Source organism: Homarus americanus, unplaced genomic scaffold, assembly GCF_018991925.1.
Source record: "Homarus americanus isolate GMGI-L3 unplaced genomic scaffold, GMGI_Hamer_2.0 scaffold34921, whole genome shotgun sequence".
Lineage (NCBI taxonomy): Eukaryota > Metazoa > Arthropoda > Malacostraca > Decapoda > Nephropidae > Homarus > Homarus americanus.
Window position 1 is genome coordinate 4911626 of NW_024741901.1, and position 144179 is coordinate 5055804.

Genomic DNA, 144179 nt, shown 5'->3' on the forward strand with positions numbered 1-144179 from the left:
CTTCCCTCCCTGTAAACACCTCCCTCTTCCCTCCCTGTAAACACCTCCCCCTTCTCTCCCTGTAAACACCTCCCTCCCTTCCCTCCCTGCTTTACCTCCCTCTTCTCTCCTGTAAAACTTTACCTCCCCCCTTCCTCCCTGTAAACCTCCCTTCCCTCCCTGTAAACACCTCCCCTCTTCCCTCCCTGTAAACACCTCCCTCTTCTCTCCTGTAAACACCTCCCTCTTCCCTCCCACAAACACCTCCCTCTTCTCTCCCTGTAAACACCTCCTTCTCTCCCTGTAAACACCTCCCTCTCTCTCTCCCTGTAATACCTCCCTCTTCCCTCCCTGCTTAAGCCACCTCCTCTTCTCTCCTGTAAACACCTCCCTCTTCTCTCCTGGCTTACCTCCTCTTCCCCTCCCTGTAAACACCTCCCTCTTCCCTCCTGTAAACACCTCCCTCTTCCCTCCTGTAAACACCCCTCCTCTTCCCTCCTGTAAACTGCCTCCCTCTTCCCTCCTGCTAAACACCCCTCCCTCTTCTCTCCCTGTAAACCTCCTCTTCTCTCCCTGTAAGCACCTCCTCTTCCCTCCTGTAAACACCTCCCTCTTCCCCCTGTAAACACCTCCCTCTTCCCTCCTGTAAACCTCCCTCTTCCCTCCCTGTAAACCTCCCCCTTCTCTCCCTGTAAACACCTCCCTTCCCCTCCTGTAAACACCTCCCTCTTCTCTCCTGTAATACCTCCTCTTCTCTCCCTGTAAACACCTCCCCTCTTCTCTCCCTGTAAACACCTCCCTCTTCTCATCCTGGCAAACCTCCCTCTTCTCTCCCTGTAAACACCTCCCTCTTCCCTCCTGTAAAGCACCTCCTTCCACTCCCCCTGTGGCTTACCACCCTCTCCCTCCTGTAAACACCTCCCTCTTCCCCTCCCTGTAAAACACTCCTCTTCCCTCCCCTGTAAGCACCTCCCTCTTCCCACTCCCTGCCAAACACCTCCCTCTTCCCTCCCTGTAAACACCTCCCTCTTCTCTCCCTGTAAACCCCTCCCCCTTCTCTCCCTGTACCTCCCCTTCCCTCCTCTATATGTAAGCACCTCCCTCTTCCCTCCCTGTAAACACCTCCTCTTCCCCTCCCTGCTCAAACACCTCCCTTCCCTCCCTGTAAACACCTCCCTTCCTCCCTGTAAACACCTCCCCTTCTCTCCCTGTAAACACCTCCCTTCCCTCCTGTAAACACCTCCTCTCTCCCTGTAAACACCCTCCTCTTCTCTCCCTGTAAACACCTCCCTCTTCTCTCCCCTGTAAACACCTCCTCTTCTCTCCTAACACCTCCCTCCCTCCCTGTAAAACACCTCCTTCCTTCCCTCCCTGTAAACACCTCCCCTTCCCTCCTGTAAACACCACTCCCTTTACCACTCCCCTGTAAACAGCAGCTCCCTCTTCCCTCCCCTGTAAACACCTCCCTCTTCCCTCCCTGTAAAACCTCCTCTTCCTCCTATTTACCTCCTCTTCTCTCCCTAAACACTCCTTCTCTCTCCTGTAAACACCTCCCCTTCCCTCCCCTGTAAACACTCTCCCTTCTCTCCCTGTAAACACCTCCCTTCTCTCCCTGTAAACACCTCCTCCTTCCCCTCCCTGTAAACACCTCCTTCCCTCCCTGTAAACACCTCCCTCTTCTTTCTCCTGTAAACACCTCCCTCTTCCCTCCTGTAAACACCTCCCCCTTCCTCCCTGTGAAACACCTCCCTCTTCTCCTCCCTGTAAACACTCTCCCTCCTGCAAACACCTCCCTCTTCTCTCCCTGTAAAACACCTCCTCTTCCTCCTGTAAACACTCTCCTGTAAAACACCTCCTGAACACCTCCTGTAAACACCTTCTCCCTGTAAACACTCTCCCCTCTCCCTGTAAACACCTCTTTCTCTCCCTCCCCAAACCCTCTTCTCTCCCTGTAAACACCTCCCCTTCCCTCCCTGTAAACACCTCCCTCTTCCTCCTGTAACACCTCCCTCTCCCCTGCAAACACCTCCCTTCTTCTCCCAAACACCTCCCCTTCTCTCCCTGTAAACACCTCTTCCCTCTCCCTTCCCCAAACACTCCTAAACACCCTCCACCTTCCCTCCTGTAAACCCTCCTTTTCTTCTCCTGTAAACACCTCCCCTTCCCTCCCTGTAAACACCTCCCTCTTCTCCCAAACACCTCCCTCTTTCTCTCCTGTAAACACCTCCCTCTTCCCCTAACCTCCTCTTCTCTCCCACCCTCCTTCTCTCCCTGTAAACACCTCCCCCTTTCTCTCCCTGTAAACACTCCCCCTTCCTCCCTGTAAACTCCTGTAAGCTACCTTCTCTCCTGTAAACACCTCCTCTTCTTCCCTCCCCTGTAAACACCTCCTCTTCCCTCCCTGTAAACACCTCCCTATGCCTTTCCTCCTCCCCAAACACCTCCCTCTTCTCTCCCTGTAAACACCTCCTCTTCCTCCTGTAAACACCTCCCCTTCTCTCCCTGTAAACAGCTCCCCCCTGTAAACACCTCCCCTTCTCCTGTAAACCTCCCCTTCTCTCCCTGTAAACTGCCTCCCCCCTGTAAAACACCTCTTCCCTCCTGCTAGAAGCACTCCTCTCCCTGTAAACACCTCCCTTCCCTCCTCTCCCTCTTCCCCACTCCCTGTAAACACCTCCTCTTCTCCTGTAAACACCTCCCCCTTCCCTCCCTGTAAACACCCTCTCTTCTCTCCCTGTAAACACCTCCCTCTCCCTGTAAACACCTCCCCCTTCCCTCCCCTGTAAACACTCTCTCTTCTCCTGTAAACACTCTCTTTCCTCCTGTAAACACCTCCCCTTCTCTCCCCTAAACACCTTCCTTTCTCTCTTGTAAACACCTCCCCTTCTCTCCCTGTAAACACTCTCCCTCTTTCCCTCCCTTAAACACCTCCCTTTCTCCCTTCCCCTCCCTGTAAACACCTGTAAACCCTAAACACCTCCTTCTCTCCCTGTAAACACCTCCCTCTTCCCTCCTGTAAGAAACACCTCACCCCTTCCCTCCCACTGCCAAACACCTCCCTGTATAAACACCTTCCTCCCTGTAAACACCTCCCCACCTAAAGCCACCTCTCCTCCCTGTAAACACCTCCCTCTCTCTCCCTGTAAACACCTCCCTCTTCCCTCCCCCCTGTAAAGCCTCCTCTCTTTCCTCCTGTAAACACCTCCCTTCTCTCCTGTAAACACTCTTCCCTCCCAAACACCTCCCCTTCTCCTGTAAACACCTCCTCTTACTCTCCTGTAAACACCTCCCTTCCTCCTGTAAACAGCCTCCCTCTTCCCTCCCTGTAAATTACCTCCCTAAGCACCTTCTTCCTCCCTGTAAACACCTCCCCTTCCCTCCTGTCAGAAACACCCCTCCCTTTCTCCTGTAAACACCTCCCTCCTCCCTGTAAACACCTCCCTTCTCTCCTGTAAACACCTCCTACTTTCCCCTTGTAACACCTCCCTCCCTGTAAACACCTCCCTTTCTCTCCTGCCTCCTTTCTCTGTGTAAACACCTCCTTCCCTCCCTGTAAACACTCTCCCTCTTTCCCTCCCTGTCCCTTCTCCTGTAAACACCTCCCTCCTGTAAACACCTCCTCCCTGTCTCCTCTCTCTCCCTGTAAACACCTCTCCTTTCTCTCCCTTAAACACCCCTCTTCCTCCCTGTAAACACCTCTCCTTCCCTCCCTGTAAACACCTCTCTCCTGTAAACACCTCCTTCCTCCCTGCTTGTAAACACCTCCTTCCTCCCCAAACACCTCTTCCTCCCTGTAAACACCTCTTCTCCCTGTCTCTCTCCCTTCTTCCCTCCCTTTCTCCCAACACCTCCTCTTCCCTCCCCAAACACCTCCTCTTTCTCCCAAACACCTCCCCTTCCTCCCTGTAAACACCTCTTCCCTAAAACACCTCCCTCTCCCTCCTCCCTGTAAACACTTTCTCTCCTAAATTATTCCTCCTTCCCTCCCTGTAAACACCTCCCTCTGTAATTGTGAGTGATACAGGACGCACCTGAAGGTCGACCCCCCAAAAAAAGCTTAATGACTCACCCTAAGCTTGATAACAAAGATAAGGTTACAAAATTATTGTCCTCTATCAAGCGCTGTAGCTAGGTTAGGTTAGATAGAGTTGACTTGGGTTAGGTTAGGTTAGCATTAGAGTTTTTAACCAGCAGATGAAATAAGATGGGGTGTCTAATCCCCAGGTGATCCGTTGTACCTAAAATAAACAACACTAAAAACTCAACTCCAGATCCATTTTTTCGTATTATTGCACCAGTAATAAAATGATGATAAGGACTCGAAAATAAATTCTGGAATCAAGGTTTAATAATAAAAAAAATCGCTAAGTTGGAGCGTCAAGCGTAAAGGCACAGTACTGTACAACCTAATTAACGCGGATAACAAAGGCCTAACGAGAGTGCGGAAATTGGCTTCTTTACACAACTGAGCGTCAACAACATAATATAAAACCAATTTATATAAAAATTATCAACATATCAACTTAAAAAAAAACACTAACATAAAACTCAATCCATTTTTTATTATTTTTTTTTAAGGATTTGTAGGAATATTACCTACACGGACCTGAAGCTAAAATGCTGGTCCGCCCAATCCGATATCCACCTCACACGTATCCTCTGAGGCAGCCATGTAACAGTCAACAAGAGACTACCTCCCTAACGACGCAACATATGAATTAGCTAACTGGTCATGAACAAGAGCGCTAACTGGCAACCCAAAGGACATTTCTCACTCAACTATGGCGCCATAATATATACAGTATATTCTTAACCTATACTATTAAAACTACCTCAAACAACTAAAACTATATACTGTACTGTTTGGGAAGAACTTATTACCTACCGACGCTTCAACTTTCATGAGATATTATTACCATTTATTTTTCTTGTTCTTAATTCAGTTTTTACATCTGGTATAAAAACAAGACCGTTAATGTAAATAAGTGAATAAGAATCAGTCCGGTACGTCACTTAGTACAGTACACGAAAATAGTTCAGTCAATCCGTCAGTCAGTCAGCCAGTAAACCATCGATGACAGACGGCGATAAAAGAAATAATGAAGTAATATATTATTGGTGTGGTATATGACGATCTCCACAGTCAGGAAACACACAACAGTGGAGGAGGCTGGTCAGGTAGCCAAGGTCACGGCGATATCAGAATAGAAACGTTTAGTTGAGGTGTGTGTGTGTGTGGTGTGGTGGTGTGTGTGTGTGGTGTGTGTGTGTGTGTGGTGGTGTGTGTGTGTGTGTGTGTGTATGTGTGTGGTGCCTGCCTCACACCCTGGAGCCTCTACTTTGTCTCCACGGCCAACCTGCCTGCTAGACTCATCTTGACGTACACGAGAGGAAAAGGTGGGACAGAGGTTAGGAATACGGAAAAGGCAAAGGCGAAAAGGAAGGCAGAAAGGGCAGAATAAAGCAAAAAAGAGGAATGAAAGAAAGAAAGGAACGTGAATAATGAAGGAAGACAAGAGATGGAAGAGAAGTCGTAATGAGGGAGGAAAGGGAAGGTTTACTGGAAGAACAAAGAAGAATAAGATAAAAAGAAGAAGAAGAAAAAACGGTAATAAGAGGTAAACGCGCATGATAGGGATGTAGGGAAAGGTAAAGGGAGATACAGAAGGACAAAGGGGGAATAAAGAAAGAGGTGAGAAGGGAAGAGAAGGGAGGAATGTAAGGCGGGGTAAAGAAGGTTACCTGAGGGAGGAGACGCTAACGGTAAGTGAAGGAGAGAGGAAGAGGGCGGTGAGAGATGAAGAGGAGGGGAAGAGACGGAGGGGAGGAGATAAAAGGTGAGAAAGAAGGAGAGAAGGAAGATTTGATTGGAGGGATAAGGGAGAGGGATTGAGGGGAGGGAAGGGGAGGGAAGGTGCTAAGGTGAGGAGAGGGGAAGAGGATAGGATAGGAGGGGAGGAAATGGAGAAAAGAGGGAGTTGAAGAAGAGGATAGGATAGGAGGGGAGGAAATGGAGAAAAGAGGGAGTTGAAGAGAAGGTGGAGGGGAAACACGATGGGACGGGAGGAGGGGGAGAAAAGTTGGGGAGAGAAAGGGGGGTTAAAGAGGAGGGCACGCGGAGATGAAGGAAGAGCGAGGAGGGAGAGAAGGGAGAGAGAGAGAGAGAGAGAGAGAGAGAGAGAGAGAGAGAGAGAGAGAGAGAGGGAAAGAGAGAGAGAGAGAGAGAGAGGAGATGGAGATGAAGGGGAAGAGCAGAGGAGGGGAGAAGGGAGAGAGGGGAGGGAGGGGGGAGACGGGAGATGAAGGAAGAGGGGGAGGGGAGGTGGAAGGGAGAGAGGGGGGAGAGAGGGAGGGAGAGAGAGGGAGAGAGGGGGGAGAGGAGGGGAGAGAGGGAGAGAGGGAGGGGAGATGGAGATGAAGGAAGAGCGGGAGGGGAGAAGGGAGAGAGAGAGAGAGAGAGAGAGAGAGAGAGAGAGAGAGAGAGAGAGAGAGAGAGAGAGAGAGACGGAGATGCGAAGGAATAGCGAGGAGGGAAGGAGAGAGAGAGAGGGAGGGAGGGAGGGGAGACGGAGATGAGTCTAGCAAGGCAGGGCAAGACTCGGGAATTCCCAAGCAGGGAGGAGACCCAGCCGGGGAAGCCTCGGTTGATACACCTGCTGGGACGCCCCGTCACCGCCTACTGCCTTGAGTTGGGAAGTCAAGTGGGCCCCAGTCCTAATAGGCCCCAACTTAACTATTATGGCCACCGGGGTCGCTTAGAATACGGATCCATTACGACTGTTTAGCTAAGATTCGAGATAGAACTTTGCACCCATTATTCAGAGGACCCTATTAGAATTGGGGCCTATTAGAACTGGGGCCTATTAGAACTGGGGCCTATTAGAACTGGGGCTGGATTAGAACTGGGGCCTATTAGAACTGGGGCCTATTTTAACCTGTCACCTACAGCTCAGTGTGTTCACTTTAATGTAGGCCAGGAGGCACATCACAACCTTCCCTACCACACTAACTCAGCCAACCTTCCCACACTAACTCACCTTTCCTCTACCACACCAACCTCACACCTTCCACTAACACACACACCTCACAACCCTCCTCTACCACACTAACTCACAACCCTACCACACTAACTCACAACCCTCCACTACCACACTAACTCACAACTTCCACTACACACACTAACTCACAACCTTCCCTACCACACCAATCCCCACAACCTTCCACTACCACACACTAACTCACAACCTTCCCTACCACACCAACTCACAACCTCCACTACTCACACAACTCACAACCTCCCTACCACACTAACTCACAAACCTCCACTACCATTAGACTAACTCACAACCTTCCACTACCACACTAACTCACAACCTTCCTCTCAACACACTAACAAGCAACTCTTCACTTAACCTAACCGAACCTAACCTAACCTAAACGCGCTTAGTCATCCCTCTACCACCACTGTCTAACATGCATACAGACGAGCGAAGCACAGACAGACGATCAAACGGACAGACAGACAGATAGACAGAGGACATATGCACAGACAGATGGACAGAGGAGGACATATGCACAGACAGATGGACAGAAGACAACCAAATACAGACAGATAAAGAAGGACAGACAAAAGAAAAACGAACTATCGGGGTAAAAGTAACATCACGCAGCAAGTACAATGTTGAGAGAGAGAGAGAGAGAGAGAGAGAGAGAGAGAGAGAGAGAGAGAGAGAGAGAGAGAGTGGTTAATTTTATCACTTAATTCAATGGTATTCACGTAACTCTTCCTATCTCTCTCGCCCGCCTTTGATATAGCCATCCCAAAAAAAAAAAATATACACGTGAATTAAAACTGTAATCTGGTCAGGGTGCGGCTGGCTTCCCTGATCAACTTACACAGAAAGAGGATCGTGATTAATTTTAGTGAACTCTGGGAAATTCATGGAAAAAAATAATGCATTATCGATAGATGTGATTAAAAAGTGTAGCTGTGGATTTACCTGGTGTGTGTGTGTGTGTGTGTGTGTGTGTGTGTGTGTGAACTGCTACAGTCATCGTGTACACTCACCCCCTCCTCCTCTACAGTCACCATGTACACTCACTCTCCTTCTACAGCCACCAGGTCACCAGCCGGCGCCCTTGGAGGCACCACTTGAGCCTGGTGATCAATATCTCACCACTAAAGAGATAAACAGAAGAGAGAGAGAGAGAGAGAGGACGAAGGGAAGTGTGGAGGAGAGTTGGGTGGGGGGAAGCAGTGGGCGAGAGGGGAGGAAGAAGAGGGGTAATGGTGAAGGATGAGAAAGAGGGGGAGGGAAGTGAAAAGGGAAAGGGAGAGGGGAGAAGGTGATAGCTAGTACAGGTCACTATAATAATCAGGTGGTCGCTAGTACAGGTCACTATAATAATCAGGTGGTCGCTCGTACAGGTCACTATAATAATCAGGTGGTCGCTAGTACAGGTCACTATAATAATAATCAGGTGGTCGCTAGTACAGGTCACTATAATAATCAGGTGGTTGCTAGTACAGGTCACTTCAATAATCAGGTGGTCGCTCGTACAGGTCACTATAATAATCAGGTGGTCGCTAGTACAGGTCACTATAATAATAATCAGGTGGTCGCTAGTACAGGTCACTTCAATAATCAGGTGGTCGCTAGTACAGGCTGACGCATTACTCAAGTGGTGACAAATATACCCTGCAGGTGTTGACATGATCGGCCATTAATAGTGACGTAATGTGTGTCTAGTGGTTGAGGCTGTGGTTTAGGTATCTGACGAGGGTTACAGCATAGGTGGGCCCCTAGTCCTAACGCGTCCCAGTCATAATGGGCCCCTAGTCCTAATGGGTCCCAGTCATAATGGGTCTCTAGTCCTTATGGGTCTCTAGTTTTAATGGGTCTCTAGTCTTAATGGGTCCCAGCCCTAATAAACCGATATAACCTGACCATTATGAAGGGGGCCAATTAAGATTAAAGTCCCTTGAGACTGAGCGACTGGTCTAAGTTAGTTTAGGTTAGCGCCCATTAGGACTGGAGCCTCTTTGGAATTGGAGCTCATGTGAACTCTCTCTCTCTCTCTCTGCACAAAGTAGGAGAGGTATTGCATCACAACCAGTCATAGTGTTCTCAATCTACCTTATGATGACACGTGTTGCTTCCTACACAAGCCTGAAGGTTGCTGCTGACGACAAAAATTGTTGCCATGACTACAACACATGACCAACTGTTGTACAACTGTGACAGGTGATGACCAACTGTTGTACAACTGTGACAGGTGATGACCAACTGCTGTACAACTGTGACAGGTGATGACCAACTGTTGTACAACTGTGACAGGTGATGACCAACTGTTGTACAACTGTGACAGGTGATGACCAACTGTTGTACAACTGTGACAGGTGATGACTACCTGTTGTACAACTGTGACAGGTGATGACCAACTGTTGTACAACTGTGACAGGTGATGACCAACTGTTGTACAACTGTGACAGGTGATGACCAACTGCTGTACAACTGTGACAGGTGATGACCAACTGCTGTACAACTGTGACAGGTGATGACCAACTGCTGTACAACTGTGACAGGTGATGACCAACTGTTGTACAACTGTGACAGGTGATGACCAACTGTTGTACAACTGTGACAGATGATGACCAACTGTTGTACAACTGTGACAGGTGATGACCAACTGCTGTACAACTGTGACAGGTGATGACCAACTGTTGTACAACTGTGACAGGTGATGACCAACTGTTGTACAACTGTGACAGGTGATGACCAACTGCTGTAAAACTCAACCCATTAAAATTTTATTCCTTGCCCATCCTCCCAGATAAAAAATAAAATAAAATAAAATAACAAAATTGGAAAAAAACCCAAGAAAATGTAACAATAAACAGATAACTTTCAAGATAACTCAAATGGTAAAAGGCAAAAACTTCAAGTGAACATCAACATTACTTTTTTTTTAGTGTGGAAGGAGAGGAGACGGGTGGTGACGGACATACAACATGACACTGTTTCCTCTCTCATTTTTAAACACTGCTGCCTGGAGTGTTGAGTGGTGCTGGTAGGAGGGAGAGAGAGTGGTAGAGCTGGAAGGGGAGAGGGGAGTAAAGGAAGCTCCAGGGGGAAGGGAGGGTCTCACAAAATACATACATTGTTGCCTTTCCTCGACACACCTGTGGGAAATGTTTGGACATGGTGTTGATCTCTCTTGGGTCGCGTGTGTCAACAAAAAGTAGATAGGAACAAAAAAAAAAGACAAATACAATTATGCGTAAAAACTAACACACACACACACACACACACACACACACACACACTACTGCTGATGTCTCTGGCATTATGAAACACCGCAGACCAACAGAGCATCGCAAGGTAGCCGTCAGCCTTCACCACTGGGTAAGTGACCACTAAACTGAGAAAATTACTGACTGGTCCAATTGGCCTCAGTCAGTCTTAATTGGCTCCAATTCTTAATCGGCGCTAGCTCCAATGAGCACCAGTTCTCCAGGATAGGTTAAGTTAAGCTGGTGGTTATCAGGACTGGGGCCTATTTGACCAGCCACCAAAGGACGTTACCGTATAGGTAAACGCCGCAGATCTGAATCCAGGGAAAAAAGTCACAAGAAAAAAGGCACGGAAAAACCTAACCTAACCTACGTGCAACGCCATCATATATATATTGTGTTGTCAATGTTTACAAGTCATGTGACTTTTTTTCGTGACTTTATTTCCGTTCACCGCTGATCTACCCTTTATTTTTTTTTATTCACACACTTAAATAAAGCTAAAATCTTCCATGAACATAAGAAATTGGTATCTTAAATGGTAATAGTTTTAAGTAATACAAGATGTATTAACATAGTCGTACAAAAATACCGTTCATACACTAAGTGCTGTCCGTGTCTACACTACATTACTCCCACACCAGTCTTCAAACCTGGACGGGGTGGTTCTAAAGAGGACTTTCATTGGAGGAGGCAGAGCTTAAAGTCATATCTCACGTCCGCCAGTATTGAACACTCGTATGGCTGGGAGAATACCCGAGGACCGTCCCAAACAGTCGCACAGCACCGACTTGTGATTAATGATTGGATAAAAAAAAGTAGCCAAGTCGTAGGGCGGGTTCATGCACTAACACCAAGAGTAAAAAGAAAATCAATTAACTTTTTCTACGATCTACTGCATACATGGGGCGAGGCGTATGATTACAGAGCTGATACAAAAACTCGTAGCTCAGCTGGAGGAGTGGAGTAGGTGATGCCGATGATGTGTAGGATCAATTGAAGATTAGACACTAAAACTAACCTGATCTATCCAATCCTAACCTCAACACTGTCACCTCAGGTAGCGTTAGGGTAGTTAATCTTCTCATGAAATAAGCTTGGAAGTCAAATTCTCGGGTGAAAGAAGCTGAGGTGTATAAATTTCAGGAGATCTAATTTAGTGCCGAGATGACTGGTCAAATGGGCCCCAGTCTTAACAGGGCTTAGCTGGGTTCCACTTGACTTACAGCCTTGAAGGGTTATTATATAACTTGGAGGTGGTGTGGATAGACTTCCTAACGCATGTAATTGAGATGCATTTACATATCCTCTCTCTCACACACACACGCACGCACGGAATACATATAATATGAACCATTTTTACACCAAGTCACGTGTGAACAATTATCCAGAGAAAATAATACAGGCTCTGACTGCAACACTTACAAGAGACGTGGACTGAGATGTGTAAGATAAGGGAGTTTGGGGGAAGAGATTTGGGGGATTTTGTGCTTGTATAGGAAATATTTAGTGGACATTTTACTTACGTTGGGAGACTTAAAGATACGAACAAAATATAATACATAACTGACATTATTTATTTTTACTTTTCATTTAGTAATAGAGGTTCACCACCTCACCATATTCCTACACGATCTACCTTTCTCCTACAGGCTGCTAGATACGTACTTAGCCGAGTTTCGCAGGAAGGGCGTTAATAAAGTTCTCTTGTGGCTGCAGCCAGTGTACAGTTGTAGTTACGTTGATTCATTTCTTTTTTTACGTAAATACAAAACTACGTTACCCATACTTCCTCGGTACGTCTCGTCGGGGTGGTGGTGTAAGCTCTGACTGGAGGCAGAGCTGGGGTCGGGGGAGGCGGACTGAGCTCTTAGTGGTTCTGCCAAAAATGACTGTCACTATGTGATACGTCACTCATTAAGTTTAAACTTTTCTGTGACAGACTCAGGGTTGTTTCATGATATCAAGTTATAATGCAGTTTTAATATAATATCAGATTATTTATATAAACTAATCCACCACGATTAAAGTAATTTTCGAGAAATAGTTAATTCGTCTCAACCCGGTGAAATCATTGGATGGTCATAGAGCAACTGTAATAACCCAGCACCATTATTTATATATTTATAAGTGAATCTTGGATTATGCAAATTATACTGAGGAATCCATGACAACCTTGACGACCCCTAACCTTGATCTTCGTCCAATGTTCACCACAATCGTGTAGTACATGGCCTGACTTTTCACATTAATAACATTCTCTCATTTTCACATTAATAACATTATGCTAGAGATTTGACAAGAATCGCTCAGAGGGAAGTGAGGTAAATGCCCAGACGCCAATAAAACAGACGACAAATTATAACAATTATCATTCATAATAGGACTACAGATGTGCGGCGTCATATGACTGTGTACGGGACTGGGGTTCACTAGGTACAGTGCACACCACCACAGTTGTTACAAGGGTAATCCCCTCAGTACATTGACTTTGTGAGGTGATGTGTGTGAGAGAGAGAGAGAGAGAGAGAGAGAGAGAGATAATCCTCAAGGTACAATTAGATAAAGTTCGCCATAATGAAATGAAAGAAGGAGAAAGAGTGATAGAAACAGAGAATGTTTGTGCGTGTAAACTATCAAAACTCACCTGATTTTATTTGGTCGTGGTTATCATCATCACCTTGGAGCCAACCAGTCATAATCTAGTGACTGTCTTCATGGAGGGAGTGGCGATGAGGGAGGGGGTCGTTCTGGTAGGTAGTGGAGTCTCGTATGTGTGGAGGGGGAGGGGGTGAGGTTTGTAGAGAAGGGAAGGAGGGAGGGTGGGTGTAAATGTGAGGGTGTTGCTCCTCTTGTTCTGCCACCACCACCACTAAGCCACTAGGGAAGCCAGCAGAGTGTCGGAGGGGAGGATGAGATGGGGGGAGAGAGGGTCGTCCTTCCTGTTGTCCGTTCCCCCACCCACACCGACTTCGTGCCTCTCAAGACACACACTCTTGTCTCCACTTCCTCTCACACCATCACCACCACAACACACTTTCCCGTCCCGCCACACACACTCTTCCGTGCACTGTGGTATTATACACTTCGTCGATATCACTTCACCGCCGATATTATGTCACCAACGAGTTTGCTTTAATTAGTCATTTGATGCTGGAAATGAAAGGTTTCATAGATCAATATTCTATGATGTGGGGACTGGGGTGTCATTCAGAAGTGCTTGGCCTGACTGACTGGCAGGCTGTACACGTGACAAAAGGACGATTGTTTTAATGTGTGTGTGTGTGTGTGGTCTGGCCCGTGCTGGAGAGAGCAGGAAGGGACGAGAGGGATGGGGAAGTGGTGGGAGGGGGGGGATAAAGAGACAAAGAGGAGGGGGAGGTGAGGTAGGATATAGAAAGAAGAGGGTGAAGGGAGACAAAATGAGAAAGAGAGGGGAGGGGGGAAAGGGGGCTGGAAGGAGACGGAGAAAAAATAAGAGTGGAAGGAGAGAGAGACAAAAATGCAAGGAGGAAAGAAAGCGGTAAAACGAAAGGAAAAGAAGCGAATGAAAACTAACAAAATAAGATTGACAAAAGGAACATGGAAGAAATAAGGAGGTGGCACAGAGAGAAAGATACAAGAGACACAAGAAGATTAAGTAAGAGCGAGGAGTAGAGAGAAGAGTTAAAAGAGGAGCAGAGGTGTAAGGGTAATTAAGAGGAGGCACGTGACTGAAGGGCCGCCACTGGTGTTGTTGGCATGAAGGGGGACAGGGCTCTCACCTTCCCTCATGACAATAACAAGGTCTTTCACCACTAACTATGCACGTAGAACACCCAATAATAAGGAATTAAAAATCATATACGAAAAAGAGCGACTCTTACGAACACTGATATCCTTAATAACGACTCAAATCAATAAGACTTCTTTTGGTCACATAAATAATGACAATCTTCCTGGAACAACTTAACAAAAGAAGCAATAGTCATGCACTAACCCTAGTTGAAGCGACTTAACAGTAGATGACTTTGTTCTGTGCCAACACACTGTTTAAGCACATATTGAACCAATGTAAATTTACGTGACGATTTTCATATTTCTTTAAAATCTATCAAACTATCTACCTACCTATCTTAAACCGGTTCTGAAGGTAGATGAATCAATCAGTCTGGCGTGGGTCGGTTACAAGTGAAAGCCTTGTGATAAATGTTTATTCCGGATACTCTAGTGACACACGTGGGACTGTTTTATATACGACGGTGACCTAAATAATGTTGTTTACTGTTGCAGTCCCTTACGTTGACCATACGTGTCTTTTACGGCCCATGGCTGTTCTGTGACAACCTAATCTCTCTCTCTCTCTCTCTCTCATTAAAGGTGAGGGAGAAATGGAAGAGGGCCATAGAAGTGCCGTGGGATAGGACCATGGAAGCAGTCCTGTGGGAGAGCCGCGGAAGCAGTACCGGGGAGGGCCATGAAGCACTGCCATGGGATAGGACCATGAACCAGTGACAGAGGGCCATGAAATAGTGCCAGAAAGCCGTGAAGCAGTGCCAAGGAAGACCATGAAACTGCCAAAGAGAGGGCCAAGAATTTGTGTCAGGGAGGGCATTGTGGGAATGACAGGGGGGGACCATGGAGCAGTGCCTGAGAAGGGCCGTGTAACAGTGTCGATTTAAGGGACCCTAAAGCAGTACTGATTGGGGGGATCATGAAGCAGTGCTGGGAAAGAGGGCCACGGAATCACTGCCGGGGAAGGGCCATGAACCATTGCTAGGAGAGGGTCATGAAGCAGTGCCGGGAAGGACCAGGGAATCACTGCCGGGAGAGGGCCATGACTCAGTGCCAGGAAAAGGCCACGAATCACTGCCGGTAAGGGCCATGAACCAGTGCCAGGAGAGGGCCACGAATCACTGCCAGAGAAGGGCCATGAATAACTGCCAGGGAGGGCCATGAATCAGTGCCGGGGAGGACCATGAACCAATGCCAGGAGAGGGCCATGAATCCCTGTCGGGGGAGGGCCATAAATCAATGCCAGGAAAAGGCAATGAGGCGGTGCCGGGGAAGGGCCATGAGGCAGTGCCGGGGAAGGGCCATGAGGCAGTGCCAGGCGAGGGCCATGAGGGAGAAGTATGGAGTTGTCGAAAGGAAGATATGTCGTCTTATGACTTCCTTTCAACCGCTGATAGTTCTTTATTTGGTCACATTCAAACTGAAGTCCCACTCAGACGCCACCACACACCCGCACAACACACATTCTTACAAACACAAAACTTATGTATTTCTCTATTTTTGCTTGTGTGTGTGTGTGCTGTGTGTGTGTGTGTGTGTGTGTGTGTGTGTGTGTGTGTGCTCTCCCTACATTCTAATCTCCTTTGTTTTCTTCTTCATCTCGCCACCGATCGTGTTCTTACCTCCCAGGATCCAACAGATATTCCTTTTTGGTCCAATGATATTCTTACAACAATGTCCTACCCTCAGCTCGTCTAGTTCCTTTACCCTTACGATAGTGTCTCATTATCTGCCCCATTTTTTTTCTGTAATTCTTTAGATAGTTGGGAGTTACTGCATCATTTTTGCATTTAACTGCCACGTCTCACAACCCCACGTCATTACTGGTCGTACACATGCTCACTCGAAAGAACATATACGTAATGTTTGAAGCATCGTATCTCTTTCAGAATTCAGGAGGCGATGCTTATTTTGAAGGCATGTCCTTCCTTCCTTAAGCTTTAGTATAAGTCTCTTTATATTATTTAATTTATATATACTTGAGACTCCTTCCAAATGCTTCTGGCAACATTGTACAGTGGTACCTAGTGACCACTACGACCCCGTTTCCTATAATATGGAATAAACTGTTGAAAATTAAAAATAAATAAATCCATGAGGGAAGCGAGCGAAAGAGCATTTGGAATCTAAACAAAGCCTTTTACTGTTACTTTGACGCCGAGAGCAGCACGTTAAGTGATGTTCAAGGTCACCGGCAGAGTCGCCTAACTAAAGCTAATGTGATACTCTGGTCTAACTTACCAGACACACACACACAGACACACACACACACACAGCCACACACACACACACACAGCCATGAGTCAGTGTACCTACAAACAACATCACCTGACAACAGTTACAACTAAACAGACATAAGTGAACTTCTGTTTTTCTGAGGTGGTCAGTGGAGTCACTGGTCTCGGAGCTCCCGATAAAAACTAGTTAATCCCACGAGACTATGATGCATCACCTGTGTGTTACACCCAACTAAGATTGTGTTACAAGTCAAATTGGCCACAGTCCTAACAGGCGCCAACCCCAATCACTCATAATTATACTCATTAGAACAGGGCCCATCAGGACAGACCTCAGTTCCAATGGTTAACCTTGAGGTGCGTCCACACGTGTGTACATTTTGTCGCCAAAATGTGATCGACAAGACGAAATGAGGCTCAGGGTTTCGACTCTAGTAGGGTGGGGCGGCGTGCACTATATCGGTGTTTCCTCTTGTTGATCACATGTTGGCGACAAAAGGTACGTGGACGCACCTTTTGGATAAGTTGGGGCCAATTGGGACTGGGGCCCATTAAAGCCGTCACCCTGAGCCGCTGTCATATATACCAAACACTGTCATATATACCAAACACTGTCATATACACCAAACACTGTCATATATACCAAACACTGTCATATATACCAAACACTGTCATATATACCAAACACTGTCATATATACCAAACACTGTCATATATACCAAACACTGTCATATACACCAAACACTGTCATATATACCAAACACTGTCATATATACCAAACACTGTCATATACACCAAACACTGTCATATATACCAAACACTGTCATATATACCAAACACTGTCATATACACCAAACACTGTCATATATACCAAACACTGTCATATACCAAACACTGTCATATACACTGTCATATATACCAAACACTGTCATATACACCAAACACTGTCATATACACCAAACACTGTCATATATACACTGTCATAAACACTGTCATACCAAACATATACCAAACACTGTCATATACACCAAACACTGTCATATACACCAAACACTGTCATATACCAAACACTGTATATACCAAACACTGTCATATACACCAAACACTACATACCAAACACTGTCATATATACCAAACACTGTCATATATATACCAAACACTGTCATATATACCAAACACTGTCATATATACCAAACACTGTCATATATACCAAACACTGTCATATATACCAAACACTGTCATATATACCAAACACTGTCATATACACCAAACACTGTCATATATACCAAACACTGTCATATATACCAAACACTGTCATATACACCAAACACTGTCATATACACCAAACAGTCATATATACCAAACACTGTCATATATACCAAACACTGTCATATATACCAAACACTGTCATATACACCAAACATTGCCATCTGATATTTACATTTGTCTCACACATGATGTCCTTTGTCGAAAAATGAGACGACATACTGTATCAGTCCCTTGATGTTCATGTGTAGAGAACCCCTGAAGAAGTTACTCAGAGAAAAGAATGGATACTCCAACACTTTCTGACAATAACTATACTCTCCATCTCGTCCGCTGTGACTTGAAGACCTTTAGGTGGAATTATATAGAACGCACCATGACTGTCTGCGGTATACGCCATTCTAAGACCAGGAAATTATGTAGTTCACACAAATGAATAAAAACATCAGGGGACTTTGTGAACACCCTGAACATGACAATGGTGTGGGAAGCCTCATTAAGACACACACACACAGAGCCTACCCTTCTCCCTACCGGGTTATCACACTCGCTGTTATCAGGTCCTCGACCAGATATTGGACTAATATCACTGGCGCAACCCCAGTCCCTGTGTAACTAACCTGCCTCCTACCCCTTGTGTAACTAACCCTGGCTCCTACCCCTTGTGTAACTAACCCTGGCTCCTACCCCTGTGTAACTAACCTGCCTCCTACCCCTTGTGTAACTAACCCTGGCTCCTACCCCTTGTGTAACCCCCACCACCACAGTCTGCCAGAATCATAAATTAGCGTCAATGATGGCAGAAGGCGGAAGAACGTTCGCCTGGTGTAGACTTCATAAAAAAACAGCGTGGCATTGAGAGAAAGGCGGGAACTGTAGGCGCTGGTGATTGCCCGTGCTGCCGATAATTCTTTATGGCACGGGCCTTTACTACGCGGCAACACCAGCATGACCTCAACGTGGTGTAGGGGGTGGCCTTGTGTCTGCAGCTGTCTGTAGGTGTGTTGACAGTAACACCTGCCTCACCATGATCTTTACCTTCCATGTTAATTAATCTCGATCATATTTACACCATGTCTTCAGATGTATCCTGTCTTCAGGTGTATCATGTCTTCAGGTGTATCATGTCTTCAGGTGTATCATGTCTTCAGGTGTATCATGTCTTCAGGTATATCATGTCTTCAGATGTATCATGTCTTCAGGTGTATCATGTCTTCAGGTACGTCTCCTCACGGTAACTCCTACAAGCCAAACTACGGGTAATCAAACTGTGTCCTACAAGCCAAACTGTGGGTAACTCCTACAACAAACGTCTAACAACTCCTTGAAGCCAAACTGGGTAATTCAAATAGTAACTCCTACGTAGTAACTCCCAAGCCAAACTGTGGGTAACTCCTACAAGCCAAACTACGGATAACTCCTACAAGCGACACTTAATCACGTGATGACTAACCATAAAAATTTAATATCCGCAGATGTAAATGTTTATGTAGGAGAGAACTTTGAATTACTGTAGCGTCTGTCCTGGTTCCTTTAATATATCCTTGCATGCAACTGACCTCTATTGCCCCTATTGTTACGAACAGTGAAACACATCCACCCCCTCCAGCCCCTGATTAGCCTTGTATCACGACCACTACAGTCACCTCATACTATCTTGTCTATAACCACAGCAAAACATTCATAACATGTCATTTAGATAATACGATCATCTGACGTAACAGTTGAAACTACCAATTGCATCCTCTGCATCTCCTAAGCAACCAGAAACGATGTAGTTAAGTGTAAAGAGTGTAGTGATGCGGGTCATGTGGGTAGTTTGTGACTGACTCCCTCTTGTAGAGCGATGCAAGAGTCAACTTACAGAGGAGTTTTGAGGGTCCATTGATCACTGTATAGTATTTTTATCTTTTTAAATAATTCGCCTCTGGAAGTATTAATCCTCCGCAGTTAATTACAGAAATCGTAAACATACAGCATAGACGAGAGAAATTCACCACTACATTTCGTCCACTAATGAATCTTGAACACCTTACACACACACACACAGACACACACACACTGAGAGCTTCAGTCCTTGATATGAGCAGTACCAGATAGATTTATATCATTATTTCAACCAGAACACTTCAATTCAGTTTCAACTTCTCCTTGCATGCATCATATACGGCTCTCCTCTTTAAGTTAGTTTTTCCCGGGCAGCCTTCACCACACACCGGTATAACGCACAGGTATTAGCCGAACATAAAAAGTTAACTGAATGTGTCCACACTTCGCCGCGTCAACACTCAACACCTGTCGAGAACACTTGACATCTGTCCAACACTTGGCTTGCAGGTGTTATCTGCTTGTGCCATACGTACGTAATACCACATCATTACTCCTCTCATTCCCTGTAACTTCAACAAATTTGATCAATATTTTTTAACTTATTAATGTAGATCGTTTATACAAACTAGGAAATAAAAGCGGCGTTAATGTTTGGAGAGTGAACTTGTCCGTTTCAGTTTTAATCTCCAAGTTTCATTAAACGTCAATCAATACAGTTTATAATATGAAAATTTCCATGGTAAATTTCACTATAAAAGCCAACATAACCTCAAGATAAAACATAAACAGCATCATAATCAACACACCACACACGAGAACGTCGCTCCCAGACAGGAGTGAGCGAAGCGCGACGGAGACCTGCACGTCCACTCGGTACCATGTCCCGCGATAGACTGACTGTCTTGGGCCGGAGGAACTTAGTCGCTGGGGAGCTCCGGCCCTGGCGGATCTGATCTTTCTCCCCGACACACAACAGGAACCCCGCCAGTGGCAGCAATGAATCTTAAATTTTCGCCACAACACCCGGGGACTGGCGGGTAAATTTTGTTCACTCCAGGATCCTGGTTAGACTCTCACGGCTCAAAGGATCAGAGGCCGGATCTCAAACACAATCGTACAGTACGATATTTTTTTTCGAAAATGAAGATGTAAGAACGCATCAAGCTAGTATACTGTACACCACGCCCAAATTATAATAATCCACAATTACATAGAAAGTACAATGAGACTATACCTTAACCAGATGCATTCACTTAACCTCAGCTGTTTATAAAAATATCATGCAAATTACCAACGAATCTGAAACAAGATCACCTTAAGATTAGACCCCAAACCTTATTTCAAATGACCTATCCTTACACAACCTAGCACAACCTAACCTAACCTAACCTAACAACCCCCCCTTACCCCCGGAAGCGTTAGGGTGTTTAATCAACAGGTGAAGTAAGTTAGGGGTGGGCTAATCTTCAGGTGATCCCCAAAATAAGTACCTTCTACGTCTTCATAAATGGCAAAAAACTCCACGTAACCATCAGTAGCGCTCAAGAGAAGGTAGGCAAGTGTCGTGTTGGCTGTCAATAATGATGTAAAATGAGACTTTTTACTGAGGGCGATTAAAATGTAGATTGTCACTCAGCTGTACAGGGGTATGAGTAAGTGGGACTCTTACCAAGGTTATGGAGTCAATAATGTCCCCATAACTTACAATAGTGCTGCTGGGAGACAGAGACTACGTGTATGTGTCAACCCCGAGAGAGAGAGAGAGAGAGAGAGAGAGAGAGAGAGAGAGAGAGAGAGAGAGCCTAAACTGTGCTTAATTACACATCCCATAAAAATTTAAAATAGAGGAAAGAGAGACGGAGAGAAAGATAAAATAATAACAGCGTTTATATATAACTATCTAACACAAAAAACTGGGAGAGAGGGAGAGACTATTATAAAAAGAAGATAAGCGACTTCAAGCAATGACTGACCAGTTACTGACCCCCCGCTCTGTGTGTGTGTATGTGCCCTAAGATTAGCTCAAGAGAAGTGCAGATAGCGTAAACAGATCACCAAAATTCTGAAACTTGGTGTGTGTAAAATCATGTGACATAATGAGGTAAGATGGACATCATTCCCGAAGCTGAGGTAAAGTTATTGGTAATAACTGAAGCACCTTGGTGTTCGTTGTTGTCACCTTCATGTTTCAAGTACTCTTACTGTGGTCAGAGTGAAGCACCCCACTTGCCGTGTTTCATCAGCGTGCATAACTAAGTAAACCTGTTTTTGAGTTTTGTTTACGGATCACGTGAAGATTAGGCACCCTAACTTATTTTTCCTAGATGGTCACATATTCTAATGCTACAGAGGTTAGGTTAGGTTAGGTTAGGTTAGGTTAGGTTAGGTTAGGTTAGGTTAGGTTGCATTGGGATGGAATGTTTACTCATTAGGTGAATTAAACTAGGGTGCCTAATATTCACGTGATCCGTAAACAAAACTCAAAAACACTTAGCTTGAGCTATTCTTAGGAGCCACACACACACACACACCTCGCTCATGTTTAAATGCGAACGTTATCACGGATATGCACATGATCATTTCAAACCTTCAATTAGTATACAGATTGTTAACCTAAGAATATTAAATAAGGATACGTGCTGGGATACGAGGCTACATAACATCACCTTTACTGTACACAAAGCACATGCAGTTACTTGATCCACAGGCGTGAACATTCTAGTTTTGTTGTCTGATTTGAGAGGATCCTTCGAGTGATGTTGAACTGAACACAACCAAAAGGGGATTAATATTTTTCCCTTAATATAAAAACAACGTAATTAATCTACTGCTCTAAGTGTAATTTTGATACAATTTTGGACATATTTTTTTTTTCAGTATCTTAAGTGACTGAGATGCCGTTCTTATATTCCCAGTTACGATGGTAAGAATTTAACGTATGAACATTCCACATCTGTAAGTCAGTTCCACCTGTTGTACACACCATCAGTTTGTGGGGCTCGGATGTGCTCAACACCAGCATCAAGGTGAAGGCGATATTACACCCAAGTGTTCAAGTAAGATAACAATATTTTCTTTAAAAAAAATAGAACGTTCACATTTTCCAGGGGAGACAAAAGTAAAACAAATTTGGGTAACTCGGCCAAGGTTACTGAGGTATACAGTAGACGAGATAAACCAGTTGTCGGGAAGTGGAGATCCCACCATCTGGGGCGTCCTTCATGGTGTTGTGTGGCACTGAGGGTACGGGTCGTCACCATAATCAACGCCTCCGCCATCGTTACCACTAAAACTATTGTCAGCACCACTATCAACACCATAACCGTCAACTCTTCCACCAACACAACTTCCAACTTTATCTCACCACTAAATCCATCACCACCAAACACCACCAACAAAATAACCAACGTTACGGCCACCATCACTGCCAGAAGCACAGCCTCCTCCTACTGGTCAACCTTGAATAATGGAGACGCCGCTTTACTGATGATGAGCAGCTCCGATACCTGGCGTAGCACTATCTCACCCCAACGTCCGAGCCACGTCTCCTGCAGATAGAGTCCAGGTCATCTTTCTCCTCCCCACACACCCCCTGGTCACTGTCCTCCCCACACACCCCATGGTCACTGTCCTCCCCATACGCCCCATGGTCAGTGTCTTCCCCACACACCCCATGGTCACTGTCCTGCCCACACACTCCATGGCAACTGTCCTCCTCCACACCCCATGGACACTGTCCTCCTCCGCACCCCATGGTCACTGTCCTGTCCTACACCCCATGGTCACTGCTAGATAAAGTGAATCATGCGACTAAGCCTTGAAACACAATTGACGTTTTTGGTAAACTACGACTTGCCCATGGTGGAGGAACAGCAGATATAGGGTACAACCTACACCGAGGCCATCCGCACCTCCTTACCAAATTTCAGCTATATAGCTATCTTTAAAACTGTGGTAACACACACACACACACACACACACACACACAAAATACATTAGGTACTGTATATAACAGAACGGGTCATAAGTTAAGGATAAGAAGAGAGCGATAAGAGACAATGTGTCTCATCGGAGTAAGGTGTAACCCGCTATCTTAACATTATCTGTTGTTAGGTACACATTCACACCCCCAGTGACGTCACACAAACAATGGCCATGATTGATCGTATGTTGTGTTGATGTGTAATATGTTAAGAAACAAGTTCGAGCAAATGTAGCACCAAGGATTAGTGACCTACATATATCAGCCTATTACAAAAAGAAAATCTTTATCGATCAGTCAGCGGGGACAGCTAAAGCGAGTCACTCGCAGCTAGTGTCCCAGTTAATATATCAACATTATGATTACTCTTGTCATCATTGCTGTCAGAATATTTTGTTGGTTACTTGTCACCGCCTGAAATATTTACCATGAACATACATGTAAAGGGCTGGTGAACTACGCCACCGTTTTCTGAGGTGATGAAGATGTGATATTGTTGTTACCTTTATGGCGGCATCCTGTGGGGTGTCCTGCGACCATCTCGCCTGCTGGTAGTGTCCTGCGACCATCTCGCCTGCTGGTAGTGTCCTGCGACCATCTCGCCTGTATACAAAAAATATTAATATTTTATTATAAACAGTAAAAACACTTTAAATTTTATTACATAAGCATCCAGAAACTTAAGGTAAACATTAAGCATTTATACTGTGACTCCACTGTGTTCATTACTCACACTGGCCGGGTGTTGTCAGTATTTAAATTTATACATAATCAAGTCCACGACACATCTGTAGAAGAATGAGCCACTGTGTGCAAACTGGCTTATATATACAGTATGGTGACCCCTGAACCAGCTACAATTTTAGCACCAAAATGTAAGAAAAATAATGATGCCCTATTTTACACACTGACAAAATCTGCTTTTCCATTGGTCCTTCAGTATTTATCTTGATACATATACATTTAAAGTGTGATAAACACCTTAAATGTGTTAAAAATAAGAGCTAACCAAAATCGCTAATAAGGTTAGAAAATTCTAAAATGTAAAACGTGATATTCTCTCCCTGAATACTGTCACGGGTTCTTCCGAATGTATAATGAAAATAATCCTATAAAGGATAAATCCTAAGTTACCCTTCCCTAGCCATTTAACATGATACAACCAAAGACGATACCTAATTACATTAAATCAAAGATCTAACAGGGTGAACCCTACAGCTAATGCCTACTGGAGAGTGATACTCCGCCCCTTCCTTAACTGGTGTTCGTGCGACACACCTTCCAGAAGTCACTACGCATGCGCACCAAGGTCGTGAGATTTCCTGCTATATTTCTTCCGCCTTGGTTTTGTGCGTGTGTTATGAAAACATTTCTTCATCGGAAATATAAATTTTCTTTCAATACCGAACAGTTTTCGTGTTACCAGGAAGAGCTAGAAAATACAGTATCATGGTAAGCAATTCTTATTGTGAAAGTAACGAATTTTGACATCTTTTGCGACTGATTTGCTAACCCATGTTATAACATCTCACTAATCAACCATACATCTTAGATGTCGATAATGAACATCAGTAATTGCTGAGCCCGGAAGGTTTATCGCACTGGAATGAATATCGCACGGTAACGTGCGACAGAATTTCCTGGCAAAACTTGCGCATGCGCATATTATACAACCGGAAGGTTTATCGCACCGGAAGATTTGTCGCATGACACCGGCCCCACACACAACTGGAGGCCTCCAAGTGCACTATACTATACCTCTACTCCCTGCCAGTCCCTCACACGAGACTTCCACCAACAGGGCCAGGCTTCTCAGCGAACACCGCGTAAAACACATTACATAGTTGGCGCGGGATCAACAGGTGACAAAACTCGGGTCGTCTGGTTATTCACGTGAAGACCGGGACCATGAGTGGGCGTCACCTTCACCCATGTCCCGTATACACACGTACAAAAACAGATAACCCTGAGCTTGTGTTTCACGTTGCCAAATATCAGTGATCATATTGTTATGCCATGACTTATCAACTTGAATTACGTTAAAGATTAATATACTAACGAGGGCACAACAACAAAAAATAAATTGGCAACTCGGCACATGTTATTCCTGGGTTCACCCTCTTTATCCCAACAGTTCAGGAGTGAAGGTTTGGAATTATACACATTATAAAAGATTTAAATAAAACTTAATAACAACAAATTTACCATAATAAGTGTGAAGGTTCCATCATGAACAGATAAATTAAATCAAGAGAATAAAGAATTAACATAATCCTGAGTAAGCCACAGTGAATGAACAATAAACTACTTTGTAATATCACCATTAATTGCACTTTACACCCATAAACAATACTAGAGCTGCACTGAATAGTTAATACTCAACTAAACCTAATTTGAAAAGGTATCCACCACTGACAGACTCCAACGTCCTTCCACCTCCAAGGTCAACCAGTCACTGACGTCACTCCATACTCCAGGGGACTACAACCCTAATACTAATATTAATCAATTCCTACATTAAACTACAAAAATACCTGCATACACACAGAAAATATTTTAATGTATCAAGTACCACCAGCCCTGTTCACACACAATTACAAAAAATATCTTATTTACACTACTTAAGTGTAATATGCCTAAAAAATATTTCACTATACACAGCTTGGCTGAACATCTATCAAATTAGTTTTAAGAGTTGGAAGACCTATTAAGCCGTCAGCTGGTAAATTAAAGTCTTGGACTATATAAAAATCTGCAGAAAAGGATATACCACGTCTAGAAAAACGTAGTGGTAATGTTACCATTCCTGTTATGTCCAGCTGAGTACCGGAAACTCCTGAGAGACCCGTGTCAGAAGGTCGAATCAAAAGTACGTTTGCACAAGCACCCGTATCAATGTCTAACACTAACATGACTGACCCAACCCTCGCTATTAACGAGGCTGTAACAGAAGCATTGTCGCGTGTTGGTAGTGGTGTACCAACCCTATGTCGGCCTGGGACTGACGTTGGTCTTCCCCGACTTCTTGTGAAAGCGACGACTCGACTTACCGTGGTGGGATACCTGGGTTAACTCCAGACTTACCGTGGTGGGATACCTGGGTTAACTCCAGACTTACCGTGGTGGGATACCTGGGTTAACTCCAGACTTACCGTGGTGGGATACCTGGGTTAACTCCAGACTTACCGTGGTGGGATACCTGGGTTAACTCCAGACTTACCGTGGTGGGATACCTGGGTTAACTCCAGACTTACCGTGGTGGGATACCTGGGTTAACTCCAGACTTACCGTGGTGGGATACCTGGGTTAACTCCAGACTTACCGTGGTGGGATACCTGGGTTAACTCCAGACTTACCGTGGTGGGATACCTGGGTTAACTCCAGACTTACCGTGGTGGGATACCTGGGTTAACTCCAGACTTACCGTGGTGGGATACCTGGGTTAACTCCAGACTTACCGTGGTGGGATACCTGGGTTAACTCCAACCCTATTTCTCCACATCGTCGGACTGCTGCACAATCCTCCGTAGTATGGGTGGGAGACTCATGGTATAAACACCACTTTACTCCCACGGAAATTCATAATATGTAGACAATATTTTGCATTGTACCACTGCGTCATAACCTTTGACTCCACATCATTATAAATCGACATTCCATCAGATTACTTGGACAGACTTGCAGATATTACACCGACAGATCACCACAATACAGTCAACCATAGGGGTGTCTTACGGTGTTCGAACCCATAAAGCTTTCAAACAGTCTTCTAGCAGTACGGTATTCTGTTTTCAATAACGTTACCGTGTATATGTTGTAATATTATCAGTGTTATTAATATTTGCACCAATGACTCATATTTTATAAAATGTCTGTACAGACGCACTTTGTTTAACTTATGAAGCGTCTCCAGTATTGTTTCAATGATGTGCCTTTTTATGAAACTGATTTGAATGATACTTAATTGTCTCGAGTTTTGTGCACTGTTCAAAATAAACTGAAAAGTATTGGGAGTAAAGTGCAAAAAGGGGTACTACTACTACTACTACTACTACTACGTGGCCTCCAGCCTCCCCCAATAGCCACACCTTCGCCACCATTTTATTACCTTGATATTAAATATCCTAATACATAAGTAGCTATCCTATCTGTGTTGATTTAGTTGAGCCGCAGATCTATGCGGCATTCAGTGACAGTAGCCTCATAGTCAATATCTGCAGCAGTTGTCGGAAATGGGGCAGAAGCTCTCGTTCCCCTGAGGCAGAGCAAAGCCGACCGAAGGAGAGAGAAGGACAGTCGACATCTCATCCAGAAGGACAGTCGACATCTCATCCAGGCTGTAACATAACTTCTGGGCTGCTGCTTCTGTTCGGAGATCACCTCCGCGAGTCTGGCGTAGAAACATCTTGCACTTGGTCCCATCCCACCAGACACACTAGAGGAGTGAAGCTGCCTTGATCAACGTTTTGAATTCTCCCCATATGCCCTGATCTTGTCGTTCTCGTTCCTCCTATGTGCAGCATCGAGAGCTAGGTTACGGTGACATGCGGCCATGGGATCAAAAATCCTGATGTCGAAGAAAGCTCGCTGTCCCCGCGTCCAGAATCCTCGAGCACTGACGTCCACACGGGCTTCGTTAGATGTGTTTGAAGTCCTGTGTTGGAAGATCTCACCATCCAGTGGAAGGAGGGTCGGTTCTACCATGACATCCCGGCAGATTTCCTACTACTACTACTACTACTACTACTACTACGAGAACTCATCACAATAGTTCTCTGGGGAATTCGTCTCAAAACCTGAGGATAATGTATGGAAAAAATAAATTCATACTGTACACTGAAATATAATAATAAATTAATGCAACTATAATAGTAACTTCAACATTTTCTCGTCAATGAAAAAAGACTCAGCACCGGAGAGCATTGTGTGATACAGAACATAGAGTACATTTGTTTATTCATTAAAAAAAATAACGCTCCGGGTTAAGACAAACTGGCCCTAAAATACATTATATTACCATACGACCATAGGTGTCTGTGTGTGTGTGTGTGTGTGTGTGTGTGTGTCACTGCCGGTACACTGCATGACGATCATTACTAAGGTAACTGGGTGATCAGGGGGCGGCACGACAATAATCCCAGCCTCTGGAAAGTGAAATACCTCCGACATACTGACTTGCAAGAACCCCACCACCGTTACTCATACCCACGCCTTCAGTCTCTTCCTATACATTCTGCATTGATTCAGAATTTGTGAGTGTAAAAGAAATAATCTTGCAGTATATTTATCTTAAGAGAAACTAGTCCTGCGTGGGGGAGTCAGCTAGATACTGCCAACAACCCTGCTGCGGGGGGAGGGGAGGAGGGGTAGAATTGCCTGTTCCACAAAAGATAAACTCAAAGAACAGTACTTCGACCCACCCCTGCCTACGTCTGTAAACTGTCAGTATGTTCCACTATGAGAGTCGTCCTCTACTGCAACAGACACATCAGGCCACATATCTCTTCTTTTTTTAGTTAAACTTTCGTATTATGATTCTTGGTGAGGAGTAAACTAGCTGACCTTTCATTAAGTATATCATTGTTAATAGTTTGAGAGTGAAAGCTGAATCAAATATAATAAAAGTTAATCACAAACGAATAAAAGATAATATTAGAATTTATTATTGAACCAAATTACAGTAATATAAAAAAGAATAACCGCCAGGTCATTTACTTCATTACTTTACTGAGCCGATACTCTGCACCCTAAACAACACAAGATGGCTACCTAACTTAAAGTTGACGCGACACTCCTCAAAACTGGCCCCTGAACAAATAAACATGTAACACAACTTAGTGATTCACGCACGGAAGTGGAGTCGAGTGTTTAGGGAAGGTAATGAACCTTTACGTGGGGGAATCGACGGGAGGTGTTTGTTTTATGTCAAGCATCACACCCTTGTTCACGGCACAGGTTAGGTTGTGGTGACCCCTCCCCCCCCCCACACACACACCAGCGGCTGACAGAGCGGCAATGTTAAAGCTAATATTTCAGAATGAAACTGAGCTGGACCCGGCTATTCTCAGGTTACTTTATTTTGTAATCCTAATAAAAAAATTCCCGTAGAGTTTCCCGCGTAAATGTGAAGCAGACAGATATTCTCGGAGCTTGTAGTGACCGAAGTAATCGTTATCATTAACCTCTGGAGATTAAGGAGATTATTAGTATCATAAAATTACAACAAATGCAAAATGTACCAACTATTACCATTGCCTTGTATGACTTGTTACTCTATTACCTCTATAAAAGGCGAGACAGGAAACCTTTCGTTGACTTTTAAAACACATTCAGAGGACCATCCTCAGAACAGCTGTTAAATAAACAAACTACTACTAGGAAACAAATTCTCGTCTGTTGACCACAAAGTATGTACCTTATGTAGATTCATATATAGGAAAAACATAATAGGTTTGAAAGACCACTAACTTGTGGTACCAGAGGTGGTCAGTGAGGGCAGCAGGGGGCAGGTGGCCGACAATGAACCACATTACCCTCACACCTGACACCAGTAAGGAGTCCATTACCCTCACACCTGACACCAGTAAGGAGCCCATTACCCTCACACCTGACACCAGTAAGGGGTCCATTACCCTCACACCTGACACCAGTAAGGAGGCCATCACCCTCACACCTGACACCGATAAGGAGCCCATTATCCTCACACCTGACACCAGTAAGGAGCCCACCCCCACACCTGACACCAGTAAGGAGCCCATCACCCTCACACCTGACACCAGTAAGGAGCCATTACCCTCACACCTGACACCAGTAAGGAGGCCATCACCCCCACACCTGACACCAGTAAGGAGCCCACACTCCTCACACCTGACACCAGTAAGGAGCCCATCACCCTCACACCTGACACCAGTGTAAGGAGCCATCACCCTCACACCTGACACCATTAAGGAGTCACACCTGACACCAGTAAGGAGCCCACCTCACACCTGACACCAGTAAGGAGCCCATTACCCCACACCTGACACCAGTAGCCCATCACCCTACACCTGACACCAGTAAGGAGTAAGGAGCCCATTACCCTCACACCTGACACAGTAAGGGGCTCACACCTCACACCTGACACCAGTAAGGAGCCCATACCCTCACACCTGACACCAGTGGAGTCACACCTGACACCAGTAAGGAGCCCATTACCCTCACACCTGACACCAGTAAGGAGTCCATTACCCTCACACCTGACACCTTAAGGAGGCCATCACCCTACACCTGACACCAGTAAGAGCCCATTACCCCCCACCTGACACCAAGGAGTCCATTAATCTCACACCTGACACCAGTAAGGAGTCCATTACCCTCACACCTGACACCAGTAAGGAGTCCATTACCCTCACACCTGACACCAGTAAGGAGCCCATCACCCTCACACCTGACACCAGGCCAAACTTCATGTGATCTTAAAGGTTAGAATCAAATAGATGTTAATATTACTTACTAGCTTCCCTACTGCCGCGATAATTCAATTAACTCCTCCGTTGATCAGTATATAACAGCATGATAACTTCTTTCACTTAAAGGGGGTGTGAAATTTATGTTGTATATAAACACACACACACACACACACACACACACACACACACACACACACACACACAAACACACACACACACACACACACACACACACACACACACACACAAACACACACACACACACACACACACACACACACACACACACACACACACACACACACACACACATACACACACACACACACACACACACACACACACACACACACACACACACACACACACACACACACACACACACACACACACACACACACACACACACACACACACACACACACACACACACATACACACACACACACAAACACACACACACACACACACACACACACACACACACACACACACACACACAACACACACACACACAAACACACACACACACACACACACACACACACACACACACACACACACACACACACACACACACACACACACACACACACACACACACACACACACACACACCTAATAGGCCCGTCTTCTTAACTTTTCCCAATTCTCACCCTACCTTCGCCACAGGGATCGGGGCCAAATTGAAAATGGTTTCCAACTTAATAGGTTAGTTAAGGAGTAGTAGGGCCCATGTAGCCTGCAACTTTACACGACTAGGTCATGCATACCGAGATAGGGATCATTTCCTTTGTCTCCTGAGTCCTGTTATGTGTACTTTCCTAGACCAAGAGAGCAGAAAAAAATGGGTTTATCTGTTGGAACAAATAAACTTAGCTTTGTGTGTACTCTAACGTAGCTTCTGGGGGCTATATTGTTCGTGTTTCTAGATATAAAGAAAAATCAATATGGTCACCTGAACAAAATATTCAATGATCAATCTGCGGACAACAAAGCACAGCCACCAGAATAAAATAAGAAAATCCCTACTTGTTTCACGACGCCACCAACACTGTTTTTTTAAATCTATTGGGGAACGTCCAAACAGTCTCGAGGGGTTTGTTTTTCCTCACAATTTTATCGCAAAACTAAATCATCCTCAACAAACTTTAGCAGCTTAAGGCGTATCCTCTCCATATCCACACATCTTGCCATGCAGTATTGTGGTTATGGAACTTCAAGTGAATTTTTTTTCCGATCCTTATGGAAGCAAAAAACCTTTACACGAGCTTCACTCCAGTCCAAGATATTTCTGGCCGTGCGCCTGGATAACATGATACACTCTGGTGGGTGTTGGGGACCACTGGTTAAAGGTATGGTAACATGATACACTCTGGTGGGTGTTGGGGACCACTGGTTAAAGGTATGGCACCATGATACACTCTGGTGGGTGTTGGGGACCACTGGTTAAAGGTATGGCACCATGATACACTCTGGTGGGTGTTGGGCACCACTGGTTAAAGGTATGGCACCATGATACACTCTGGTGGGTGTTGGGGACCACTGGTTAAAGGTATGGCACCATGATACACTCTGGTGGGTGTTGGGCACCACTGGTTAAAGGTATGGCACCATGATACACTCTGGTGGGTGTTGGGCACCACTGGTTAAAGGTATGGTACCATGATACACTCTGGTGGGTGTTGGGTACCACTGGTTAAAGGTACCAGTAGCCGTCGCACAGCTGATCCTCCAAATTTTAACTCTCGGGTTTTCCGGTCAACAAACATTGGCCCACAGCCCGCGCATGACCACCCACCTGCTCACCTACACACAAACAATAAAAAAATATAAAAAATAGTGTTTTACACATCCACCCATAGTGTACGGTACCTACCCATATCCTCCAACACTTACACACTCGTTAACAAATCTAAACACATAATACAGTTACACTTCCGTAATCATACCTAAACAGATACTGAAATCACATACACACACACACAAATTATAACAAACTATACGTACTCTATAGATTTCTTTTAAACTTGTTTCGCGATATGAGATTCAAGCAGAAGGTACAAAGCCAAGACGTATAATTTCGCTGATTTTAATAATGTTCAAAATACTATATTTTGCTTTCCCCGTTTTCCCGTAAAACTGATGAATAACACGAGAATGAAAATATGGATAGTTGATTGTCAGAAGCTTTCTCGGCCACTCTCAGGGAGTTACTTCCTGGGAGTTGAGTCTTGGAAGAAAACATTAGTGTTCCTAATAAAACAAAGCTCGAGACTGAATATTATTGGGTGATTATTAGGAGTATCGTTCTAAACTCCAATGTTCGCCATTCTTATCAAGTTTATTCATATATGTATTTTGGTATATTGCAGCAGACATCCCCTGCCACACGACACACAAATCAATAGGTTCGGATGTAACCCCACACTATATGTACGACTAATGATAGCTTAAAAATTAATCGGTACACTCGTTTTACATTTACGGGCGAAACAAGAAATAAAAACTAAAGTCATAAATCAGTTGTACAGTACGGTGCAGACTGGAGGGAGCATCACAGAACTCTTGTATTGGGGTCCGTAGGCACAGTGAAAATTTGGTTTTTGCCCTGTAAATTTAGTTCTCGTGTCCGAAGGTAGTTGGCGGTGCAAGAGCTTGTTGGCCAATCGTCGCTAAGTTAACAAAATCATCAACTAATCACAAGAGAAGGAGAAATCAGCTAATATCGATGTACGTGATAATTACTAGACGTACAGTCAGCCAAAGATGCACTGACCCCACCCTGGGACTCATACTTTTTGATTATAAATACAGTGCCATAAAAGATTGCAATTTTCCAATAACTACAATGCCACAAAATATGGAGTTACAGCCTCTCGGTTCAGGGAGAAGGAGTCTCACAGTAGGCTGGGCAGGTATAACGATGGGGTCCACCTGCCGTCGCCTCATCTCTCACGACTCGGGATCAGTTTCTTGAGACAGTTCATGCGTGGTGCTCCTTGAAGCCTCATTATCAGAGGCTCCTATAACGCTTTACCCTCTGTTCTCGTCAGTTACGATATTTCCAACCTATACAGCATTATCTCCCTTTCTACTAAATTTTCACTCGTTAAGACAAAATGCTGCAGCTTCTGAGAATGGGGGGGGGGGGTTACTACTAATCCTGATCTACAAATAAATACAAATTAATTATACGAACAAAATGAGAGAAAAATACGATCAATATGGTTTTTATTAATCCTCTGCGAATCGGTCAAATATTAAGCTGTGCTATGGCTTTACAATACTACTGATAAGAGTATTTGTTAAAGGTTATTATAATATGGTCGCTGATTTACAATTGATTATAACTTTTAATGCATAAAAGTTCTCAGAAATATTTGCATAGAATTTAAGTTCTCGGGTCATTGCAAGAAGGTGATTCAGGCAAAGAAACTACTGTAGTAGGACTTACAGTATCAGAAGGTACTTCCCCGTCTGGATTACTATCACCCACTGATCTCGAATTTATATGAGGATAAAATATTTCTCTTCAACATAATTAAGTCTACGTTGATATTTAGCCTTTCGTTTCTTCCATACTTTTGCATCGATATAATCAGATAATAGCTAATTTCGTTTCAAGCTAACAAAGCTGATGGAATTCTTTGTATTATCAATTAAATGAATAAATTTTTGACAAGCATAATTTCTCATCAACAGATTTTCATCTAATCCTGAGAAGGGAAAGCAATGGCTTGTTCAATGGACTGGTCATCTACATCACACTCCAAAATATACTCAGATCATTTTGAAGAGGAAAATATTAACAGGACAGGGCAAATTGTCATATTAAAGGCTAATGCAGTGCCAACAAGATTTAAAAGGTTTCCAAAACATCTTCAAAAGGTATATTTCTATTTTATGGACACTAAGTATGATGAATATGTAATTGTATGCCTGATATTCCTAAATCTTGGCTCATGTTTTTCTAATCCCCAAGCAGGGATAAATATTGTTCCAAATTCTGTAATATTTTATTTGGGAAAACTATATTTCTCAGAGCTATTTGGGGAAGAATTGCATTATTTGACTTCATTCCGGCTACATTTGGGTAATTAGTGGGACCGCCTTTCCCTTTCTAAACCTTTGCATTAAAATAACCCATTATAATCAAACTTACGGCGTCTTTTGCTTTCTTTAAATCTTCATAAGGTATGTAAAGCAAATACATGAATTCTGTTGGAGGTATATTTGTAACATAAGTTTTTAGTGAGTGGTGTTGTGTGGTGTTGTGTGGAGTGGTGTGGTGTGGTGTTGGCTCAGCTGGTGTGAGGAGCAGACGACGCCCCTCAATGGTAAAGTTCCCCATTGGTCTTCAAGTTCCTAAATATAATATAATGAAATTTTACACCGTTAGTACCAGAAATAACGGTCAATAACTTATGGAACTGAACTAAAATTTCTGGAGATACTATTTAAATGATCCCATGGGTGGATCTGGACCCCCTTTTTACCACTACAATACTGTACTTGATGACCATGGTGAGCCATTAGCATGAAATTTAGGATATTTTTCCCTAGATCAATATAGTTTTCTTACTTCATGAAAGGAGTGAGGTCAAGTGCAGTACTGTACTGGCCGTGCTGCTTCCTTCTTTACCCCGGAGACTTAGTGTACAGTGTGCTATCCACATTTTTCATAACGGGCAGCTATGTCAATGAGACCCACCTTCACTCAAGTCAAATAATGGTCCTAGATGAATATATCGGACTGCCAATCACTTCTCGACTAGTATTTGGTGTCACAAAGTCACAAAAAATTGGTAAACTTAATTTAATCTGAGTTAATAGATCGCATGCATGTACCGACGGAGCGACTAATTACCCAAATGTAGCCGCAATGAAGTCAAATAATGGTCCTAGATGAATATATCGGACTGCTAATCACTTCTCGACTAGTATTTGGTGTCACAAAGTCACAAAAAATTGGTAAACTTAATTTAATCTGAGTTAATAGATCAAGTGCATGTACCTAACCTAACCTAACCTCGACTAGTATTTGGTGTCACGAAAAGTTGGTAAACTTAATTTAATCTGAGTTAATAGATCAAGTGCATGTACCTAACCTAATCTAATCTAATCTAACCTAACCTAATCTAATCTAATCTAATCTAACCTAACCTAACCTAACCTAACACAACTCAGATTAAATTAAGTTTACCAATTTTTTTTTACTTTATGACACCAAATAATAATCGAGAAGTGATTCACAGCCCGAATTACGCTTGTACGACCATCATTTGACTTCACTGCGGCTACATTTGGGTAATTCCTCGCTCCCTCCGTACATGCACGCGATCTATTAACTCAGATTAAAGTAAGTTTTCCAATTTTTTGTGACTTTCTGACACCAAATACTAGTCGAGAAGTGATTAGCAGTCCGATTTATTCATGTAGGACCATTATTTGACTTCATTCCGGCTACATTTGGGTACATTTGGGTAATTAGTCGGACCGGGGAAAAGTGCACAAAGAATACATTTTACATAAGATCACTTCTATACAGTACAGTACACCTTTTATTTGCAATACTGTATGATTACTTTCTCTGTTCACCAGGGTCTGTGAGTGGTTCTTTCCATTTTTTTTTTTTTTTTAATTAAAGTACAGTTGAGTCTGGATTTACGCGGTTTTGGTTTACGCGTTTTGTCATTTACGCAGTGCCTTGCTAGAATTGAAATGCTTGATTCACGCTGCAAATTTGGTCATTTAAGCGGGAAGCGGCGTGGGAAGGGTGCGCACAAGGTTGCCCAGTCATCAAAACATTACCGAGTTCTTCACCTGCCTCCCACCACAGCAGGACCAAGTCAGTGATAGTGATAGTGAGGATATGGACTTATATGGACTTTGAGGGGTTTGACAAAGAGGCCCTGCAAGCCTCTGTGATGGATAGTGATACAAGTGATACAGGTGAGGGCCAATAATCTGCCCTCTGCCTCGGAACCAACCCCCCATCCCCGTGTGCCCAGCCATCTTTTCTACTAATGTAAGTGTTAAAAAACCTAATATTATTGATATTTCTCTTAATTATTAATTGTGTGTGCATACCATCATAAAATTAAGATGTGCTCCTGCCACTCACACAGTCATTGTGTTGCAGCCTGTGACTGTGAATACAGTACAGAAAATTCATATTTCTACCTTGACACTAAGGTGTTTTAGTTCACAAAATTACAGAACAGCATAATGTTGGAAACACGAAATCAAGAGGCAATGTCACACGATTTTGAAATACGGGTAGTACCGTATGTTGACAATGAAACCAACCAGGACATGCTCAGACACAAACCACTGTGGAGCTTCATGCAGTGGTTTATGGGTGGCTTAAGCAATAGAGAAGGGAAGGGGTGCTTATTTTTAGCCTGCTTTTGTGTGAAAAAAGCCAAACAATTTCATCAGAATTTGATAATGAAAGTGTAAATTGATGCATAATAGTAAAATAGTGGTGATGTATGTACACACAGCCCAAAAAGTATCTGTGCCCCAGGTGTCATACAAGATGACACAACAGATGTAATACTCTGAATAAAGATCTTTGATTGTGTTTCATGGTTGTAGCTGTGATTATCTATTACTATATGGAAAAATGTGGATATGCCACAGGCTCATGTTTCTCTGTACAGTATACCTATTTGTGTACATATGAGCATCATTTCTATACAGTAATCTCAATTTGACTGCCACTTGTGTTATAATACAACACACATTGTTATTATATTGACAAATTAATGATCTGATTGGCAGAATATGTTTTGTGGTGGTTATAGTGACCAGAGTTGTAAGAAGTACCGGACTTTGTTATTTAGTAAAAGTATTGTTACATTGGCAAAATGTTACTCAGGTAGAAGTAAAAGTATCCAAAGTTCAATGTACTCAAGTAGAAGTAAAAAGTACCTCATTCTTAAAGGTACTCAAGGACTGGAAGTAAAAAGTATCAACAAAATTATTAATTGTCTCAAATATTAAATAAAGTCACAGTAAATTAAAAAAACTAGTTAACTAAAGATAAAAATAAAAGACTCAAGTTTATTTGCAAATTTTTATATTAATATTAATCAGTAACTGAATCTCAAAATTATGGTTGTCCAATCAGGATCTTTTAGGCCTAAATATAAGGCCAGCATAACCTACCGAAAGAATGTGTAATTACTGTATAAGATAAGTCATTTTCATATATGTAAAATTTTGACCTTACAGGTACAGTACGTATTTACAATCACTAACACGTGAGATTATGTTATTATATAAATCATATGTGAAAGATACTGGTAATTCATATTTCAGTACTGTACATGTTACGTTTCAACATTTCAGGTACTATAACAACAACTTCTGAAATAAAAGTTTGGAAATCAAGACTTGTTATTATGAGTTGCAAGAAGCCAGACTTCATTACATCTTTAATGGTAAAGTGCCTTTGAAGATACTGTACTTATATGTTTACAACAAACTCATTAGTGGTGGAGGAGGGCAATGTAATACCTGACCTATACTGTACATGTATTGTGTCTTGTGTGTGAAACATTGTGTTCTTGTGTATGAGTAAAGAAGTGTATGTGTAAAAATGTAGATGTGTGTAATGATATTTTTATGTGAAAGAATATGTGGTGAAGTACATAAATGCATGTACAGAACAGTATTTGTAAAGGTATTTGTATGTGTAATTTTGTGTTAGTGTGTGGGAAAGGTATGCATGGTGGTGGTGTTGGGAAATACTGTATAGAGGAATAGCTATATGTACAGTACTTCAAAATGTGTTTATCCATTTACTATACATGATATTATTTTGCTTGAATGGCACTGAAGCCAATGAGAGCTTCTTAACCTGTGGTTAAACAATATTATGTCACCTATAAAATGACAGTACTGTACTGCACTGTAGTTTAGCAAATCAGAATACGGGTAAAGAAACTCAATCCATGCTGCTTCCACTATAAGTCAAAATAGCTTTTCAATGGCATAGTAAGAGGATTTTAAATATCCCTTCCCCCATGACCCAAGAGAGAATAATAATAAAAATAATAATAATAATAATAATAAAAATAATAATAATAATAATAATAAAAATAATAATAATAATAATAATAATAAAAACTCGCCACTTAAATGGATGGAAGAAGAGGGGAGACACCACAAACTTCGTAATGAAAGCTTCATTCCTACATCTGAAATTTTGTAAAAGTGCAGGATCTTCCAGGTACTTTGCATCCTGGACCTCACACCTAAAAACACAGACTAAACACTCATGCTCTATATTTGTCACCTATTAACCTCGGTCACCATCTTTATAATCGCCCCGTAATTTACAAGAGGGAACTGAAGGTTCAGTGACATATCATATATGAATACATTTCCCTAATATTAACACAAATGAGAACATTATCTTAATAGTAACACAACTCAAGCTGCATATCATCAGAAGTTACTCAATTAATATTCTTCACGTCCACAGTTAAACACAATAATTTCACACTTATTTGTTGCAGGTCTGGCTCGGACCGGAAAGTCTCTAGTGTGTTTAGGGCGATCAGTCGAGAGGTACTGCCGTATTGCTATCGTCCAGGGGCCCGGGTGAACGTCAAGCCAATTCAGTATATACACGCCTTGTTCCTCATTATGACATGGGCTGACTCACCATCGTCTCCTCGCCTAGTACACAACAACACTTTCTCATTACTCTTATCACTCTCTCATGATTGCTCTCACCACTCTTATCACTCTCCTATGATTACCACTGTCCAGCGGTAAAAATCATAAATACAGTAGTCCCCCATGAGAAATATCTGGCTCTGGACATATGCAGCTTCTTATATTTTCTCAAAATTTTAAGAATTTATTTATTTTTTATGTTAGTTTGTAGCATGGCGGGTCGTCAGCTCAATGCCCGCCACAACAGTTAATGCCTCATCAACCTTGTCTGGCCCTGAGTTTGAACTTGTATGTTTTGAACTGGGGTCCACAGGGCTACCGACCAAGCAAGACATTTACACATTGAATGGATATATGAAGATAAGTAACAAATGAAGAATCAAAAGCCTAAATGTCAGGGTGGAATGGGAACATGACAATATATAGTACAGTTGGTCCTCATATTACGCGGTTAATGTAACCCGGAGGGTACCGCGGAAAGTGAGAAACGCGTAAAGTGAATAACATAACATATGGGATTAATTGAAATGGAGTCCGGGCCGATCCCCAAACTCCACTTTTTGACGACACACAACTATGTTGTAGTAAAAATATTATCTTAACTTTATGATGGCATGCACACACAATTAATAATTAAGAGAAATATCAATAATATTAGGTTTTTTAACACTTACATTAGTAGAAAAGATGGCTGGGCACACGGGGATGGGCGGTTGGTTCCGAGGCAGAGGGCAGATTATTGGCCCTCACCTGTATCACTTGTATCAATTGTATCACTATCCACCACAGAGGCTTGCAGGGCCTCTTTGTCAAACCCCCCAAAGTTCATATAAGTCCATATCCTCACTATAATTATCACTATCACTGACTTGGGCCGGCTGTAGTGGGTGGCGGGTGAAGAACTGGTCATGTTTTGATGACTGGGCGACCTTGTGTGCACCATTTTCGCGCCTCTTACACAACATGGCGGATGGCGGGAGGTTTGGATCCAAAAATGGCGCGGCTTGCCAGCCGCTCTCCGCGTAATGGGGTTCACGACCGCGGAATGTGAAAATGTTAGGTTCTGGCAAGGCACCGCGTTAACGGTGAAACGCGGAATGCGGGACCGCGTAATATGAGGACCAACTGTATATCAGTAGATGAATGGAAGTAGGAGCTGGATGAGGCAACATATGAAACAGATCATGAGTATTTGTGTGTGAGAGAGGAATGGGTATGGAGAAGAGCAGAGAGATCCTCTAAAATTTATAAATACTGTATATAAAAAAATTATAATTACTGCACATACATATAAATTAGATAAGTACAGCGCAGGTATATCATCTATTAGCCATGGAGAAAGTCATTCTTAGTGCCCTTCGACTTTCAAGTTCAGATTTTACATTGTTGCAGTGGATCTAGCACACTTAACCCCTTGTACTGTATATGGGGTTTCTCTGTGCTGAATTAAATCGTCTGGCATTACACAAATAAGATATTGAAAGTGGGGTTGAAGAAAATAGTTTATTAGCTCCTTGTGTATGCTAATAAAATCATCTCACATTAGCCAAATCAAATATTAAAAGTCAAGTCCCAGTAGTGAAGGGGTTAAGATAGAAGATTATGAATGGCCATGTTTTTTAATTTTATGAGACACTTTGGATTTGTGAAAATTGTGAGAAGTTTAACTTTACATTATTCAGTTGTTGTGGTTTATATTTAACATGGATTGCCATACAGTGGGGTATGCTATAACGAACGGATCCTACTACGAATATTCCTATAACGAACGGTTTTACCTATAAAGTTGAGAATGCTATAACGAACGAAACTCCTACAACGAACATTATTTAAAATTTTTTTTTTTTTTTTTCTAATTTATTGTTTTTTTATTACAAATATTAATGATATTCTTTATTTCAGGGGTTTAGATGCATATGTATACACTTTTTTACAATTTTATATTATATTTTTCAGTGTTAAGTGGTTGTATTTGGGGGCCTGGAACGGATTAATCCTATAACGAACGAATGCTATAACGAACAAGGTTCTAGAACCAATTAGATTCGTTATAGCATACCCCACTGTATAGCTAAACAAATTTGTCAATTAGATAAAGTGCATACTTTTTAATTAGATAAGAGTACAATACATGTACAGTATTTACTGTATATCTAATATTTGTGTGGAAGAGTAGTTCATTAAAAAGGAATTATGTGTGTATGTTCATGGATAACACTTATGTATTATCAAATGATAGATATAGATAAGCAAAGTTTAATTTTATATTTCAGGCTGGTGGAATAGCAGGAATATCGGTAGATGTTGCACTCTTTCCTCTTGATACTATCAAGACCCGTTTACAGACTGAGGCAGGCTTTAGGGCCTCTGGAGGATTTCGTGGAATTTATAGTGGATTAGGACCAGCTGCTCTTGCCTCTGCACCTAATGGTTGGTTCAACTTATTGTTTCTATCACAGTGCTTCATAAATATGATTGACAAGTTTTTAAGTGTAGAGGGCAGTTATCTTTTTTAATATTATTTCCACTAAACAATATTTTCCTGGCACTGCTTGCTTTGCCTTTTAATATGTTATGTGATTTTGTTTAAGGCCTTACCCCTTCCACTAAGTAGCTTGTGTTTTACCCAGCAAGTCTTTAAGTTAAAAACCCAGGTAAAACCTTCATGTTACTCGCTGGTAATAATACATTGATAATTAAAACCCTGTGATTACAACCATGGCCTGTGAAAATGGAAAAAAAATCCTCTTTATATCTAAAAACACTTCAGTAATCATTGTACTGTAACGTGGTTTGGGTTTAGGTCGTGGAAATTCCACACCTCAGGTCACTACCTAGATCACTAATCAACCATAAGTAGGGATTCCCTGGGTTGTCAAATTTCTTAGGCAAGGTGATCTATGGTACAGATATGACTACACTTCAGTTCTGGCAGCAGAACAAAGCCAAGTTTCCATCATTAGTCAATCTAATGGTGTATTTTGCCATGATTTTTTTGTGGAAAACGTCCAACGAAAAAAATTTGATAAAAAAACCCAGCTAATTTCTGCCAAAAATGAAGGTCATATTTGGTCTAAACACACACAAATACACTAGAAAAATATATTTTTGACTTTCTAACAGAGAACAGTGTGATAATGCAAATTTACCATACACTGTTATTAATATATGATTACTTAATACAGTGGTCCCTCGGTTAACGAACTCAAATCTCCCAGAAATGTAACTGAGTAAAATCAGGACTACTGAATGATTATCATATCTATTTATGCAATTTAAAATTGTTTGTGATAAATTATATAAATAGAAAATATCTTATGACTGTGATTAAAACAGAAATTTACTCAGCTTTACTGTTTTCTCAGCTGCATTGTTCTTCTGTACATATGAAAGCATGAAGAAATTCTTGGGAGTCCACGTATCAAATCGTTACCAACCAGCAGTTCATATGATTGCAGCTTCATCGGGGGAAATAGTAAGTAAAGGTTGTATAATAAATAGTTCTGGGAGATCCATTAAATAATTTTAGTAAATGCTGAAATTATTTTCAAGTACTGTACAGTAGAACCTCGATAAACCAGACTAAAACCCGAATCTGGAAAATGTGAAAGTCCAAAAAAAGCAAATCTATGGGAGTCTGGACATAACCCTGCTAACCTGGACTGTTTCTGAAAAATCAAACTTAAGTCTGCTTGTTGATACAGGTGAACTCCTATAACCAACTTTCTGTTGAACGCCAATCCGCATAACCGACAATTACATACCCTGTACAGTGACCCCTCATTTAACGAACGCCTCGGTTAACGAAATTTTGGTTAACGAACTGCCTTCCATAAGGATCTTCAATTTGGTTAACGAACAAAAATTCGGTTAACGAATTTCTTACGAACCGACCTCAACATGTTTTTGCTTGCACTGACCGGGCAACCAGCTTTAGTATCAGTCCGCCAATACATTAATCGGTTCTAGGGCTTAAATTACTTACTATTTTAGTAAATATCAAGAAGTTTATACTATTCAATAATTTCAAAAGTTTAATATTCAATTTTTTAGTCATTTTAACAATTATTGAACATAATTGAAGGTAAAGTGACTAGTTTAATGCGCGGCATCCAGCCTCTTAACACAGCAAACAGGTGTTAGTTTCTCTCTGTTTTCACTGGAGGTAACATCTTGCTTGACTCTCTTCAACTAAACGCTTTTTTTCTGTGTTTCCAAGCAAATTATTGGTCATTTTGAAATATATTTTACATATTGACAATATATAATGCAGTGCAGTGTTGATTTAAAGAAAATAATCTTGAATTACACCAAGAGAGCTAAAATTTTATGGGTGAAATGACGCCATGGGGTGACTTCTCATCCACCCCAATGCCTTCTCTTCTTCCTTCTCCTCCACCCCCATTCTAAATCCCATCATCATCATCATCCAGGAGCCTTCTACATACACACCTCAAAGTAAGTGAACTTTTCTACCATTTTTGTTGAATTTAGGAAATTTTCGGTGAGCTGGAACCAATTACCCAAAACCCATTGAAACAATGGTTTCGGTTAACGAACGACCTTCTGGAACGGATTGAGTTCGTTAACCGAGGGGTCACTGTATAGGGAAAATACACCGTAAGTTTCGTTGATACCCCGGAGATCCAACGTTCGGCAGATCTGGTGTGGTACGAATTCTTGCCACCAGAGGGCTCTATGCACTGTTTCTGACTTTGTGCTTTTTCATTATTTCTGACTTAGTGTATTACTCAATCATGTCTGAACAGCCCAGTGATAGTTTCGCTTGTGTTGGGCAACTTCATGTGATGTGATAAGGCGTAATAGGAGCAGTGATGAACCAGCAAAGAGTGATAGAGTCTTGAACTTGCTGCCCTAGACCGTCTGTACCATCCTCAACACGGGTAAATAAGTCTCAATTTATGCATTAACTGCTTATTTAAGGCTTATCATCAGAGCCCAGATGTTATGGCAATTAAAATCTTTGAAAAAGGCAGGCAAATAGCACTAAACTATTCAAATATAGACAGCATAAAACCCCCAAAAAAGGCACCAACCATTATATTTATAAAATTAAAAAATTCAATACATATCTAAACCTTTTGGTTAACAGTGGAGTGGACACCTTTTATTTTGTACATTGTGCCCATCTAATTTTGCCATTATTCTCCAGAGCTGGAAAAATGAACAAATGTAGTTTGAATGTGATAGAAAAAAAAATAGATTTTCACTACACAACATGTCCTTTAACAGTAATACCTGTTTGTTAACAATACCAATAAAGTACCAGTAGTATGGTTACACAATACAGTAAAGCCTCGAATAATGACGTTAATGTGTCCTCCAATATTGCAGCGTAAGGTGAATCGTCTTATTGCGAATCATTAATAACCATTAAAATAAAGCAATAATAATGAGATGCGTTCCCAAGTGTGACCTTTTCATATCTTTTGTGTATAAATGAGGCAGAAAGACAGATCAGCAACCTGGGACTTGGTCACAATTTTTGTGATGCCATATGGCAGCAGTGTCTACCATTAGACAACACATTATGCTTCCAATATCTTCCCAGGCGGTAATACCTCCCTGTTTGGTAGCTGCCTACTACCAGCTTAACAGAACAGTGGTCCCTCATATTAACGATATTCGTCTTCCTGCCAAGTTGACATATGGAATGCATCACTCACTTCATTTGTCAGCTGAGACATCATCTACCCGAACGCCACCTCTTGGGCATCTGGTGAACTTCACTCCAGCCATTGTTCCTTCTTGGTTACCGGCTCCTACTACCACCTGAGATCCCTAGTCCGAGAATTGCTGTTCGACACCACAACTGCATCCAGCCCATACGTGCACGAACTGATCGCTATAAGAACAGCCCAGTCCCAACCATTGTAAAAATTATCAATAACTTGTAATAAACCAGTGTATTCACTCCCAGTAAACACTACTCCTTGCACTGTCACTATGTTGAAATGAACTTTAGTTTGAGCTTTTCCCCATCTAGTTATTATATGTCTTATTTGTATCACTTATGTTACTTGTATATTATTTGTAATTCGAAACTCATTCCCCAAATATGTAACTGTATATTTTCAGCCTTCTGGCTGCCAAACTCTTTCAATAAACCGTTAATTATTATTATTATTATTTATATGTGTAAGAAATGGACCTCAATATTTATTGGCCATCATCATTTTTTTTTAGCATACTTTTTTTTTTTACCAAACAGTGAGAGGACATCACTAAAGTTCATATTGTACTCTGTTTTAGTGACTGTGAAGTGATTATTGCTGTTTTATTGTGATTGTAAAGTTCTTTGGCTGTGTTGTTGTGAACATGATGTGAGCATTAGCAACCGGTATCATTATTTTATGTTATCAGCATTTTTTTCCACAGATACGGGAAATTACTAAGTTTCATAGTGTACTGTACTATACTGTACAGGTACAGTACATGTACTGTACTCAGTCTTAGTGATGTGTTTTCTTTGCTTTAGTAACTGTAAAGCTGCAGTCACACTAGATTTTCTGCCCAGAATAAATCTACTGTAGCATTGATTTTTCAACGAGCTCCTCAAGCTGTCTCTACAGGGACAACTTATTTGCTGTCAAAAGTGGAAAGTTACGGAGCGTCTGAAAATCCACGGTACAGTGGGTTGAAATTTGCTATGGTCTATTGTACTATTGAAATTTACACCTTTCTCATTTTTTATTATTAATGTTAAAATGTACAAAAATATAAAAAGTGTATTTCAATAACAAAACATGAGCAAAAATGTCCTAATAAATAAATAAAAAATAATATGAATACATCATGACGGGAATTTCATTTGACTCGAGTACTTGAGTCACTTTGTAAACAAACATCGCTTGGACACTACAATCATTTCACTTTCATCTTGGTCTTCTTTAACAGGACCACACATCTCACTAAAACAGTTAATGCTGCCATAGAAACATACAATGAAGCCATCTTGCTCTCCAACTGAGCTCAAACTAGCTGTATGAGATGGGCGCCTGGTCGATGGTTCCTTTTGCCAGTGTGTGTATTGTACCGTTGACTGATTGCCTGTGATAAAATGATATCGTGGAAATATTGCACGAAAACTCGAGTGTGATCATAGCTTAACGTGCTTTTGCTCTTACTGTGAAGTGCCTTAATGACTCGGAGGCATTTCCTCTGCTTTAGTGACTGTGAGGCACTTTTGCTCAGACTGTGAAGTGCTTTAGCAATTGTGAGATGCTTTTGCCTTGACTTTGAGGTGTTTTTGCCTTGATTGTGAAGTGCTTTAGTGACTGTGAGGTGATTTTGCTCTGACTGTGAGGTGCGTCCCTCTGTTTTGTTATGTGAAATGAACAGTGTAATATTTAAAATGTCTGGCAAGCATTTTGCTCACCATCTTTTAGGTCAAGTCGAAGGCTACACCTCCTGTCCCCATTCTTCAGACTACCCAATTCTGTGTGGGACTCAGATTAATGTCTCCACTCCATGTTAAGAGTCCCCTTAGCCTCAAAGGGGACATGTAATAACAATGACTTGTTATTATGAAGTGGTGAGCGTTGCATAATTGTGGGTGTCCAACTGGCCAGGAACCTATCCCATTGAGCCCCATGTTATAATGAACCTGATTTGCAATTGGGTTTCCAGAAACCTAACCCCTTCACAAATAGAGGTTTACCTGTACTGGAGAGGCACAAGACATTGATGGGGAAGCCACCACAACACAAAAAGTTCGTAATAAACCACTAAAATTTCATGTAAATGAGTGTAGGTAGTGAGGTGCAGTCCACTAGTGATATGTATGACTATGGGACTCAGACTGAGGCACATGCCGCGTGACACCCACGCACGTATGAACACACACACTTTCTGGACTGATGCACGATTTCCCGGACATCTTTAAATATTTCCAGTATATGGAGGGGCAGTCTGTAGAACCTCAGAGAGTATGAAAAAAGAGAATTCTGGTGTATTGAAGTAAGATTTATCGAGATTTTACTCTACTCATATTTTACTCCTGCCAGTTTTCTTCATAACTCTGTGGAAGGTTTTTAACGTCACATATAAAGAGGGGGACTTGAATAATCACCTCTTGATCAGGCCTCCCATTTTTATTTGTTTCTCAAATCTGACCTCAAAAAATTCACCAAATTGGAAAATATGATAATCTGCTGCTGTGTATATTTTTTAATGGAAAAATACCCAAATTCTATCTAGAATTAATCTATCAAATGCAAAGTCCTTTTTATAAGGTTTTATTATCTGAATTCTTTAAATGACACAGATATTCCAGAAATCACATTTTGCATTCATGAGTTATATTATTTTTCTGAACTGTGAAGATTTTTCCCAGCTGGGAAGAATTGTTATATTACGTACTTGTACAGGATCTCTATCCCCTTCCCCTCCAAAATATTTGTGAAAACAATATATGAGAAACAATTAAATGAAGATATATTACCTGAAGGAATCTTGCACATATTCTACCTCCAATTTTTTCCTCTACATCATGAATGTTTCTTTCTTGCAATACTCCTTGCTCAGTTTTTATTCCCTGACTCCCAGTTTTGTTTCACATGGTATACCTCTAAATATCTTAACCTACTTACCACTTCCATTTCTTCCCCATTCACACTTATACTAAGATACCCAGTTCTCCCAAATACAGTACAGTACAATGACGTGCCCAAATTTACCATGCATGAATATATACTGTCAAACTATTCCATCATCGAAAATTTTCTTAACTTCCAGGTATCTTGTATAATCAGAGTACCAGTGGAATTAATCAAGCAGAGAAGACAAGCACAGCTATATCAGTCTTCCTTCAAAGTCATCCAAGATACCTTACATAATGAAGGTTTCAGAGGTCTTTTTCGTGGATATTTGAGCACTGTGGCAAGAGAGATACCATTCTCACTCATTCAGTTTCCTTTATGGGAGTTACTGAAGGAGTGGTGGTCACAAAGTCAAGGACATTATGTGGATTCTTGGCAGGCTTCCCTTTGTGGGGCATTTGCAGGTAAGTTGACAATTGTCAGATTCTTTCAGAAATGTTGTTTTAGTGAAAGGCTGTGGATACTGACAGTTCAGGTTTTACTATGAGTTTCGAGGACAATAACAAAGAGCTGTCTGGTACAGGAGAGTTCACTAATCAGATGGAGTGACATGTGTTGGAAGGCTTGTTTAGCTAGTCAGTGGATCCTTGGTATTAACTCCTTACTAATTTCTAGCTGGCTACTGTTAATGAGAGCTGGTTAGCAGAGGGTATCTTGCTAGAGATCCTGTACAGTAATCCTTTTTTTTCTAGTTGAGCTCACAGCCAGGTGGCTGGCTACCTTCCTTCCTCCTTGGGGTTCATCGATAGTCAGTAAAACACCGAAATGAAATGGTGGATTGTTCCTGCATTTAAAATAGCAACTGTAACTGTTGAACAAAGTGTGTGCTAGATAGATAAATACAGATAAAATTAGACTTTCTTCCTCTAAAGGGCAACTTTTTCTTGTAATCCACCATTATAAGTGAGATAGTTACAATAGGAAATGCTGGACAATATTAAAATGCCAAATGAAGAGTGGGCCACTGTTATAGCTCCCTCAGAATGGCTAGCACATCAAGAGCCACCTGACTACTGGCTCAGATAAAAAAAAGAGGTTACAGAATCAATCCTTCATTTACTTATTTATTTAGTTGTTTTTTTATACTTAACACTCTTGGGTTTAACGAGGCGCTCTGGGGTCTGGTCGGTCACTGCACCACACGAGAGATAATTGTACATAATGAGTCATAACCAGCTTGCTATTGGAGATAAAAAGGTGGAGTTTGTTGCATTGGCATTGTAAATGAATTATCTAAAAACAGTTACATGTAAGTACAGTAAACACTTGCAATTTGCGATTTTGACTATTTCCTGTAAGCAGACGGTAGCTTACGAGCCTCTCCCACAGCATAACGAGTCACCCCCACGTGCTCGCAGTATCTCCTCTCCCTTTGTTTGCCTGCGACGCAGCATCTCTTGTGTTGTACTCAAAACTTTAGTGTTCCTGTGTGAAATGGCCACTAAAAGACTGCCTAGTGTCAGTGCTAGTGATGCTATTGGAGTGAAACATTTAGAGATGTCATAGCCAAGAGGAAACAACTATCAAGTGTCATGGCCACTACTGAATAACTCACGTTCTGAAATAACAGCTGTGGTTAACAGACCAGGATATGTACAATAGACGCTCCTTGCTACCTTTGGCTGATAGTTAAAGGTGACATATAACACAAACATACTGTGAGAAAACATCCAAGGAAAACTATTCTTTATACTGTGCAAATTGGATTAGGATTGAGAAATATTAATTTATAACAATTAACAAACTATTATATTCACAAACATTCACAGATATTGACACTGCATGGCCTTGTGGCCCAACTCATTTAGTAAATTATCAATCTTAATCTCACGATAAGGCTCTTCCTCCATTCACAGTTGTTTCACTTAGTCTTCACCCTAAATGCTGGTGAATAAATTAATAACAAAATACAGGATATACAATGGATGAAACAAGATTACAAGCACTGACCTGATCTAACATTTACACCCTGTATTCACCCGTGGAAGAGAGAGTGTTTTCCATCTAAATAACAATACATCTTCTCCAATTATAATATTGACTCATAGCTTCTTTGTATAAGTACATAATATTATATGATTACAAAATATTAGAAATTAAATTGAACCAATACACAAAATAAACTAATTTCAAAGGACATACATCTTTTTACATCTTTCATAGAAAATCAAACCATTCTTACAATGGTGACTGATATAAAAGAACATATGGCACACATCTTAGTATAGTATATTAACGGTATATAAACACAATCACGATGTTTTTCAAGAAAGAACCAGCCGCTCGCCCAGCTGATTCGTCTCCCTCACCTACTCAGTCAGCTCCACCACTCACCTTCTCACTACATGCCACCTGCCTCCCCACCATCCGCTTCTCCACCATCCGCCTCTCCGCCAACCACCGCTGCATCGCCCTCTTCCAGCAGTGATCCTGATGATCTTCCTATGCTTCAGGTGGTTATGTGACGGAATCAGATGATGGGGTCACATGCCAAGACACTTACACAGCACACACATTAACAGCACTACTAAACCATTGTCTTATAACATATTACTTTATAATTTCTATTTTAAAATTAATTGATACATGGTGGCTTGATTTGTCTACTTTTGCACTTAGACAACTGATCAATGAACACACCAGGGCATATGGAGACGCATTATACACTTGTGATGTCACGAAGCTTCATAACTGCAACCACAACTGCTGAGGGACTTCATAAATTATCACAACTTGTGCTCAAATGTACTAAGTTAATTACTAAAATTATTATGTCTGATGCAAACTGGGATGTTTATAATTCAATCAAATAATAATCATATCCAAACTCTCTACTGTCCTCCCAGTCTTGTGACTGGCAAGAAGCTGCTGCGATATAAACAAAACCATTTAACCTTTGGGGGAAATCTCAACTTCTAAAACAGAATGTATTTTGTGTTATGTTTTAGTGTACACAGTGATATTTTCTTCATTTTGTCATTAAAGAAGTAAAACTTAAATTGTGTGTAGAAAACATAGCTCAGGTCAGCAGATGGCTGACCCCCATGGAAGAAAATTTAACCTAACCCTGAGAAGAAAAATTTCTATTTTCATGAATCTCATTTTTTGGGAGGGAGGTGTGGTCTGTGTCTTAACAGTCAATAATATCTTGAACATATATAATAAAGTGAATCATTGCCTTCTATTTTGTTTTTCAGGTGGTTTTTCTGCAGCTTTAACCACACCACTAGATGTAGCCAAAACTAGAATCATGCTGGCAGAACGAACACAGGGTATGGCTAAAGGAAGTATAAGCTATGCAATCAGAGCTGTACACACTCAACATGGACTTCCAGGGTACCTATTGTTTTGTTTTGTTTACTATTTGTTAATTCATATTATATCTATTGTGGGTCTGATCACTTCGGCCAGTATGTTGCACGAGATTATGGTAAAGTATATGTGTTTATCCATATTGTGAATTCTTTTCTTTTGCACAAAGTACTGTTGTGGAGCACTTATGAAATAGTAGGGGATTTGGACTAATAATCATGATTACAGTATAGAATCTCCTCTGTATTGAATATAATGTTTAAAGAAAATTTTTACTTTCAGGTTGTATGCAGGAATTATACCAAGGACACTTTGGATTACTATTGGTGGTGCAGTATTTTTTGGTGTTTATGAAAAAGCAAAGGCTATCATGTGTTCTAACTCTACATATAATGATTTATAATTAAAATTTAAATAATAATGAATGAAATTAAACTACAAACCAGTTAGCTTTGCCTTTTAAGGTATCATTTACCTGATGCCTTTCATTTGGCAGTTCATTAATTATACCCACAAGTCCTAGGTTGTAAACCTGGAATTTAGCCCTCAGCGGTACTGCAAGTCATAAGAATATGCGGACAATATGATCGCCCAGCCTTGTAATCTGGCTACAATTAGTGAAGGAAGTTGTGCTTTGGGACTTAATATGACCATCAGTTGTTGATGACCTGTGACCAGTGTAAATTTGGAACAGCCATACAAGTAAATGTGAAACTTTTTCACACTATATATGAGTGCTAAGGCTTCTTTCTCAATCTAAGAATAGTTTTTCTTTTGCCCTGTTCAATGATCTTGATACAAAGGCTATAGGTCTCTTGTCTCCATCTGGCATGACATGCACCAAAACTGTACAGCTCCCAAACCAACTGAGGAAGCATCACAGATGAGTTTGACCGGCAACTGTGACTGAAAATGTGAGAAACCCCGGTGAAACTATTTCTTCTTTTATTTGGGCTGTGAAAGGGATTGTCAGAATGCAGTATGGGCATGGAGGATGGTAAATATGTTTTACCATAGTGAGACCATCTAATGTGTTGAGTAGTCGGGTTTTGTTGGGGGTCATATCGTAGGTAGGCCTGGTTTTGTACTGGGTGTAGTTGTTCTCAGACTTTAGCAATGGCCAGGCGTGTATGGTCCTGGTGCTGGACGGGGCTCTTTTAGCCCCTCCCTCAGCCTATTCCTTGGTACATATTTGGGTAAACATACAGACTTGCTTAATTCTCCTTGAAAACTTATAAAAATTTTAAAATTATCCTAATTATTTCATTATCATTGTCCTTTCTGTCCAATGAATTCTTTTTTATTGGATTTATGATAAAAATATATAATAATGAACATGAAACAAGTGTGAGACAGATGGTGCTGCCAGACGTGTGATTAACACTCACTGCTCTTAGAGTCCTATACCCTTTCCACACTAACCTGGCCCTTAGCCATGCCCCTGGTCTGTAGCTACAATAGCCAAATCTGGCAATAACATTTGCTGACCAGGGGAGAGAGGTACATTTTTACTTGTGTGAAGAAATGTATATTCCATTTTATGTGTTTGCCCTTGTGACAATTATTTCTTTTACGTGTGTGTGTGTACACACACACACACACACACACACACTATAATAACAGCCCAATCCCAACCATTATGAAAATTATCAACAACTCATAATCAACCAGGTATGTATTCACTTCCAGCCAATCTTACCTTTTTGCACTGTCACTATGTTGAAATGCCCTGTAGTATAACCTTCTCCCCACTTAGTTATTATATATCATATTTGAATCACTTATGTTATTCGTCAATCCAGTGACCCATTCCCCAATTTTGTAACTGTATATTTTTAGCCTTCTGGCTGCCATGCTCTTTCAATAAACCATTAATTATTATTTACTATTATTAAAATGCATACAAATAAATAATACAGTGAACCCTCACTTTACGCGGTCAATTGAACCCACGGCGGCCCGCGTAAAGTGAACAACATAACATATGGGATTAATTGAAATAGAGACCGGGCCGACCCCAAATCTCCACTTTTTCAGACACAATTCCTACATTGTAGTAAAAATAACTTCTTAATTTTATGATGGTATGCACACACAATTAATAATTATGAGAAATATTCATAATATTAGGTTTTTTAACACTTACATTAGTAGAAAAGATGGCTGGGCACACGGGGATGGGGGGGTTGGTTCCGAGGCAGAGGGCAGATTATTGGCCCTCACCTGTATCAATTGTATCACTATCCACCACAGGCTTGCAGGGCCTCTTTGTCAAACCCCTCAAAGTCCATAAAAGTCCATATCCTCACTATCGCTGACTTGGGCCGGCTGTGGTGGGTGGCGGGTGAAGAACTCGGTAATGTTTTGATGACTGGGCGACCTTATGCGCACCCTGCTCTCCCCGTAAAAGGGTACACACACCGCGGAAAGTGAGCATTCCGTGTTCAGCAGGGTACCGCGTAAACGTGGAAACGCATAAAGTGGGACCGCCTAAAGCGAGGGTTGATTGTAATGGGAAATCCTCTCACGAATAATAAGAAACACGACAACAAAATGTAATGTAGAAAAAATCCGAGTCTACCCTCAAGTCAACTCTGTGCTTTGTAATTTAAGTTGAGTTGGTTGAATTGTCAGATGGCACTAGCTGGGTTGATACGTAAGTCAAACTTGCAGAATTTCTTTTGTAGCCATCTAGCCAACCCAACATGAAGGATGTCAGTAATTGTGGTGTAATACTGTATACGTTCTCACAATATGTATGTGGGATGGTGTGTGCATGCAAATGAGAAAAAATAAATGAAGTAGGTTACGTATATCTACCCAAAAATACGAGTTAAAAGAACCGTAAACACCTGACAGCTTGGCCCAATAGCCTGGTGGTTACAATGATGAGCCAGGCATATGTATGGAAGAAATACATGTCCTTCTTTTCTCTCTTCACTTGTTTGGGACCTGCCAGCGGCTGGGGGTGTTTGGGAGTCATCATAAGCGCAAGGAGCACAGTTGTGAAGAGAGCCGAGTAGCACACACGCGAGACGGACAAGTGTTTATCCTGGACAGAGGCGGAGCACGGGTGGGCCAGCCTCCCGAGACGAGAGAGACACCACAAGACTCGCACGCTCCCTGTACCAGCCGCGAAAATGCCAGCAACTTTAAAACTACCCGTAGACATTCTTGGGTACATCCAGGGTGTCATCCGCGAATAAAAGATGACCCCAAAATAAAAATACGCGATTTTTTCGGACATGATGCAGCTGATTGGTTTCCCTGAGCTACTTACCTCCCCCCCGGACTGCTCATATATAAGCATGTATTTATATCGACCTTTTATGATAAATATTTAAAATCTTTTAACATCCTCTCTGAAGTGCTTATGCATTGATATCATTTGCACTTTGATAGTTCACATAATTATTTAACATTATTTTAGATAATAACAGGTCTGCTTACTAATTGTGAACACATTTAGTTTGAATTTTCTATGAACCATTCAGCTATAAGTATAGAAAAGGGGCGTGGCTTATGGGCCAGATTAGCGTGGAAATACTAAAGCTCTTGTCAATTTTTTTTCACCTTAGTACTTTTTCCTACAATACATATACATGTGTGGTATTTCAATAATATCCCTATATGCAAAATTATGTAAGGACTCTAAAGAGCAAATGAAAAAAAAAATGTTTAACGGACTAACTGCACAAACATGTCCATGAAAATATGAGATAATAATAATCATTGTATTAACTGGGGTAATGCCGCCTAAATCTTACCTTGTAATTCAATTGTCAGTAGGAACATTATAGAATCTAGTCTCATTAAACATACCGAATCTGCTAACATAAATATGAGTAATGGTATATACAAATTGGGTAATTTTGTCACTAAGAAGATTTGTAACCAGGTAAAAGGGTTGTAGACACCTGCTGTCCCCTGGGACTTGATCTCACTCTCTTGTATATATTGACCTCGGAAGTTTATGTTTTCTTTTTTCCTATGTGGTTATCAGCACACATACACACAGGTATAGTTTATTTATATATATATATATATGTATAGAGAAAGAGAGAGAGAGAGGCTAAAACTTTAGGCATGCTACCAGTCAGGTAAACATTAATTCCTTAATGTTACAAAAATACAACGAACAAGCACACTAAAATATTTATTCACTAGATATTACCAACTAACAAAAGCAATTAAAATATAATAAAAGCTTTTAAGGAATTATTTGTATTAGAAAAGTGTTGACAGATCTCGAAAAATAAAATAATATAAAAAAAAATTATATAATTTTGTTCGTTGTATAATTTCAACATTATTCGCCTTATAAACAACCGGTGTAGGACTGCTGTAAAGAAACTCCTGTTAGCTTTACTGAATTAATTATGTTCCGGTCTCCTCTAACACGCTTACTAGGTGCAGGAATAGCGTTTTCTGCATCAACAGCAAGTGTGGGAATATCAGCCAGGTGTCAGTCAACATTGCCTAAAGTGTATTTCACCATGCATGCTGATGGCCAGGCCGTTGGTCGTGTGGTGATGGAGGTGAGTGTGGTGGAGGCGGGTAATTTTATAGACCATTCCTTCCATATTAAAATCATGTTTCTCCTATAGTATTTGATGAGTTTAGAACGAATTTGATATTCATTTCCGCTCTGACCCCTGGTAGGCTTAGCTTAAACTAACCTAACCTAACCTAACCTATCCTATTCATTTCCAACTAATATAAATGGGGCTCAAAAGACTCAAAATAATGAGATCTAAATGTTTCAGTAGTTTTAAACTTTGGGACGCTCCATGTCCGATAGTACAATACCTTAGTTAGAAGTGGAAGGACCAGGGGTAGGTTTAGGGTCAACTTCTGATGCTTGTTCTTTCTAAATTTACAAGGCAATTTACAGTGCAGGCACTCAACAGACGTAGGGAGAACACCGTGATTACCTAGGAATTGGGAGTGAGAGACGAGTGTGGCCGCATTACAGCTGGGAAGACAACGTAGTGCATGCCTAGGTGCCTAATTATCTACAAAAGCATTTGCACAAGAAAAGATGGTATTGTTTTACTTTTACACAACCATGGAATCTTTGGAATTTTATCTCTGCAATCAATAGTTTAGACAATTCTAAGACACTTTTCATCTATGGCATTTCCCCCACAAATGACATATATACTGTATACCGGAGGGGGGGGGGATCCCAAAAGGTGAGATGAGGTTAGGTTAGGTCATTTTAGGTCATTTGCAAGGGAAACATTGTAGAAGAAAAGTTTCTTAGAATTGTCTAAACTATTGATTGCAGAGATAAAATTCTTCAGATTCCAGGGTTGTGTGAAGGTAAAATTATACCAAAATGATTATCATATCAGAACTCACTGATGAAAATAAAGTAAGAAAATAAACAGTAAAACAAATAACTCGTCCGTGGGTCAGTCGCCAATATTAACCAGTGATACTGTAGTTAGTAAAGTTGGGGAAAACGTTTATCACTCGAAGGAACTTTTGTAATTGCTCTAAAATTTCTAGTGATATATTTGCATGGTAATAAATAAGAAAACCAATGCAAAAATGCACACCTAATAGAACCTGACCTACCATACCTAACATAACCAAACCTAACTAAACTTACTTAACCTAACCAAACTTACCTAACCTTACTTAACTTTCTAAATGGGGGAGGGGGGTCGGGGGGGATTGCCCCACATATAGAGTTGTGGTAAAGGTGGAGGAGACAGTTATCACTAGAAAATTTTTTGGGAGATGCACCAAAATTTATGATTTTTTTTTTTTTGGTCATATATAGGTTAGGTTAGACAGGGTGTAACTATGGGCAAGTATCTTTACACCAATTGCCTCTGTATACCCAGCAGTAATTGGAAACCTGGATGTTAATGAATTGCGGATCGTATTCTGGGGTAATGGTTAGCCAGTGCAGTTGGCGAGTTGTCCGGTCTTCTCGGACTATTCCTTGACACTGGCTCATGCAGCTCGTTAACTCGGGGTGTGGTTGTTGTGTTGGCGACAGCTTCTACACCTTAAACAAATTCACACCTAGATGGCCCTTGGGTTGGCCATCCTCATTACACAAGGGGCAACCATTATTGTATAGGGAGAAAGAGGAAAAAATTATTCAAAAATTTTTCCATCGGAAATTTATAGTTTTGAGTTATTTTAACATTTATTTGATAATATTTGGACAATCAGCACGAGTGTTGATGTGACATAATACTCGTGCGCCAATCACCACAAGTCTTGATTCTCTAGCAGTTGGAAGAAAACGTCTGTGTGAGAAGGATGTACATTGGTTGATTGGCTCGTTATTCAGCACATATTGGACTGAGGCAGCAGCCGTTGACATTTTTAGGGCTCACTGTGGTTTTGTTTCATCTGTAAGATGTCTGAGATATAATTCAGAGTGTCAGTACTCTGTAGATCACCATGCATGGTACAGTACTGTGGTAAGAGACGGACACTCACAGAAACACCACTTCCCCATTCAAGGCGCATCACTTTATCCTCCGGTATTTCTTACTTTCGGTAAATTTCTTACACACTAGGTTAGGTTAGGTTTTTCAGCTTTTTGCTTTTTTAGCCTAACACTTTTTTTTTTATATCAACAACAACTCATTTCCAACGGTAATGAAGTTCAAATTTGTATTTAACACGATGATTTACACTATAAAAACCCTTTTTCAAAAGTCAATTAGGTGTTTGCAACTACAGTACAGTGATGTCCCCGTTAGCCGGAACATTTGGTGCAGATTACTTCCGGGTAATGAGACGACTCTCTCAAAGACGGAAAAAAATCCCTCATCCCCAGAATTGACTGATGGCTGATAGAAATTTACAGAAAGCATTCGCCATGTCATTGAAACATAATTCGGCACACACTGTAGATATTTTTGGCATGTTAGCAGTAGGTACCGGGTAACTGCAGCAATGTCATGCAACCCTTGAAATTTAAGCAGGATAGAAACAAAGATGGCCGACCTAACCCTGGGTATGCTCCAGAATGCAGTGTGTTAAACAATGATGTAGTTGTGGGACAGGTTTATTTCCACATGGACAAATATGATGGTAAAATTATTAAGTAAACCAGTAATTTTTTTTTTTTTTGCTAAGATACCAAAGGATAGTACAGTAGCTGTACAGTATGAGTTTCTTCTGTTACAGTTCAGTACAGTGGATAAATGCACAAAAGGATTTTGTTGGTGTATATTTTATTTTCAGAAATCTTGTATTATACTGTATGTTTAATCAATAGTATACATGACTATTTATTTTTAACAGCTTCGATCAGATGTGGTGCCAAAAACAGCTGAGAATTTTCGTCAGCTTTGTACTGGGGAACAAGGATTTGGATTCAAAGGTTCTATCTTCCATCGCATTATCCCTGGCTTCATGTGCCAAGGAGGTGATTTTACCAATGGTAATGGTACTGGTGGCAAGTCGATATATGGACATAAATTTAGGTAAGAGATATATAAGTACTGGACTTAGCAGAATATAACTTGCATTGTTGGAATTCTTGTAAAATAGTGATTAATTTGAGTATAAACATCACATAGTTTGCACAAGAGATAAAAATTTTAGTCTTGTGTAGTAGATTTGAATACAAAGTGTGTACAGTAATGTTGCTCAAAATTATGTTTTTTTCACATCTAATTTACATTCAATATTTGTTTAATTTAAGTTTGTAGCAGTCCATGGTGCTTTAGAGGCACAGGAGGTGTATCAGTAGGAGATCAGAGGTGTATTATTATTACCTGACCTGTTGGTCCGGCAAAACAGATAATCCGGCAAGGCTTTGGAACCAAGGGTGCCGGAAAATCGGTGGTAGACCTGTACTACATTACATTTGCACTAACTAGAACTAATATGGTAGACCTTTTCACAGTACCTGTATAGCATTATTTGAGTAATCGATAAAAAAATTCTTCACTTGCTACTGCTATTAGCTATGTATTCCTTAAATTGTTCAACTATATTATTGACTGATATCATTAGATGAATTATTTCAGGCATCCATAGCTGTGGCTTATTGCATGTGACACTCTTACCACTGCAGCTGTAATATGACTTAACTATTTTGACTTATGTAATTGCAGGGATGAAAACTTCAAGCTTCAACATACTGAGCCTGGCATCTTGTCTATGGCCAATGCTGGACCCAACACAAATGGATCACAGTTCTTTATAACCACTGTAGCTTGTCCTTGGTTAGATAATGCACATGTAGTATTTGGAAAAGTAGTAGAGGGAATGGAGGTTGTAAAGGCAATAGAACAACTGGGATCTCGTTCAGGACGTCCTTCTAAGATGGTAGTGGTAGCAGACTGCAATGAATTGAAAGAGTAAAAAAAATTTTTTTAATGGTTATATTTTAGACATGTATAATACTTTTAATGAAATAAATAAATAATTAATAATATAATATCATAGTTTTAATATTCATTGTTTAGGATCATGGGGAAAAATCACAATACAGTACTGTACAGTGTTAAAAAAATACAGCAGTTTCCTCCATTCTTCGAGTACAAGTTGTTTTAGTTGCACTGAGAGTAGTACCACTTCCAGCACTAACCTTAATCTTATCAGCATTGGTCCGGATAGTACGCACCGTTGTGGGGGTTAGACCAAGCACAACGACTATGTCCACAGCACGTTCCCCTTTTCAAATCGGGTTAATACAGTACATCCATTTTCGTAGCAAGGATAATGGTCTTACGTTGCCTCTTCACTACACTAGCATCAGTATTCATAGCATTAAGGAGAACTCATGGCATCCATAAGATGATTGAGAAAGTCCAGTTGAGCCAGACTAGTGTACTGTTGGACTAAGTGTGAATCATGGGTTGAAGGTCATTCTATTTACGTCTGTGAACGTGTAGCGAACATAACTTCCACAAATATCACATAAAAATACATGAGAACAATGATCTGGAAAAAGGATAAATGTATCAGAACTATGTGAGGTGTTGGAAGTGACCCAGAAACTATACTTGAAAGGAAATATCTTGTATACATCAGTGTGAACTTAATACACCTCGTATCCTCGCGTGACGTATACCCACGACATGTACAGTGATCAGAGAATCTTATGTATGTGTTCAAATAGTGCAATGTGTGAGAGGAAGATCCCTAATTACAGTATTAAGTGAAGTGGATATACCCACGCCATGAACATTCGGCTTTTGTTTTGAGGGAGCGTCCTTTGTACCCGCCTCGAGTGTGCCGCGTTGATATTATAACCCAATGAATTTACCCACGAACTAGCAAACCAGAACCTTACCTTCGTGTGTAATTTAGGATTAAAATATGTGTTTTATAAGACATGAGGTTACAATATACAGGAAAGTGTTCATGTGAGAACCGTAAAAAATAAAAGTAAAGATTGGAAACTGTAGGCCTACGCGGTGATGAGTGGCGGGGCACTGCCCTCAGTGTCCTCCATTCTACTGTCACCTCAGGTCAGTGTCCTCTATCGGGCTACAACCCGCCCTGTAAAAAAGGCTTATATAGCAGTTATTACAGTTTAAAGCTTTGCCTGATGTGTAAGTGAAATAGTAATGTTTTGGGGTGTGTGATAACTGCCCATCAGGCATTATTTCTCAGTGTCCTCCGTTCTACCGTCACCTCAGGTCCCATGTGGTCGGAGTGCCTTGCTGGGCGGCGGCCATTATCCCTGTGAGCGTCCCACCAGGTGGTGACTACTCCCAGCTATGCCAATCCACTGTGAACCTGTGGATTCCCAGCACACCACTCCAAATGAGTGGGAACAAATAAGGAAATGCTTGAGAAACTCCTCGGTCTTCACTTGGAGCGACCTATAATACCGGGCATAGAAATAGTACTGGTATGTCTCTTGGTGTAGCCCTCGTCTCTACCCACCGAGGGCGGTTTGCGAACGAGGTGCCTCATATGTATACCTAGAAATTACAAGGAGTCCCATACTTGCAGGTGTGGAGTGTAACAGGTGTGTTGAGATGTTGCTACAGGGAGGTGAGATGGTGTTACTATGTATGATAACCTACGGTGGAGCAGTCTGACGTGTTAAGGGGTAGTGTAAGAAGGAATGACCCAGGTAAGAAGGTCACGGATTGTTATGCAATAATTATGTGGATGACACGCAATTAATGTAAGACGTCTGGTGCCGAGCAGGGTAACCAACATCTTCGTTGTTCTTCTGAGGAAGGCCAACTCACTTGTATGTTTTTTTTCCAGTATGTTTTATAAGGAATAAATTACTAAAGACATGTTATGGTTTCACCCTTCTTTCCCCTTATCGATCTGGTCAATGAAAAACCTAACCCAATGCCTAGTCCACTCTGCACGCTACCTAACGAGCTACATACTGCCCAGAAGGGGTCTGGTGGCAGCAACCCTTAAAATTAAGACTATAGTTAAGTTTTCCCCTTAGAATTAGTGACCCCAGAATCTGGCAGTATACCTAGACCCTCGACATGCTACCGAAAAGATTTGAGGTTATGCAGTAACCACTGAAGTAAGTAAAAAGAACACTTGAAAGAACGAAGACAGTTGAAGTGAGTAAGATAAGGGCAGAGTTAAGAGAGAGAGAGAAACCCCTGCTCGTACAACACTACCTCTCCCTACACACAGCCCTTCCTTCCCTCCCTCCACATACCACTCCTCAAACCCTCCACATACCACCCTTCCCTCCCTCCACATACCACCTCTCTCTTCCTCCACATACCACTCCTCAAACCCTCCACATACCACTCCTCAAACCCTCCACATACCACCCTTCCCTCCCTCCACATACCGCCTCTCTCTCCCTTCACATACCACCCCTCCCTCCTTCCTACCACCTCTCCCTCCCTCCCTCCTTCCCTCCCTCTACTTACCACATCTCCATCCCTCCACATACCACTCCTCCCTCCTTCCACATACCACCCCTCCCTCCCCCCACCACCCCTCCCTCCCTCCACATACCACCTCTCCCTCCTCCACATACCACCTCCTCCCTCCACATACTACCCCTCCCTCCCCTCCACATACCATGTCTCCCTCCCACTTGGAAGTAGATCATCGACTTTTTGGGAGATATTAACATGTTTTCCAAAGTAGATTATCATAGAAAACAGGAAAGGGATTGATAAGTTTGAAATATTCATAATTTATGAATTTATGCCTTCCCAGAAAATCTACCATTTTTTATTTTTTCATGTTATATAGTAACTGTACAGATAAGGGAACACGAATTGATTTAGTTTTACTTGTTATTACTGTGACTTTTCTGCTCTTATTTTATAATTTCTATTGTGTACTTTGCATTCATTTACACTTGCACTTCTATGAATGAAAAACAATTGAATGATTATATTAATCACTTACATTGCTTTTCATTTCATTGAAGGCGCACTGTATAACACTGGCGTTATAAAGGGAAAAGTACATGCTGTATTTGTACTATTAATTGATCAGTCAGTTAAAAAAAGCATTTATTTGAGCTCTTAAATGCAGCGAAAAATAGTATAGCTCAGCAGCTCTTGCTAGATGCCGCATGTGTGGTGGGCGGCGACCCATCTGGTTCCCGCCAGTCGCGTGGGAGCCGGCGTCCTGGGCGGTAGAGGTCATCACACATTTCCTCCAACTGGTGTTTTGCTGCTTCTGCTCCTCACAGTTCATACCAGTTTGATTTTGTGAACTTAGGAATCAGATTCCATCCTTACACCCGTCCAAAATAAAATAGTAAGTTTATATTTTTAAAGAATGACAATTATTTGAAATCCTATAGTCTAACGAACAAGACCAAAATAAATTGTTTCTGTAGATGCGAGTGTGATCAAGGAACCTATAGGTTAATAGGAAAAAAAGTCACTTGTAATTCAGAAACTAGATTCCGGTGCTGGAATAGTAGCCACCCTGCTCACAGTAATGCCCACAATTCTTCTCAGTTCACTGCATCATACTATTTATATAAGACTGAAATGATCTATGAACATTATTGGCTGCGGTTCCAGCCCCACACTGGGTGATGGATGACCAACCAGTTTATAGGCAACAAATGTTTGTTCTATCACTCTGTATTTGTATACGCGATTCATTTATAAATTGAAACTAATTAAAGCTGTTAACAAGCTAGGATGTACAGTATATATTCAGATTAATACAGGTGGTGGCCAGTTATATTTACTATAAAACAACAGTGGTTTGAGCACCTTCATACTCCAACGTTCTTTTATTTCTGTACTTTTCTTATATTACTTTACTTAGTCGTCTTCACCACTGTTAGCCGCTAAGGGGGTCGGTCACGTGTACTGGTTCCAGGGTGTATCTGTACCTGCGCCAGTGTTGGTGGTCAAGCCTGGTCTGACGCTCGGTGTCGTCCATCTCAGAGAGTCAGTCAGATTATTCCAAGAGTTCACAACTCGAACTCCAAAAAAGTTTGCCCTGATAATTTTTTTATTTATTTATTTTTTCATCCTCAAGCTTTGATCTTTAGTGGGGTGAGCACCCGCTAGTTCCAGGTATGAACATTTGCCTGAGTAATGCTCTCTGAGGTGTTTATATAGACTTCTATTCCGCTACTCATTGCCTGCCTATACTGTAGTATAAGCTAGGCACCTGCAAGTGTTTAATCTCTTTGGGCACGTTTTTATATTTAAATTACCTCTATCTGAATTATGAACCTAAGGTGGATAGTTGCATAAATCTCTTACTTCCTCATATATATATATATATATATATATATATATATATATATATATATATATATATATATATATATATATATATATATATATATATATATATATATATATATATATATGTATACAGTATATACGCGTTTGTCAATACCCCAGGAGTTTAATTGATAAGTAATTTCCAATAAAAAAGCTCAATGAATGGCGTCCCTTGAATTCACGAGGCTGAAGTAGGTTTCTGCAATTTGTTAGGTTGAAGTTGGGCTCAGGAATATACTCTCCTGGAGAGGGATATCTGGAATGCATAAGTTTACGTGTGGTTTCAGGAACACATTAAGCTGAAATGGGTTTTCTAGATTTCACTGAGCTAAAAGGGTTTACAAATTATATGCCGGAGCGTAAAAATGCAAGGCACCTGTTCTTTGGTGGGGAGAAAACTAAAATAACACCAGTTGTCTTTTGTAGAAACAGTGACCTAGTGAACGTTGTTTAACAACCCAGGCTGCTGAAGCGCCTACGACAAAAAATGTGATGGGGCAGAATAGATAGGTTACAGCCTTACAGTATACTCCTGAAGTATAGTCGGTAGTTTTAACTTATATTATGACAAAAACTAATGAAATTATAACGTTTGTAGATATGTCAAGACTGATAGATATTTTGTAAAGATACTGCGTATCTTTTGGCATGTTATGAAGTACATGCAGACAATAACTTCTTTCAGTTTAACGGTGCTCAGGACGATTAAATTAAGGCGGACAATTGATGCCTCTACTGAGATTTTATCCGATTTTGCTAACCCGTTGTTTTGAGGGGAGTGGTAAGGTGCCGTACTAAAAAAAAAATCACGTTTTGGCTAATAATGAATGCAGTGCACGTATCTAAGCATTAAGGAACCGTTCGTTTCTTGGGTAACAAAATGAAGTAATGAAGGCAAAAATAAAATACTCAACAGCATTTTTGTGGAACAGCGGCCAGTTGTCCTTACTTCCTCCATTTTCTTTTTCTAGCGGATTTTCTTGCATCATATATATTTTACTTCCACCTGGTCATGTGTGTGTGTGTGTAAAAAGAGGAACCATACAACTACTACAGCTCTTATTTCGCATAAATAAGAAAAACTTGATGCAACTCGTAGTTTTTAATAAATTTGGTTGTATCAGTTACATTTTACATCCGTTAGTACAAGTTAAAAAAGAAAGTCCCTTTCATTTGACGGTATAAATCGTGAGTAAATAATTTGGTGTGCCCCTGAGCAAGGGGTGGATGAGTGTTAGTGAACTGGGGGACGCTTCTCAACACCCACGTGCCCTCATCCCACCAGCGATCGATATTGCCTTCTGTTGCTTGACACAAGTTAACATTTGTTTATAATAATAATAAAAAAAATTAACATTTGTTTACCGATGAAAATAACTGTCTTGAAAGAGAATGTTTCAACACATTTCCAATTTATTTTATCCATCTTTCAGCAGCTCCATCTGTCTATTTGAATATCGTTTCTAACACAGGATTCAACAACTTTAAAATTTCTTTATAAGTTCGTATATAAGTTATTGTAAAGCCTAGAGGTAAAGAGATGCCCTTTTGCTAAAAATACAAAACAAAACTATGGCGGGCAATAGGAATGACCATGTTTTATTATTTGCAATTTCAGTTATATTCACTTGATATAATAGCCATGAAGAATTTTGGCAGTGTCGTTTAGAGGAAAATCGGTGTGATTGCAATTTGTATAGTCCAAGGTATATTATACCACTGCAGTCTGCAGGCAGCGTGATGGTGATCACACACACACACACACCTAACATGGCAACACGTGTGCTGCACCACATTGATTGCACGGAGCTCACCACACTTTCTCCCGCCTCTATCATTAAGTAGCTTCGCGTCACGGATCGTCTGGTAGTTAAAATAGTGATTATGTCCTTTGTACGAGGGTTCAATTTTTTTTTCTTCAATTCAGCTTCGGGTCATTATGAAATATAATTATAAAATTCTCAGACTTCAAATTTTTGGAACATATTTACATCTGTGCTTAGTTTAAAGTTACGTACATGTACTGTATATGTAAAACGTACAAATGCACAAACTTTGCTGCAAGGGTGTAATCATGTAACACCCTTAGTTTAAAGTTACGTACATGTACTGTATATGTAAAACGTACAAATGCACAAACTTTGCTGCAAGGGTGTAATCATGTAACACCCATACTGAAAGTATCATTTCCAAAGTTGATATCAGTAATCGATGAAAAACGAGACGAGTGTGAAGGGGGTATATATATATATATCATGTAAATCACAATGAAAACGTGGATAAGATAAATCTTGATAAAATGCACCTTAGCTTTCATCTTTATTACTCTCTCTGTCTGCATGTAAGATCTGACTTTCAACCCTCATTAGCCAGATACGTCTTGATGGGTTATACAACCTCATTGACCTTATTTTTCACTTTCTGATTTAGTTTAGGCTTTTAGTTAACCTTCACGTTCAGTTCATACTAGGTGAATGACTTTTGTCAGTGTGCAAAGTAGGGCATCCATGTTTCCTGGACAGTTTCTAGTTCATTATCCTGGTCTTAAAAACACACATACAGTACATTTGCGTAATGTTTTGTATATTTTATAATTATTACAGTCTCAACCTTTCTACCCAAGCTTATGAGTCATGCTGAAACACACCTACATTTTCTTTCACCCAACCCACTTAAGTGGAGACCGGAATAATATTTTACCCCAGCTTCTCCCCACGACACCATTACAGTAGTCTACAGATGAGGCGAAGGTGCCACCGGTCATCCCCTGTCCCGGATTCTGAGAGGTTTGTAGGTCAATCTTCCCTCCATAACTGGGGATAAGATAATGTATCTATAGTTTCGGTACAGTCTCATTGTAATTTAGACGTCATTAAAGCCGTGGTGAAGAGGATAAAAAGTAAAAGTGAGCAATGTGTCGCTGGGGATCTTTGAAAATCCAGTTCTTGGAGTTGTCCTCAGAGGCATGTTATTGATCACCTAAATGCTGAATTAGCAAGGTCACGGGCAAGACCGCCTCGCTCCTACTGCTGCTTTGCACGTACTGTACTACCTACTCGGCTGCCAATGCTTACATGTACCATCGTTCACCATACGTGTTTGTAAATGCATTTCAGCACCTCTATATACTTGTCACACCTGAACACACATTCTCACGTGGTTACAACTGCACTTATCTTCCTACACCGATCCATACATCCTCACACCTGTGCTGCACATCTAGCCCCTGGCCCACCCTAATGCAAAACTTACCCACAATTGCCCGTACCATAACATATTTACCATCACCTATACATAACTTCTCTCGCGTGTACAGAATTTTTCACACCTCCATATTCCTCACCAAACTGTATATAATTTCCCACATCTTCATATATCTCGCCAACGCTAACTTCTGGCGCCCTCGTATATCTCTCCAACACTTTCCTACAGCACATACGTCTGCCCGGGGCTCTTGTGACTACAGAAACATGAACATTCCCGAAGCTCTGACTTAGGTTCTTGCATGCCGCCACACCATCAAGAACTTGTCGCTTTTATATAAAGTCCAGCACGACGACGGCACTCTAATTACTTAATTTTCAAGAATTTGGCAGTTTAAATACCTGGATTGCCATTACGTATATTGAAGTGATTTTACAAGGTAAGCTTCTCAGAAAAAAATTTTGTTATAAAAATATGGGCCACCGTTTGGTGAAGCACGGTTGCCTTAGGTCGAGTCGTAAAGATTGCGGGTCCAGATTCTGATGTGAAAATGCGCGATGAATATTCCTGGTACCTGAAGAAGTGAGAAACTTTCAAAGTAATTGACGTAAAGAGAAACAAAACATACATATTGGCTAAGGTTCTCTACCTTAATTTACCTTAGTTTTGTCCCGTACCTTAATTTTGTCCACTAATGTATCGCATTAGGAAACTGCCTCAGTGTAATTTTGATGTATTTGTGCTCTAAGTCAACTCAGGTGTGCACTCCTACGTGTCCTATTACCATATAGGATTCGATCATACAGTATATAAGTGTTTAGACTGATTTTCAAAATAACTTCATAAACACTATATAAGCATTGTATAACATGTACAGTTGTCCAGACACAAAATCAAGTATAAGTGCAGACATTTCTTAATAATAGAAGTACAGGAACAATGTTTCGGATTATCTTGTCACATTACTTTGTACTGTACATGCAGAGGCCAGTGAGTAAAAGTACATTACTACAGGAATGTTAATGGTATTTTTTGTGAATTGTGTGGGGAAACAGTGGAGCCTCCCTCATGACCTTGTACTGTTGGCTACAAACTCACCAGCAACCCCTCCTACCTAGCCCTCTACACACACGCTTCCAAACCCCCACCCCACTGCACATGATCACCAAGCAGCATAAATACATGTGACGTTGAAAAAATGTCACGGTTGAACTTGCTTCAAAATTAGCGAAATCTCTTATTATAGTAATTGAGAGTAATTTTGGAAGTAATTCATGTTCATTACCAGATACTTGAACAATATATAGGGTGGTGTGCCGATGTAGGAGTAGCGGGTGATGGTGGTAGAGGAGGGGGTCTCAGGCTGTGTTTATAATTACTGTACCAGGTAATTGGTTGGTGAAGATGCTGTGTTTGGGTGGTGGAGGTAGGAGGCGATGGTGTTAGTAGGGCTGTGGTGACATAATAAAAGTGGTAATTAACAGCAAGGAAAGTTAAAAGTGGAGAAGCAAGGAGGCGATGGTGTTAGTAGTGTGGGCTGTGGTGACATAATAAAAGTGTAATTAACAGCAAGGAAAGTAAAAGTGGAGGAAGCAAGGAGGCGATGGTGTTAGTAGTGTGGGCTGTGGTGACATAATAAAAGTGGTAATTAACAGCAAGGAAAGTAAAAGTGGTGGAGGTAGAGGAGGCGATGGTGTTAGTAGTGTGGGCTGTGGTGACATAATAAAAGTGGTAATTAACAGCAAGGAAAGTAAAAGTGGAGGAAGCAACACAATAAGAGGGAGTATGGTAGGGGATGCGATGGCGGCCCGTATACCATGACTCATTAATATTAGCAGCTGTGCAGGTTGTCACCTTCCCTCATCCCTCGTATGAGTCACCCACATGCAACCTAGTTCATAATTATAATAACGTGCATGTAATTATTAATATGTGTGCAGTACATCTGGAAGGTTGGGATTTTAAGCCTTGGCTTCAGGGGTCATATCAGACTGTTACTGAGCCTGTTTGTGGACTAAAGTGGTCACATGAAACTAAAAATCACCGATTCAGCATATCAGCTGTGACCCTTTGGTAATACTTAGACTCATGAAAAGGAGCCACTTCAGTAAATTTTATATAAAAGAAAACCTACTTCATGGATAGAAATAAATGAATGAAGGAATAGCAACTTGTGGATTTCCTTTATTTTGTGTAACAGTGAATACGGTGTGTGCAGCTTTGACCACTATGTTCGCCTTTATCCTTGTGTTGATAATGTATGGGGGGAAAAACGTACTAACCAACGTAACTTAACGTTAACAGGTAAGCCAGAAAAAGTTCAATCTTAGGAAGTTAATTCATGTTAGAAAGTAAACGACGCTTTTTAGGTAAGAAACAGCTAAAGCAAAATCGCCGATTTTATAATAAGAAAAATTATTTTGGGTATATTATTATATAAATATTGTAAGCTGTTGTCGGTTTTTTTGTGTGTATGTAACGGAAGCGCTAAAAGAGGCACTGGGCACTTTTTCTCCCAACCATATTGGGCCAACACGGCTCGGCCAGCAAAACAGAGACGTTTTCGTCACTGGCATGTTTTGTTGGCGACGAAAAAAGTGCTGGGGAAGCCATCGTGAAGTTTGTATACAAATGCGGCTGGCTTGTCAAAGAACCTGAATAATGATTTAATAATACTAAAGAAGTTTTAAAGTGACGGAGAAATAGAAACATGTCACATCAAACAATTCTGACCTTCATTTCTACCGCAGATCATTACGATAATGCAGCATAGTAAACCAACAAACGAACACACAGGAGCTCTCTGGGATGGTGGTAACATAAACAAGAACTTAAAAACAAAATACCACGATTTTTCAACAATTTATTGTGATTTTCTCGGAAGTAATCATTTGCGGAAGAAATGCTACAGAAGAAACGAGGCTTAGAATTGTCTACTGTAAACTACTGATTCCAAAACTTGACATCCTAAAAATCGCTGGATAACCAAAACAATAGTAATACCATCAACAGCAGGTGGCATATACTGAATGTTTTACTACTTTGATAAACAAAAAATAAGTGAAGTGTAGTATTGTTTATTTGTAATCGTATTATGTCAGGTTTCCCATGGTCACGTAAACACACAATACCCTGTATACAGTTCAGTATATATTTGTTTTTGCCTCTGGTTTAAAGTTTGGGAAAGCGGAGATTAAATAATACAAGATTATTTTATTTATTTATTCATTCATTCATTCATTCATTTATTTATTTATTTATTATATTTTATGCAAGTGAACGTCATACACAGCAGAAGTAGTACGGTTGTTGATCACAAGTTTGGTTCAATAATTCCCAACAAAACAAGGGCTCATTAATCCCTGAATTCAAATTCGGACCTGGATGGTAACGCATCTTAACCGAATTTAACTTTACAATCTATACTCTACCTCAAATATTACCTTACTTGACCTCGCTTTGCCTAACTAAACTAAAATTTTGGATCCAGTTGCAGGCATTTACCCTCCGGAAAAACTAAAAAAAAAACCATAGGTAGCCAGATGTAGAAGCCGGATGTAAGGGGAGGTTGCGAGTAGTGTGGTGGATTGATGGTTCAGTAGAGGGGGGAGGGGGAGCTGCCAGGTGGAGACCCGCACGTGTGATGGCTTAGGTTAGGGGAATGAAGGGAGAGGAGACTGAGGGAGGTACAGTAATTGTGTGGAGTGTTGATGGATACTTCATGTTTATAATTATCTACTGGAGCGGAGACTGAAAAGCAGCAGCTGTGAGAATGTGTCAGGAGGGGCGCGTTACCTTAACTTATAAACGTGTGAATAACAGAAAAGTCATTAAAGAGAAATAGTAATTTAAGGAAGTAGGAGGAATTTGGGTTAAAGTCAAGACCGTCACACAGGAATCTAGTTTATTGATTTGCCCTCACGACGTGCGGGAGGTATACACATCACCGTGGAACTCGCTATTATGATTATCTGGACCTGAATACGGAACCTAACCAAGCTTAACAATTTCACCTAACCTAACGTAATTGAGTTTCACCTCCCTATAACCTAAAGTACAGGTATATCTAACGTACACTTATCCTAAACATCCCCGTTGTAATTCAAAATTTTGAGTCCTCTTCCTGGCCGGGATCCGAACATTAATTTTTTCCTGATGCTCTCTCATTTGCTGCTAATGTGTGTGTGTGGGTCAGTTCACAGTTCTGAGAAAATTTGTCAGAACCAAATATGTACCTGTATGTCATCAAGGAAAATTTAAGTTCTGCAGAGGACGGTACCCAGAAACAGTCCTAAAGTATTGCTGACGGGATTTAAGAAAGGTTATCGAGCCATTTCAGCAGAGCTACGGCCAAGCATAACTATAACTGAAATCTGATTTTTTATATGTACATAAAACAGGAGAATGTGGATCCTTTACTTTGTACTTTATCACTTTTGCACGAGTGTGGCGGTCCAGTGTATATAGCGCTCGCCTTCTGTTCCAGGGGTCGTTGGTACGATCCCCGGGCACTCCCAGTTCACCCAGTTGTAAATGGGTACCTAAGTGAATGCGGTCGAGTGCAGTGCCGGACATGCTGCCTCCTAGTATCATAAACTATTTGAAGTAGATTTAAATTTCTATATTGGCTTCGTTCAATCAATGTCAAGCGTTGGAAGGTGACTGTCCTTGACCTACTTTTCAAGGTCTTGTGTCCATTTATTGATGAAAGGGACTGAGGGAACATTCCACCGCTATGCACACCTCTTTCTCGGCTTCTATGTTGGTGGTGAGGAGTGTAATTCTTCTACATGTAGGAGGGAGACAGTATAAGGCACTAACAACACTGGCCCAAGGACACGTTGTCGGAAATGGAAGCGTGTCAACATTCCTCAGACAACACGTGAAGGCCGTCTTGTTTACTGGTGTTGGGCAAGTGGTGTAGCGAACCTGTCTTTATTAAAGAGAATTAGGCAAAGTCAGTTAACTCCGAGACCTTGAAGATCAGCAGCTGAAAGTGGAATTTTAAATAACTTGTCGAAGAAACGTTATAGGCATTATGTTGAAATAATTTAATTTATTTTCTTAAACTTTATGACGTAAAGTTTTACCAAGGCTGAGGCCAGATCAAAGTGAATTATAATCACCTTTCTTGTGCGTTTTTCCCTTGGTCTTCTTTTTTATCATCTTATCTATTTTGACGATACAATTTTATTAAGGATTTTAAACCAAACGAGTGAACCAAACCATGGCAATTTTTTTCTTCAATGTATAGTCACTTGACCTCGTTCGTTACACGTGCTCCATTTGTCTCTCCAGACCATTACGCCTCCATAATAAGCCGTATACGAGCTTCAGTATCCAGGCCTTGAGTTGCGTGAGAATCTTGCCACACGACGAGTCTCCAGATATCGAAGTAAATAACGATTGCTTGGAGTGAGTCGCGGCTTCAGGGAGTGACTCAGCTGCATTTGCAAATTGTGGAGTCTTGTGGTGCTGCAGCAATATAATTTTAGACATTACTGGTAGACTTAAACCTTTGGCAGTTTATTTACTTTAACAAATCTTGATAATTATTAGGCGGAATTCCATAACTTTCCATAACTGCCCCATACGACGAAATGTTTAGAGGATCATTTGTTTTGGAGGAAATTACTTTTTACAGTAAATAAATTCGATTTTCTGTACCCCCCCCCTCCGTCTCAAAGCGAAAAGAAATATATGAAACATCAGATGTTTTAAATGTACACGTCTTGATTTTTAAGTTGTACCAGTACTCCAGTGTAAAGCTTACCTTGTGTTGTTAGTACATTATAACCACAACAATACGAATCAGCGGGGAGGATGGTTTCCTAATACTGTACTCGGACCCGGAAGGCAACATAATTGAACCTAATCTTCGGACTCGGAACATAATCTAAGCTAACCCATTCCGCGGTTTCAGTAGAATTTCTATGTTGGGGTCCTGAATTTAGTTTGGCTCCCACAATATAAGGATGGATCAACAGCATTGTCAGGTAACGTGTCTTGGCAACTGTGTTATCAATAATGTGAAAATTACGCGAAACTGTCTGCTTATTAGTATGGGGAACATTATGCCAACAAATATATCAAGTAACTGACTGGTGTGGACTAGTGATTATTTAACCATTCTAGCGATGTTGGCATCTTTTATCTTACATGTTAACGAAACCAACATTGTTGCGTTGGTGTGGATCAACCTTTAACGCTACGAAAACGAATCCCAGTAAATTCAATCTGGACCCTCGCCAGCATCCCGGTGATAAAGCAGTTTACAGTTTTGTCGTTCAGGAAAAAGACTGTGCCATTAAAGGTATAAACCACTGGAACTTAAACAAAACTTGATATTGTATTTAAACTTGGAGAGGCATGGGAGGCGTTGTTTCCTCTTTATTTTGTTTTAACTCACAAGAACGAGCAGGTGGTCCTTACAGAAAATCTAAACGCATGACGATCTTAACTTAATTCAGTTGTTGCTATACAATTTCAGATATGTTCAGATTTGATAAAAAAAAATATTTATGGTTAAAGACATGGAGTTGCCAGCAAGGTCAAGAGCAGCACCAGCTTCACTGCGGGAACCTCCTGGGTATACCCTTGTGTAGTCTCTTGTACTAGTAATGTGTCAGTGTGGCTGGTGGGGCGGTGTGTCAGTGTGGCTGGTGGGGCGGTGTAGCAACAGTGTGGCTGGTGGGGCGGTGTGTCAGTGTAGCAACAGTGTGGCTGGTGGGGCGGTGTGTCAGTGTAGCAACAGTGTGGCTGGTGGGGCGGTGTGTCGGTGGTAACAGTGTGGCTGGTGGGGCGGTGTGTCAGTGTAGCAACAGTGGCTGGTGGGGCGGTGTCAGTGTAACAGTGTGGCTGGTGGGGCGGTGTGTCAGTGTGCAACAGTGTGGCTGTGGCGGTGGGTGCGGTGCGCAGTGTGTAGCAACAGTGTGGCTGGTGGGGCGGGTGTCAGTGTAGCAACAGTGTGGCTGGTGGGGCGGTGTGTCAGTGTAGCAACAGTGTGGCTGGTGGGGCGGTGTGTCAGTGTAGCAACAGTGTGGCTGGTGGGGCGGTGTATCAGTGAAGCAACAGTGTGGCTGGTGGGGCGAACTTTGAGGGTCACAGTGTTGACATTATCATCGTATGAGGGTGTGGTGAGCATGTGGCGGTATCCAGATCCTCAGCGTTCAACCATAAAGGTGATAGAGCCGCTGCAAGGCGAGAGTTCGTTCTATCTCTCATGGTTTTAAATTGTTGATGGATTAGTGTAATTAGTAACCTAGTGACCCGCATCAACACCTTAGCTGTTGAAGCGCGGTAGCCGATTATTACAATATATTGCATTTTATTTTATTTCCTTGGAGGAGGGGTTATATAGATTTCTTACATACAAGAACTAGGAGTATTTTAGTACATTTCTATTTGATGGCCTTGGAATAAACACGTAAATATTTCAGTCCAGTTTGATGCACTGTTACCAAATGAAAAAGCGGATGTTCGGTGTATCATGTTTCCCGAGTGAGTGATTGGTCGGCGATCTCACGTGAACTTTTGGCACATTCTCAAAACTAAATAGGCGAAAATTTCGAAATAATTTAACGATTCAGGTGAAGGTTTTGATATAGTGTATATTTGATATATTGGACAACAATAAATAGAATTATATTTATAGTTGAGATATCCGGCGCCTCTACACTTATCGTTAAGATAATTTCGGTTCATTATATGTCGGCAAGAGATATATATTCGGTGTAACGATTCAAAACATATTCAGTATAGTTGGGCAAATGTCATAGAATAATCATTTATTTTACGTATCCATCTAATGCATGTTTATACTGTACTGTAGATGGTCTTAAAGCGTAGTGTTAAGATAGTACACATTTTACTTGTTATGGTATCGGCGAACACAGTAGCCTGATATCGTGTGCAGATTCTATTCCACCGGGTAATTGTCACGCCCCCAAATATAATTAAATGTGTAATTTCCACTCCCTAGTCTAATTATTTCTTGCTTAACGAATGTGAGAGTAAGTTAGAAACCATTGCAGTTATTTAAACAAAAACTTGGTAGGCGAATTAGTCTGTTCTGTATACAGTATGTGTGACATTTACGACGAGAGATGAAAGCGCTATTTTAGTTTTTATTTGGGTAACGGGAGATGCAGTCATCTTGTTCCCTTTTATATCAGCTCTGGTGGCCTGGTTGGTGACGTGGGATTATGTTTTTCACCTTAACCTCTTGAGTACGATGAGTTAACCCTTTGAGTAAGATGAGTTAAGCCCTTGAGTACGATGTGCTAAACCTTTAAGGAAGATGAGTTAACCCCTTGAGTACGATGACGTAAGATGAGTTAACCCCTAAAGTAAGGGGTTAACACTTGAGTACGATTTAACCCCTTGAGTACGATAGTTAACCTCTTGAGTACGATTAGTTAACCTCTTAAGTTAGATGAGCTAACCTTTTGGGTAAGATAAATTAACCCCTTGAGTACGATGAGTTAACCCCTTGAGTCCGATGGCAACCCCTTGAGTACGATGACAGCCCCTTGAGCATGATGACTTGCTGACTTAAGGGAGTTGTCATCGTACTCAAGAGGTTAAGTTCAATAAATTGCACTGTGGCCACACACCATGTAACACACTTGTTATTAGATCATACAGTCTCTTTCCGTTATCAAAGTGCTATGCTAACACCTTAACGTATCTGCTCAAGAACACTGTGTTCACCCTCTTTCTGCCACGTTGATTATGGGGCGTGCAAACGTTCTCCCGGGTGAGTAAAAATAGCACCAGGGAACTTTGGAAATTACACGTTCAGTGGAAATTACACGTGCAGAAATGACTTGGTAGTGGAAAGTTGCACAGGCTGTAGTGATGGGGTGTGGGCATTACACGCCTAATGGTTAATGGAGAATTAAAATTTCTCGTGATAAAAAATGGGGGGAATATAAATTATGCGTAATAGTTAAAGAACAGTAGAAATAGTTGTGTACGTGTTATCGTTACACTGTTATCTGTTGATTAACACGACTATTAAGATTTATTTTATCCTCATCAGTAAAAGGATTACAGAATAATGCACAGTCCCTTTCACTAGTGCGTTTACAGGGGCTCGTCATATAACATTCCAAAAAATCATTACATTGGGATATGTTTTAATAGTGTTTTAATTTGATTCCATGTTATGTTTACTATTGCGAGTTTCCTTCTGTCGAATGTAAACAAACAGGGCTACCACACTGCTCAAAACCTGACGACCCCATGTAAACACACTAGTGAAGGGGATTGTATATCTGTTAGTTTGTATTTTTCATCCTGTTATTTTAATTTTTTTTACTCACCTACGTAATATAAGTCAGGGACGAGTTCAATAGCTTTAAGTTACTGGCGTGGCTAAAAATGTTACGACAACGACAATAATTTTCATGAACATACATTTTACTTTTCCTACTTTTGTGTCGATTTTTCTTCTTTTTAGTCAAATTTTCGAAAACATTAGTGAAGTGAGTGATAGATGACAGGCTGCTAGGCTTTATCTTCACTATTTCAGTGCTCATAAATCCTCTTACCCAAAGTTTGCCGATGGACGTTCTTTTATCAGTAGTGGCAAACTTTATAACAATTTAATTTTACTTATCCTTTTAATAAGTGGTGAGATGCGTTGGTCGTGTTTTGTAAGCTAAGTCTAGAATCCTCAAACAACACAGTTGGTTTAACCTTTTACTGAATTGTAAGTTGGTCTTGGTGTTTGGTGCATAATTACTATACTTTACATTTACACACGATGACACACCAAGTTCCAGAGTTCTTAGAGCGTGGTTACACCCATGTACTTTGTTCAGATTAATGCACCTTAGCTTTGAACTTATCATGGCTTTAGGTTGAGGCATGATATACAGTATGTCAATCCCGGAGCTAAAATTAGAAGTTTGAGAAAAATAAAACACTTCAGCTAAAGGCATCACTGGACACGCTCTACACACCGTTAGTATTCTGGACACTTTCTCCTGCTGAGGGGAGCTCTAACTTGTTTACTGTAGACTTTCCTCTGCTACTGTAAATTTGTAGCTTTCAGTAGACAATTTTTGCTGATATAAGTCGTATATTTCTGTAGATTTTCTCTGATTGATGTGAGTGGTAAGAGGATGGAGGAAGCCCAGGAGGTAGTCACTGGTGGAGGGCGTGTTGTGTACATTATCAAGTTTTCAGGTATTTATATAACTGTACCACGTTTACCCGGACACCTCATGAATGGATAACAGGAATTATCATCAGGGGAGTAGTCTGACTCAGGTACCGGTGTTGTAAATGTGGTGCAGGTCAAATGGATTAGGTCCCAATACGACTGAGGTCAGTTAAAGCTGGGAACCCTTAGGACGGGACCCCAATCCTAGTGGCTTGAGTTAGGTTGGAGCCTATATAGGATTATTAGGGATGAGTCACACTTGATCAGTCACTGACAATGTTACCAGGTGACACAAAACTCATAGTAACTCAAGTAGACAACTGAGGTGAAATACTCAGGTTCACTCAAATACTTTGGATGGCTTCCACATTTTATTTTATCGGGTAAATACTAGGGAACAGGATCTAGTCAAGTAGAGAAGTACGTTGATGTGTCTGGTGGGATTCACGGAGTTTCTGTCGATAGGAGACGTCAGAAATAGAACAATCGATTGTCTACTGCTGGTGCAGGGAGCTGTCTGAAGGAGGCTCTCACGAAAAAGGAGGAAAGGAGTGAAGATGGAATAGAAAAAGGGATGGAGTAAGGAAGAAACACAACCCACTCACTGAATTATTATGTTTGTTCTTGTTCGTGTTCATCATTAAGTCATGGTGTTGATAGATGTAGACGGACGCCCACGAGAGCCAACCGTTACAAGGGGAACTTGAAAACTGACTTGTTGGGCTCTGTGTATTTACTGTTAAGCAACAATTACCCCAATTCCTCACCATTTGTTATCTCCTCAAGGGTAACCAGATACCTGCCTATACTAAGTGCCATGAAGATAGCTGCGCCCATAGAACTGCCTTGACTACGCCCATATTGTGAACTTGCCAATCAGTGGGAAATAAGTGCCTAATGAATCTCTGAAAAACAGACTCTGATTGGACACTCAGAATATGCTCCTTACAGCTAATAGAGCTAATAGATAATGTTAGCTGTTCAGTACAGTCAGTTTAGCGTTAGGTGTGTTGAAGTGTGGGCGGCATCTGCGTGTGGGCCGGCGACGACAATACTGGACTCTGTAAGGTTGAGTGAATATTTTTACTAGTACTTGTGTATAGTGCCTGCACACGCGTAAATAAAGTATGTTATAAGTTAAAGTCAAACGTCCTGACCTAGTGCAGGTGAGTCACGGCTTGTAGTGATAATAATGTATGAACAAGTTAGACAAATTATCGTAGATGGTATGATGAAGCTTGTACAGTCCCTAGACGCCTGTCCACTCATAGTCGGCGAACACAACACAGGTTGACTCTACTTAATACTAAGACTGATTTTTTTTACATTATAAATTCATATTGTTTATTGTTATCCAAAAAAACTTTATTGACTGATGAAAAACTTTGTAAATAATCAGTGGCCGGTAACTACTTAAATTCTTAACTACCGGTAATTTATTCAGGAATAGAATGGCAGCTATATTATTTATAGTACGACTGGAGGGAAGACTTTAGCATCACAGAATACTGTATGTTTTAGAGAAGTTTATATTTACATTAAGACCCGAGGGACGCCCCTTAACTTAGTCTCGCCACTATATTTTGACTAATCAATATTTTGAGAAGAGTGAGTTCAAATTACTGTAGTCCAGCTTGTAGAGTAGATTCACCAGGTAGAGATTTAAAACTGGTCAATCCTAGATCATCGTGACTTGTTATTGATGATGACCAGGAGGAACAGTTATAGATATATTTAGGTACAACATTTAGATACATGACCTTTACGGTCCACATCAGAGTAGATGTCCCTCAGATTTCAGATTCCGATTTGTCCCTCCAGGAAGCTAGTTTATTTGGACACCCTTGCGTCCTGTGCAAGGCGAAGCACAAAAGCGTTTACAGCGCCTAACAGGGAAGCATGGGAGTTCATGCTTGCCTTCTCGACTCATGCATTTTAGTCGTAGGTGCCTGAAGGTTCATGGGTTTTATCGGCAAATTACATATAGTGACAGGATGAGTGTGGGGGAGAATTCCCGATATAACACATCTGTTTATGGCGAGGCGTGACAAGTCCCTAATGAGTCAAGTGCCAAGTCTGTCTGGAGGAGGAGGAAGGGGTGTTGGTGACGGCTGGGGACTGTGGTGTGGTAGGACAGGCACGGTGAGGGAGGCTGGGTGGAAGAGGGAAGGTGTCTGGCTTATGTTGGCTACAGTTTTTGTTTCATAGTTCATCAGCTTGCACAACACTGGGCGGTATAAAGCGACCCATATAGTAGTTTTACATCTTGTTCCCAAAAGCTCCAATCGTAATGATATGTGTATTTTATGTTGAATAAAACATTTTACTTGCAACACAGTGACGACTATCAACCGGACCAGTTAGAGACGCCCGACGTGTAATTTGGTTCTGTTTTCGGGTTTTTAGAAACAAGGAAAAAATCTAATTTATGTAATATAACACAAATCCTAATTTACGGTTGTCGCTCATTCCCCGGAGAGGCTTGAGTCGTGAGGATCGACCTTACAAAACGTAATATGAGCACCTTGTTGTGTTGTAGGCTCCCGGGCCACTCCGCCTCACACCCACCCTTTATCCATCACATAGCCTCCTCCACCCACTACACCGCCCAGTCCACTTGGTGTTTCAACGAGACTCCACTCGTCATTTTCCCGACTCCAGTATGGTAAAGTGAAGTCATTCCCGCCACTGACACTTGGAACTCTTGAACTTTTTTTCAGGGCTGCACATTAATTCTCCTCGGTGTATCCATTAGGCTGTGGGGGGATAGTGTCAGAGGAAAGGATAATTAAATGAGATTAGATCGCGTTACCTTCTCTATGTTCTGTTATGGTCGCAAGGCTTCAATCTACGTAATATCGGACTTTCGAAGTCTCATTTTGGACTTGCTATTTTAAATAAAAAAAAGCCCGACCTGGTTCAAGTTAAAAAGGAAATATACAGTAGAGGGTTGTACTTGTAGTGTTCCTCGTTGGTTACCTTTATTCAAGTTGTTACTCGGCGATAAACGGATGGCAGCTACTTGTTCCAGTGACGATAGGGCCACTTAGTTAAGATTCTTCCATGGTGACTCACAAGAAGAGGTGACAACAAGGTGATGACTGACTCGGCGACGGGGTGATAACACGGTTCCTGGGGGTGGCTATAAAGGTGGGCCACTTACTGATTTCCCTCGAGGCTTTCAGTCGTGCCTGACTCCCATAAACGGGGGAAGTCATCGATCAATATATGAAGCAGGGGCGAGGGCTCGGAGGAGGGTCAGACCCGTTCACCGAGAAAAAAAAACATCCTCACCAATCTTTTAATTACTGCCTGCGATAATAAGGACTTATAAAGGCTAAAGCGAACCAATTTCAAGCAGTTTTCTAATTTTAACACCTAATTGGACGAGAGGATAACTATCTTGCTCTTTTATTTTGAACTACTGAGGGTATCTAAATGGATTGCTGTTTGGTAGTCGCTGGTGCACGGGGTTGAGGATTCACCCAAGGGATTCGGACAGTGGAAACAACATCGGCTTAATAATCGCGGTTCAGTGATAGGGGTCCACCAGTTTGTGTGCTGCAGCCACGGAAGATGCACGCCCGGATGTGGTACCGGTACTTGTTGACGGTACACGCCGATTCTGTGCCGTTGATGCGCGTTTCTTCACTCACTGCACATGTGTTTCTCTAGTGTACCGTTGATAACTGTTCATCTAGTGTACCGTTGACATGTGTTTCTCTAGTGTACCGTTGACATGTGTTTCTCTAGTGTACCGTTGACCTGTGTTTCTCTAGTTTACCGTTGATAACTGTTCATCTAGTGTACCGTTGACATGTGTTTCTCTAGTGTACCGTTGACATGTGCTCATCTAGTGTACCGTTCACATGTGTTTCTGTAGTGTACCGTTGACGTGTTCCTCCAGTGTACCATTGACACGTGTTTCTCTAGTGTACCATTGTGTTGCCCTCTATTGTACCGTTGTATGCTTACCGTGTAACGTGGTGCTTTCCTCTACTGTACCACTACTGCTGTATTGCATTCCACTGTAACGTTTTGTAATACCATTTAAGAATCTTTAACACTGTACCGTTATATTACAGTCTCTCCTCTGTAGTGTTACTGTAAAATGACCGACACAAAATACTACAACTGAGCCATTCGCTACCTCGCCCCGCCCCCCCCAGCTGACACAACTATTATGATATACTGTAATAGGTGGTTTCTGTCATCTTGTTTGTTGATAAAAAATTACCCTCGTGTTGCACCTCATGATCACGTCCCAACTGCAATATGTGTGAGGGTGAAGCGTGCAAGCAGAAATAATTATTAAATGTGACATTGCTTGTTGCTTTTGAAGTCGGAGAGTAAAAAAAAAAAAACATCATTTACAAGTCCGGTGACCATCTAGATCGGCCCTAGTTCTTGTGCTCCAAGCCATCCTCACCGTTAGGATTGGGGCACATTAGGACAAGGCTCCAATCTTAATGATGGTTAGTTTCTTGTAGTTGTTCATCCCTGTCTGAGTTACGTTGTACACAGCATAGTTAGACGTGATTAAGATACGAATAATGTATTAATGTGTGTAAGTGTTCGTGGCTGTTGACTGAAGGTATGAAGTGTTGTCGAATGGTGATCAAAGTGGACTGGAGGAGATATACTGTAAGTGTACTGTAACGTGTATAAGTGAGAAAACCAAATTGTTGGTGTAAGTGATGACCTACGTTATGTAAGAGCCGGGGCTGCAGTGTGTCCTGTTGAATGCAGGTACAGTACTGCACCAGTGTGTTGCATGCTGGACGACTGTATGCCGTGACCTGTGCCAGTGAGTGGCACGTCACACATTCTCTAGGACACATCGTTGAATAAAATTAATGGCTATGTTATAATGGCTTTGATAAAATTATTTGAATTACTTCCAATGGCCAGGCAGTTTTCTCTTATATAACGATGTAGTTGTAATTATCTTGGACACGTTGGTATATAGTGTACATTATGTTGCCGTAAGTATTGTTGCTTTCTCCACGATGGTGTCGGGTGATGCAGTATCTGGGTTGTCGCTACAGTAGGCCTACAGGCTATGAAGCACGCGATAACTAAGGGGTCTTCAGTAAGTACTGTGAGCCACGGACCCCTTACCCTGGCCTTCTATTAAACTAAGTTATGTAACAAATGGTAAACATTATAGCCAATCTGGCCATAGAAATAATAGTTATGTGTTTAGGGTGTTAAGTAAGTGCTAGTTAATAATTTGTCTGCTTGTTTACTTTATCTGGAAGCATTACAAATAATTTTTAACAATATTACCAAGTGAAGATTTTTATAATTGTATTTGACATTAGATTGGCAATATCCTTGAGTTTCTCCCTGCCATCATCAAACAGTGTTCTTGACGACGGTGGCTGTCGTCCCCGGGGCCTCCAGGTGAAACACTCAGGTACACAACGGTATTGATCGCTGCTGAGCCAATAAGTTTCTCTTATCAAGTCTTATCACGACAGAATTATCGTTCATTTTCACAATACGTCGTTTGTGTCACACAGTAACAACTTCAGAATGAAAACGACGAAGATTTTGCTGTGAGACAGGATCGATTTAATAGCGTGTAATTGTTATTGACTGTACCTAAAGATGATTGTGTAATTGTTGACTGTTTGGGAGTTGGCCGTACCGGTATCTAATTGTTGACTAGTTAACTGTGCCTAGAGTTGACTGTGTAAAGGATTGAGTTTGCAGTTGTCTCATTAAAATTGAAAGTACTCACCCAATGGATGATTGTATGTAGAATTTGGGCACCATTATTCGCCTTCCAGGAATGACTGAAGCTATATAATAAATGCATCAAGGGGCGACCCTCGTGGAGGTGCCACTAGCTCACGAGTGCTGGACAAATTGACCCACACGTTACAGCTAATTTATTAGCCTCTGTCGGCGACACCCCTTCCTCACCTCCCCCCGCCTCACCTTTCCTCCCGCCCTCTTCTCTTCCTCACACCCTCACTCACCTCCAAGCACAATCCCTCCTCACGCCCCTCCCATCCTGCTACTCACCCCACCCCCCTATCCTCCCCACCCCCTAGCACAACTCCCTCCTTATCTCCCCAGTTATACACCCGCCCCACTTTGATACCATAAACGTCCAAGTAACTGAATTTGTCTGAGACTATTTTTTCTTTTGTTACTATTCTGATGTACAAGTTTTTGTTTTGTTTAAAGTTGGAATGGTAGTGTGAATAGTTGGGTTACGTGTGTGGGTGGGTGGGTGTGTGTGTGGGTGTGTGTGTGTGTGTGTGTGTGTGTGTGTGTGTTCAATAAAACAAGGAAGAAGCGACGGGTCAGTATGAGTGTATTAAGTGATCCATCATTTACTATATGGGTTTGTTTAGGGATATTTAACTCCTCTTGATATATAAAGAAATTGGGACACTTTTAACGAGACAAATTAAAAAAAAAATAATAATAATAATAATAAAAAGTATGTTGGAGGACCTACTCTATGCCCCCCAAAAAAATCTGGTAGTCGAGACACCTAACCTAACCTATATACAATGTTTAAGTGGTAGGCATATGTCTTGGTAAGTGAAAGTGGCTTGGGGGGGTGTCACCAACCAACTGAAATGTGGGTGATGGGGACCGTGGACTCTGCAACTCACCAGGACAACTTAACATATTCAGGCGTATTTTTCAGAGTTCGCTTTAAGTGTTTAGTCACCGTTACTATGCTAAGAGACTGATATATAAATGTCATTGTCATTTTTAATTTACAGGCAAGAGTATAGGATACGTAGGGGCCTCCCGTGTATTATAGGACACGTTAGGGGCCTGCATGTGTTACTCGTCAATATTATCACGCGGCGATGACCAAAGAAGACTTAATTACTCCGCCACGATGGAGTTAACGAGAATACAAACTGTCAGAAGTAGGTTACGAGGGCGGGAGTGTGTGTGTGCGTGTGTGTGTGTGTGTGTGTGTGTGTGTGTGTGTGTGTGTGTGTCCTCCTCACATGGCACACACATAAGCACCGCTCTTCCCAGCTCTTAGGAATTAGCAACTATTATCAAGCGGTCGATGCCCCGCCAGCGTAATTAGGACTTTACTGCTGTCTATGTGTCAGATACCACGTTAGGGTCTCATGACGGTGGCGCTGCTGGTGAAGTGGGTTAATGGGTTAAGGCTTGGTTGGTGATGATCCTGGTGCCTCCCAAGCTCACGTGGGTAGAGCTGATCTGATGGTGTGTGTGATGGCCGTAAGCACCTTTTGCTTACGGAGTAGTGTTCATGATGTGTGAAACTAAAATTAATTAGTTTCGGAGAACAGTCTATAATAGCGAAACATTTTACACACACACACACACACACACACACACACACACACACACACACACACACACACACACACACACACACACACACACACACACACACACACACACACACACACCACGACCACTTTGCTGTTCCTCGGAATCGAGTATGACAATCATCCAACTATGATACAATGCATTGAGTTATTAAGGATGTCACCTTCGTTGGTGAACTCTGACGTGACTCGAGAGATCGATACGAGACCGGCAGGGCCGTCCACGTTTAGTGTGTTGCACATGTGGGGGATACATCTAGTGCAGGAGGGGCGGCGGCAGCGTCTTTCCGGCGTTGGCGATTGTCTGCCTCGGTTTGCAGTCGGGCTAAGTCGAAAGTATTGACACCCTGTGTGGTGCTCCTCCAAGCGTTACGGTGTGGAGTAATCGTCTCCCAGTTGAGGGGGTCGATTGGGCACAATTTCAGGTTTGTCCTAAGACTATCCCTATACCGTTTCAGTTGCCCGCCAACGTTACGTTTACCATTCTTTAGGTGACTGTAAAGATGCTAACTGCTTTGGCAGTCTACTGTCTTCCATGCGGGTAACATGACCATTCCGACGCAGTTGCTCATGGATAGTAACCTCGATGCTCCTACAATTGGTGTCATCGAAAATACTGGCATTTGGTTCTTGTCTTCCCAGCAAACTCGGAGGATGGAACGTAGACCACGTTGATTAAAGTTTTCAGGTGTTTGAGGTGCCTCCTGTATGTGACTCATGTTTCGCTGCCGTACAGCAGGGTGGGGAGCGCCAATGATCGATATACGTGCAGCTTTGTAGATAATTTCAGCTCCCTACGACTGAGGACATGGGCATAGAGTCCTCCAAAGGCGTGAGATGCACATCTGATCCAATGTTGAGTCTCTTCATCGATGTCCGCAGTGGTGGACAGGTAAGAGCCGAGATACTGAAAGTGGTCAACATTAGAGAGGGTAGTACTGTTAAGCTGGATGGATGGTGGAGGTGTGTCTGAACCAGGGGCAGGCTGAAAGAGAATCTGAGTCTTACGTGCATTCACCTGAAGACCGAAGTGTGTATACTCATCTGCTTAGGTGTTCAGGATCCCCTGTAGGTCGCGTTCAGTGTGAGCGCGATAAGAGTGAGGTCGTCTACATACTGAAGTTCAGTAATGGGAGCGGCCGACACCTTTGTTCCTGCCTGGAGTCGTCTTATGTTGAAAAGACCCTTCATCCGGTACTGTTTACCACCCACCGAATATATTTAGGGCACCTTTTCTAGCCCTCTTCCTATGTGGCGTGAGAAGAGTGGCTCCTGGAAAGGGCTGCCCAGTCGCACTGCTGCCTATATCCCACTGCATAAACGACCATCTTATCTATGCCGCCCATGTGCAGAGTTGTGACTAGAGATTCCCAGCAGTAATCTCTGCCTGTCCCCGTCACCATAGGACTTTTGGGGGTATAGGGGTTTTGATGATGATGAAAATTATAATGTGCTGAATGATGGCTGCACGTGAGTTGATATGTGTGTGTTGAGGCAGGAGTGGAGGCTGAAACCACACTTCTTGGCTCTCCCCTGTCCTGATCCAGAGTTGCAATGGACTGCCGATAGCCCAGTTTGTTGGGTTTCGCTATAGTAGCCTGTCCATCATACATTGCCTTCATCCTCCGGTGTAGTAGTTGGGGTCCCATTTTGGTTACCTCTAACGCCTCTACAGCCGTTAGGGTCTTGTTGGATCTCTATAAGCATGTCTGCCTGATGCGAGGCTCCACCGCACATTTTTCGTTCGTTGTTTACTCCCGTGGCTTTATACCTACCGAGGTTAATCCGCAAGGCAACAGGGCAGTGAGTGGTAGGCGCCAGGACTTGTCCACATGTCGGTGCGGTGGGCCTATGCACCGTCCCTCTGTGGGTACACTGCTGCTCCGAGATCCCCTCCTGGTCTAACCTGGGCCCACGAGGCACCCAGTTACCATGTGTTGCTACAAGAGCCTGTGTACTGGCAGGGGAAGACTTACGCAAGGCTGCTTCCCTGTTCACCATGAGGGCTAACCAACAGTGGTAGCTGAAAGCGAGATGGAGCAAGAAATACCTGCACCTTAACACTGTCATAATGCTGCCACACTAGACGTATTACACCACCCTGCGCACACACACACACACACACACACACACACACACACACACACACACACACACACACACACACACACACACACACACACACACACACACACACACACACACACACACACACACACACACACACACACACACTAAGGCACGTGGACAAAATTATTGATCAGTATATCAGGGTGTTATGCTTGTTCCTGGTGTCTGTAAATGAGGTAAATCCCATTTGTTAGAGGGTGGATGGTTGGATTACTAGTTACTGTAAATTAACGTCCGAAAGTTAGTTGTTTACGATGAGATTAAAGTTTACTGTGTGTGTGTGTGTGGTCACGCGAGGTCATCTCTCCTCCTTCCTCCTTCCTCCTCCTCCTCCTCCTCCTCCTCCTTCCTCCTCCTCCTCTTCCCCTATACGTTACCTCTTTATCATTATACTACTTTGCATATTTTCAAGGTCATCCGGGGGGGGATAGTCGAGCGAGAGGGAAGATTTAGATAACTGTGATAGGAAGGTGTGGTAAAGGAGTGTGGTAGGAGGATGTGGCAGGAGTGTGGTAAGAGGGTATGGTGAAGTAGTGTGGTAGGGGGATGTGGTAGGAGGGTATGGTGAAGTAGTGTCATAAGGAAGATGTGTGGTTTGAGGGTGTGGATGATCATTGTGGTAGTAAGGTATGGTGGAGTGTGGTAGGAGGATGTGGTAGAAGGAGTGTGGTAGGAGGATGTGGTAGAAGGAGTGTGGTGAAGTAGTGTGGTAGGAGGATGTGGTAGAAGGAGTGTGGTGGAGTAATGTGGTAGAAGGAGTGTGGTGGTGTGTATGTCTGGTCAGATATCATGTTATGGCTGTCAGGTTAAGTCATGGTTACCTCGTGATACACTTGCAGGACTATAGAGTTTATGGAGACCTGTCAATCTGTCTATCTTTTTCTATCTATCTATTTACCTGTATTTATGTCCATCTGTCTGTCTGTCTGTCTGTCTATCAAAAAAAAATGAATCACCAACACGAGCGAGTAAAATGATGGTTAACTTGGTGTACTGGGTGTATGCCTCCCCGCGTCGTGAAGATATTACTGTATGTGTTGGCTGCTGAAGATGGATGGCATTAAAGTGCGTGAGGAGTAGTGGGAGGAGTGTTAGAGGGTTATAAGTGCGTGAGGAGTAGTGGGAGGAGTGTTAGAGGGTTATAAGTGCGTGAGGAGTAGTGGGAGGAGTGTTAGAGGATTATAAGTGCGTGAGGAGTAGTGGGAGGAGTGTTAGAGGGTTATAAGTGCGTGAGGAGTAGTTGGTGACTTGTGGGTGGAGTGTTAGAGGATTAAAGTGCGTGAGGAGTAGTGGGAGGAGTGTTAGAGGGTTATAAGTGCGTGAGGAGTAGTGTAAGGAGTGTTAGAGATTATAAGTGCGTGAGGAGGAGTGTTAGAGGATTATAAGTGCGTGAGGAGTAGTTGGTGACTTGTGGGTGGAGTGTTAGAGGATTAAAGTGCGTGAGGAGTAGTGGGAGGAGGAGCCAGAGAGAACCAGCCCCGAGGATCAATAGTTACGTTACTCCTACACTGCCGAGCACGCCTCCCTACTGGGGCCGGAGGAGCACAGAGTGAGGAGGGAAGGGGGGTGAGGGGAGGTAAAGGAGGGGAAAGGGAACAGAGAGAAGGGGGTAGAGGAAAGGAAACAGAGAGAGAGAGAGAAGGGGGGTGAGGGGAGGTAAAGGAGGGGAAAGGAAACAGTGAGGGGTAAGGGAAGGTGGAGGAGGGGAAACAAAGAGGGATGATTGGAAGTGAAGGAGGAAAGTAAAGAGAGGAGGGGAAGAGAAGTATGAAGGTAAAGGGAGTAAAGAGGAGGGGGATAAAGGAAGAGAAAGGAGGAGGGGGGTGGAAAGGAGGCAGAAGAAATGAAAGGAAAGAAGGTAGTGTAAGGGAGACAAGAGGAATGGAGAGTGGATGGAGAAGAGAGAAGGAGGGAGGAGGCTGACGTGGCTGGATATAGCTGAACGTAAACACTAAAGACGCCATATTGATAACCACTATGTAATGAGAATCGACAACACACATATATAAGACTGAGTGTGGTCAACTATGTACCCGCAGGTCATCGGTACAAGGTGTTGACGAAGTACTGTACTACAATCCGAATTAAGATACCCAACAAAAGATAAATTAAGGAAAACGTGTGTAATGAGATGTTTTGGTCAGAATGTTTTATATAAGAGAAGAAAGCCAATGATAATCTATGTACACGGAAACATCATATTGATAACTATATGGTGTTTGGTGTCTCGTCTGCCTCTTCACACACACACACACACACACACACACACACACACACACACACACACACACACACACACACACGCCAATCAGGATAAGTGAGTATCGGGGATCTGACGTGATGTGTTTACGAAAGCAGAGACTCCATGGCCATAGTGTCAATACCTCATAGTTTCGGGGTTATAACACATGATAGGGGTTGGAATGTTATAAAAATCTATGGAGTATAAATGAAATATCCAGTGTTGCTAGTACAATTATATTTACAATCTTAAGTAATCTGATGTGGATTTTTACAGCCAATGTTCAAAGTTCCTACCCTTGTTGCAGTCCTCCCCAACCCAATTGTGTGTTACTACCCCGAAACTATGAGGTATTGACACTATGGTCATGGAGCCATTTATCCTTATGTATGTCTCAAGAATACACCCCCCCCCTTTCCTTCCCCTGAATTATTAAACGTATTTCCGAGACTCCCTGTAGAAGAGGATATCGTCAGCCAATACGTGTGGTCATCCGTCGGGGTAGAATATAGATGACCGTTTCTTGTTCTTCCTTGCTTTAAGTGGTCTAAAGATATGTTCAGCATCTCGGTGTGATGAAGTCTTGCCATGGAGGATGAGACGCAGCAGTATATGAGGAGAGAGAACGAGAGTTGTGTACTGACGAGATGTGTCCTGAAAACATTCACTGTCCTGGTGCCTTGGACATTGAAAGTAACCAAATTTAGATCCAGATGAGAAAGATAGCGGGATAGTGGTAAGATACCCTTTTGTTTACACGATGTTTGACCTTAAGCATTTTGGAAACCAGAACGTAAATATTTTCGTTCATTCCGATACTCTGACTCAAGTGATGTTTCGATATTTGAGAACATAACTTCTCACCAAATCCCCCCCCCCCTTTTTTTTATCCAGTCTCTTGTGTTGCTCATTGACGTGTGTGCGTGTTGACGTGTTTTCGATTGAGAGTCAACATGTTTTGTTGTGAGTGAAGGTTGTCAATACACGAAGAAGTCTGTACGTACAAACACTTCCTGCCGCCGACAACACTAGTCACCGTTACTCGGGATACGCGAGGTAAAGAGCGCCTTCCAGGTCACTCATAGACTCCTTTGTTGTGTGAGTTATGTAAGTGGATTAAATAGTTTCTTGGTCGAGCCTCTGCTGGAACTGAAGTTTCGTTCATAAGAGACTTGACCACACATGAAGGCCTTGTGTCTGCTACCTGTTATATGGTCAAGGTTATTGGCACACCTGCGTATGACCTTACCGCATGGTAACTAATTACGAGACTGTAGCTTAAGTCATATTTTGCCATATTATGACCGGAAAAAAAGTGTGAACACGAGAACGTCCTGGGTGGGGAGTGTGTGTACGCCACCTCACGTTATGCAAGTTAATCGTCACGCTACACGACTGACCTGACGGACACAGTTCTGCTCGATAATAGTTTCAAAAGTCATCTCAACATTGACCTCGTCTTCGTACCTGTGATAATGTAACATAATCAACGTCTTTTATCAAGGTAGTTTACTCATTGATGACAGACATTAGGAATGGTTTGGTTCTTGGAGTGACACAAACAGCTCAAACACAAACTTACATTTTCATAAGCACAATCGGACACTGTAAGCGGTATATCTACTTCGATTTTGGACACAAGACGAGCAGCGCGGCGCGTAGCATTAACAGTTGTCCAGCTGAACGATATCAACACTAGAGATGCATATTATTGGCCCTGAACACACTACACCATATCAACACACACCATGACTTATGCTCCCTTGTTTCTCACTATAAGAATAACAAATGTCTCTTTATAACGTTCGTATACGATACTTAACTCTCAGCTGATGAATGCGTGACAGGTGTACTGTACAACGTGATTATCATTACATGTGCGGTGTACAACTAATGGGGTACAGTATTTTCATCCTAATGGGCGTCATGTTTTGGATGTACACACCCAGCTATACTCTTTTGCCCTGAAACGACTACACAACAAACACTAGAATTTGTTGTCAAATAATAAAAAAAAAAAGGGCGAGAGTGTGGGGGCAAGAATGTGACATAATTATTACATTTAATTAATTATATACCCAGATTTAGTTGATTTATTTTATATGTAATCATGGACAGTAAAGTATAATAACGTGCAAGTATCGGTAGTGCTCACGTCATCCTCAGTCTGTGCAGGTCTTGTGCACTCGGAAATAATTGCCTGTGATATAAGACCATAAATGTCTCTCTTTGGTTGTAGGCGAACTTATGTTAACACTATATATACCTGACGTTAATTAAGGTCATTAGGCTGTGTTATAGGTAACTTCCTTCAGTATATGTTACGTAGAGTTGTTATCACGAGTGGGTATACACAGTAGCTCAGCCGGAGTCATCACAGGACGCGTGGACCTACTGTACTAGAATTTGAGGCACGGTAAGATTATAGTGTCACTATTTAAGTCATAAATTCATCAGTTATTTTTTTACACATCCATTGCAGGTATCAGGTGTCATATTGATTTAACGGGGAATCATGATGGTGTGTGTGTGTGTGTGGGGCAGTGAGACATGGGTCACATACAGGAGGCACCTCAAGGCACTTGAAAACTTTCACCAACGTAGTCTACGTTCCATCCTCCGAGTTCGTCGGGAAGACAAGAGAACAAATGCCAGTATTCTCGCTGACACCAACTGTAGGAGCATCGAGGCTGCCATTATTCATGAACAACTACGCTGGACTGGCCATGTTACCCGCATGGACGACAGTAGACTGCCAAGGCAGCTACTTTACAGTCACCTAACGACTAATAAACGTAACGCTGGCGGGCAACTGAAAAGGTATAAGGATAGTCTAAGACAAACCTGAAAAAAGTGCCCAATCTACCCCCCTCACCTGGGAGACGATTACTCCACACCGTAACGCTTGGAGGAGCACCACACACAAGAAGGTGTCAATACTTTCGAGTTAGCCCGACTGCATACCGAGGCAGACAAGCGCCAACGCCGGAAAGACGCTGCCGCCGCCCCTCTCGCACTAGATGTAGCCCTCCACATGTGTAACATCTGTGGACGACCCTGCCGGTCCCGTATCGGCCTCTCTAGTCACCTCAGAACTCACGAATGAAGGTGACATCCTTAATAACTCATATCATTGTATCATAGCTGGATGATCGTCATACTCGATTCCGAGTAGTGTGTGTGTGTTTACAAATACTACCACGTCATTATACATCATCGGTGCCACCAACCTCGTCCTTATTCCTCTCTCTCTCTCGTCTGAGTGTGGTGATCCTGCAAAAGCTTCATCGCGTGATCGGAAAAATCTAATTCTGGAAAATAACATGATTTTCCTATTTCGCGGTTTTAAAAGAATATAATTTAGAGATCACGATTTTTTATTTTATTTTATTGTATCATCAACCAGACCGCACTGAATCCGTTTTGCCTTAGAGGTGACTGAGTGAGTGTGACTTTTGCAGCACCATGTGTGTGTCAGGCAAAATACTATATACTGTACTTCATTTGGGAGACAGGTGTAGGTACTCGGTGCTTGAAGTTAGATCAACAAATACAAATAAAGTAATTCAGCCTCACAGTTAATTTGAGCAAGACGAGCGATAATTACTCCCTGCAAATAACTACCTTAAGTCCTCATCAGTCTTGTTTAATGGTGGAAATTTGATAACCACTACTAAAAAAAATATTTGACACCACCCCTCTCTCTCTCCCGTCCTACTCCTGTCACAGTAAGGCCCACGAAGTCGCTATTGGACATCTTTATTTAACTATCTCTTGTGACTCAGTACAGTGGAAGTGTGTGGTGACAGTACACACACACACACACACACACACACACACCAAAAGCAGTAACTTCATAATTTTTAACCCGTGACTATCCTATCCTATCCTACCCTACCCTATCCTACCCTACCCTATCCTACCCTACCCTAGGTTAATGTTAAATTCACTTTGGTTGCAATACTGGGAGTTACATTCTTTTCTTCACCGTTGGATTTATAGTTAAGATTAAACTATAACATCACCTTCCGGCAATATTCTAACCCCGTCTGTCTGTCTATGGTGTAAACAGAAGGCGTTGATTTTAAGAATTCCGACCACCTGATGAAGATATCGCTTAATGGCGTAAATGACTGGTTAATTATAGCTTCTTATGAGACCAAATTAACCAGGTGATTATTAAGATTTGGTCCACTCTATTCATTATGGTTGACGGGATTTTGGTCTTTTGGGAAATTTATCTACTGATATTTTCTCAGACGGGATTTTTCTTTTGGTGGGATTTTGTCCACAGTAAATCGAGGGGAACACGTGTCTAGCATCCCTAGGGTCTCAATCATATCGACGTGTGTGTGTGTGTGTGTGTGTGTGTGTGTGTGTGTGTGTGTGTGTGTGTGTGTGTGTGTGTGTGTGTGCGTGTGTGTGTGTGTGTGTGTGTGTGTGTGTGTGTGTGTGTGTGTGTGTGTGTGTGTGTGTGCCTGTGTGTGTGCATGTGTGTGTGTGTATAGATTTAGTACGGAGGTATGTAAAGTATGTATTTTTCGAAGGGTAAGAAGCGTGCTTAAGTATTAGTGGTAAGTGACCTAGAGGTTATTGATAGGAGCTAAATGACTTACTGTAGCGTTATGGGTGTTGTTGGTGGCCTCGTGGTGGTTAATGGTACACGTGAACCTTGTGTCGGTATTTCTTTGGTTTTCATTAATTTGTGTGTACGACGGGGCGGGGTGGAGAAGTGTCACCTGTATACCTACATTGTTGTTGTCTGTGGTGGTGGTGCGAGTTGCTTGAGAAAGAGTAGTGTTGTCAGGTGATAGAACGAGGGATCTTAACACTGTTGTCAGGTGAGGGTGGCAGGTGATGGAAGGAGGAGGGATCTTAACACTGTTGCCAGCTGAGGGTGGCAGGTGGTGGAAGGAAGGCGGAGGGATCTTAACACTGTTGTCAGGTGAGGGTGGCAGGTGATGGAAGGAGGAGGGATCTTAACACTGTTGGCAGGTGATGGAAGGAGGAGGGATCTTAACACTGTTGCCAGCTGAGGGTGGCAGGTGGTGGAAGGCGGCAGCAGTGTGAGGCCAGGCCGGTTATGGCACGTGGCCAGGAATCGATTCGAGTCGTTCTGGTCTGTTATCTGCCCCATCGTCTTATATCTCTTCCCACGGTAAGGTTGAGGGCATATTGTACTGGTGCGGTCTGTCTGTCGATGATCTGGTTTTGTTGGACAATTAAATTATTAAGCTCGAAATATTGATATATATGGTAGTAAGCTATGTGGGTGTAGGTGTGTTTACTCACGAATATCTTGAACGAGAGTGAGAGCGAGAGATTATTGAGTATATATTATTTATGTATGAATATGTTGAAAGAGAGTTTCTTAAGAATATATTTTAAAGTAAAAATAATGATTTAATAGTTATCTTCGCTCACGTGTATTCTCACCTCTTTTTCATTAATACTAGAACCATGGTGTGTGGGGGGGGTGTGGTCCTCATGTAACGCCAGGAGCAAATATTTACGGGTATCAGTTATCGGGTGCCTCGTGGCCACACAACATTAGGCCCGTCTCACCTTCCTGGCGGCCCATCTCATTATACACACTCACCAGACATGTCCATTACTTTACACAGTTATCAGTTTTTTTTTTTATTCTCCTATTCTTTTATTCTCAAATATGTTTCGTGTTTAACTGTACAACTACACTGATTTCCCAAAGGATCTTGACTTCAAGGTTATATTTTTAATGAGTAACTTTTGTCTGCAGCGTGACGTGTGGTGAGGGAATGTTATCAATACTACCATCTACACTAAGCCTGGTGTTATACGATCACTATCTCAGCCGTGTCCTCGTAATGATCACACCACTTTCCTGACTAAGGTGTCCTGTTTGTTGATGTCGCCCTATTCCCTTCTAGCTGATACGGTACTCCTTTTCCGTGTTCATTCTGACCCATTACTAATCTTACTTCCGCGTTACCTTCATTTTACCTGTGTCTCGGGGCTCTAACACGATTTTGTAAGGAAAGGAGGGAGGAAGTTACAATACTCTAGATGGTGGCTGAAGGTGCGAGAGATTAGTAGTGTCATGAGGCTGCTACTTAGATCCGTTGATGGGGTAAAGTAACTTAGATGTGAGTAAAGTTAAGAAAAAAAAAAGATAGAGTGGTTTTATTATGGTGTGTAGGTCTGGCTATGGAAGGGAGAGACTGTTAAGGCTTTCCAGAATTGTGGGGACGATGTGTGGTGATCCATTAGGGAAGGTGGTTGAGGTTATTGATCAACTCGAGTATTTTGTCTCTTGTGCTTTCATGTGACTAACAAAAGATCTGGCTCGGAGATTTGTGTGTGTCATGTCTTTGTTGAAGGGGTGGGGGTGGTGTAGGAGGAAGAATGGTGGTGGTGTAGGAGGAAGAATGGTGGTGGTGTAGGAGAAAGAATGGTGGTGGTGTAGGAGAAAGAATGGTGGTGGTGTAGGAGAAAGAATGGTGGTGGTGTAGGAGAAAGAATGGTGGTGGTGTAGGAGAAAGAATGGTGGTGGTGTAGGAGGAAGAATGGTGGTGGTGTAGGAGAAAGAATGGTGGTAGTGAAGGAGGAAGAATGGTGGTGGTGTAGGAGAAAGAATGGTGGTAGTGAAGGAGGATGATACTGGTGGTGGTGGAAGAAGGATGGTGGTGGAAGGGATGGAAATATAATATGGTGAGGTGGTTGTGGTGTCGATGTGAGTATGGAGAAGGTTAAAGATTTGCTGTGGTATTAAGTGCAGTCAAATATCGCTTGAGTGTTGTTGGTGCCCGCCTTGACGATGCTTCTTAATGTGGTGATGGCGATACTGTTACTGGCTGTACGAAACGAGCAGGTCAGAGGATGTTAGCGAAAACTACAAGTGCTAAGTGTTAAGAGAAATAGACGAGGAAAAAAAAAGATAGTTGCGGGAATGTGTTTTTTTTTTTTTTTGTAATTAAATAATTCCGTGTCCTTCAGTCCTTCAGTCCTTCAGTCCTTCAGTGTGGCGACCTTGAGCTTGGCGATAGGACAGCCACCACCACCACCGTTTACCCCGGTAACACTATACCAGCCTCACCCGACGCTGCGCCCCCAGTTTTAAAGTTGCTAGTCCACAACCCGGCCTTACACCAACCCGGAAGCTGGTTCACTTTCCCGCCTTGATAAGTGGCTGGCTGGGACACTCTCTCTCTCTCTCTCCCATAGTATTGTAGACTTTAGGTTGAAAGTAACCAGCTAAACAAAATATTCAGAGCTCTTATGAGTAAGTTATAAACAGCCAAACTCGCCTCACACTCGACGCCAGAATACTAGTGTGTGAGGCAGGAGAGGGACGCTCATAGCTCCCCACAACTGGAGACAAGACATCGCCTCCAGTTACGAATGTCACTTTGGACGACATCTGGGTTACTCTTTTGTATATATTAGCTAAAGTGAGTATTATAAATTCATTCTCACATTTAATTGGGGTAAATTTTATTGACAAGCTGTTCCCCGGACCCGAAATTTAACCTAAAGTAATATAGCGTCTTAACCCCGATAGTATGTAATTTAACTTACCTCTAATATGATATATCTTAACCGAACTAGACCCGCGGTATTAGTGTGAACATTTGGGTCCGATACCGGAGTCGAAAATTGATTTTGCCTTAAGATTTGACATGAAATCCCAAGGGATGGATCCTAGACTTTGTGGCGTCTGGCCAACAGCCGCAGTGGCCAAGGCTATGGTGGCCCGGCCCTGGGTGATATGATGGGCGTAGGGGGTGTGGTTGGCGGAGTGAGAGGGACCAGTGTTTTTATCACAAGGAAGGGAAGACGCTGCGGAGACGCCCACCACAGTCAAATGTGGCGCTCAACTGCCGCAGAGATAACATGACTCGCTGGCTGGTCTAGTTTATCGATTCCTAGTCGTGACGCTACTTAATTGTTACTAGTTTTAATCTCATTCCTGACTAGACAATTATATACAGATCACATGGTTTAGTATTAATTGCGCTAAAAGGATGTTGACTTATTACTCACTACAAGAAACAGGTGCATGGTGAAGTCTACCTGTAATTGTACTTGATGCTTCTGATATAGATTGATACATACCTATTTTAAAACACTCGTGTACTGACTTTTAGTCTTCTTTGGGAGTTGGCGTAGAATTATGAAGTAATTATTGTAACGATTAAAATAAATAAAAGTTCACTGAGACTTGTTTCACACGACGCGCCTACACGTTGTGCTTTAATCATATCTTGGGATGTTTTATGTTCACCGTAACCCAGGGACCGTACAGCCAACGCCAGAGGTGATGCATAGAAAGGTGTAAAAGCTAGGCGAAAACATTAAGAAATATTATATGGGTTTTACCTAATGGCGACGGCTGAATATCTTTGTTGACACATCACATACACAGATGTTTTTCCTCAAAATCCAAATAAACTTAATCTCAGATCAGATCTCGTAGGAAAGAAAATAAGAGTGGAACAGTGTACGAGGCTTGTAGATAATAGATTTGCCTTTTAACACATCTGCAAAAGATTAATAAAAGAAAATCGTTGCATTTGGATACAGACGACATTGTTTATAACTGACCTAAATGTTTACTAGAAGGCATTTAATAATTTGTTTGATGGTGATGACATATGGTATATGTTGTGAAGTTCGACTCGACTCATAAGCGGCGCCACCTCAACTCAAGGACACCGAAAAGTTGTCATTTGAATACTGTTAACTATACGGTCTGTGGTACCACCAAGTATTCTTCCGTCCGCCTGTCCCGTAAATCGTGTCTTGTGCATAACTCATTAGTCAGTAGAGACATTCAACTGAAACTACTTAAATGATGGCGATGAATCAGATGACAGTTGCCACCGCCTTCATAAAATACAAATGTTAGAGCTCTGTACCGCGACCTCTCTTCAATCCTCAAGGCATCGCCCCTGCTGACCCTGCCTGCCCTTTGATCGACAACTGACAACTTGGACCGGACGGACACTCTTTGAGGACTAAACCTGCACGTATTGACACTTGATTCAGTGCCCCTCTTAATCCCAGAGACGTGAACCCTGCGTGTATGTCCACAGCTGTCACACACACACACACACACACACACACACACACACACGTTATTAGTAGCGGACACCAAGGAGCCAATAACCAGTTGTTGACGTGACGAACAACATAACTTTACCCCACGTAATGACCTGCACAGCGGAGGGGAGGAAAGGCTGAATCGTGTTCAGAACAACTTAGGTTATTGTAAGACACTTAACCTAACCTAACCTGCGGAAATGACAGCGTTGAGGCCATCTTACATTGTACTTTTATTGCCAACGTAGATACTATAAACGAGTAGCTACTTAACGGCTCATGTGTATTAACTTTGAGTGTCACCAGAGCCTAATGCATCATAAAAGAGTTAATTCTGTAACGATAATACCTGAAGAAATTTTATTGTAGAACAAGTTTTAAGTTACTTCGTGTAAGAGTGTAAGGACATAAGTTTTGGTAATGACTTAACTTACACAAAATAGCGGTTTTAGTGAAAGTTACTGTTTGACGTACACTTAGGTAAGACTTGCTCGATATTTTCCCAGTAGCTAGCGAGGCCAACATCACCCAGGTGTTGTTAACGGAGAACCATGACTTACCTTGGGCTTACACCAATCAGGAAGAGTAAATGTTTTGTCACTGCCAGCAACTGAATTGACTTCCAATGTTTTTTGTGTGGGGGGGGTAGAGCGAGAACCTGTTTATTTATTTTTGTTCAGGGTCATATGCCTTGGTTCCCTATATTTTAAATTGTAACAACTGATATTTTAATAATGTTTTCGAATTATCGTAAGGCGCCATTTTTTCCAATATTACGTTAGACCAGGCATTGGCAACCTTTCCTCAGTCATGTACCGCATTTATGATTTAGGTATTTTTCTGCGGGCCAACTCATCCAAATTTAAAGCTTACCTCACCCAAAACAGAGGAGTTGTGGGAGGAACATGGCGAGCACAGCGAGCAGGGGGACGCTGTAAGCTCCCCAGAATTTTTTTTTTTAAATCTGGCCAATATCCTGGACATTTTGAGGCCATTTTTGAAGCCATGTGCAATACTGCATCAAAGAGAAAGTATTCGAATTTTCTGATAATGGGGGGGGCACGACCTCCTAGATCCGCTGCTGCAAAATTAATGTTAATATTGTATTAGCACAGACAGTGAAGCAGTTTATCGTCACGTCCATCTTACGATAATTTCAATTTACAATCAGTTTTTTTTTCCATTTATGAAACAAATCCATCTTAATGTTTTAAGTAAAAGTTGATGTTTCTTGGCATTTAACAGAAGGTGAGCGAAGCATTCTGTGAATATGTTGATTTTTCCTACAGTTACAGCGTTACAGCATTTTTCTTACATATGAGACACACCCACCAGAATAATGCCAATGTTAATCTTGGCATATGAGGAACTACAATGAAACAACCTAAACGCATATCTTCTATCTCTTAACTATTTTATGCAGATGAGATAAGCATCTATATTCCACCACCTTCGATAGTTGAGTAAACCGAAGGAGTAATGGGTTAGGCGACTTGATGCAGGTCCCTGGTGCCTGCTGGAAGAGGCTCTGCATTGCGCAGCCCTTCTCGGTCTCGTCTCACTGACTTGGTAATGGCGAGGCAGGCAGTGGTCACCCAGTTCCCTCAACAATTTTGTGTTTGTCCAGCCCCGGCAGGCGAGGGATATAGCTGTCAGTGTGTTTGTGTGTGTTAAGTTGTAGAAAAAAATAAAACATCTTCCACCAGTTATTAATGATTTTCACACGACATAATACCGATGATGTATCTTATGGTTGGGTGAGCCGAGTAGTCTTAGGCAGTCTTCCTAACGTTTGTTCTTCCGTAAGTTTCAGATGTGTGTAAAGGTAGGGCCTCACTATAGGATTTCCTCTTAAGAAAGTGAAATAGAAATGTTCTATGTGAGTCAGATTTATTGTAGCTATAAGCAGTAGTAGCGGCCATTTAGGGAGACTAACGGCATTGACACACTGATGACAACAGAGGACGCCAACCAACCAAACCAAGATATTTTAAGGATTATGTTGTGTTGGTCTGTGTCTGGTAACTGTTAACGCCTCGTACAGTCACAAACTATGGTGCTAATCTCTTAACCCATTGTTTCTTGCGCCCAGTTAAAAATAATAAAACAATTAAAATAAAGTGATAAAAAGTTTTAACGTTGAAAACTAAAATTCAAGAGGTGTGGTGTAATCAATAGAGATATACTGAAGAGCGTCACGTATGGGAGCCCGGTTAAGCTGAGGGGCCACACCCAAGCCACAGCAAGCCGTATCCCCTTGAATCTTGCAGCTGTTTGTATGGGAAACCCAACACTCTCCCCGCACTCTTTTGAGTTGGAAACGCCCACTGCGGGCATTTAACACGCCCACACCCTACTTGATGGTACACACTCACGCCCTACGCAATACCCTTTATATATATTAATGGACTGTTTATACTACTTAAGTATACAGTATTCTACCCTGTTTGAGTTATATGATAAGGTGTTCTCTGCTGGAGAAATTACAAAACCACCCACCCCTGGGAGACCGGCACCCCACAGTCCCAGTTTGACAACAGTAGGACTAAAGGTTCGGGAGCCGGACAGAGACGAGACACTCAGCTGCATCATGGTCGAGTGCACCACTTATGATTAACGATCACTCACCTCTAAATGGATTTATTATTAATGATAAGGTAGATATTGAGTTCTTGAAGGAGCTGTGCCGTTTTTTTTAATTTCTGGTCTTTCTTGAACTCAGTGGAGACCCTGTGGAGTTTTAGTTTAATGCCTGAAGATTCTGTGCGATTTTGTCTTGTATTCTTATACTTATTAATCACTCACGAATATACTGAATACATTTTGTTTTTAATTCCCTGTTAAATTCCGTGCAATATTCCCTTTTATTATTATTATTATTATTATTCTGTGATGTGCATTCATGAAGAGGCTGTATATTATCAGAGGTTTGACAAGTTTCCCTCTATACAATACACGTTTTTTAGTATAAAGCTTAACGTTTTAGTTGTCTGCCTGTACATCATACAGAGGTATTGCTTTAAGAATAACGTTGATTTTTTTTTGTGCAATTGACAGCGAACATGGTGCCTGACCAGGTATCGTGCAACAATTTGAGCATAATTACCCTGGGGAAATTTGTTCAGGTAAAGAGCACAATGTTCTATTTGTGTGTGACGGCGTTGGTGTATACGTGCGTGTGTCTGTCTGTCTGTCTGAGAGAGATAAGATATGTGTGTGTGTGTGAGTATACACTGAAAGCCTGACATGAACGTATGGACAGGGGGTTGTAGCTGGGTGGTGGAGGAGGAACGCAGGGGCAGGTGTCGTGGATGGCGGGTATTCATTATTACAATTAACGAGTAACTAGTAGTGTGTGTGTTGGGAGGGGACACGGCCCTGGAAGTTCATCACCATCATCGTCACCTCTTTATCACCTTTACACCCACACATCACCGTCACCACCACCTCTACACCCACACATCACCGTCACCACCACCTCTACACCCACACATCACCGTCACCACCACCTCTACACCCACACATCACCGTCACCACCACCTCTACACCCACACATCACCGTCATCACCACCACTACACCCCACACATCACCGTCACCACCCACACCCACACATCACCGTCACCACCACCTCTACACCCACACATCACCGTCACCACCACCTCTACACCCACACATCACCGTCACCACCACCTCTACACCCACACATCACCGTCACCACCACCTCTACACCCACACATCACCATTAACTGAACGAGCCGTCATTGGAACCAGTTGCCGACACTCTTTGTTTACAGGGCATGACTCTGAGGTGATAGATTAGAGACTTATATTTACCTGGTCTCCTGCTGCACGTGGTGAACGATGTCTTCACAAGCTCGAGGTCCATTATCTGATTGTTGAAGTCTACTGTGTTAGTTAAGTGGTGTAAATTTTCCTCGTCACAATTCAGTCACCAAAGTTGTTTTATTCTACGCTTAATATATTCACAGCATTATATTCATCACTGTCAACAACTGCTACACAATAATGTTTACGCAAACTGTCAAAAGGTGAGTTGAGGTTTTTAATACAATAATCTTACCTAACAGAGAGGGTGTGGCAGCCTCGTATTGTAAGTAACTGGTTTGCCTCCGGGGCACCCACCGTTTATTCAGGTGTGAATGAGTACCTAACTTTACAGTTTGGGAAAGTGAAGATGTTCTAGTACAGTGTCGGCCATTTTCCCTTAATGTGTATGGAAAAAATATGGCTTAGTCTATTGTGTGTTGTACCGCACTGCCTCTACGGGACCCAATCTTCAGCCAACAAACTTAAAGAAATAACCCAGGGCAACTCTGACACCGAAAACAAACATAAAATACAAAAACGCCGGCCAGCATTAAGTGCGGTAATATCCCGCCATAAGTTACATGGTGGAGTTAATCAACCAGGCTAAGTACTGTGCGTGGTGCAGGGTTGTCAGTGGGACGCCATACTCCTATAGTAGTTTTGGGCGGAATATTACACGGTGTTGGGCGGGGCTCTTGTATATTTGTGTTGTAATTTTAGACGTTATTGTGTCGTTGATTTGAAGTTCGAGATTTTTTTATGATTATATTGAAAACTCACCAAGTTGTGTTTCCAAGTTTAGAGGTTTTTCCGTTTTTTTGTCCACTAAAACCCCGTCCGGAGTTATTTTCGGTCTGGTGGTGTTTCTTCTAAAGTTGAATTCAATGTTGTTTTATTTAATTAAAACTCCTCCCAGGGATATTTCATTCGTTGTAAGTTTGCTATCAGAATTAAATCTCACAATTTTCTGTTTCACTAAAAGCTCACTGCAGGCGCCACCCTTGGTGTCCTTGACCGACCACGCCCTCTCACCCTCTGTACACACACCAAACACCTGGATGACAAACACTTCCTTCATTACGTTACAGACAAGCAAAATTCTGGGAGTTTCGTGAGAATATGTGTTCAGTTTTTGATATCACACTACTGGCGATGTCCTGCTATGAAAGTGTTCATTATATTTAATCAGACCAGTACGACTCATTACAACAGGTTCTTGTTTTAAAGCGTCGGCTCGAACATGTCAAACCAATATTTTGATCTTTAACACCAAATTCTCCTGATAATTATTGTTTCCAGGTTTTGTTATCTTTTAAAAATTATTACAACACAATGGGTTCGCGGAGAAACATTTATTTTTTATATCACCATCTTCACCGTGAACGTCAACTCCAGCAATAACACACAAACATCCTTATCTTATTGTTATCCCCGGAAGGAATATGAAAAAAATAATATTCCTCATACATAAGAATATCGGTCGAGGTTAATGTGTCTTTGGTAACGGTGAGTGGTTCTTGGTGGATTAATGTGGGCTTATTAGCTTCATCCCCCTCTCTCCTTCGTGCCTTATACGTGTGGCAGAAGTTAACATGGAAGGAAATGCCCGTATAGTAATGTGTTGCTTCTCACCCCTTTAGGTACTGTTCGCCTCCTACAGCTATTGAAAAATTTATGGTCATAATTATAATAATTGTCTGAAGCGGAAGAGAGAAGGCGAGGTTGTTGGTTGTATGGCTTTAAACAAGGCTACACGCTGTACAAACATACCTACGCGGCTAGTACCTTATAACACTCCTCCCTTCCTCACTGTCTAATGGTCAGTACACGGATGGTCACAGATGTTTGTGTTGGTGCGAGGCATTGGCGAGTCTAGAGGGGGTTACAGTGAAGTCGATGGAAGTATGATTATGACGCCCCTTACTGATGACAAGTTATAACTTTACCTGTAGCTGAGGGTGAACTACATGGATATTTCTAAGACGTCTTATCCCTCACTGATGTTTATTACTAGGAACATCTTTCAGCACCAGTTATAATCCTGGATGAACCTGACACTGTGAAGACTAGGGACCAGTCACTGTTACCTCTATACTCTTTCAGGAGCAGACTTTAAAGTGCTAACACTCTTACCGTAATTCCGCTCCCACCGTTCAATCTGCCTTGTTAACAGCGACCTCAATCCTCTAAATAGAACCGTGCCGCCATCACCGTCACTTAGCTCTTCATCGAAGTTATTGTACAACCTTTATAGAGTAATTCAGTGAGGGTGACAGGTGGTAATGACTGCAACTTGTACCTTGTGACAATATTAATTTCTCATCCTTTATTGTAATATTTAAAAGTTATCTAATATAACAAATCACTGCAATATTTAAAGCGATATATTATACTTATATACAAAATCTACAATTGACGGAATTCCTCCAAGAATAAATTGAATTTACAAGGATTTAAAATTCTTGCTTTGTTTTCCATAACCGACAATTGAAATGTAAGTGAGGATTATAAAAAACTTCAAAGGACAATTGTCTTTGAAACATGAAGTTTTCTTTTAATAAGACACTAAAAAATATTGTTTCCTACTATGTGGTAACGAGTGTCTAGAGCACAAAGGTGTGATTAGCTGTTTACTTCGGAAGGTCAAGTAACGTCAGCCAATCGCAGCCCTCACATTTTAGAGTGACCCAAGTATGTATCTTTGATTGGATGGTCGGAATGAAATGTCACTAAGACACACCCCTGACTAATGTAGCTCCGCCCGTACGGTAACTCACGTTGTCAAGTTTTAATAACAAGTAACACGAATAGATCAGGTAATGGCTGTATTTTATTTATAACTAGATACGTGTTAATTGTTTATTTCCTGGTGACCGGCTGCGACAAACATGAAGAAAGATTCGTCGCAGGACTTGTGTCTGCTTTATTTGTCACTTTCGGTGAGTGGAATTACTGTGTTTTCTCCCACAGTTCGCGCGCACACACACACACACACACACACACACATTACTTTGCTGTCACTTGGAATCGAGTATGACGATCATCCAGCTATGAGACAATATATGAGTTATTAAGGATGTCACCTACGTTGGTGAGTTTTAAAGTGACTAGAGAGGCCGATACGGGACCGGCAGGGTCGTCCACAGATGTTGCACATGTGGGGGGCTACATCTAGTGCGAGAGGGGCGGCGGCAGCATCTTTCCGGCGTTGGCGCTTGTCTGCCTCGGTTTGCAGTCGGGCTAAGTCGACAGTATTGACACCATGTGGTGTCCCTCCAAGCGTTACGATGTGGAGTAATTGTCTCCCAGGTGAGTGGGTCGATTTGGCATTTTTTCAGGTTTGTCTTAAGACTATCTTTATACTTTTTCAGTTGTCCGCCAGCGTTACGTTTACTATTCGTTAGGTGACTGTAAAGTAGCTGCTTTGGCAGTCTACTGTCGTCCATGTGGGTAACTTGGCCAGTCCAGCGTAGTTGTTCATGAATAATGGCAGCCTCGATGCTCCTACAGTTGGTGTCAGCGAGAATACTGGCATTTGTTCTCTTGTCTTCCCAGTGCCGCCCCTCCCGCACTAGATGGAGCCGTCTACATGTGCAACATCTGTGAACGACTCTGCCGGTCCCGTATCGGCCTCTTTAGTGACCTTAAAACTCACCAACCTAGGTGACATCCTTTATAATATAATTCATATCATTGTATCATGGCTGGATGACCGTTATACTTGATTCCGAGTAACAGCAAAGTAATGTGTGTGTGTGTGTGTGTGGTCAGATGGATCCCAGTGATAATAGGCCTTGGCCTAACCTAACCAATAAGGATTGGGATCCAATCACAATATACTCTCATTCTAGTGGGCTAGGGTAGGTTGGGACCTATTAGAACTAGGCCCATTTGACCTTGATCTCAGGAGCCACCCACCAACACACTCTTCCTACCTGACTCACGCTCCCAATGGCTCAAGTCTTCACGTATTCTCGTCACCCTCCCTTGAAATTATCAGACAAGATAATCCAGCTGGAGCTGTATAATTACTGCTGCAAACGCTGGATTATTAACCATTATTATATTGTGTCAATAAGGGAGACTAGAGGAAGTAAAACGGCGATAATAGCTGCCAGTCACACCATGACAACGGCGCTGAGGTATACTGTAGTTGGCCCATCCTTTGGTCACGCTTCCATGAATTGTGTGTCAGTTCTACGTACCAATGGGGAAAATGTGTCTTGTTGACCCCGCCGTACCGGTTTGGAGTCGGGGGAATGCATTCTGTTTTGTCACACGTCCGTTCGTCTGTCTGCGTTGTGAACACAGTAACTCGAACAAATTGGATTGGAAACAAACTTGGTTGTTGATGTTTCACAACTAGATCTCGGAAGCCTTCAGTAATAAAGGTTTAATTTTATTACTGACCCGAATTAAAGCTTTTTAGACTTGATTGTACAGGTAGCTCGGAGTGAGACTTTCTTATTTGAATGGTAGGCAACTCCATTTCGATATCAGACACCAATGTCCTTTTATATGAAAAATGTAGGATCAGGAAACGTGTGTTGGGTCACGTACAAGTCTCCGTTAGCCCACACAAAGCTGAGAGTGACCCATAGAGGAGATCACTGGGGTTTCTGGTAACTTAGGAAAGGCTTATAGTTAGATAGATGCGCCGCCAATGGTTGGCGCTAAAGCGTGCAGAAAAGGTAGGATTTATAAGAGTAATGTGGCGTCGCGTGTGACGTGACTGTCAGGTGATCCTACTGGGCCCCGCCCCTCACGCGGCCACTAGGGGAAGGAGAGGGAGAACAGAGACATAGAGATAATTAACTAGATAAAGAGATAGCTTGATAATAATATAAGGATAAACAGAGGAAGATGAGACTTGAGATGGATGGTCAGTGAGAGGCCGTGAGCCCTTTTCACAATGAATGGCGGCTCTTCTGCTCCTCATTATCAGTAATTATCGCTCACTTTTCTTTAACCTAAAATATTCTTGTTTGTGCGTGAAACTCGTCGCTCGTAATTACAGAGGTGCGGAGACGTGAAGGGTGATTATTACCTCTCTAGATAATGGATAATAGTGAATAATTTTTAAATACAAAAGTGAAGTAACATCCCTGTGCTTTACACATATTATGATGTTATCTGCAGTAATGTACTGTACTTAGAGCATAACAAGGAGGCACACTAGTGTTGTCTTATCCATTCATCTGCCAATTCCGACGACATTAAATATACTTTATAATAACTGTTCTATTACGCCCTTTATGTTTATGTAATATTCGGGAATTTTCCAGATGTTAGGTCCTGTGGTTAACTGGAGTAAGTTATCTTCACCACACAGTTTGGTTCTCCTGGGATTGGACAGTCAAGAAAATCGACCCAAATGTCAGAGTTACTGCAGGGGAGGTGAGGGTGGAGGGGGCCACCCATCGACCTGTGGTGTGCATCACGACACACGATGGACCAGGTTATGCAGGTCGGGGCCTTCACCCTGGCTAGTTATAGTACACCCGCACAGCTGTAACTCAACGTTTGAGAGAATATTATTAGACCAAACAAATCTCCCTTGTGTGGCTGTTCTTTAGAAGATTACGACTTATTTAATATAATATTACGAGTCCACCTTGGTCTAATGGAGGATTTTTTGTCAAAGAAAGTTTATCGTGTACATAAATAATAAGAACTGCATTTGTCAACAGCTAAAGAGTAAGAAAATTACATTATCACTACTGCTGGGAAGACAGATACGCTGTCTAAATATATTTGTCTTTATTACCTGCCGCCATGCGACCAGGTGAGAGGCACAGTCTGTCCGGGTCACTGTGGATGTGAGCCAGCATGAAGTGCCTACTGCTGGTGTGTCTGTTGACGAATTGAATGTGACGTCGTCCCTCAAGACAGTCAAGGTCATGGGTCGGATTAACTCTTTTGTTTGAAACTCTTTGCTGTGCTATACATTGCTTATTGCTATAAAAAAAATACCCTGGGACACTGATCCTTTAATGGCTTGGTATTGTAGGACATTTTTAATCGGTAGGTGTAGTTTTGAGGACTTTGATCAATGACTCAAAGCCATCGAAGAACATTGATCAATTAACACTGCCAGGTTGGTGGACATTTACTCTATGCATACGTATTTATATAGACTGTTGCAGTAGTTTGCCTACCTGCCACCCAGGTAACTTCTCGTCTTGCCACACAGTAATGTCAGAGATATGACACTGCACATGAATCTCTAGTTTCACCTCAGATAGAAAACTTGTGAATTTGTTTTTCTTACCTCTGCTTTAACGATTTTCAGTAAAAAGAGCTCCTAGAATTTAGTTAAAGCGTTATATGAAATCATAACTTAATTGTAAGATTAAATTTAACATTTGAATATAGTTCATATCAAAAGAACTCTGAATATACAATAATAAACAAGTTGAGGTAACAGTTACTGGGGACATCTCCCACAGGAGTCCCACGGTAACCCCTGACCCCCTCTTGGCACTTTACTCCCACTGCGTCATAACCTTTGACACCATCTCGTTATAAATCGACATTCCATCAGATTACTTGGACAGACTTACAGATATTACACCGACAGATCACCACAATACAGTCAACCATAGGGGTGTCTTACGGTGTTCAAACCCATAAAGCTTTCAAACAGTCTTCTAGCAGTACGGTATTCTGTTTTCCATAACGTTACCGTGTATATATTGTAATATTATTAGTGTTATTAATATTTGCACCATTGACTCATATTTTATAAAATGTCTGTACAGACGCACTTTGTCTAACTGTTATGAAGCGTCTCCAGTATTGTTTCAATGATGTGCCTTTTTATGAAACTGATTTGAATGATACTTAATTGTTTCGAGTTTTGTGCACTGTTCAAAATAAACTGAAAAGTATTGGGAGTAAAGTGCAAAAAGTGGCTGCAGGGAAGAATTCACAACCATCCATCCAGGGTACAGTATCTCCCGGTGATCTCTGGCGCCTGTCAGTATTGGCTATCGCGTCTCTTCGTGGTTAACGATTATTAGAATTTATATAAGAACATATATTCCTGGATGTTCGTGTTTTATTAATGTCAGTACTGTATATATCTGTATGTCCTTCATCTGGTAACGCCCAGTAAATACAAAAGTAAGTCTCGTTTGGTTCTTTGTATAGACAACAGTATTACACTTCACGAAAACGACACGAAGAATAATACCTCAGTACAGTATATACATTACTACTACCGTTTACTTTCACATAAATGTTTACGGTCTCCTTTTTGGTCAACTGTCATGGTCTCGTCTAGGCTCTGAGGGCACATTTCTGTCATTCATTTTTCCTATTTATTATCTAAAAAAAAAAAGTATTGTGATCACATTAGTTGCTGATCATCTAAAATAGTAAACCTTCCCATCTCGGGTCCTGGATAGTGCCCAGTATAGTGGGCTACCTTAATACCTGTGGCCTTTATACGAGTAAGAAGGTCCAGCTGGTGAGGGTGTGTCGTGCCTCTGTTGACACGGATATCCGCTCTGTTGCCGTCTGAAGATCGCTGGTATTGGCTGCCTGCCCTAAACATTGTGTTGTGTGTGTGTTGGTCTTTAGGGTAGCAGCGCCAGGAGTCGGTGTACTGTACATATAACAATATTTCTTGAATTATTAACTCACCGGAAGTTTGACCTCATCATTGTTGAAGAACAAGTGCCTTGCCTGTTTGGCACCGTTACACACACTGTATTACGTGTCACCAATTTAACTAAGTCCGGAATTAAGCTCGTATTAAATTCATTAGTTATAAGTTATAATCAGGGTCCAAATCCTTAACCAGTGTCTTGTTGAGGTAATTCACTGTTAGGAAGGGGAAGTCAGTGCGTATGTATACAAATGAGCCCTGGCTGGACACGAAAGTCGTGTTCACCCCGTTGGATTTTGTGCTGTAAGACTAATATAGACCAACGCAAAATGCACCTTGCAGTTGCTGTTAGTATGATGAAAAACAGTTTTGCTTAGTTGGAATCATAACAGTACTGTGAGTACCATGAAATTACTTAAATTTCTCTAACTCATAGAACTTCAATGCATTTTTGTTGGATGAAATTATGTTTCATAAAACAAACTTTACATAACAGGATAAGTATCAAAGATGTCTCTATGAATTTATATATAAAAAAGAACTTGATATCTTTGGGAAAATTTAAAAAATGTTAAAGAAACACTTACCCGTCTAATACTCTTTTTCCCAATAAAAATGTACCACACGCTGCAGAATTCTTTTACGTAAAATCTACAGTTCATCTACGTTCAAGCACTGTCCTTTTACTGTTGCATGCTGTAGTACGAGCTGTCCGTGAGACATATACTGTACACTACTTATGCATCCACAGTTAACAGTGAACCAACATGTCAACAGACCCAGTCATAATTCTGGACGTGTCGACATTAACATCAGAACAAGTGAAATGTTACCTCTCTCAAAGTTCTGTTTCATTGTCTTGTGGGGTGGAAAACCTGGGTGACCATCTGTGTGCCTGTACATGAGTGGTTGGAGATGTTCTTGTGTGATGTAAACAGTATCACCAATAGGGGAGTGAGGTCATCTATATCAGTTATCATCCTCGTTCATTTATCTGTTGGTATTTGTAAGGCTTGAAATAGCGATAAAAAATTAAGCTTGGTAGCCATGGTTGTTTGATCCAGCACACCTGATATGTATATAAGCTAAAAAAGCTTCGGGTAGCCTTTCAGTAACTCGATCTACATAGAGGTTTCGACACTCGCTAACCTCTATCAAGCTATATTTCAGGTTAACAAGCAAGGTTATTAACGTGGGTGAGCTACAAACTTGGCCGTAATGCCACTGTTTGATACTGAGAGTCGTGTAGCGTACAGGTGATGGTGGTTGGTCATAAAGTTATAGTTTCTGTGAACACATTTGGAGTTTTCTGAGAAGTGGTCAAGGTCATGACATTGAGCGCCCGCCTGCCTGACTCACTCCTCCCTCACACACTACTATTTTATCATATTTATTGCCTAGTTGTCTCTTATTACTCTAACAATATTCAATACAATTATAATTTAGATATACAGCACGACTACTTCCTTCTCATGAGGATAATTGACTTCCAGTCCAGAGTTGTATTGATGCATCATAAATCATTGCCGCCCCCTCCCCTCCCCCCCTCCTCACACTCACTCACTCTGGCGACTTATCAAGCTACTTTTTTTATTTATTTTTTCATCAATTTTATTCCTCTGCTTGACTAATTGTGTAAGACCTATACCCCGGTTCTCTACATATTAGCATTAAGTAATTCACTACTGTCTCAATCCCAGACTTAATTTATTGCTCTTAATTTTTCCAGTGATGTCGAAGTTAATGTAAGTAGTCGAAGTAATATCATTCTTACTTCCCTGGCTTCCTCGGTGCTCATTATATAAGTGCAAAAAGACCACAGGAATCTTTAGAAATGAGTTGTTCAGAACGGACGATGTGGAAAGTAGCACAGCGTCATCGTGGAAACAATTACATATCATGGTAGGTCGTCGTTAGCGTGGCCTCACAATAATGACACCACCAGCGGCAACAGGTAAACACATAATTACCTTGTTTACCTGTGAAATACCTGGCAGATGAGAGTCTCCTTTGGGCTTGCTTCTTGTTTGTTCATACGGCTCAAGTATGAATATTAAACACCGTGTGAGTTTGGCAATATACTGAAGTTAAGGAATTGTAAGTGTGATGTACAGGAGAGAGATCACTGTGGGAAACGAATTCGAGGTGATTTGGACATTTCGTCTCGTTGCCAGGCAAAAGGTCCCACTACACCAACGGCCTACTGGTCTTGATTACCCTCCACCCATCTACTGTCCTCCAACTGTCAACTTCCCTCCACCCATCTACTGGTCAACTACCCTCCACCCATCTACTGTCCTCCAACTGTCAACTACCCTCCACCCATCTACTGTCCTCCAACTGTCAACTACCCTCCACCCATCTACTGTCCTCCAACTGTCAACTACCCTCCACCCATCTACTGTCCTCCAACTGTCAACTACCCTCCACCCATCGACTCCTCCACCTGTCAACTACCCTCCACCCATCGACTATCCTCCATCCATCTACTACCCTCCACCCACCTTCCATCTACCCTCCATAGTTCACACACTAAAGAGGGAGAGGGGGGGGGGCTAAGAAGATAATTATGAACACGGAGATAGAGGGCGTGTCTTTTGGTCTTGGTGATCATTATCGTTCCATGGTGGTTAGGTTAGTCTTATGGCGTCACTTTTGGCACAAACCTAAGCACGGCGTCATCTCTACTCAGGGTGGGGTTGAACCCCTCGCCCTCGTTACTTCAATTTATAATTTCAATTGTTTATTCCTTGATAGAGGAAGCGGGATCCTAGTGCTGTCACTAGGTACCCCTGTACAATGACACCAGAATCATCTGGCAAGTGTGACAAGTATATACAGTATAAATATTATAAAGGGGCTTACTAAAGCCTAAGGAAGGAAGGATATTCCTTTAACACATAATCAATGTTATTTACATAGTATCTGGCCAGTATGGGGAGGATCATCGTGTCTCCGTCAGGGGGTCGTAGTCTTCGTTACTTCCAGTAGGTACCGTGGTAGGTGGATGGGTCGCTAACATGACGGAGCAGAACCATCAATGTTGTTATAACAAATGTAGGTGGACTACTTCCTTATAGGCAGCTATTGACAGGGAGGTACTCCCGCCTGGGAAGATATTGGAAGCATAATGTGTTGTCTAATGGTGGACCCTGCTGCCATATGTGATCAAGTCCCAGGTTGCTGATCTGACTTTGTGCCTCATTTACACACAATTGCAGGGTCTCAATTGTTTCTCTTAGTTTGACAACACAACTTACATACTGTACTGTATATATCGTTTCCAATCTTGATCTTTTTTTTCATTTTTGTATTTATTTATGGTTCTATATTATTATTATTATTATTATTATTATTATATTTTCGCCCCCCAGGCCCGATTTGGGTCAGTGACCTGTGCCCGGGTGGAATAATCCCAGTTAAAAAAAAAAATAGTTGTGGGTCAGCCTCTTGATTTACCTCCGTCTGATACTGAGGGAGGAGCAGGTTGTTGATTGGCCAGGCGGGAACAGGTAATTGCTGGGTACACCAAGGTCAGGTCAGGTCCCTCGGAATATGTTTTCATAAGAACTGTGAAGTATGAGGTAAAGTAGCAATGCATATGATACATGGCCTTCTAACATGTTTGGGCTGAGACTAAATTGTTACTTTGTCGCACCAAATGTTAGTCAAATAGACGCATTTGATGAGGCACATTCTTCTGGTTATCATTTAATGACGGGTAAATGTAGATTTTGTAAGTGGAGTACTGTAGTAGTAATGTGCAATACCCACAACTTCATACAGGAACCCGAAAGCACGGGCACACGCATATCTACAGTAAAAAAATAGTTATATGATCTTCATGAACTGTTACATTAGCGACAACTTATGTTATGTTGCCACTACATACAGTATATGCCCTTCAGCGTCACAGTACACGCCGGGACTTTGTTAAACTGGACTTTAATCCTATACAACTTATAATACATATTTTCTGGGTTAATGACACAATTGACACCATCGACCAGTGATTTCCTTTACTAAAGTTTGGTTTTATGTAATTTTGGAATGAGATAAGATATACTCAGGAGCTCTCCTCTTCCGGCAGTAACGGCATGGCTAACCGTCCGAGGACAGCGTCCACAAGAAATGAGGAGGACATGATGGCAGTCGCCCGCAGGAAGATCCAGCAAACAACCGATCCTGTGGAAAAGCTGCGGCTTCTCTGCCTCAGCCGCGGCGCCGCTGGCATCATGGGTATGGGCAAGTAAGTCACCCCTACTATACCTCATTAGATTGTCTTTGTATATATCAGAGCTTTTGCGGAATATAAATGTTATCAGTAAATCAGTTTTTTAATACTCTTTGAACTAAAGTTACATATCCTTGCATAAGTTTAGAAACCGTTGTACTCAAATTCCCTCATTTTAATATCGCCTCAGCCTTGGCTCTCCCTGCCTTCCATCTCCACACCTCCATAACTTATGGTTTTCTGAAGTAATTTCTTTTCTCACATTTGTCGTCTCAGAAGTAAAAAGTAGCCAACTTAGAAAGCTTCACATTTTTTGTCAGAATAAAGCATCTAGTGCAGTTAGAAAGAAAGTGTGAAGAACGTGCTACCTCAGACTCTGGCAACCCTTTGCTATAATAGCAAATAGTTGGCACAGTGAAATAAAAAACAATATCAAGATTAATGTCTTAAAGCCTGATTCAAATACTGTATATTTTCCATAGCGTCACAGTTTGTCATGTTGGTGTTTTGTTGCAGAGTGTTCCGCAGGATGGACGACGACGGTTCTCACAACCTCAACATGGAGGAGTTCAGTAAGGGTATCAGGGAAACTGGTCTAAAGCTTGGTGAAGAGGATACAGAGAAGCTTTTCAAGGCTTTTGATAAAGATGGTGGAGGGTCTGTGAACTATGATGAATTTCTCGTGGCTATAAGGGTGAGTTTTGAACATGTACAACGAACATGAGTTGTATGTATGGGAGAGAGAGACTACTTCACCTTGTAGACGTATAAACTTTATCCTTACTCACCAGTATCCTGCTGGTCATGTATGCTACACTGCAGTATTATTTTTATTTAGATTTCATTCTTCATAGATAATTATCTCAAATTTAGCAGTCACACTGTTTCCCAAATGGAATTAATGAACTGTCAATTTAATAATATACAAGTACATTACAAGTGTTGTTTAAATGATTAAAACATCTTTATATTTTACATTGTTCAAGTCAGACTTTGCCTCAGTAATGGTTACATGATCTGTAGAATCATTTACGTACCACATATCAGGTTTACCTATTGTATATATTTATAGGATATGACGTGTTTTAACATATATAAAGAGCATCATAATTACTTTTAACAACTCTGAAGAACATTTAATATATCCCAAACAGCCAAAAATTAATGAAAGAAGAAAGAAACTGGTAGATATGGCTTTTGACAAGCTAGACAAAACAGATGATGGCATAGTAACCCTGGAGGACTTGAAGGGGGTGTACTCGGTCCAGAGGCATCCTAAGTATCAATCTGGAGAGATGACCGAAGACCAGATCCTGGGAACTGTTATAAAGAAGTTTGAGAACAACACATCTGAAGATGGCAAGGTGGGTTATTCATAATGTTTATAGGACATTTTTGTTTTCATCTTGATTTGTCAAATTCTTCTAAGCTAAGTAGTACATGGTGAGTAATAGCTGTATCATGTGGGTGTAAAAATAGGATAGGAAATTAAACAAAAAAATATGATATTGAGTAGGAACTAGAGAAAATGAGGAAGTTGTTGGCGCTTATGAGTTTATGTTGGATTACCTACGCTTAAGGCAAACGATAATGAATTGCTATTGTAATATTAAGAAAAGCGAGAAACTGATATTTGAGTGCAGGTAGTAGTATACTGAACCTTTGTTTTCAAAAGATATACAGCCAGGTGTACTTCACTTAATACATCACAATAAGAAACGGCATCAGGCTTTTAAAACTGAAATGAAATTTCCTATTCTATATAAATCAAAATTTTCGCATTTACAAATTGCTACCACACTCCAAACCATTTGCTTGGCATCGTGTATTTGAGATCCAATCCACAATGTAAGACGCACAAATGTTGGTAGTAGCCCATCCGACCATGGCATTTAGCCACGTGCATAATTCTAAAAGGGGTTGAAGTAAGAGAAAAAAATAAGTTGGAGAAACTGCATGTAAATTGGATTGTAATTTGGTAATTACAATATTATGTGATGGCCTTATGTAAAATATCACCAAAGAGCGTCAACTAATATTAGAAAATTGGTAAACATTAGGAATATTTATGTTCGCTCTATTATTAAAAATAATTGACAAATGAAAATTATCCTTTAAGTAATTTACTGTTTGCGTAATTTGATTTGTATTTCCTGAAATTTAACTAACTTTTCCTTTTCCCTTTAGCTAACAAAGGACGAGTTCTACGACTATTACTCAGGAATTAGCGCCTCCATCGACCAAGATGCATACTTTGATCTCATGATGCGTAATGCTTGGGGTATTAAATAAGTGATTTCGCTAGGTAATTTAACTGACCACACATTGTAGCAATGTTTTAAGATACACTGGAACAGTGATTATAAATGGCCTTTTTAATAGCAAAGAGTACTACAGTACCAGGTATATACTGTACCATAGAATGCACTTGTCTCCAGACCATATACCCTGTATTACCTGCGTTACTTTCTGAGTACTGTTCTATATTTTCAGTTTACTGTACTAGGAACGCTCGATCTTTCTTAAGTTTTCCGTAATACTTGTGTCGTTACTTCCCTGGCAGAACCTTGAACGATTGCTACCATTTTAGCATGATGCAGATCACCAACTGAAAGATATTATGGATAAGTGTTACTTCTAACATTAAACTTGTTAGCGAATGTGTACTTAATGGAAGTACTGTACTGTAGATAGTCCAGTGACAGTACCACTCGGAACCAGTGAATGTACAGTACAGTATACGTAAATGTTTGGTGATCACTCATCGGATCCCTTACAATAGTCCAAGCTATCCTAAATTTCTCCAAACTGGTCTACATAATTGTCATGACGTGATCAATACCTCGGAAAACATGTAAGATAATTCCGAATGTGTTTATATGTTGCAAATTATAAAAAAAATATATATATATATTTCGCAGCAAGTTTGACAAGGTCCGAGTTTTCCAAAATTGTGAGGTACTGAAACCGAACTGTCGAAGTTTGCCGTATTGAAATGTTAGTAGATGTAAGTTCATATCAGTAAACTGACCCATGCGCAGTACTGTCCTATCTACAGTATATTGAAAAGGCAATTTATAGTGACTTGCATATAAAGCAGGATAAGTTCTGTTCAGTCATCCTGCCCTACATGTGTGGTGCCCATGGGATTTCTTAAATGTAGCTCTGAAGTCATTCCAGTTATTTCCATCTGAGTTTTGATGTTTAGAATATTTAGGGAAATATTTCAGTGTATAAGTTGCAGTGTACTACAGTATATAGCTAACAGTCGATATAATAGTTGACAGGAGATATAATTTGCATTACGCTTATGAAACTATACCGCACTGACTTTGATATCAATAGATTTGTTGTGAGAAGTTTTTAATTTACTGTATTTCATATTCCTTTTACTTGTACCCTTTTATATATGGAAAAGATGATTTGGTTCTCCAGGTTTATTTAGTATCTTAATTACATTGATTGTTTTAAAGTGAGCATTATGAGTCCACTAATTATTTCAACCATGGTATTTAAGTAAATTTTTCAGTAAAAAATAAGTACAGTATTTTGTTTCTTACTCTTCATATAAAAAATAAATGTCGTCTCATCTATTTGATTATATCTGTTAACGCTCATAGGAGAGTTATTGATTTGTGCTCGATAATAAGACCCATAACGATGACGCGAAGAGTATAATTCGGTCAAAACCTGATATAACAAATGCTGGTATATCAGGACACATAGTATGAATAGTACGATCAATATACAGTACATAGCCTGTTAACCCCAAATATAACTCACATGTTACAACTGTTGATACATCAGGAGACAATTTGTATAATATGATCAATATACAGTACATAAATATACTTATTTAAGTTATTTTGAGTTTTTAGAGGATTTAATAGTTCACAATCACACTCACGTTTTGGGGTCTAAGGTTTGACCAATGAGAACAAATATAATATCCTCTTGGTATATGTTGGTCGAACGAAAGACGTCTCTACAGTAGGAGGCGATAGACTCTCCCTCAGGCAGTCATACAGCTGCGTGGCCGTCGCTTATTTAAACACCTCAGCAAAATTCGGTTTTTTTTTGGGGGGGGGGGGCACCCTCTACATCCTTGTGTAAGGTGAAGCGGTAAGGGCGTAGAAGCCTGAAGAGTCAATGGTTTTTATGTCTAGGCAAGTTATTGTAAGCTCCAACAACTTGTCCCTGAATACGAATTCGCAACTTTCGATTTACAGCAGGTCCTACTTTGCTGCTAGGGGAACAGGGACCAAGGGGACTAGGAAGAGTGTCCAAACAACTTCCGCCAGCCCGGGAATCGAACCCATGACATCTTGCTTGCGAGGCAAGAGCGGTACCGCTCCACCAGGCCCCCTTCCCCCACACAAATTTCGTTGCCAACACTGTCTCTCCTCTCACCCTCTCTCTGAATGTTGTAAGATATTATGAAATTTTGGGTGCATATTTTTCATTTGAATATGATAACTTTTGAAGAGGTATTTGGGTTTTCTTCAAACTTGATAGGGACCTCTCATCTCCCAAAGAACTCAGACTAGTTCCATAATGGACACGATCCGATTATTTTACTCAAAACTGAGACCATTCAAGGATTTATTGAGTGCTGGACTTAGACAAACGCATACACATGGTATTTGGCTTCCTCTTTGTATTGGACTACAGATAATGAAACATTGTATACCACTGATTTAATTGAAGGGCTTAAGCTAATATGATACAATTATTTAACTGAGAAGTTGTATTGCCTGAATTTGATTTTCAGTATAAAATATACTTTTTTGTTTTGTTTTTGTCCCTGATATCTGTAATTAATACCAAACTTACTGAGATAGCTTAATTTTCTTATTCCAATATAAAAATAAGGCTAAATTTAACATCAACGCTGTAATGTACACACTCATGTGGACAATGAAACAAGAATTTCCAGAATTACAGGCACTTACACTCACTTCTCACTGAAAACCTCTATAATAAACATTGTAGCCATCAGGAAATATGGTACTCTAGGTTTTATTGTTGTTCTTTTGTAGATTACTGTACCTGTAAGTCGTATTGTAGAGCATTTTTGTGGAATTAAAATATGCCATAGCACTAGATGGCATTCATGACTTCGGATTTTTGTTTTGGTATTTCATTTGCTGAAACATTTGCTAGGTGCTATTTTATCCTGCCAAAATAGTTGTTTACTAGTTACCTTGCGGGGTATTTTAAGTGAATGCATTATTTGGTTATTCAGTGACTACATTGTTCCTTCAAGTGAAAAAATGATCAGTGAATACAGGATATTAAGTACAGTATCTTAGAACAGCTTATTAATTATACTATGTCATATTTTAAAGAAACAGTTAAACAGGTTAGATGAATTACTGACTACAGAATGGTGTGCCATATGACTGTCCCATTTAGCCTTTAACCTTTCATGTTAACAGTAAGTTAATTGACCAAAAAATTAAAACCTATTATAACAGCTTCATAAGTGGGAACTTGCTTGCGGATTATTTTTAGTTACAGAAAGAATAGAATGACAGTTTAAAGCATCCCACTTAACACTTTATCACTAATATTCTTGGAGTCACTTACTGTTAATAATTAAGCTTGAAATTCTTTATTTAGCTCTTGATAACTTGTACTATACTTGGAAATATTTTTATACTTCTACAGCTTTATGTGTACTTCAAACAGTGATGATCATTTCCAATTAGCTTGCTTCTTGCTAATTAAATATTATGGATCTTCATTTCATGCTCAAAGAATATTAACCGAAAATAACACTACTGTACAACACTTTCAAAACGAAATTTTATTTGTTATCATTAGACGATTTTTCTTGATTATTAAAGCTACTAGTTACATCAATGTGAACGCAGTACTTCCAATGCATGTTATGTTATTAGTTAACACTAAAAAAAATTAAAATTTTTCAAGAATTAAGCAAAATTACTTTTCTCGTGTTCCCCTCAAAAATCATACTAGAGCATTAATACATTGTCATTCATGAACAAATGCATATTACATTATTATTGCCAACTGCACGACCTGTGAATGTTATTCCATCAGATATCCATCCTTTACGATCTATCCAAAATTTCTTAGCAATAAAAATACGAAGTAATAAAATTTTATGTTTAATGTCCTGAATATTTTATATCTCTGCACAGTCACCACATCGGTGAAGACCAGAAATACCTGGGCATGCGCCATAGTTGCCTAAAGTATTTTCCAGACTTTTTGCTGCCTCCTGGCCTGGAATGAACTGAAGTCCTCTAAATTAAATAAACTTATAATTTTATCAAATGCATAACAGTAAAAAAGGTTCTAATGAAAAAATTTATCCACGGTTGTATTACTATCACTCCCAGTAATCTCCCATGATCCCATCTTGAAGGTCTACTAAGTCACCTGCTGAATGTCCTCGACTCCAAGTACATCTTTTTTACTTTAATAATCCCCTTATGGACAGCAGGTTGCTAGTTAAGGCAAGGCAATTAAGGCGTTTATCTAAAAATTTTAAATTCAAGAGAAAACTGGTCATTAAAGCCTTTGTGTAAAAGTAATCAGCAAAATACCTGTGTTTATTGGGATCTTTGATATACTGTTTAACCGCTCCACTAAACAGGAAACACGCTTAGAACTTATGACATTTTATTTCCTCAGTGAATAAACACCATAAGATCGATTTGAAATCTGATTAGAATTCAGTTTGGTAAATAACTATACGTGATTATGTCGTAAATTGAACAGTGTAGTTAATATTCATCACTTAAAATATATGCATAGTTAACATTCATATTGGAAATTAAAAGATTCAATTCAATGATAATACCGGATACAAATTTTGGAGGGACGGCACTACTGCACGGAAGGCATGTTTTCTAGAGTTGTTTTTCATTTTTTGGTAGAAATGAGTTTTAACCCACACTAACTTTAATGAATAATAAATAAATAAAATGAAGCAGGTGTCAATCTATATCTCCCTCTCCATAAACGTCTACAGTATATCCATCAGCCCAAGGTGTGGTATCAAGAATAGTACTGGGCTTCAAAATAACACTAGACAAAATTATCAAGAACAATGGAAGGTTCCTACACAGGCCACTGGCCCCATTCAGTTGTGAAAAGTAACACGACAAAGTGTAAATATAGTATATTTAAATAAAATATACCTGTAAATGTTCTTTACACAAAACACTAGATAATTACGTAGCTTAAATGCTTATGTACCTAACAGCACGTGTGAGTTGACAAAAGAAGTAAATTTGACCAACCGCCTCGGGTTTCATAGTCAATTGAGAATCTTTGACTTGGGCATCATGTGAGAAAATATATCTTAAGCCAAGAGTTATTCATTTACCAAAATTTAGTACAAAAATACCTTATAGTAAATTCGTAAAATTACCACATATAAATAATTATAGCCTCGTAGTTTACGGTAAAAATATGACGCATAAGAAATTCCCAGGAAACTGGCCCACGTAGACGGTGGGAGGCATGAATTAGAAAACACCATTCAGCGACTCGGGTCTTCCAAGGTCACCGTTGTTTGTTGTTGAGATTGTCGGACCGTAGTCCGACACGGGCCTTTGCCTATAGGCGGCCCGTTTGGTGGTTCCGGCTGGAGCTCCTGGAGCAGCCAGGCCGGATTGGGATTGGAGGTGGTCCCACCTGCAGATTTGGAAGGATACTGCAGGTTGCAAGTGTGAGCGGACCCCCGATTAGTGGACGCTTACCACCAACCCCCACTCTTGGACGTGGTCAGTTTCCGAGTGGCGCGCCCCCCGAACTGGGGTCCGCACTTGCTGGGAGAGAATACTTTCTAAGCTATCTGGGTGGTGGATATCGTGTGATGACCCGGAGAAGGTGGTGAATGTGGTTTGTTTGGGCCTTTCGGGTTAGAGTGGCCGCTGGTGTTGTGTGTGCTTCTTGGAAGATTTGAGTTCTGTTTCGGAGACTTTGTGTGACTTCGCAGTCGAGGAGATAGTGTTCAAGTGGGTTGGCTGCTGGCTCCTGACAGTAGGTGCATTCCATGACGTCATTTCCGATCATCTGCCAGGAGCACTTGTACCCTGATTGGGAACCAGCGTTGAATGCGTGAAGGAAGCTCTTTTTGATGTGGAGCTTGCTAGTCTTTCTGAGGTGATTCTTGACCTGTTACACGCTTGCTGGAACTTGAATGTGTACGCTACTAGAACGTGTAGTCGCCTTGGCTGCTTCGTCTGCCACGTCGTTTCCTCCGATCCCTACATGACTGGGAATCCAGTGTAAGACGACTGGGCGGTTTTGTCTTTGGAATTCTTGTAGCTGTGCGAGGATCGAGGTTATGATGTGGACGTTGTCTCCTGGTTGACTGTGTTGCAGCGCCTGCATGGCCGATTTCGAGTCCGTGTGAATTATGATGGACTTGTTGTGTTGTGTTGCAGCGTGTTGTAGGGCCTTTGAGATTGCTACCAGCTCTGTTTGTAGGGTGGAGCAGTCATTAGAAAGTCTCCATCGGAGGGTCTGACCTTGGGTGTAGAAGGCCGCTCCGGATGAATGATGTTTTGGATCCACCGAGCCGTCTGTGAAGTATGATGCTGCATCAGCCGGTGTCTCGGTGGCTATGGCTTCCAGAGTTATTTTTTTGAGGTCCTCCTTCTGGAGGTTGGCTTTACTATCGCCTAGGTCGGTAATTTTGAATGTGGCTGGTGGAGGGCTCCATGGTGGAGGAACTACGTAACCATTGTCTCGTGTGTCTTGGTTGTTCTTGACGAGTGTTTCTGCTTGCAGGTGTCGGATGACCTCGCTTGCCTCGTGCGACCAGGTGGCCCCTCGCACTCTGTGGTCGAGGTGGAGGGAGGCACTGATTCGAATTTTGGCAGCTGTGGGCTTATCTGATCTACAGATTTTGGCGAGGAGACCGGCTGTCACCTGCTTGACTCGTACTGCCAGGGGTGGTAGTTCAGTTTCCATTTGCAAATTGCAAATTCTGGTCCACATGGGTGCTCCGAGCATGGTCCTGAGAGCATTATTTTGGATGACTTCTAGCTTAGCTATTTGGTCTTCTCTCAGTCCAATGAGTGCTGGAGCACTGTAATCTACCAGCGATCTGATGGCGGCCGTGTAGTAGGCTTTGAGCACATGATAGTTTGCTCCTGCGGTTGTGCTGGTGAGCGACCTCATTATATTGTGTCTGCTCTTCGTCCTGTGCCTTAGATACTCGAGTTGCGGCTTGAAGGCGAGTTTCTGGTCAAACCAGATTCCAAGACACTGGTGGGCGTTGGTCCAGACTACCGGCGTGTTTTGTATGGAGAGCATCTTGTCTGGTGTGTCTGTGCAGATGGCCATCGCTTTCGACTTGGCTGGATTTATCTTGAGTCCAAGTCTGTTGCACGCCTCTTCTATAAGTTGGAGTGCTTGTTGCGCTCAATTTTCTAAGGTTCTTGGAGAGACTTTGACTGTAACCAACTAATCTAGATATCCCCGACACCAGTGTTCATTTTCAAACGGTGCAAGGACGCTTAAAAAACCATAGTGTCTCAAAAAAGACCTCTGAAGCAATGGCGGAGTGCAAAACCACCATCCCAGCGATCCAGGAGGCCCATTCATTTGAAATTATAGTATCCTTTTCTGATATTGGGTACGTAGGTAGGTTTAAAACTATATAATCCTTGGCTTGATGTTGTTTCGGTGCAAATCTGCAGGAACAGTAAAGTTTGGGTGTGTTGTAGTCATTACATCAGGTCGTGTAAACCATCCTATAGTACTATATAAAAGGTATTTCCGGGCTATGCATAGCAATAACTAACGTACACCTTAAGGTTAGTAACACGGTTTGAGAACTAACTTAACCCCTAGATCTTTGTTATATACTTATACCAGGGTATTCTATTGAACTAGCGTAAATACTGCCCTCGATTACTATCTATATTCAAAGGTGTATTATAATATTCAAATCAAAGTGTCGGAGTGGTGAAATATTGAGCCGCGGGAGAGCAGGGTTCCGTCTTCAACACGTTGCGTATCTCTTGGGGTTGCAGCAGTTTCACTCATAATTTTCCGACATCCCGCGGCATGGCCACCTCTAGTGGGTGATTATTAGGTAAATAACTTCAATTTTCAATACGAAGTGGCTTCTCAATTAGTAATTGCTGTGACAGTCTCCTCTAGCTGGGATCCCGTGAATAGCTGCGAGGAAGATGGCATAGCAAAGCTTATCGTCATATTCACATTTTGCCTCACTTGTTAAACATACAAACACGGTGTTTGTATGTTTAACAGGTGTTTGAAACACCTAACATAAATATAACACTTAAGACGAGAATTAGCTGAAACACAAACATGACAAAACAGAAGCACTTGGGTTGAGCCCCAAGACCTAGCACCCTACTACTACTTTCCCATTTCCTCGCCTTTCTTCTTGCACTATCCACCAACCCGAATTCCCTCCAAATTCTACCATCATTCTTCAAGTCCAGTTCCCGTACCACCAATCTAAGCACCAGCTTCAAGATCTCTCCACGCTTTACTTCACCCATCGATTCGATTCGAAGGTCAGACAAAACCACCCTCTTAAGCAGAGAAGACCTCCTCTAAAGAAGCTCCACAGCAACTCCTCTAACACGCAGCAACTTCCCAGCACCAGACTGTTCTGTACATATAATATATATAAAGACAACGCCAGTGTGAGTTTCCTTTCTCACCTACATCCTCAGTGCGATATCTCCTTCATGTACTTATGTATGTGAGCCTAACAGAGGAAATAGACAAACACAAAGAGAAATTAGACAACTGGACACATACACTACACTACGATATCTACTGCTTCTGTTCACACGACCTGGCCGTTGGTGGAAGTTCGGTAAGCGGCGAAATGAGGGTCGTAACACAATGGTATAGCCTAGCGGTGAGATATTAAAGTATTCCAAGGTAACCTGGTCCATAAGCCACTCCCCTCTTCTAAACTAATAGCTAATTGGTTCATAGAAAATTCAAACTAAATGTGTTCACAATTGGTAAGCAGACCTGTTATTATCTAAAATAATGTTAAATATCTGGACTATCGAAATGCAAATGATTTCAAGGCGTTAGCACTTCAGAGAGGATATTAGAAGATATTAAGTATTTATCATAAAAGGTCGATATAAATACGCTCTTATATACGCTCAGTCCAGGGGGAGATAAAACGCCCAGGATAATCATTAGGCTATTTGTAGCTATAGATGAGGGGCGGGGCTTATGGGCCAGATTAGCGTGGAAAGTGTATAGTCAAGATGAAAGGTGACGGTGTCCAGGCCAGGCAAGAGGAACCTAGGACGTACTGCACTTCTTACAAACTGTAAATTCTCAACCAATGCTCTTCAGCACTATTGACTATTGTTCCACTGTTGCGGGATTTACCACAAGGGAAGTTACCAACAATTACGTCCTATGTTCAAAACCGGTATTTCGAATTTTAATATTTTGTCTGCTCTCTGCAGCCGAGACCGTGGCTGACGGATGGGATGTACTATAGTAGTATAAAGTTTCTACAGGGTTGTTTTTTTAATCAATTTGACTAATTTTTAGCACTGCACTCTATTACAACTATCTTTTAAGTTAGAGCAATTTGTATTTCCGGTAAAATGACGTATCCCATAGGGTCTATGTACTGCATACATAGAATACGATAATTAATTAACATTTGCAGATATATAACACTTGAACAATGTGGTTTGCTATTAAATGCATCAACTTATTGTAATTTTGAAATGCTTCTGTTTCTCCTTAATGTGATATTTCGAGTATGATTTCTTCACACTCCATGAATATCTTTTCGTTGAGTGTACGTGTTTGGTGATATCCTCTGCAAATGATAAGAAAGGCTTGCCTATATTTAGATAAACTTTATCTACCTCATAATAGAAAATCTTGAGTGAACAACTGGACATAATACTTATCCTATTAGCTTCTTGTCAGCTTACTTGTTTGGTGGGCTGGAAATAAAGCCTTTAACGGCCTTCCCGGGCTATTTTTAGTTGAATTGACTTATTATTCGTTGTTTTTTGTATGGCTACACTGTTTATGTACATGCTGAAGCATTTATAAACTTGTGTGTCAATTTTACAAAGTTTATCTGTGTTTTGCTTAGGTAATGTGATATTGACGAGGCCAAAGTTTCTTGTTTTCTCTGTGTCCACGAGACCAGTCGTTTTCTTTGATGTTTTAAAGAGAGTCTAAACTAGAGTGTAAACTACACTAGCATTTTCAGAGGTCGTCGATTGAGGTATTACAGCAATTCCACTGTATCGCTTGTTTGTTAGGATAACTGGGTGTATACCTGTCTCGTTGATTTGCATGCTTAATACAGAATATTTAAAGCTATTGCTTGAAGTTTATTAGATCAATTAATAACAGTACAACTTCCTGTAACATTGTATTTTCTGTTATGGGTTAGATAAAAAGTTAAGATCACAATAATTTTGGAAAATCTTTTTTTCTGGCCCAATGATAAAAATTGAGTGTCGCAAATTGAGCTAAATATGAGAAACAATGTCCAGCTGAACTCTTGACTTACGATCTGAAATACTTACTGATACTACTAGAGGAGGGCAAACGATATGCAATAGAACAAATCTTAAAGTAATCCATGTAATATATTACATTTTGTATTATAAAAGTACGCTTCTAAAAGCCATTTTGTCTTTATGTAAACAACTACTCACACAAGGAACCTATAGAACTATGGATATAATAGTTGACGAGTCAGGCAAGATGAAAAAGAGAGGATTCTTTTGGTTGGTGACGCCACTACTTAGGGTCATTACTGCATTACCTAACCATAATATAGTGGCGTCAAAGAAGCCGTAGTAGCGGTGACTCGCCTGTTGGACAGAGACTTGGAACTGGCTGGAATGCACCATTTCCACAGCTTATCAATACCTGGGTGGTGTTTATCTGGATTAAATCCACCTCTCGGCGCCCTTTCCGTCATTTTAAAATCTGCTTTGTCATTATTATGCAATGGTCATGATTAGAGCCACAGCTAGATGTATGTCAACCCTGGGTAAGTTATACGAACAGCGCCCTTCTTTTATGTGCCCAGTCGGTTTGGTTACATAAAATGATGCACTCTTTCAGGCTACACTCATGGGCAACTGCCCTGCTCGTCCTACCCTGACTGCAGCTCTACTCCTGATAGAATATAAATTCATCAAAATGTTGTTTACTGTTAAATTTGATGCATCATACCGCTTAAACTCGCAAAACACACTTAATAGCATGTAATTAAAAATGAGTAGAGAATAAGTCATTACTGGGAGGCGGAGGTCAGGTGGTGGTGGTGAGGAGCTATAGAGGGGGTTCAGTCTCTTGACCTACTGTACTTTTTATCGTCGCAGAGCCACGTGGCCAACATTCACATGGCTTCTTTAATTCGCTTCGGAGTCATTTTGAACTAAAAATTGTGTTTGAAAAGCCTAATGTACAATTAACGTTACCACCTCTTCGATCATGGCATAATTTACGTGTTAATGATGAAATTTTGCTGCTAAACTGACAACAGTAATACATTGAAAAGCCTTTTCAATACACTGAAAGGCATCTTCGGTACTGTAATTTCCCTTCTTGCGTTGCTTTAGAAGGGGGTCAAGGAAATTCCCGGTATTGTTGACAGTGAAAAACCAAAGTCCTCGTTAATTGGTCACCTGGCCGTACTAAAAACTATGGCCAAAAGAACAAATAGCTATATGGGTTCAAGTCAGTATATCGATAATCAGTCGTTCTATAGTCATATGATAATTTCTGGTCAATATCGTTAACTATTACTTGGGTCAGGAAACGGATGTACTGCATCATATCCTGTGGACATGCTTACCTGGTTCTTAAAAAATTTTTTTAGCTTTATACGTATATCCATTAACGTCTGATATTTAGGTACAGTTCTTATGAATGTTGTCATTTTTTATGTATAAATTTAGGAAAGATGAATGGTTACAATAATGTTAATGTCAAAGGGAATAATGACTGTCCGGCTGAAGGGGAAGACATGTAGGGGGGTGATGTGTTGTGGGACGTGGGTGAGAGAGTTGTGTGAAGCAGTTGAGAGGTCATCAGCATAGTGAGACTTGCTTGACAAAATGGTCGCCAGCAGCTACCTGAAGCCCCACTAATTCCACTTGGAAGTCACTACCGTGTGACCTTACGTCACTGCCATGCGACTTAAACACCACCTTCTCTTATTTCTCATTTTCCACTTGCTTTCTTCCATCATCTTTCACTCTCTCCCACAAGTGTCATATCCACCACCTACTTCCTTCCTCAGCTTCTCCTTCCACCTCCGCCTTCCAGTTCCCTTTCAGTACACCACCTTCGTCCAATTTCCCTCCCAACATTTATATTTATCCGTTCTGTTTCGTCTTTTCCCTTCTCCTCTCTTTCTCTCTCACATTTTATCCATCTCCTCCTCACACTCGGGATTAGGAAGCCCTATAATACTGTGGTACACTTTTAGCTGTTACTTCGCTCACTGCAAAGAAGAAAAAAACAGGAAAGTCGGTGGTTCACAGACTTCCTCAGACAAGTGAAGTCCTGATGCCCAGACCTTTACTAAGGTGCAGTGTGTCTGACTTTTTTCACAAGGACAAGACTCGGTGCTTTAATTGAGTATAAGTCCACGCCTCCTCCTCCTCCTCCTCCTCCTCCTCTTCCTCAAAGTATAAGTGCCAGACCTCTTTCTCCTTAAAGTATAAGTGCCAGACCTCTTTCTCGTTAAAGTATAAGTGCCAGACCTCTTTCTCCTTAAAGTATAAGTGCCAGACCTACTCCTCCTCAAAGTTTAAGTGCCAGACCTCCTATTCCTCAAAGTATAAGTGTCAGACCTCCTCTTCAAGTAAAGTATAGGTGCCATACCTATTCCTCGTCAATTGTAAGTGTCAGACCTCCTCCTCAAAGTTTAAGTGCCAGACTTCTTCCTCAAACAAAGTATAAATACCAGACTTCGTGGACCAGTAGTGTACAAGTACCAGTTACCCAGTTCAAATTAATCATAAGAAAAAAACTTTAAATAAAGTTTAACCACGATGCTTCCTGTTTTAGCAGACTACAGTATAAGTGTTAGACTCCTTGCTCGCGAAAACAAGTCATTCATACCATCACTACCAACACAGAAAACATTTCCGAATAAATTACAATCTACCACTCATGCAAGGTATAATGCTCCACATCATCACCATGAGCTACTAGATTACATTATCTTCAAAGGTGTAACTCTCCCAGAACATACAGTATCACTCATCCTACCCAGAACGCATCTTGATTCTAAGAGCACCAGATGCTCTGTACTGTATATGTTGCAGCGATTTTTGTGAAATTTGCCCTTTTTCGCAAAAAGACCAGCAGTTTGGCTATGGGTAGGTTAGGTTTGGGGACTGACATTTAATGCCATTAAGCAAATAGGCCAAACAGCTGTTTGACCTTCTTGCAAAAGGGCCACTTTCTCGAAAATGCTGGAACAATACACATAGGCAGATAAATTGATAGAAAAATTCGATAGAGATAGGTCGGTATCCAAGATCACGGGTATTAATAAAGATTTTATTAATATGTACAAGAAAAAACTTCTTTAAAGGAAAAAAGTTCAAATTGGAGCCTACTGCTAGCATAACACAGTTGCCGGGACTTATTTTCCTTTTTATCAGACCCTTATTTAATCAGGGAGTCAGATATTGCGCTATATTTTTCGATGTGGTGTTTGCCATAATTATTTCAATAAAGGCTACAGGCACCTGTGCGGGAGTTTCCTACTGATGACGTCGAAGCTATACGTATCTTCTCCCTGCCGTGGTTTCTGAGGAAGTAGGAAAATCTATCATCCTCCCTTGGTATTGCCATTACCACGATGTATGTTGGGCCAAATAGTTTTGTAAAATATTCACTCTATACTCACATTACTATGGATTCATTATAATACACTCATTGATTTCCTCACTTAGAGAGTTCAGGATCTCAATTGGTTCAGCCATGTCAATAGATATTATTATCCACTCTGTATCTGTATTTTTCTGGCTAGCTAAATACAGTTTCAATATCAATATCATTCTCTAACTTTTCAGCTGTCACCTTAGCATAAAAATATTATAATTAATTTCCTCGTCACACATTCCTCACATGTCTGTGCGGGTTTTCCCAGCACTAAAGTTTCATTATTTTCCCTCCTTCCTGGTAATGACGCCATGGTCCAATAGAGTATGAGCGTGTCAACTCGTACAACTGAAGGCGTCAGCAGTACTCTTCTCTCTAAGCCGAATTGGGTCGCCTTCCATATTGTTTCCCCCATGTACAAGCCGCACCCTCGGGCGTCCACCAATCCCTCAAATCGTGTTTCTTTTTTGTGACAGCAGATAAACAAACTAAAGATCAAAATCAGAAAGATTGTCCAAAAATATCAATGTAAGCAGAGACTTAAGTACTGTATAATGTAAAGGTATTGTAGATTCAATCGTGTCTTGGGTGAGGCGCTTGTATAATGTACTTCTATTGTTGGCCGAGGATATTTAGAAAGCATAGCCTTGATAGTTTTCCTCTTTTTTTTTTCATTACTCAACTCTTCACATGGACATGACGATAACGAATGACGGAAATGACGTATTAACCTTTGTGTAGGTTAGTAGTAGGAAAATAGAAGTTACATTACGCAACTTTGTAATGTGATGGACATACCTGATAAGTTGACTGCCGCTTAAAAGTAATATATAATATAGGTAAAAGAATTATGCCAAGTAAAAGAACAATTATTCTTCCGCGTTGTTGTTGGCGGTTAGTGTGGAAAGACGATTTGGTTTTCCTAATCATATTTAATTTGTATTCTTAAGTTTTATTTTCTTCTTTGTTTAATTGTAAATTATTTACTTTTAATTTGCCTCACTCATACTCCACATACACTGTGAATATACCATGTTAAATCGCCGAAAATTTTTATCTATCTTATCTCTAATTACTTAAGTTCAAAGCAAATACAACCGTTACTGTGAAAATTATAATTTTATAACAACTGACACACAAGTGTAACCAGCCAGGTGGATCAAACGTGATAAATTTATCCTGCAGGCAACAGGACAATTCAAATTCCAAGTCAAACAGACTCCGAGTTGGTGCGGCTCCTTCCTAGTACAGTATTATATATTACAGTACATTATTATACGAGCCAGTGGTCAGTACTCGCACGCCACCTGCCGCCATTATACACGTACCATTATCATCTGGCTTCACCTCTACATACTACAATTCACTTTGTCAATTCGTCCGGTCATTGATTTTTGTGTTCGTGACATTCACATCCCAAATATAACCTTACAAGTGTTCCAAAACGTTTACAATAAGATGTGTGTGAGTGGGGAAGCAGTGGTGCACCTCTTTCATCACCCCTCACCAGACCTGACACAACCCCCATGACACCATTGTCGCTCTCACCTTAGGCGACATATCTGCACCTGATAAGGTTTCTCGATTTCAGGGAGACGGTGGCCTATTCTCCCTCAGTGCTTAGCTACACGTTATTTATGAAATATGTTATCGTTTGTAAAGTAACACAAACCAAAACAGGTTTACAGTATATGTTCATGACTCCTGAGGGTGCTGACACAGCCAGGTGACCTCGACTTTAGTAGCTGTTGCAGGTAAGACGTGTCCACTGACGTAAAACGCCGTACCACTGGAAGTACAGTACATCTGCCACCAGGCTAATTTTGGCTTGTGGCAAACATCTTCAATCGGGGGTGTCAGGCTGTGCGCACGCACACAGGATTACCATTGCATAAATATCTCCCCCCCCCCTCCTATGCTTGGCATCCCCTAACCGGGCCTAACACTATCATCACATTTTTTCGTATAACTTCAAGTTTAGTATGTAACTATACGCTCCAGTTACTCACCAACCAACGTTACAGGTAATCTACTGCAGTTTACACATACAACTTGATCATATTCTGGGTGAATGTTCGTTGGCTCAAGTTATTAGGTGTCAAATGCCATTGTACATACACGACTCTACTTGCAACGCATCACATTTTCGGTATACAGTATTCACCAGGGAGGTTTCAGAATTCATCTGATCCACACATTATCGAGCAGGACTCCAGCCATCCAGTGCTATTGTATTATACAAGGAAGTATAAAAAAAATACGTAGCTGTTCAGCAGTTGATATCATCATTGATGGTGACCTGTTAAGCTTATACATTGTGCTTGGTGACCTTGGCTGAGTTGTGTAATGGTGACTTGGTAAGTCAGGTGACCTAATGGTGGGGGGTGTGGTGAGCCCATGGCGAAGGTTATTGGATTCTCGCTAGCACTGAGGGAAGCCTGTAATGAAGGTTTGTGGCATACAGTGAGGGGGAGAGACAAGACTATAAGGCAAATACACCGTTACAAGAGCTGTGGTCTGTTCATTATGTGTCACAAACTCCTATCTTACGGCGATGCTAGATCCGGTTTTCCAATTACCTACGTTAATCTTTCCCTTTACGCGTGGATGAGGTGTAATATTCATACACAATTTCGATGTCTTATAGGCAGCCTAACTTGTGTCGCTGCTAAAATGAAGCAGATACATTCTTATATTGACTTAGAGGGAAACTTTACCGTACGAACCTCTCCGGGGCTAGGGTTTTTGTTACCATATCCTGTTTGTGGTATGCTCAGGTGCCTCAGGGAGCATCTGTGTATATTTGTGCCTTGATACATAGGCATGCATTCAAAATGATCTAGACATTGTTTTTGTTTTTCATTCTAAATACAAATTTTTACTTCGAGAAATAAGTCCTGGCAGAGCATATGCTTGAAATCATAAGGCATTTAAAGCAACTTATACACAACACAAATGCACTTATGAAATGCATACACACATAAATGTAGCGTGTACACACGCAAACGGCACATACACACATATATACAAACACATAACTATGCCATAGGTGTGAAAATAATTACGATCTGAATGTTAACCAAACTGTAGCCAAACATACAAACCGAGCAATGCTGATATACGTGTCAAGCACCACACTCTCCCCGCTGCCACACGCACCATCAACACCTCCATTTCATGAATCCATATTTTCGTTTGATTCTTTCATTTGTATGTGCCATTCCTTGTAGCTGTTTTAGAAAACTGTCTATGATATTGATAATCAATGTATTTCTGCAATAATTCTGTTTGCAATAGATTGCTATAAAAGTACATTGAATAAAAATATTCAGTGTTAATGATTTGTGGGGCATTATTTGTTTTGCTGGTGTTAATTAGTGTGCATTTTCTCTTTCAGACAATATTTGAATTACCTTTACTGTAACATCCCAGTGAGATACTATAAACAAGTATCTGAATATCGCAAACTGGCCCTTAGAGATCGTGCATACTCAGAACAAAAAAAATGTTATAGTTGGATTTTATGTGATTGAATTGAGTTTAATCTCTTTATAAAAAAGAAAGATATATTAAAGCTGCTGTGCACTATACTATACAGGGAAAGATAAATTCATGTCCTTAAAGATACATTGCTGTCGAATGGCTGTATGGTTTTAATTAATGATCTTCACATCTGACACGTTGGTGTAAGTGAAGGTGACAGCTTGTAAGTCAGTAAGTGGTAAATTTTAAAGATCTTGCACAATTACAGACAGACTGACGCCCTTGTAGAGAAAAGGCTGGGACATACGTAACGCCATATCGTGCCCAACGTGTCGTACTGCATCCCTTACATCAGCTTATTTGATTGTTATGATAAGTGGCTGTGGTTATTCATGCCACGCGCGCATTTCCTGTTATCCTCACTACCTTATGGCTTTCTTGTTCCGCTACACAAAACTGAGAACCGTCATTCTTTTTATCTTCTAATCGTAATTTCGTATTAAATTGTTTTAACATGGGCATTTACTATTAAGTTTACTCATTTTCCGGCTTGTATATTTTGTCCATATAATTACTTCAAATCTCTAACTATCTATATTATCATACTGTAGGTATTTCGCCACTATACAATTTATAACTTGATCATGTACACTAACATCATCAGAAAGCGAAACTGGAATAACTTGTTTGGATTAGAAAACTCTTTTATAAAAAATCACGCCAATTGTCTCTAGTACTCGCCAAGCTTAGAGGTACGATTTAATTGTGTTTCTAAAAGTGCTGTCACCTAACTAAAATGCACATTAGGTATTCGGTATGTTTTACTTACAATGGTGTGAATGTAAGTCGTCTTTCTGAGCATGAGGCGATGCATTAGAACTTAGTTATTCAAGGTCAACTGCAACACACTAAGGTACGATAATGGATGATAAGGTTCAACCAGAAGCGACAGCCGGGAGCTTGGCCTGAAGTTAGACTTATTTATTGTGTTTAACAATCAGTATCTAGGGCTTTTTGGTTGTGAATTATGAAACTTCTACAGAAAGCCAAATTGTGAAAGGAAGAAAATGCTAAAGGAATATTGATAATGATCACCCTTGTGCTTGTCTTTTTCACCTTCGCTAGATTATCTATTTCACAGGTGCGGTTATCTATTGTCAAAAGGAACTGATCCAGTTAAGAGCATCAATTGTGTTCGAGCATGCATATTTTTTACTGGCTTTCTCTTTGCAAGAAATATAGGTGTGTTATTCAGGGCTAAAGTATGTTCTTGATACTGCAAATATATAATATACAATGTTGGAGATAGAACACAGCCTTGTCTTACTCCTTGTCTAACTTTGAACCAATCAATAAGTTCATTTACTAACACTACTGCCTCCTGTTACCAGTAAATATTTTTTTGAATTCTAATATCGCCTTCATTAATGCCAATTTTTCCAAGACCCCTATGAAGTTATGTGGTTTATTTTATCTAAAGCTTTTTCAAAATCAACAAAGCAGATATGCGCCTTTTAAAGCCCTTTCACGCTGGTTCTTTTACCTTTCTAAATCCATTTTGATCTTCAGATAACTGACTGTCTATTCTAAATTTGATTCTAATAACAAATATGTTTAATAAAATTTTGCAGGAATGGTTTATTTGGCTAATTGTTCTAAACTGGGTGCACTCCAATGCTCTTGACTTTTTAGATAATGCAGTAATACAAATAATGATCTTTTTAAATCACTGGGAAGGTCAATTTTGAAGTACAGTATATATAATTACGTATTTTAGTAAAACATTTGATCCCATTCTTGCCCATTTGTTTTATAAATTCTGCTGAAAGCTGATCAACCCCACAAGCTTTATCATTTTTCATTTTGCTCACAGCTGCCTCAACTCTACTCTATCCTTATCATTGTATAATTCTTCTACATACTCTGCCTATCTCTCTTTTACTTCTTCTGTCTCATAAAGGATCTTATTAGTTTTTAATAGTTCCACCCCATTTATTTCCTGTTTGCCGGTTCATTTGTTTCATTTTTCTGTGCATTTCCCAACAGTTATGCCTTCTATCATCATCTTCTGTTTCTTTGCATTCCCTTTCTATTTCATGTTTCTTGGACTGTTTACACTCTTTATTTTTAATTTCTTTATTATTTTTTTTAAGCTTCACTTCCTCTCATCATCTTTCTTCGTCAATCTACAGGGTATATTCTTTAAAAATTTATTTGCTATCCACTTATTTCTAGCCTCTTTCCTCCTATGCCCTGTAAGCTTTTTCTCACTCTCTAAAATTATTTCTTTGTAACCCTAAGCATAACTAATCTGTTAATAATAGATCTTGGTGTGTTGATAGATCATTCACTGGAGGCAGCGCAACAAGATGGGGCAGTAGTGAGGAAAGCAAATCGAGATTTGGGAATTAAAATGTGTACAGTACACGTACCTTTGAATACAAAGATATGAAAATGCCCCTTTAACCGTACACATATCAAGTGCGTCCCAATCTGGATTACTGTATACAGGCATGGAAACTCTGCTTCCAGAATGATTAACATTCCTAGAAAAGGTGCAACACAGAGCTACTAATAAGATGTTTCCGGAACTATGTCATCTCGATTATCCAAGTAAACTGAGGGTCTTAGGACTAACAACCCTTGAGGCAAGGCACAATAGGGTAGATCTCAGTAAAACATTCAAAATAATGAATGAAATGGAAAACGCGAACCCGTACCATTTCTTTGTGATGTCAAGCACCACCAACACGAGAGGACATAACTACAAGCTCGTCAAGTTATCATGCAGAACGAATATAAAGAAATACTTTTTAACACAGAGGCTGGTAGACCTATGGCCCGGCCTACCACCCCAAGCTGTGAAACCAAGAACAGTAGTGCGCTCCAAAATACCCCTTGACAAAATTATCAAGAACAATGGAGGGATCCTACACAGGCCACACTAGCCTTCTTCCCTAGGGTAGTCATTTGGTAAATAAGGTAATTATTAAATTGCTGTCCTGGTTCTTGCTCATCAGTCACCCTCTAGTACTACCTTTTTTTTCGGTTTCAATTTCATATTCTATCCCTGTCCCTGTTATTTACTTTCCTAAATCCCATTTGATTGTGTACATTGTTTTCTGTTTTTTTTTTTAAGTTTTATCTCACTAAACTCATTACTGGGACGTGGTTTGACCCACAACCTGCCCCTGGATATGTCTTGGTTCGGGTTGTTGAATGTTATTTATATTGTCCTTGTTTGAGAACCATGTCTAGAGGTTCCTAGGGTGTTGATCAAACCATGTATTTGCAATTATCATTTTGTTTTCCTTACATAGGTCAATTAATATTTCTCCTCTCTCATTTCTATTATCCAACCCATGTGGTCCTCCTACTTCTGGTACTTCTTTCCCTTTCCCAGAAGTTGGATAACAATGCCAAATATATGCCTCGATCTACGTATTCCAATATTTTCTGTATTTTCAAGTAATTTACATCCGCAGCCTGTCCATGTGTTCACAATATATTTCCATTAAATATGAGTGTGAACGTGGGAAATAAATATTATCTTGGTTGCCATGCCAGTAACATTGCCTTGTATTCTACTGTATAGCTTCATTTACTCTTCAAAAGAGTGGTGGCCTCCATGTTCTTATACCTTGTGTGTTTAAGTAAATATAATAACTGCCGATATGACAACATATTTATCGTATTAAAGATGAAGACGCTTACCATTACGTTACGCGGACCAAAGGCTTTTCATCCCAGAAATACGTAGACCTTCACTAATTAGAACTTCCTGTGAATTTATCATTATCTAGCCCAAACATATTAAGACTTAAAATACTTAACCTAAGATATTCTATGCTGTTAACGAACTTATTTTTTTGTCAAGGCACTAAAATTAACGATATCTTAAACAAAGTAGGAAATTCTAGTTGATTTACACCATTTAATGTGTTTGGCTCTTTCTAGTTTGCTGCATCTATACTGATATCGATAGATAAATAGACAAATAGATGAATATTTTGGGAGGTAGCTACTAGCGCATGGTTAACTTATATTCAAGAGGAAAAGTATAGTTTCACAAATTAAATATCGTACTTTAGTTGATAAGTATTTCCTGCTTTCTTATTTAGTCAGAAAAAGTGGGATATGATTATCCTGTATATGCACACTGAACTGTAGTATCTGAGCAGATGAATGACCATAAATCAACCTGTATACTGTAAATGACCATAAACTTTGTGCTGATATGCTAAAAGGAAAAATTGAAGTCTCTATCGAAGGGAATGTCACCGCAATCATATAATCATTCATGATTACGAATACTATCTAATATACTATAGGAATAACCGTGTGTCTGTCTGTCTGTCTGTCTATCTGTCTGTGTGTCTGTTCTGGGCAGCCGAAACGGCACAATCGTTTTTCATCAAACTTGGTGGAAAAATCGCAAAAAATTCGTAGAGTGGAACAAACCTGGTCCCATGTCGATGGTTTCTTTAGGAAGGCATTAATTAACCATTTTATTTACGATGGAAAACGATGCAAGTCTACGGACTTGCAGCACCCTCATTCGCTGTACGCTGTCAGCTGGACGGCGGTTGCGTGGTAGCCAAGCAGGAGCGTTCAAACTTTCACCGGGCACGAAGGGCCCGCGATCACTTGTATACACTATAATTTAACGAGCCAAGCAGGGGCGGGTCAAGCTGGGCGTGAGCTAGCCAGTGAACACACTGTAATAATTTTAGATACTTTTGAATACACGAGGTTGCTTAAATTTCCTATTTTATTACAGAAGATATTAATGATTATCATAATGTTTATTTCCAGTCACCGGCGTTGAATATCCCTGAAGCTACCGCCTGGCCGGCTCCCCCATTTTTGTTGACTCATACATGACCTTCTTTTATCCTCTTCACCACTGATCGGCTCGTTAGCCGCTTGGGCGATCGGTCACGTCTCTGCTATGCACTGTTGGCAAGTACTGGGCATGCACCCGCTCCTGAATGTAACTGAACCCGCTCCAGTGTTGGTCAAGTCTTGTCTTGAAAGAGCTCACACTCGGTGCCGTCACAATACTTTCTGGCAGATTGTTCCAAGAGTTCACAACTCTCACTTCGAAAAAGTTTGCCCTCACAGTTTTCTAGACTTGCGGCTTCTTCACCCCTTGCCCGTCTGTAGTATAAGCTAGGCAAGTTCAGGCGCTCCAATCTCTCAGGGTAGCTGAGGTGCCGAAGTGCAGGCACCAGTCTGGTGGCCCTCCTTTGAACATTTTCAACCAACCTGGTCTGTTGCCCATACTGTACACTCTGTGCGGCTGCTTCCAAATTTTCCTTTATTATGTCAACCTGCTGGGCATATGAGTGTAACCAGTGGCCTGTCTGTCTAGATGGAGGGAAGAGAACCTTATAGGTACTGAAGATGTAAGAGCAAGGTAAAGTTAGAACAGGGGGACAGGGGAGATTCTATGACATTCCAGCGTAAGTGTTGAAGTTGTAATTAAGTTATATCAAGCAGAAGTGCCAGTTTAGTATAGGCACTGCCAGTAAGTATTCTCCAGTTTCCCCAAAGATGTTTTTATTTAACGTCATTAATGGGACGCTGAGTTCACTAACCAGGGAGCAGTTCAATGTTTTCCTTTTTTAAAAGTATATTTTTACCCCATATATATATATATATATATATATATATATATATATATATATATATATATATATATATATATATATATATATATATATATATATATATATATATGTGTGTGTGTGTGTGTGTGTGTGTGTGTGAAAAAAGCTTTAAATCCTTGTTAATTTATATTATTTGGGGCTACAGCATAATGTAGGGGTTAGATGAAACATGGCCCTTAAATTATGACATTTATCCTAATTCCGTTCTCGTTCTCCAAAGTAATGAATGTTAGGTTAGGGAAAGTTTGGGTTTAATTTATGCCTTATTACGCTATGACATTACATAGTGTATATCGTTTATCACTCTTGATTTATTTTGTTTTCGTTTTTGTATTCATTTATGGTTATTATTATTATTATTATTATTATTATTATTATTATTATTATTATTATTTTATTTTCGCCCCCCAGACGCCCTGATGTGGGTCAGTGACCTGTGCTCGGGTGGGCTAATCCCCGTAAAAAACAAACAAAGAAAAACACAAAAACACACAGTTACCTTCCTCTCATAACGTGAGGCATGTGATTAATTTACAGGATAAATGTTGGCAAATTCGCAGGTGTCGTGTGGAGGTTACTGAGATGAAGATGACCGTCTAGCACTCGAGCTGGTGATGAATGAGAATCCTGGTCTGAGTTAGATTATGATGGAATAAATGCAAGTGAGACTAGTCTAGATTAAGTTAGGCGTGACAAGGATTGTGAATAAGGGTGGTTATATATAAGTGTGGTTGTGCAAGGTGGTAACAGGTGACGAAGTTACGATACTCAATTTGTGATGTTTTGTTTATAGACAGACATACCTGTATATCGTAACTTTGGATCTTTAACTATTCGAAATTTCTTATCTTTTCAAGAGTGTTGTATGTAATTGTTCAGTCAGTTGGCAAGGCTCAGATGTTGTGGCCACGCAAGCAGAGTGTGTGACAGCTAAGCCATTGTGTACACGTCATGACTGCACGGCTACACTGCGCTTGTTTAAGCTTTTTCGTGTTCCTGTCTCTTCATTTTCTCCTTCTTGTCCTACCCTTCATCCTTCTCTTTCCCATCTTGCCATCTTACCACTCTTTCCTTCTCTGATCCTCCTACTACTGTCACTAACTCCTTCCCACACCATTTTCTCTTTCGTTCTAGACTCCTTCCTTGCTACTGTCACCTTTCTTCCTCGCTTTACACCTTATTTAACTCAACCCTTCCCCCTTCTCTGGTTCTCCTCTGGATCTTGCTCTCACTCTCAAGTTATTTTTCATGCAGATATACATATTGTACAACGCTCGTAATGCCTGCTAGCATTATTGTTGTTATTATTATTATTATTATTATTATTATTATTATTATTATTATTATTATTATTATTATTATTATTGGGGCCAACAAGGTACTGTAATACATTAGAACACTTTCTGGTTTTTTTAATTGCTTTTCATTGACAGGTGGGTTCTGTGGCGTTTCTCGTATGTATTTAATGAATACTGTACTCGTGTATAGGCAGTATGGCTAGGCAGGATATATTGGCGAGACGGGTGTTTAGCCCAGGTTGCCTCAGCGCACACCACCCGCCATATTTGTAACCGCGGGCTGCCTCTGACAGTTGAATAAGGGCACAGGCTTGCTCAATGCCCGTCCCTTGTGACGCCACGACGCGACGCCGAGGTACACCAAGTTTATCCTCTGGTAGAATGTTAGTAATTTGTTAACGTCGGTCGCCCCCCAACATTAGCTCTGTGACATTACACTTATCCACGTAACACACCTCTAAATCACAATTACGTCATAAATCCTCCTAATTTCTGCATTAACTTATATTCTTTTATTAACTAGCGTACACACACATTAAACAAATGCAGGCTTACGAATCCCCCTTTAGCCAAGCTGAAAAAGATTAGTAAATAATAATGATTTAATACAAAAAAATCTCTATTCATCCTGGGGTAAAAAGAACATTTGCATATTAATACTACTTTTGCTTCACTTCTGCTCTTACCTCTAGTGAATTCAGCATATTTGTAGGGTATGTTCTTTCTCCCTTCTCAACCTTGCCACCTTGACTTTAAAGGGCGCGGGTCATATTTGTAGCGAGGTTACAATGTGAGGGCTGCACCTGCCACACTGACCTCACCAACCATCCCGTAGCACCCACCTTCTCCACCTACCTCCTAGTACCTAGCTCCGCCTTATAGCTTCCACCTCCATATCCTAGTACCCACCTTCAACTTCTACTTCCTAGCACCCCTCTCTACCTCCTAAGAACTCTCTATGCCTCCACCACATCAGAGGCACTTTTTTTCTTTTTTGCCTGTTATTCCTTTCTACATTGACTCTGCAAGTTACTATTAGACTATTGCCACCTTTCGATAAGAAATGTGTATACTGTCATTTACTACCCCAAATCGTACTGCATATGAATACATAGGAAACCAGTTCTACTTGGACCTGAACCTAGCCATCAGGAGTAGGTATTACTTAGGTTTGAGTCCCTTTAGAAGTTTAGACCAAGATCCAGTCCGAATGGTAAAGAGCCCCGGTTATAATGTTTAAGATATACTGAGGATGTGTGGGACTGACGACAGTATTCATAGTCGACATGCCTGACGGTGAACCTGACTATAGGGAACCCGAAGCTCATGGTGGCAGGCGATATTCAAGAGTGTGGTTCTGGCACTACGATGGATCGCTTTTGGGTCGGGGTCCCGAGCAAATGGGCAGGATGGCCGGTTGTTAGTTGCCGCATGTAAACAAACGGCACGAGATTTAATGTTTCATGATTTTAATATTATTACATTCTGTTTTACTTCATTTATGTTATCGATCCTTAAATATTGTGCCCGAATTTGGTTCTCAGGTGCAGAGCGCCACTTAAAAATAATTGATAAGAATTTGAATATAGCTACATTTTTTGTGATGAAGCTGACTTGGTGGTTATAATCAGCGTAATTGTTGGTGTTTTGTGTTTGGCGTATGATCAGTTGAGATTATTAAACAATTGTAAATAACCAATAATATTTGAAAATGTAATAGACACAAGACTTTCTGTCGCCAATAAACTCGTTTCCTATCAGCTTTGAATATATTCAGTCTCAAGATATCAAAATTTGGAGAGTGAAAAGTTCATATCCCCATCGGGATTGTCCTAAGGCGGGTACCCTCTCCCAATAAATTGTTCCAACGATTCTGATAGGAACCCGATTACCTGGACTACCTTCGGGTTTGTAGGCGTTTCTGAATAACGGCACACGGCGATGTGAATACCACTGACGGTAGCGTTGACATAGACAAACTAGAGGTGGTTATAACGTTCCTATATCGTAACGTTCACCTCTTTATATGGCAGATGATAACGTCACGTTATCGGAACATTAATAACTTCTAGAATACACCAAGAAACGTAATCTAAATAAACCTAACCGAACTTAACTTTAATCACCAGGATGATAACTTTACCCTCTAGTGATGTTAACGACTACGTTAAGAAAGGCAGGAACAAGATAAGCATTGGTGGTGCCAGTGACCTAACATGGCGAGTCAGCTGCACCAAGGAAACCTACCAAAGTTCTCTCCAGCTTAAAGATTCAGCCGCCACCTGTGGCTAGCTCACAGGGCAAGTTTGCTTAAGAATTTGAATTTTTGCCTGATACCATATTAAGAACCCCTTTGTGCAGAAATAGACGCTTATGGTGTATCTTTGGGCTTAATGGTGGTCATCATTCTACTTTTAATTCTGTAAGCTGACCCCGAGGTAATATCTAACGGAAGCTCCAAAACAGTATTATACCCTATATCTGGACTCTTAAACTAACTCCAGAACATTTGCAGTTTTCTTGTCTCAACAATCTTTGACACTAAGTTCATCTTAGGTCTTTATTTTTGTTAGATCTGCTGTAGTTTGTTGTCCATTTATAAAAGTAACTTTTAAAAATTGCTTCATAGCCAAGGTAAGATCGTCCTAGATAGTAGGAAGATAATAAAAACGTATATGTTGTTCACACGTGCACGAGGTATCTTATGTTAATAACATTTCTTTTGGAATAACAATTTATTACTAACGGCGATGTCACACTACCACTTTTTTAGTTAACTTTGCCGATTTTCGTCGTTTTTTCCACGAATTGTCAATTTTTCTAGCACGTCTCGCTCAGACGAAACGCATCGTTTCTGCCATATTTTTATACCTTGGTTTCCGCCTGTACTGGCTTGCTCCAGTTTCCGCGATTGAAAGTCAAGATTACTCTACATTGAGGATATTTGTATAAACTAAATATGGAAACATGTAAAGTAACCAAATTTAATTTTAAAAGTATTCAATATCGCATTTTTAATAAATTGCTTGTATATATATATATATATATATATATATATATATATATATATATATATATATATATATATATATATATATATATATATATATATACAGTATATATATATAAGGAGGGGTAGGAGGACAGATGAAGGAGTAGGGGGAACACAGAGGTGAGGGGATAGGGGGACACATGGCAGGGGAGTAGAGAGGACAGAGATAAGGGAGAGGGTTAGGGGCAAAAGGAGATGAGAGGGAGGAGGGGTGGAATGTAACCTTGAGTAAGTTGGGGCAGTAACGAGGGTGGAGGGCAGCCAGGTGATAACACCTATCAGTTAGGTGGTGGTGTGTCCCTCTACCATGGTGCGACCCTCTACCATGGTGCGTCTCTCCCCTCTACCATGGTGCGACCATGGCCTCTACCATGGTGCGTCCCTCTACCATGGTGCGACCTCCTCTACCATGGTGCGTCCTCTACCATGGTGGTGCGACCTCTCACCATGGTGCGACCCACTACCCCTCTACCATGGTGCGTCCTCTACCATGGTGCGACCTCTACCATGGTGCGTCCCCCACCATGGTGTGTCCCTCTACCATGGTGCGTCCCCACCATGGTGCGACCCTCTACCATGGTGCAGCCCTCTACCATGGTGCGACCCTCTACCATGGTGCGACCCTCTACCATGGTGCGTCCCTCTACCATGGTGCGTCCCTCTACCATGGTGCGACCCTCTACCACACACTACCTCCTTTACTACCACCACCACACGCTCCTACCACACACTGTCTCCCTCACAACCAACAACATTACACTATTACTGTTATCACAACCAACAACACTACTACTATTACTACTATTACTGTTAT

General features: G+C 41.2%; 3 protein-coding genes across 9 annotated transcripts; all 3 read left to right on the forward strand.

Annotated features, from left to right (window-relative positions):
* The first annotated feature begins 34890 nt into the window (after window positions 1-34890).
* On the forward strand, window positions 34891-58883 carry LOC121876073 (S-adenosylmethionine mitochondrial carrier protein-like). 5 transcript variants are annotated; one of them, XM_042380985.1, is made up of 8 exons: window positions 34891-35007; window positions 38170-38261; window positions 41778-41934; window positions 42870-42979; window positions 48262-48529; window positions 51323-51461; window positions 51720-51766; window positions 58716-58883. In XM_042380985.1, the coding sequence occupies exons 2-8, from the start codon at window positions 38223-38225 to the stop codon at window positions 58745-58747; spliced, it is 792 nt and encodes a 263-aa protein (XP_042236919.1). In that variant the 5' UTR covers window positions 34891-35007; window positions 38170-38222; the 3' UTR covers window positions 58748-58883. The 5 variants fall into 5 exon arrangements, with proteins under 5 accessions (XP_042236919.1, XP_042236918.1, XP_042236921.1 ...); XM_042380984.1 differs by lacking the exon at window positions 34891-35007 and adding an exon at window positions 35080-35150; XM_042380983.1 differs by lacking the exon at window positions 34891-35007 and adding an exon at window positions 35205-35337.
* On the forward strand, window positions 58827-59783 carry LOC121876377 (peptidyl-prolyl cis-trans isomerase CYP19-2-like). The gene is made up of 2 exons (XM_042381448.1): window positions 58827-58897; window positions 59534-59783. The coding sequence occupies exons 1-2, from the start codon at window positions 58827-58829 to the stop codon at window positions 59781-59783; spliced, it is 321 nt and encodes a 106-aa protein (XP_042237382.1).
* Window positions 59784-62967: 3184 nt separating this feature from the next.
* On the forward strand, window positions 62968-117704 carry LOC121876225 (crustacean calcium-binding protein 23-like). Of its 3 annotated transcripts, none has more exons than XM_042381220.1 (5): window positions 62968-63137; window positions 113835-113993; window positions 114495-114672; window positions 115133-115342; window positions 116166-117704. In XM_042381220.1, the coding sequence occupies exons 2-5, from the start codon at window positions 113842-113844 to the stop codon at window positions 116268-116270; spliced, it is 645 nt and encodes a 214-aa protein (XP_042237154.1). In that variant the 5' UTR covers window positions 62968-63137; window positions 113835-113841; the 3' UTR covers window positions 116271-117704. The 3 variants fall into 3 exon arrangements, with proteins under 3 accessions (XP_042237154.1, XP_042237153.1, XP_042237155.1); XM_042381219.1 differs by lacking the exon at window positions 62968-63137 and adding an exon at window positions 81076-81106; XM_042381221.1 differs by lacking the exon at window positions 62968-63137 and adding an exon at window positions 81102-81119.
* Window positions 117705-144179: the final 26475 nt, after the last annotated feature.

What these genes read in the sequence shown, in the direction of transcription:
- LOC121876073 (XM_042380983.1), top strand. Translation starts at nt 35,283, where the DNA reads ATGGGTGGATCTGGACCCCCTTTTTACCACTACAATACTGTACTTGAT. An exon ending in ACTTCATTACATCTTTAATG is followed by an intron (nt 38,262 to 41,777) that starts GTAAAGTGCCTT and finishes TTTATATTTCAG; the next exon opens with GCTGGTGGAATAGCAGGAAT. An exon ending in CAGCTTCATCGGGGGAAATA is followed by an intron (nt 42,980 to 48,261) that starts GTAAGTAAAGGT and finishes CTTAACTTCCAG; the next exon opens with GTATCTTGTATAATCAGAGT.
- LOC121876377 (XM_042381448.1), top strand. Translation starts at nt 58,827, where the DNA reads ATGTGCCAAGGAGGTGATTTTACCAATGGTAATGGTACTGGTGGCAAG. An exon ending in ATATATGGACATAAATTTAG is followed by an intron (nt 58,898 to 59,533) that starts GTAAGAGATATA and finishes ATGTAATTGCAG; the next exon opens with GGATGAAAACTTCAAGCTTC.
- LOC121876225 (XM_042381219.1), top strand. Translation starts at nt 81,084, where the DNA reads ATGCACGCCCGGATGTGGTACCG. An exon ending in CACGCCCGGATGTGGTACCG is followed by an intron (nt 81,107 to 113,834) that starts GTACTTGTTGAC and finishes CTCTTCCGGCAG; the next exon opens with TAACGGCATGGCTAACCGTC. An exon ending in AATTTCTCGTGGCTATAAGG is followed by an intron (nt 114,673 to 115,132) that starts GTGAGTTTTGAA and finishes TATCCCAAACAG; the next exon opens with CCAAAAATTAATGAAAGAAG.